The 137,820-nt window shown below is 35.1% G+C and overlaps 20 protein-coding genes and 1 long non-coding RNA gene across 30 annotated transcripts; 9 read left to right on the forward strand and 12 right to left on the reverse strand.

Annotated features, from left to right (window-relative positions):
- Positions 1-7,303: 7,303 nt before the first annotated feature.
- LOC147570331 (uncharacterized) lies at positions 7,304-8,199 on the forward strand. The gene is made up of 3 exons (XR_015231412.1): positions 7,304-7,726; positions 7,804-7,868; positions 7,949-8,199. It is a non-coding gene; the product is annotated as an uncharacterized LOC147570331 (long non-coding RNA).
- A 2,705-nt stretch (positions 8,200-10,904) lies between these two features.
- LOC147570332 (uncharacterized) lies at positions 10,905-14,459 on the forward strand. The gene is made up of 7 exons (XM_086656903.1): positions 10,905-11,457; positions 12,018-12,363; positions 12,810-12,892; positions 13,038-13,178; positions 13,585-13,647; positions 13,808-13,963; positions 14,281-14,459. Exons 2-6 carry the CDS (start codon positions 12,039-12,041, stop codon positions 13,934-13,936), a joined length of 741 nt encoding a protein of 246 aa, XP_086513029.1. The 5' UTR covers positions 10,905-11,457; positions 12,018-12,038; the 3' UTR covers positions 13,937-13,963; positions 14,281-14,459.
- Positions 11,336-21,323, forward strand: LOC147570333 (uncharacterized). Its single transcript, XM_086656901.1, has 9 exons — positions 11,336-11,394; positions 17,305-17,369; positions 17,754-18,102; positions 18,553-18,635; positions 18,781-18,921; positions 19,684-19,752; positions 19,854-19,881; positions 20,639-20,766; positions 21,112-21,323. Exons 3-9 carry the CDS (start codon positions 17,775-17,777, stop codon positions 21,115-21,117), a joined length of 783 nt encoding a protein of 260 aa, XP_086513027.1. The 5' UTR covers positions 11,336-11,394; positions 17,305-17,369; positions 17,754-17,774; the 3' UTR covers positions 21,118-21,323.
- A 4,622-nt stretch (positions 21,324-25,945) lies between these two features.
- EIF4A-III (eukaryotic initiation factor 4A-III) lies at positions 25,946-29,841 on the forward strand. Its single transcript, XM_086656917.1, has 8 exons — positions 25,946-26,655; positions 27,083-27,323; positions 27,428-27,508; positions 27,999-28,106; positions 28,276-28,395; positions 28,633-28,800; positions 29,197-29,283; positions 29,493-29,841. The coding sequence occupies exons 1-8, from the start codon at positions 26,324-26,326 to the stop codon at positions 29,604-29,606; spliced, it is 1,251 nt and encodes a 416-aa protein (XP_086513043.1). The 5' UTR covers positions 25,946-26,323; the 3' UTR covers positions 29,607-29,841.
- Positions 29,842-30,677: 836 nt separating this feature from the next.
- LOC147570335 (Noc2p family) lies at positions 30,678-39,131 on the reverse strand. Its single transcript, XM_086656905.1, has 14 exons — positions 38,866-39,131; positions 38,434-38,559; positions 36,638-36,698; positions 35,885-35,993; positions 35,743-35,791; positions 35,519-35,613; positions 35,312-35,380; positions 33,903-34,430; positions 32,889-33,188; positions 32,420-32,746; positions 32,039-32,245; positions 31,563-31,652; positions 31,389-31,477; positions 30,678-31,058 (listed from the first exon to the last, which is right to left on the reverse strand). The coding sequence occupies exons 2-14, from the start codon at positions 38,537-38,539 to the stop codon at positions 30,881-30,883; spliced, it is 2,208 nt and encodes a 735-aa protein (XP_086513031.1). The 5' UTR covers positions 38,540-38,559; positions 38,866-39,131; the 3' UTR covers positions 30,678-30,880.
- A 920-nt stretch (positions 39,132-40,051) lies between these two features.
- Positions 40,052-40,556, forward strand: LOC147570336 (uncharacterized). Its single transcript, XM_086672715.1, has one exon. The coding sequence runs from the start codon at positions 40,130-40,132 to the stop codon at positions 40,343-40,345; it is 216 nt and encodes a 71-aa protein (XP_086528841.1). The 5' UTR covers positions 40,052-40,129; the 3' UTR covers positions 40,346-40,556.
- Positions 40,557-41,592: 1,036 nt separating this feature from the next.
- Positions 41,593-44,947, reverse strand: PDS1 (4-hydroxyphenylpyruvate dioxygenase). The gene is made up of 2 exons (XM_086656904.1): positions 43,689-44,947; positions 41,593-42,118 (listed from the first exon to the last, which is right to left on the reverse strand). The coding sequence occupies exons 1-2, from the start codon at positions 44,804-44,806 to the stop codon at positions 41,893-41,895; spliced, it is 1,344 nt and encodes a 447-aa protein (XP_086513030.1). The 5' UTR covers positions 44,807-44,947; the 3' UTR covers positions 41,593-41,892.
- Positions 44,948-48,337: 3,390 nt separating this feature from the next.
- LOC147570338 (protein ROOT HAIR DEFECTIVE 3 homolog 2-like) lies at positions 48,338-57,926 on the forward strand. 2 transcript variants are annotated; one of them, XM_086656916.1, is made up of 24 exons: positions 48,338-48,423; positions 49,831-50,112; positions 50,220-50,392; positions 50,870-50,936; positions 51,533-51,635; positions 52,028-52,098; positions 52,224-52,287; positions 52,416-52,481; positions 52,581-52,628; positions 52,722-52,784; positions 52,881-52,937; positions 53,128-53,286; positions 53,366-53,434; positions 53,522-53,613; positions 53,921-53,999; positions 54,392-54,557; positions 54,785-54,909; positions 55,040-55,302; positions 55,370-55,466; positions 55,794-55,964; positions 56,042-56,146; positions 56,586-56,680; positions 56,793-56,886; positions 57,375-57,926. In XM_086656916.1, the coding sequence occupies exons 3-24, from the start codon at positions 50,236-50,238 to the stop codon at positions 57,630-57,632; spliced, it is 2,469 nt and encodes an 822-aa protein (XP_086513042.1). In that variant the 5' UTR covers positions 48,338-48,423; positions 49,831-50,112; positions 50,220-50,235; the 3' UTR covers positions 57,633-57,926. The 2 variants fall into 2 exon arrangements, with proteins under 2 accessions (XP_086513042.1, XP_086513041.1); XM_086656915.1 differs by lacking the exon at positions 48,338-48,423 and having other exon boundaries at positions 49,737-50,112.
- Positions 57,927-60,099: 2,173 nt separating this feature from the next.
- Positions 60,100-63,842, reverse strand: LOC147570339 (eukaryotic translation initiation factor 3 subunit E-like). The gene is made up of 9 exons (XM_086656906.1): positions 63,576-63,842; positions 63,062-63,308; positions 62,779-62,933; positions 62,407-62,634; positions 62,182-62,303; positions 61,746-61,965; positions 60,829-60,971; positions 60,550-60,687; positions 60,100-60,435 (listed from the first exon to the last, which is right to left on the reverse strand). Exons 2-9 carry the CDS (start codon positions 63,267-63,269, stop codon positions 60,336-60,338), a joined length of 1,314 nt encoding a protein of 437 aa, XP_086513032.1. The 5' UTR covers positions 63,270-63,308; positions 63,576-63,842; the 3' UTR covers positions 60,100-60,335.
- A 788-nt stretch (positions 63,843-64,630) lies between these two features.
- Positions 64,631-67,208, reverse strand: LOC147570340 (mitochondrial import inner membrane translocase subunit TIM14-3-like). 4 transcript variants are annotated; one of them, XM_086656907.1, is made up of 4 exons: positions 66,962-67,208; positions 66,163-66,227; positions 65,649-65,827; positions 64,631-64,996 (listed from the first exon to the last, which is right to left on the reverse strand). In XM_086656907.1, the coding sequence occupies exons 2-4, from the start codon at positions 66,163-66,165 to the stop codon at positions 64,834-64,836; spliced, it is 345 nt and encodes a 114-aa protein (XP_086513033.1). In that variant the 5' UTR covers positions 66,166-66,227; positions 66,962-67,208; the 3' UTR covers positions 64,631-64,833. The 4 variants fall into 4 exon arrangements, with proteins under 4 accessions (XP_086513033.1, XP_086513034.1, XP_086513036.1 ...); XM_086656908.1 differs by having other exon boundaries at positions 66,163-66,224; positions 66,962-67,050; XM_086656910.1 differs by having other exon boundaries at positions 66,163-66,224; positions 66,828-66,972.
- A 995-nt stretch (positions 67,209-68,203) lies between these two features.
- On the forward strand, positions 68,204-73,718 carry LOC147570341 (uncharacterized). Of its 6 annotated transcripts, none has more exons than XM_086656924.1 (11): positions 68,255-68,558; positions 69,161-69,263; positions 69,759-69,813; positions 71,217-71,361; positions 71,547-71,635; positions 71,729-71,867; positions 71,985-72,059; positions 72,266-72,387; positions 72,478-72,553; positions 72,717-72,776; positions 73,353-73,718. In XM_086656924.1, exons 4-11 carry the CDS (start codon positions 71,224-71,226, stop codon positions 73,479-73,481), a joined length of 828 nt encoding a protein of 275 aa, XP_086513050.1. In that variant the 5' UTR covers positions 68,255-68,558; positions 69,161-69,263; positions 69,759-69,813; positions 71,217-71,223; the 3' UTR covers positions 73,482-73,718. The 6 variants fall into 6 exon arrangements, with proteins under 6 accessions (XP_086513049.1, XP_086513046.1, XP_086513050.1 ...); XM_086656921.1 differs by having other exon boundaries at positions 68,289-68,796; XM_086656923.1 differs by lacking the exon at positions 69,161-69,263 and having other exon boundaries at positions 68,204-68,558.
- Positions 73,719-74,297: 579 nt separating this feature from the next.
- On the reverse strand, positions 74,298-78,767 carry IMPL1 (myo-inositol monophosphatase like 1). Its single transcript, XM_086656918.1, has 10 exons — positions 78,148-78,767; positions 77,281-77,348; positions 77,055-77,188; positions 76,508-76,596; positions 76,282-76,339; positions 76,117-76,169; positions 75,725-75,823; positions 75,466-75,579; positions 75,243-75,344; positions 74,298-74,591 (listed from the first exon to the last, which is right to left on the reverse strand). The coding sequence occupies exons 1-10, from the start codon at positions 78,628-78,630 to the stop codon at positions 74,493-74,495; spliced, it is 1,299 nt and encodes a 432-aa protein (XP_086513044.1). The 5' UTR covers positions 78,631-78,767; the 3' UTR covers positions 74,298-74,492.
- Positions 78,768-80,423: 1,656 nt separating this feature from the next.
- Positions 80,424-82,234, reverse strand: LOC147570343 (putative cysteine protease RD19B). Its single transcript, XM_086656911.1, has 3 exons — positions 82,132-82,234; positions 80,983-81,229; positions 80,424-80,843 (listed from the first exon to the last, which is right to left on the reverse strand). Exons 1-3 carry the CDS (start codon positions 82,183-82,185, stop codon positions 80,599-80,601), a joined length of 546 nt encoding a protein of 181 aa, XP_086513037.1. The 5' UTR covers positions 82,186-82,234; the 3' UTR covers positions 80,424-80,598.
- Positions 82,235-87,272: 5,038 nt separating this feature from the next.
- Positions 87,273-92,703, forward strand: LOC147570344 (potassium transporter 11-like). Its single transcript, XM_086656912.1, has 8 exons — positions 87,273-88,790; positions 89,224-89,449; positions 89,618-89,863; positions 90,056-90,106; positions 90,236-90,487; positions 90,613-90,780; positions 90,872-91,126; positions 91,606-92,703. The coding sequence occupies exons 1-8, from the start codon at positions 88,659-88,661 to the stop codon at positions 92,640-92,642; spliced, it is 2,367 nt and encodes a 788-aa protein (XP_086513038.1). The 5' UTR covers positions 87,273-88,658; the 3' UTR covers positions 92,643-92,703.
- Positions 92,704-94,096: 1,393 nt separating this feature from the next.
- On the forward strand, positions 94,097-96,664 carry LOC147570345 (Transducin/WD40 repeat-like superfamily protein). Its single transcript, XM_086656927.1, has 3 exons — positions 94,097-94,870; positions 95,716-96,016; positions 96,321-96,664. Exons 1-3 carry the CDS (start codon positions 94,232-94,234, stop codon positions 96,395-96,397), a joined length of 1,017 nt encoding a protein of 338 aa, XP_086513053.1. The 5' UTR covers positions 94,097-94,231; the 3' UTR covers positions 96,398-96,664.
- A 781-nt stretch (positions 96,665-97,445) lies between these two features.
- Positions 97,446-100,088, reverse strand: LOC147570346 (phosphoglycerate kinase 3, cytosolic). The gene is made up of 7 exons (XM_086656926.1): positions 100,029-100,088; positions 99,733-99,942; positions 99,099-99,176; positions 98,757-99,017; positions 98,114-98,431; positions 97,868-98,026; positions 97,446-97,771 (listed from the first exon to the last, which is right to left on the reverse strand). The coding sequence occupies exons 2-7, from the start codon at positions 99,925-99,927 to the stop codon at positions 97,577-97,579; spliced, it is 1,206 nt and encodes a 401-aa protein (XP_086513052.1). The 5' UTR covers positions 99,928-99,942; positions 100,029-100,088; the 3' UTR covers positions 97,446-97,576.
- Positions 100,089-107,322: 7,234 nt separating this feature from the next.
- LOC147570347 (glycine cleavage system H protein 2, mitochondrial-like) lies at positions 107,323-109,817 on the reverse strand. The gene is made up of 3 exons (XM_086656913.1): positions 109,545-109,817; positions 108,200-108,459; positions 107,323-107,645 (listed from the first exon to the last, which is right to left on the reverse strand). The coding sequence occupies exons 1-3, from the start codon at positions 109,621-109,623 to the stop codon at positions 107,511-107,513; spliced, it is 474 nt and encodes a 157-aa protein (XP_086513039.1). The 5' UTR covers positions 109,624-109,817; the 3' UTR covers positions 107,323-107,510.
- An 829-nt stretch (positions 109,818-110,646) lies between these two features.
- On the reverse strand, positions 110,647-111,690 carry LOC147570348 (F-box protein CPR1-like). The gene has a single exon (XM_086664357.1). It carries the CDS (start codon positions 111,688-111,690, stop codon positions 110,647-110,649), a length of 1,044 nt encoding a protein of 347 aa, XP_086520483.1.
- A 6,501-nt stretch (positions 111,691-118,191) lies between these two features.
- On the reverse strand, positions 118,192-119,394 carry LOC147570349 (F-box/kelch-repeat protein At3g23880-like). Its single transcript, XM_086664371.1, has 2 exons — positions 118,941-119,394; positions 118,192-118,808 (listed from the first exon to the last, which is right to left on the reverse strand). The coding sequence occupies exons 1-2, from the start codon at positions 119,392-119,394 to the stop codon at positions 118,192-118,194; spliced, it is 1,071 nt and encodes a 356-aa protein (XP_086520497.1).
- A 437-nt stretch (positions 119,395-119,831) lies between these two features.
- Positions 119,832-120,980, reverse strand: LOC147570350 (F-box/kelch-repeat protein At3g06240-like). Its single transcript, XM_086664379.1, has one exon. The coding sequence runs from the start codon at positions 120,978-120,980 to the stop codon at positions 119,832-119,834; it is 1,149 nt and encodes a 382-aa protein (XP_086520505.1).
- Positions 120,981-127,395: 6,415 nt separating this feature from the next.
- On the reverse strand, positions 127,396-128,024 carry LOC147570351 (large ribosomal subunit protein eL27x-like). Its single transcript, XM_086656914.1, has one exon. It carries the CDS (start codon positions 127,975-127,977, stop codon positions 127,573-127,575), a length of 405 nt encoding a protein of 134 aa, XP_086513040.1. The 5' UTR covers positions 127,978-128,024; the 3' UTR covers positions 127,396-127,572.
- Between the last annotated feature and the right edge of the window lie 9,796 nt (positions 128,025-137,820).

Genomic DNA, 137,820 nt, shown 5'->3' on the forward strand with positions numbered 1-137,820 from the left:
AGTTTGGACCCCCTAATTTATTTATTGGGACTCATCTTCTTCTTCTATTTAACTCAACTTCTTCCTCCATTTAACAACACACACCACCCAAACAATAACCCAAATTCTTCCTAATAACCATTAATATACTTTCAACAAAAGAAACCATTCTCTAAAAAAACAAAAGAAACCATTAAAATCATTAATGAATTTGAGCAGTATCGGGAAATACTTCTTTGGGAGATTAGTTTATCGATTCGACTATGGTCTATGGAAAGTAGGAAGATGAGGAACTGAGAAATGGAGGGAATTAGAGATTAGTTGGGACTGAAGTTTTAGTAGGGATTGTGATGGTAACGGTGGATGAAGATAAAGCAAAGGAAGGAAGATTGAGAGATCATCTATAATGACGTCCACCCAAATCATTTGCTTTAGAGGTTCTCTCTCCTCTGTATATTGGTGTACTTTTCTAAATGTACCAAATAATTTTGTTAATGCAACCATGATCATACCTGCAATTACAAAATATGCAATTAAATTCACCCAATTTAGGGAGAGAAAGAAGAGAGAGATGTTACTTTCCAAATTACATTTAGAAATAACAGCAACATATTTGGTATTAAACCCAACAATCAAATTCAACATCGGAACAAAAATCCCACCGCCACCAACAGTTCCAAAATCAATTCAAACCCCTCAATCAGAATGTCACTTTATAATTCATAATCTTTTTATTTTACAAACTAAATCTGAACTAAAAGTACACAATCCAAAACTCCAAAGTCATCATCATCATCATCTTCTACAATCAAACTTTATATAAACTCCCTGGTTTCTAAAATCAAACCCTATATTAATCTTCTTTTTCTTCTTCTCCACCATCCTAATTTCATTATCATCGTCGTCTTCTTGATCAGTGATTACGATCACGGTTGATCCATCAAGATTTTATTATTCTCTATGATATGTTCGTTCTTTCACTTTCTCTCTCTCTCTCTCAACTCTATTGCAACAAAATGAAATGACGGGTAGATGGTGGGTTTTGGGTTGTTAGCTTGTGGGTTTTAGGTTGTTAGCTCGTGGGTTTTAGGCTTGAGATTGGATTAGGTGAAGTAGAGGGTAACATAGTATTTTCCCCTTTCATCTGTTTTGAGAATGTTATATTTAACACTTTTTTTGAAAAAGGGAGTCCAAAGTGCAACTCTGGAAAAAGGGAGTCCAAACAGCAAGTCAATTATAGAAAAGGGGGTCCAAACAGCAAATCTCCCTTATAACTAGATAAGTCCAAAACATAAGGTTGATTCAGCCTGAGGAAACAAATGAGACTACCCACATCAAACTACGCGTCAAACAAGATGAAGGTTGGAGCCTGGCGGCCTTCAGAGTTAGTTGGCTGAGGAGCAAGGTAGCCCATCTCTGAGTGAAATCTATAATATATATATTATATATATTATAATATATATATTATAATAGATACATATATATTATATGTATCTATTATATATAACACAATGGTGTTTTTCTGGGTGGACCGTCGATTTATCTCTGAGATATTCGCGTCCGTCTGATTTATGTCTCTAATCTCACAATCTAATGGTTGATTTTAATCTTTAAAAAAATAACTACCCACAATCAATAATCCCTTAACTTTCTCCCTAAAATCTCTCCCTATTAAATTCGGTTGAGACTACCTCATCCAAAACTACCCAAACGCACATACCCCACGAACAAATCCATCTCCCAAAACTACCTAATACCTATCCTGTATATATATATATATACAGGGGCGTGGAAGAGGGGGTGCCATAGGTGCGACGGCACCGACCCCCCCTCAAACGACAAAAAAAACTGAAGAAATTGGGGCCCCTCGAATAACTTATCTTGGTATAAATATTTGAAGGACTAAACTATTAACATAATTTAGTTGTAGCTCATTTAGTAACATTCTTGTTTTACAAGCAAGACGTCAAGAGTTCAAATCTTACTACTTTCATTTTTTTTTCTTTTCTAAATATCAATTACAAATATATGCTACTAAGCTAATGATTGAAGTTTAATAAGTATTCTTTTCGTCATTTTTTTTTCAAAAATGATTCTTGAAAATTTGTGTAGAATTAAAATTAATGTTTTTTCTATTGAAAAAATAATAATTGGTTGACAAGTTATTTAGTTCTAAATATTTTTTTAAATTGTCCTAAATACTTTGAAGCATCAAACATAGTCAATTGTTATATTCATTCACATTCATCTAAAATATATCAAAAATGAATTTGGTAACCAAAGTTAATCTTTTTTTGTTAACTATCATATGTATAAGAAATTATTTTCGTCTTATATTATCGAAGGGCCCCGAATAGAACTTCGCACCGGGCCCCGTTTTTCTCAGCCACGCCACTGTATATATATATATTTAAACCTATGTTCTCCTTTATTCTCTCCACTCTATACACAAGTCTCTCTCTCTCTCTCAAAACTAGTTCTCAGACTATTATTCCCCACTTATCTTAAGATAACTACCCACATTTTTCATCTTAAATTTGTGTTAGTCATGTTTATATTTGGGTAAAAAATAATTTTATTTTGATTCTCAAGAGACAAATTTAGGAGTATTTTATCGGTTTTTTTTGTTATATGATTGTAATTTGTCTTCGTCTACTAACATAATCGACAAATTATCCCGTGGCGAAGGCACGGGCTATACCCTAATATATATATATATATATATATATATATATATATATTATATAAAATAGAATGAAGAGTGATGACGAGGACAAACTCAAAGACAAAACAAAGACAAACCAAAGATAAATCTAGCCGTCCATCTCAGATGAGCACAAATCACCATGATAAAATATAGGGATAAAATCCTTGATAAATCTTGACCACTTGATTTATTGTTAAGTTTTACAAGGAATGGTACAAATTTAAAGCTCATTAACACTATTTACACAATAATGGCGAGAGGAGTTACATCTTCATTTTTTCTCTTTATTAGCTACTTATTTCATGATTCAATGGCCAAGATCAAATCTATTATATAAAATGTAATAGATTTTATATAACAGTTAGACAATCCAACCGTTTATTTAATTTTCTCTAGCATCCTCACCCTTTAATCTATTACATACCTTAGTAAAGAAAATTATTTGGTGACCCTCCTAAATTTAGACCCTCCAAGTCCATCTTAAAACAAAAAACTTAAATAATGGATTGAAACAAAACTCATCTTAATTGTCAAAGTTTTTTTTTGATGAAATCTTAATTGTTAAAGTTAGGACCAAATAAAAACGCCTCATGTTCAACAAAAAAAATAAAAACGCCTCATTCTCACAACAGTTAGTAAACCATTGCTTGTAAAAATAGTGTAAAGAGTAGAGGGAGAAAGAGTGGTTCCTACCATCAGTCAACATTCTTTACTAATTAGTGGCTTAAGTTACAACCTTCCTACATCGTCAATGGAAATGCTTCAACTTCTCAAATTAATCTTTGAGAAACAGAAGTCACTCTGACTCCTCTTATAGCTGTCCCTTTAAATTTCCCTCTTTTTTAAGTTTCCAAAATCTCCCATACCTAATTTCAATTGGGAAACATGGGTATCTTCTTCCTCATCCATCTCTTATAATGGGTGAAAGTCACACAGAAACACAAATTGAGGGTTCTGCCTTTAAATGGGGGAAACATGGGTATCTTCTTCCTCATCCAGCTCTTTACTTTTTTTTTAAGGGTTATTGCGCTTCATTTTTTTTCTCTTTACCTCTCTACCCATGACGAATATTGTCTTCATCATCTCCTAACTATGTCTATTTAAATACAATAGTTTCCATTGTGGGTGTTTCTTGGTTTTTCTTTTTGTCTAATACATTACTTTTAATTTAGGTTCATTTGATGTTTACTGTTAACTTAACTCATTATTCTTGGAATGAACTACTTTTAATGTAGCTGTTTGCCCAAGTAAACAAATTTTTTTTAGGGAAACTTCTGAATCTTTTTTACTTTCTTGACAGTGTTCTCTTTATTTACTTCTCAATATTGTCTATCATGTGTTCAATACAATGTTTAAGAGAGATGTCATGTTTTCGCAGGAAGAGTCAAATGCCTAAATGATGTCAAGGTAATAATGAATAGTAATTAAATTTTATGAAACAATTTAACCGTTCTTTGATTGTGTTGAATTGTTTGTTTACTAAGAAGTATATGTTGTGCGATGAAGATGTAATTCTATGAATTCTATAGATAACCTAACATATTTTCAACTTTTGTTGATCATCAAATAAAAGCAAGAATTTCTTATCCCTGTCTCACACACTCTATATAATATACATATATATATATATATATATATATATATATATACACACACACACACACACACACACGATTACGGAAAGATTTGATTGCATGTTTTTGCTGGAAGAGTCAAATGCAAAGTTCTCTTATTTAGTTAAGCATTTAAACTGCATATAACTTTGCCCAGTTCAAATGTAGCTACAAATAACTGAAAACTTTTATAACCATCTTTGCAGAATACTTTTTTTGGTCTAGAAAATTAACGTAACTCGGCCAAATTAAGTGGTCATATTCTTTGTGTAGGCTTAAATTACAATGATAGCGGGTGACGAGAATATAGTTAATAAAGTTCATTTTCTAAATTACAATTATGATTGTCAACGGGAGTTGTCCATTGTTCATGAAGATGGTTAATTCTTTATATCCAATTACGACATTTGTGTCTGAAATAAGCTAAGAAAGGAGAATCAATTTTTTTTTTAAATAAACAAAAAAATCCATGAAGAGCTTACAATTCTAAAGGTAATATTGTATGCTTTCAATTCGAGTAACTTGTGATACTAATTTATTTTCAATTATCAATATTTTCTCGTGTAGACCATTTCGACTAGAACATGAGATGTGGCTAATGGTCTCAATTGCACAGTGGTATGGTACTGAATAGTTGAAATCAACAGGAGTTAAAACTTGACTTGACCAGTTTATTGAAATAGAGTTATTTGCTGCCATGTTTTTTTGTTCTTTCCCTTTAGTAACTTATATTCTTCTTTGCTCTCATTTTCCATAGATCCATGATTTATCTCAAGAGTTATTATTTGTTATACTGGACAACCTCATAGCCAGATCCAAAGCCAGTCCTAAGGAGTTGGAGGAATTTATTGGTCTATTTGTATCTTTTAACATTTTCATTCTCTCTATTGTTAATTATTAAGGTGTTTGTATTAGATTTTTTTAATGGAAGTATTCAAACTGTTTTTTTTTATTCTTTACATTATATGATTAATTATTTTATTCATAAGATGTGGAGTAGAATAGAGATCAACAAATGCAACATATGAGTGTGTTAGACTTTTATTTGTACTTGCAAACTACATAATGTATATAATCATGAACAACTGAACAAGTTCAGCCGTGCCGGAGGCACGGGTTATACCTAGTATATATATATATATGTATCGGTATATATATAATATCGGGTTCTCCTAATGGGTATATATTGAATCATTACTCAACGGCTCAACCTATTTTATTGATTTTTCCTTCTACTACACTTATTTAGCTAATACGTTAAAACATCCCAAATAGTATTTAGTTTTCAAATTCTATCTTTTTACGGGGATGTCTTATCTTTGTAAATTGGGATCACTAAAGAGTTGAATGACTTCCTTATTTACCCTTCATATTATTATGGGTCCATAATTCTAAGGCTCAAAATTTGGGAATAATAGGAAATCAACCCAATTTGAAAAAAACTTATTTTGCAAATGTACAGTTTCACTCCAAAATCAACGTGAAAAACATTTATGAAAATTTCTAAACAAATCTTAGTTTGCTCTCAACAATTTTGTACATTTCTGAACAATTTTTTTTTTGTTCAAAATTAAATTGGTTTGCAAAAATATTTTGCATATTGTCTTTTGCATTTGACAAACACAGACTGCCATTAACATTTTGGCTAAATTTTTTATTTATTATCTTGTGAAGAAAGAAATAGTTTTCGCATTTTTTGTTTTGCTTCCGAAAATAAATATTTAGACTAATGCATTTTTTAGTTTGTCATTTGAAAAAATTAAAATGTTATGCATATTATCTTTTTATTTGACCAACTTATTAACGGACAAATAATATTTTTGTTAATGCAGTATATATGTTGTTAACAACATATATAATATGTGTTATCAACATTTTGTAACAAGTCAAGGGAATTACATAAGTCATCAACATTTTATAATAAGTCAGAACGTTATTACATCTGTTGTCAACAGTTTGTAACAACAAAATTATATATGTCGCCGACCGTTTATAACAACATATTTATATATGTTGCCAACATGGAAGTGTAAAAAAGGGGATTATGAGAAAATAAGACTGTCTTATTATCAACAGAGTTATATATGTTGTCAATAATTTGAAAAATGTTACAAAATAGGTTTTTTTACAATATTATTTTTAGTGGGCCTAATTTTCTATTTGGACTCATCTTGTGGGGTTTTCTCTAAGGCCAAGGCTTTGGGGAAAGCTAAATAGTTTCCAGGGTGTGTGAAGACTTGGTGAAAATTTGGTCAATTTGGTTTGACAAATTTATTTTGTAAGATGTTATAGGGAAATAAAAAGCTCTCCACCTCACCTCCCTCCACCTCCACCTCACCTCTCTCACTCTCTCCCCCCACCACTCTCTCTGTCTTCTCCGACAAGGTCGCCGGTCGGAAAATTTTTCGGTCGGCGACAACAGGCCGGAACTCCGGCGAAGAGGTTTTTCTAGAGAAAGAGAGAGAGAGTGAATCTTTTTTATTTTTCCAGGTCGCCGACCGGAAAATTTTCCAGCTGACGACCTGGTCGGAGAAGGCAAAGAGAGTGGTGGGGGGAGAGAGAGAGGTGAGGTGGAAGTTTTTTTATTTTGAACCATATTTCCATAAAATATGTTTCCCGAATTTTTTTTAAAATTTTGCATATTCCCTTAAAATTTCACTTCCCGAAAACTATTTAGCTTTCCCCAAAGCGCTTGCCCTTCACTAAAAATTTCTTCAACAGAAAGACCTAACATGCATGAATAGTTGAGATATTACATGGTCATGTGTGAATTTTAACAAGAAAAATAAATGACTCTTTTGTGAATTTGAACACAACAAAAAGAAAAAAGAAAAATGAGTTTTGTGTGAACTCTATCAGTTGACGAGTTTACCCTCACATATTTCTCCTATAAATAACCTACATTACCCTTTCATTTCTTCTACCAAACTTTACAATGAGTTCTAGATGTGATTATACTCACATATTTCTCCTATAAATAACCTACATTACCCTTTCATTTCTTCTACCAAACTTTACAATGAGTTCTAGATATGATTATACTCGTACATACAATAGAAGTGAAATAGAAGATGGATCCCAAAAGGAAGATGATATTGTGGATGTTCCTGATAACGGAAGTAGTGAAAGTAAGACTAATAGTGAAAGCGATAATGAAAATAGTGAAAGTGATAATGAAGATAGTGAAAGCGATAATGAAGATAGTGAACCCATAATTCATTACAGTTGCCACAACTGTCATACTACACAAAATGTGGAGAATCAAAAAGATAAAATTTGCTTACAAGAAGATTATGATGACAAGGTTTAAAATTTATCTTATTAATTTACATTCAAAGTCAAAGAAGGGGAGGTTAAGAAATGGATCAAGCACGAAGGAAAGATTGTACAATGCAACCATTGTGAAACCTCTTTGGGTTGGTTATGTGTAAGTCGAACTCTTTTTTTTTTTTGTTTTAATATATTTTTCCTCTTTTGTTAATTAATTAACGGATTTTTTTCCAGACAGAGATAGATAAAAGACCAGATCACAATAATGGTGTCATGGAGAACCACTACTTAATTAGGGGGTAAGAATTTTAAAGAAAATTGGGTTAATTTATTTTTAAATTGCTACCCTTTAATATTAGGGTTACTCATATAAATGCAGCTCAAGAATAAGACGTCATGAGAGCACTGATTGTGGTAAAAGTTACAAAGACATGGGGCAAATTACTCCAGACCATTAATCTCATAATTTAATTGCACTTCTAATTAAGGTTTTTATTACTCCTTATGTTTGAACTTTTGTTAAGGTTTTTACTAGACTTTATACTCTATGAACTTTATTATGGTTTTCATTAGACTTGATATTCTATAAACTCTTATTAAAGTGTTTTATTAGAATTTAAACTTTTATTACTTAGAATGATTTAACATTAATTGCATGATAAGTTAATATATAATTTCGTGTTAGAATGCGTGTTGGATTAGATAACACTATTATATTTATGTATCCATGTCTGACCACTTGAATTTCTTAAAAAAAAAAAAACTCTTTTAACTTCGCCAACGTTTTGTCGTTGCCGGTCCCGAGCCCGGAATAAGAAGGAGGGAAAGAGAATTACTGATTAAAAGTTTTTTTTTTTTTTGTTTCTTTGGTAAAAAAAACTCTTTTATCTTGTTTTGCAGCCGATTCTTGGTGTTTATCTTCATTCTTTGATTTGCAACTGATTCATCTTGATCTCCCTCTCTACAATTTTTGAGCAGCTGATCAATTTCAAGTCTATTTTTCTTTGGTAAAATTTCTTTGAATTATTTTAATTGCATGATAAGTTAATCTACAATTTCAAGTCTATTTTTCTACAAAATTTCAACTGTAATGGAGTATTTCTCGTTTTGAAAACCTAAATTTTGTGTTTATCAAAGACAGACAGAAAAAATATCCATGGGATTCCTTCTTGTGCATAAGTAAAATGCACAAGAAAACCCACTTTCTATGTTTTCTTTTTCTTATCTGTGGTCATTTTAGTTTACATCAATAGTTGTATATAATCAATCATCCGGCAAAAGCAAAATAAGAACTAAGAAGGACTAGTTACAACACATACATATGTTAAAAGACCAAATTCTATGTCATCCTTTAAGTACCAAATTCTATGTCACTCTATCATTTCCCTACATATTATGCCCCATTCTCCAAGAGCGCAGTTCTTATAACTTGTAAGTTTGAGAGAGTAAGATGGTTTTGCACAACTCAATATCTATCACCCAGAAGGCATCTCCCATCAAAACTATAAAAGATTGCGTTTCCTCCTCCAACTACTTTACCATCTAAACAAAAATAATCCTAAAAAGATAATTTAAGACTAAGGGAATACTCAAAACTGACAATCCAATAACCTTTAAATCGCAAGAAGATCTTAGTTTGTTTTTATAGATGTCTGGATCTGAATTGACTTAACTGAATTGGTTGCATCTAAATAATTTAGAAAAAAAATTATATATGAACCCGAAGATACAATTATTAACTTGGAAACTCTTACATAATGGCCTTGCAACCTTTAGTATCATCGTTAAATTTGTCAATAACCCTTGATTAGAGTGGTAAGAGATATAATCTTTCACCCTAGAGGTCAAGAGTTCGAGATAAGCTGAACAATTCAAAAACAAAATCGCTAAGTTTAACACAAATATACCACAAAGTTGCATGATGTGTAATATAGTTGAGACTGTGAAGACCATCTACCTAAATCCTAATGGGTCAATTGACCATACACAACCAAGCCCAGGTGAGGTTATTTGAAAAGTTTTTATAGAATTTAAGTTCTAAGAATTTTTTTTTTATTTTTTATTTTAGAAGTCTATTTAGGTTAATAGTTATCAAAAAGAGTTTAGAAAAGTTATCTAAATCAAGTATATCTACAAATATCTAAACCCTATAAAGGGGAGTTAAGTATATCTTTATTTTATATCTTGGGATATTATCTATTGAGTTTATTATTAATCAAGTTTATCGTTTTATTCGTTGTTTTATCAGTTTAGGCCAGCGTTTTGGGGAAAGCAAAATAGTTTCCGGGGTGTGAAGACTTGGACAAAAATTAGTCAATTTTATTTGACAATTTTATTTTGTAAGTTGTTAGAAGGAAATAAAAATGAAAATAAAAATAAAAAACCCTCCACCTCACATCACTCTCTCTTCACCTTACCTCTCTCTCTCCACCTCATCTTTTCTCTCTCCACCTCACCTCTCTCTTCTCCGATTAGGTCCCCGGTCGAAAAATTCATGAGAAGACCAAAGTTAGAGTGTTATGCCGGTCGTAGTGATATGAAAAGGAAGAAAATAGTACAACATGTCGGTTGTTGTGATTTATCAGTTTTAAATTTTCGATAAATGTTGTTGGTAAATTAAAAAAAAAAAAAAAAAAGAATTTTTTTTTATGAGAAACGAAAATAAGTTATAAGCATAATATCGAAGAGGTATAAGATACCGAAGAGACAATAAGAATAAAGGTAGTTTTGTACTTTTAAGTACAAAAAATGGGTATCCCTAATATCCAATTAAAAAGGAGTATCCCTAATAACTTACAAAATAAGATTGTCAAACAAAATTGACTAATTTTTGACCTAGTCTTCGCACCCCGGACACAATTTTGCTTTCCCCAAAGCGCTGGCTGTTGTTTTATTTTTGTTAAGGATATATGGAGGGATTAAATTCCTATGGGCCAAAAATAGGTTTTTAACCAAGAAAAGATCCCAATGTTCAACAAGAAAGAAACTCCTGATCTTTCAAGATGTTGGTGGAATACGAGAGAGAACTTAAGGTATGTTCCAGATCTGACTTTTACTAGCATATCTAATAACTTATTGCAGGAACAAAGATGGTGTCCTCCACCACAAGGTAGATCGTCAAAATAAATTTTGACGGTTCTTACAAAGACAATCAAGCTTCTTGTGTTGTATTAGCAAGAGATTCAGAAGGAGTAATATTGAGTTCCATTGCGAGAAAGGTGACGCCTAAATCTCCATTATTCAGCGAGATGAAAGGGTTAGAGGCGGCTCTTGATTTAGCTGAAGAATTAGGGTTAGTTGCTTTTATAATAAAAAGAGATGCACAAGTGCTTCTCAATCTAATCACAACCCTTGACGCAGATGTGCCTTGGCGTTTGAATGTTGATATCGAGGGACTTAAAAGAAGAGTTAATTTAAGCCAAGTAGACCTGATGTACTGTAAGAGCCAGTAATAAAGAAGCACACGATCTAGCGGCTTCTGTTCACGCCCTCTGTTAGTTGCAACAATTCAGTTTGATCCTTAGAAGTTAACCTAGTTATTTTTAGTCCCTTTTTGTTAGGGTTTTATGGACTAATTGTAACTTATTCTGTTTTAATAGAATATTGGTTTCAAAAAAAAAAAAAAAAACAAGAAAGAAAAAAGAAATTCCCAAACCTTTCAAAAAAAAAAAAAAAAAAAAAGATTCCCAAAAAGAATGTTAATATAACCTAGTAACAGAGTGAGAGTAGTGGTTCACTCACACGACCATCGTGCTTTCTTTATAAAAGGTAATCCCCGATCGTATAGTTAAAACCTAAACCCTAATTTTCGTTCAAGTAGAAGAGATTAAGGGAAGAGGAAACTACTGAGAATAGGTCCAATCTTCCCATCAGTCTGATCGAGTGAAGGTATCTTCTTCGTTTCCTTTTAATCGAACCCTAATTTACTTTGTATTGTATAAACACTTTTTAATTGGATAATTTATTGTATAAGCACTTTTTAATTGAATAATGTATATAGTAAATCCTCCTATATATGTATACTTTTTTAACCGAATATTTAATAGTACATGTTTTTTTTTTTTTGCATAATCTCTTTCCATTATTGGATCAAATGTTGTTCTATTTTATTTATGAGAATCATAGGAAGAGAGTTGAGAAGAGTTATCATAAGGGAATGCACAAATTTCTGTATTTACAATTGATGTAATACATAAACCCTAATTTTCATGGGTTTTTTAGTTTAGGTTGGCCTTATACTTATTATGTTGAATCTGCACTTAATTAATAATGGTTTAGGAAAGTCATTATTTACTTGGCAAAAATATAGAGTATTAAACATTCTAATTTTTATGGGTTTTTTTCTCTCTCTAAATCTACGCCCGACACATCAGCCCGCCGGGAGAAGTGCCGGGCATAGCATCATTAATGATTACAAAATTCTAATTTTTATGGGTTTTTTTTCACAGAATTTTTGCTGATTTTTTTCAATGGATGAAACAAGTATCAAGTTAGAACATGAGATGGGATTTGAAGAAGCTTTCATGAATTCTGTTAAAATAGAAGATGATGATATCGGTGTGGTTCTACCATTGAAGATACAAGAAGAAGAAAAAACAGAAGAAGAGTTGTTTGCAGAAGGAGTCTCTTTTGTTATCTCCAAATGGACTTCACTTCAGGAGATTGCATCACTTAATGCTGGAATGGATTATGGATATGTACTAAAGTATGTTAGAACTCATCTTTGGAGGATTGAATCTGAAAAATTGAACAAGTATTATACTGATGTCTTCTATTGGTTCATCGATTCAAAAGGTAATGTTTCTCAATTCATTAATTGATGCCCGTACTTTTGATTTACACCATTGAGATTTTCAAAAAACAATTGATCGTACTGTGTTTGGTAGGAGATGCTAAGTTGTCGGACCCGACACGAGACTTGCTAATCAAACCAAGTAATTTGACCGAATCAAGGGTATATGCAAATAAAACTTCAAATTTTGATCATATATCTAGTTCTTACATAATTTTCATCCATATGCTTCAAATTAAGGACCCCTACCAAATTTCTTTTTTTGAAATGATGAATGAATTTTATTTATTAATGAATGTTTTGTTTCAAAGAAAAGTGAAGGTGACACCAGAATTTCTATGTTAATGAATTTTTTGAAGGCTCTAAAAGAAAGAAATGTTTATCGCCTTTTATTTCCTATCATAGCTAGTTTAGGAATTGACTCTTGTTGAGGTTCCTTTGGATGTAGATATCAGTGTTGGCAAGATAGCTTCTTATCTCAATGATAGAACTAAACATATCTTTAGGGCAAGCATGCCGGGTGGGAATAAGGTATGACTCAAGTGCATGTATATGTTAACTCTATACGTGTTATATGCATAACTTCATTGACAAGAACCATTTTCAAGTCCATTTGGTATTTGTGTACATTTCATTGCTTTCACTTTTATAATGCTCGAGGTTTTCTCTTTCTCAGATTGCAAAACAATTGATGATTCTATACGAAGTGTGCTTGGATGCGAAGCGCGAATCAAATATTGAAAAAGTAAGGGAGTGGGTTAAAAAACTTAGGGAATCAGCCTACCATGGAGCAAGACTTGTGCCTCCAAGCGTTTGGGTAACTCAGTTTGATTATTATAATATCCTAAAAATTGGAATGATATATGTCTTTTCTCATAAAGTTTGTTAATGGTCTCATGTAAAGTCATAGGCGGAAGGTTTAGCGGATGTTTACTATGCGTTGAAAAGTGTCCAACTTCAACTAGAACTTAAAAGAATTCTGAAACATGTGAATAAAACTGAAATTACTTATTTATAATGTTGGAAAATAAAGATAAACAGCAGTTTCACTCTTTAGGACTGAAGATAACTCGTCCTTCAAACTTCTCTAATTTCAATTTAGTAAGGAAACTACCTAAAATTTATACCAAGTCATAAAGCAATTATATGAAATTTAATTGACGTACTCGATTCACATCATGGTCCCTTGGGTGTTTATTGATATATGTGATTGAGTTTTGCAGAAATCTGACTTGATCACGAAGAGAAGGGAGAGGAAGAGGACTAAGAAGAAGAATTCCAACAAGGTTTTTTTTTGTCCCCTCTTGATAGCATGACAGATATAGTTTTATGGATTTAGTTCACTCTTCTAATTGTAGAACTTTTCACCATCGAATTTAAATTTACATATACACACATATATATGGTGCTTATTGAAGAGTTATGGTCCTTTCCCGAAATCCACAGGAGGGTAGTCTCCATGGGGTTATGAAGTCTAAGTCCATGAAAGTGACAAGGGGGGAAAACACGAGAAAGTGGTCTCACTCTAGGCAAGTGAGTGAAAGAGGTGAAGATACCGAACAACTATCAAAATAGAGTTTGCTGTCCCCATCCATGGAACAGGTATTTCTTCCTTTTCTTCTCTTTGTTGAAATAGGCATTTCTTTTCTTACATAACGTAAATGTTAGGACAAACAACAATAGTAGCGAAAAAGGACCAGCCCTTCTGATAAAATGTGAACTGCGTGACTTATTTTTTGTATGACATATTTATATTTGTAGGGGAGTTCACCGTTAGAAGTTTCTTGTGGATCTCATTTCACTGATTTGATAAAATAAAAATTAATGCCCTCACAAAGGGGTGCTTCCGGTTGTCCTTTTTTTAACGATAATGTGTCCCTTTACTACTTCCTTACAGAGAGTTGTATTTTGTTTTGCAGGTTTAAGTTCTTCCTCTGTCATGCAATGAAGAAGATGAGAATTTTTTATTAAAACACAAAAACATGATTGTAGTTTATGATTTAAGTTGCAATTTCTAGTCTGTTTCCATGCATATTCTTCTAATTAATATTCGGATGGTATTGATCATTTTAATGAAATTTAAATCTCTGAAGGTAAACCATAGTCGTACTGAAGTTCTTCGGTGCTTAATGTTGTCATAACATACTATGATTCACCGTAATGTATTTGCATTACGGTATTAAGATTTTTTGACTTGACAAATAATAATGTTATAAACATCGTATTTGCAAGAATAGAAAATGGTTGTTTAGGTTAAAGAACTACTCATAATAAATGGGAAAAACTAGTAATATTATCTATTGATTGAAAATTGTCAATATATTATGTGAATTAGCAATTTGTAATGGTGGCCAATACGTGGACAACCGATTTTCTTATATGGACAACTATTTTATGTGGACAACTAAAAAAATTTAAAATTTTATATGAACAATAATTTTTAAGGGGACAACACTCTATTAGTTTGCAATCAAGTCCTACAAGAATTAGAGATTTATTTTAATTCCTCCATCTTTTTTTCATAAACCCTAGATTTTAGTCTTCATCTTCTACTACTTCTTCTTCATCACCAACAAATTTCTAGAGAGAGAAAAACTTTGGACGAACATGGTTGGTTATGGTATCAAGAAAAAGGGAGGAAACTGTCCAAGAATCTTCCTAAAGAGAAAAGTAAGATCTAAGTCTTCTTCATGAACCCTAGAAAAGAAAAATCTCATTGTTGATTATGGCATCAAGAAAAAAGAAGAAAATTGTTGAAGATCTTCCCAAAGAAAAAGCTACGATCTAATTCTTCTTCTTCCTAAACTCTAGAAAATAAAAAAATCCCATATGTTATTCAACAACTCATGAGGGTTACTGGCTTGTGTCAAGTAAATAGCCCAGATAAGGACCTTAATGGGTATTCATCCATCAAGAGTTTCAAGACAATCAATCACCACGACTAGTTTAAAATAGAGACAAATATTATTATATATATAATGCAACAACTAGACAATCCCAAAAATGCTACACCCAGAATTACATTCATTCTCTGTGTTTGGAAATGAAGAACATGGAAAAACTACTAGGTCGAGTTGGTTAATTCGGTTCACATTGAGCCGCAGGTCAGAGGTACAATTTGAACTAAACATCCAAGTTAACTACAATGGTCTATACACATTGCAATTCCCAGATAAACTCCTAAATCACAACAATTAATAACAATAAGAGAGAGAGAGAGGAGAGCTTGAGCACTCATTAAAGTTAATCCAGGTTGAATTCTGAAATCTCAAAAAAATTAATCATAAAAACCAATGAGATCAAATTCTCAACCGATTAAAACTAAAAAAAAAAAAAATCCCTTTTTCTCATGATAATGATGATGATGATGACGGTTTTATATTTTTAATTATTGTTTTTGTTAATGGTCCACAATTTAATAACTGTTAATATTTAAGGTCATTTGGAGTTGTCCCTTTATTAAATCAAAGTCAACTAAGTCAAACATAATTGACTCGCGCCGGGCCCGAAAATAGTCGTCCATATAAAAAAATCGGTTGTCCACATATTGGCCACCTTTGTAATTAGGTCGCTTTCTAATATTTTACTTCCCAAAATACTTACACATACTAGAAATTAGGGGGGTTTTCCTTCTCCGTTCGGCTTGTTTTGAACATCAAAACTCCAACCACCCCGTTAACCTCAAACCCTCCATCTCACGAGTTATCTTATCACCACACCTCCCACAACTGAGAATAAGTACGTGAAAGGGAACGAAGAATGGATGTTCTTATGAAGTATATGATGAAAAATAATCAGAGAATCTAGGTTGTTCAGGTTGAATTCTATTAGAGATTCTCTAAAATTAAGTGTCTTTCTTGAGACTCTTTCAGTGTCGTACTAAAACTTAAACCAATAAAAATATTGGTTTTGTTTGCTATTTTTTCTCTACTATTTTTTTTTTGTTGGAGCAAAAAGTTTTGTATCTAGTAGTAGTTTTGTTCATAAAAAAAAACGCAGATGTATTTTAAAAATCTCTTTTGGAGGAAAAAATGTTTAGAGTATATGTTAAAGGGGATGCAAGCAATGTCGTGCAAGCCGTTAATGACCCGCTGTATGAAATTCTTTGGACAATTATTCCACTTATTAGAGACAAACAACACAGAAGCATCATATTACATTCAACAATACTCGGCCACTATTTTCGCGAATGCAACTCTGCATCACACAATTTGGCTTCTTATACAATTAATCGTAATATTTGGGGTTTTTGGGACATACAATGTATTCCTCAACATCTTGTACTAAGTCTTGTTAGTGAGACTCATTAATGAAGTTTATAATCCTTGTAAAAGAAAAGAAAAAAAATAATAATTTGGGTTTGATTTTTTTTTTTGGAAGTTGACTACGATGTACGTTAGTCGTTACATTTGACATTGATACATCAAAGATGTGATAAGCTCGATAACCGTCCATTCAAACTCTAACAAGAACATGTCTATAGCCCAACTAGTTAATGACCTAAAGCCTAAATACATTACTTTATACCCTAATAATCTCAATTCAAATAACCAAAGATTCCACCTTCTTTAGGATTCGAACTTGGGACCTTTAGGATTTTTGGAGTTTATGTCCACACGTTTGAAACCAATTTGGAGTTTGATTTGAGATTCCACCTTCTCTAGGATTCGAACTCGGGACCTCTAAGGATTTTTAGAGTTTATGTCAACACGTTGAAACTAATTTGGGGTTTGATTTGAAGGATTGTTAAAAAGTGAGTGTTTCCAATTTTTTATATACGGAGGGATTAAATTCCTATTGTGGGCCAAAAATAGGTTTTTAACCAAAAAAAAATGTCAATATAGCCTCATAACAGAATGAGAGGAGTGGTTCACTCACACGACCATCGTGCTTTCTTAATAAAAAAGGTAATCCCCGATCGTATAGTTAAAACCTAAACCCTAATTAAGGGAAGAGGAAATTACTCTGAGAATAACTCCAATCTCCCCATCAGTCCGATCGACTGAAGGTATCTTCTTCTTCGTCACCTTTTAATTGAACCCTAATTTACTGGGTATTGTATTAACACTTGTTAATTGAGTAATTTATTATATACTTTTTAACTGAATATTTAATATTATACTTTTTTTTTCTTTTTGCATAATCTCTTTCCATTTTTGGATCAAATGTTGTTCATATTTTATTAATTTTGAGAAGAATTATTGTAAGGGAATGCACAAATTTCTGTATTTACAATTGGTGTAATACATAAACCCTAATTTTCATGGGTTTTTTTAGTTTTGTTTGGCCTTATTATATTTCGATATAGAAACAAACTTGGCAAAAATATAGAGTATTAAATTGATGTTTTTGGGTATTACAAAATTCTAATTTTTATGGGTTTTTTTCACAGAACTTTTGCTGATTTTTTTGAATGGCTGCTGAGACAAGAATCAAGTTAATCCATGAAATGGGATTTGAAGAAGCTTTCATGAATTCTGTTAAAATAAAAGATGATGATATTAGCATGGTTCCACCATTGAAGTCACAAGAAGAAGAAAAAACAGAAGAAGAGTTGTTTGCAGAAGGAGTCTCTCTTGTTATCTCCAAATGGACTTATCTTCAAGAGATTGCATCACTTGGTGCTGAAATGGATATGGGATATGTACTAAAGTATGTTAGAACTCATCTTTGGAGGATTGAATCTGAAAAATTGAACAACTATTATTCGGATGTCTTCAATTGGTTCATGGAGTCAAAAGGTAATGTTTCTCAATTCATTGATTGATGGCTGTACCTTCGATTTACACCATTGAGATTTTCAAAAAACAATTGATCGTATTGTGTTGTTAGGAGATGCTAAGTTGTCGGAATCGACTCGAGACTGACTAATGGTCGATCCTGAGTCAAACCAAGTAACTTGACCAAGTCAAGGGTATATGCAAATAAAATTTTAAATTTTGATCATATATCTAGTTCCTACATAATTTTCATCCATATGCTTCAAACTGAGGACTCCTACGGTCCTACCAACTTTTTTTTTTGACATGATGAATGAATTTTATTTATTAATGAAAGTTTTGTTTCAAAGAAAAGTGAAGGTGACACCACAACTTTTAAGTTAATCTACGAAAACTTTAGAAGAAAAGAATGTTTCTCTCTTTTTATATCCTCTTAGGAATTGACTCTCATTGTGGTTCCTATGGATGTAGATATCCGTGTTGGCAAGTTAGCTTTGTATCTCGAAGATAGAAATACGCATTTCTTTAGGGCAAGCATGCCGGGTGCGATGGAGGTATGACTCAAGTGCATGTATATGTTAACTCTACACATGTTCTATGCATAACTTCATTGACGAGAACCATTTTCAAGGCCATTTGTTATTTGTATACATTTCATTGCTTTCGCTATTATGATGCTCGTGGTTTTCTCTTTTTCAGACTGCAGAACAATTGATGATTCTATACGAAGTGTTCTTGGAGGGGAGACGTGAATCAAATATTGATAAAGTAAGGGAGTCGGTTAAAAAACTTAGGGAATCAGCCTACCATGGAGCAAGACTTGTGCCTCCAAGCGTTTGGGTAACTCAGTTTGATCATTATAATATCCTAAAAATTGGAAAAATACATGTCCTTACTCATAAAGTTTGTTAATGGTCTCATGTAAACTCATTGGCGGAAGCTTTAGCAGTTTACTGTCGTTGAAAAGTACCTAACTTCAACTAGAATTCAAAAGAATTCTGAAACATGTGAATAAAACTGAAATAATCTACTTATAATGTTAGAAAATAAAGATAACCATCAGTTTCACTCTTTAGGACTGAAGATAACTCAACCTTAAAACTTCTCTAGCTCAAAATCGTCCTAGGAGCTCTTTATATAGATAACTCCATGCAAAACTATGTATGAAAAGTCCCCGAGTTCTTGGTATTACCCGTCGAGTACTCCTCAGTCCCCGCTCAGCTGAGTCGACTAGTTCATAAGAATCTCGTGTAAATATGACTAGGAGCGACTAAGCCTAGTCCCAGGTGTGCCAACTAGTCCTGTTGCCAACTAATCCAACATAGTGCAAAACCATACAAAACTAGTAAAACTTGTTAGCCAAGATACCTTGTACTCTTAGGACTCTTTTTAGGTATAGAAGATACTCAAAACAAGTTATACCTGTGCATATAAATCATGAAAAGTAGAAAAATAATTCATATTTCTACTTCCAATGTAGTACGGAAACTACCTAAAATTTATACCAAGTCATTAAGCAATTAAAGATGAATGAAATTGACTTTCTTGATTCACATCATGTTCTCTCGGGAGTTTATTGATATATGTGATTGAATTTTGCAGAAGTCTGACTTGATCAGGTTGAGAAGGGAGGAGATGGAGAGGATTAAAAAGAAGAAGAATTCCAACAAGGTTTTTTCATCAAATTTACATTTACGTCTGTGTATATATATATATATATATATGTATATGGTCCTTATTGAAGAGTAATGGTGCTTACCTGAAATCCACAGGAGGGTAGTCTCCATGGGATTACGAAGCCTAAGAGGGTGTTTGATTTTTGCACTTATTAAGTGATTTTCACTTATTAAGTGCGGGCCGGCAATTTTAGGTCGTTTGTTTTTTCACTTAATAAGTGAAAATCACTTCTAAGTGGTGGCAAAGTAAGTGCAAAATAGTAAGCTCCAAGTTGGAGCTTATTATTCTGCACTTACTTTGTAAGTGCTAAAAAAGACATTTCTATCCTTCTCCTAATATTGTAATTACCAATATAATTTTAACTAAGAAAAAAATCTTAAACAATTGATAAATACAAAAAAAATTTATGACTTTCGCTATGACTCTTCTCTATCTTCACTCATCATTCACCTAAGTTTTCCTCGTAAGTTTTTTTTAACATCTCTTCCTTAACTAATCATGGAACACCCAAACTTCATGATACAACTAAGTTCTTTCACCTTCCTCAACAAAAAAAAAAAAACTAAGTTCTTTCACCTTCATAATTCTTATTTATTTACGATTAATATTTTTGACATAACATTCGTAAACCGTAATTTTCTTTTACCTAAACTAACGAACTTATTACGAATTGCTATAAAATGCTAATGTGTAAATACACTAAGGTTAAAACAGACAATTTTTCATTTTTGTAACATTTAGAATTAATATAAAAATTAAAATCAAGCACTTAGAACCGATGGAAAACAAACGCCATAGCACTTACATTTGATATCACTTACTAAGTGATTATCACTTAGTAAGTGGTAGCACTTGTAAGTGCTAAAAAATCAAACACCCTCTAAGTCCATGAAAGTGAGAAAGGGGAAAAAAAGGAGAACCAGGTCTGACTCTAAGCAAGCGTGTAAAAGAGGGGAAAATACGAAGCAGCCATCAAAATGGAGTTTGGTATCCACATTAAAGAAAAAGGTATTTCTTTTCTTACATAATGTTAATGTTAGGACTAACAACGAAGATAGTAAAAAAGAGTAAAAGACAATATCCAAAAGAAGAATTAAAAATAGAAAAAAATATGGATGCACTCTTAGAAAAGACCCCTCGATGACAGTGTAAGCAAGCAAAAAAAGGTCGGCCCTTCCGATAAATAGTAAATTGCACGACTTATTTTTTGTATGACATAATTTATATTCGTAGGGGATTTATTGTAGATCTCATTTCACCCATTTGATAAAATAAAAGTTAATGCCCTTCTGGTTAACAATAATGTTCCCCTTGACTACTTTCTGACAGAAAGTTGTATTTTCTTTTTTTCAGGTTTAAGTTCTTCCTCTGTCATGCAATGAAAATTTACAGAAGATTAGAATTTTGTATTAAAACACAAAAAACATGATTTTAGTTTATGAATTAAGTTGCAATTTGTAGTTCCTTTTTTGTGGTGAAATTTTCTAGTTTGTTTCCATGCCTCTTTTTCTGCTAGTTATTATTCCAATAGTATCAATTTTATAACTGGAATTTCCTAGTAGAAATTGTTGTTTGCTGCTTAGTTTTCTTCTCTGCTGAAAACATTTTCACAATCTGAGACCCCGAGAAGAAGCAGATTTTAATTTTGACAAATTTAGGGTTAGTAGTTCTTACAGCCTGATTTGTTTTCTTCTTGCATTTTTATTTTCTTTTATCTTTCTTTCTCCTATATTTTATATTTCTCTCTCTCGTATACTTCGTCTTTCTCTCTTCTTCTTTGTCTTCCTTCACTTTCTTGTTTTTCTTAGTTGATACGGTGAAATGGAATCTCATTTCTCGGAATTTGTCCTCTTTGTATACGAGTAGCTTAGTTAGTTTATCATATTTTGTTTCATTTACTTGGAAAGAGGAAATAATTTATGTCCTACTTTTTTGTTTACCTCGAATCTAACTTCAAAAAATTTACCCGCTTCTCAAATCTCAAGTATGTCTATTAGTAGAAAAATAAAAAAAATATTATCATAAAATGAATAAACGTATGAAGCAATTATAGTTGAATAAAAAATGTCGCTATCTTTTTCAAGCACTGATGTCTTTTAATACAGATTCAATTATGCAAATTTTAAGTTTGCCGGCCCTACAACTTTTAGAGTTTTTGTTAAAGTGTTCCAATAGAGATATTCTTAGTATGGTTATTTAGTATTCCAGTGGAGTATAATATTTTGTTGGCTCAAATTTTGTTAGTAAAAAACTTTGAACTAAACATACAAGTATTGGCATATTACATTCGATAATTCTTCAACAAAAAAAACATTCGATAATTAATTACACTACTCAATTTTATTTATGGTTACAATTTCTTTCTACCATTTTGGACTTCAAACTTACTGTTAATCAATTGATCTCTTTTTGTTGCTATCAAGTTAGATTAAGATATATATATATATATATATATATATATATATATATATATATATATATATATATATATATCGTGCTTTCACTTTTTCTATCATATCATACATATATATATCTTTCACTTGTGTGTGAAGGTTGTTCAATCCGCAAGTTGCACCAATGGCTATGTTAGTCCTTGTTTTTTTTTTGATGAGAAATGTCAGTCCTTGTTGGCTAGTCCATTGGGATTTCTGGCCCATTTATCTTTCGTCATAGATACGTAATTTATTATCTATAAATGTAACCTTGAGAATTATAAGTCGCTAGAAAAGTTTTGTATCTTAAAAATCTCTATTTAATTGAGTTAGATATGAAAACAAATCTTTTCTGATTTTGAAAGGTATATTTCCCTTAACTTTGTGTTTATCGAAGACAGAAAAAATATCCATCCGACTCCTGTGCACAAGTAAAATGCACAAGAAAACCCATTTTCTATTTTCTTATTTGTGGGCATTTTAGTTTACATCAATAGTTGTATATAATCATCCCGCAAAAGCAAAACTAAGTTCTCTTTGGTGCACTCTATCTCTTCCCAAATCCCAACTATGGTTGCCTGGTAGGGATTCATCTCTCTCTCTTTCTCCCTCTCTATCTCTACAACCAAAGATCATGAACTAACCCTCGCTAGATCCAACGAGAGTTTGGAGCAAAATTACCAGATTCGATTATAGTAATTGTTGCCAAAGATATGGGCAAGATGTGATAACTTGTTCTTTGGGTTTAATTTCAAGTTTTTGAGATTACTAAGGTCTAACAGTTAAAGATCTGGCATTGATATACTTGTAACTCTTGAAGTGGGATTATCTCTAGAAAATACTAACCCTCACCCGGCCCACCGAGGGTTCAAAATGAAACAGAGCTGCTGAGAGAAACCTACATAGAGATTCAGTGGCGGTGGTGTTGGTGGTGGGGTGGCTGTGGTTGGTAGTGCAAGAATATGGAATAAAAAAGATTTTCAATTTTGCAGAGGTATAATTGTCATTTCCTTAATTTTAAATGTTGAATTCTCATTTGAGACTTGTTGAAAAGACTGAAATGAGGGGGCATTTATTCAGCCTATTCACATGTTAAAGTAATTTAGTCACGATTTCATAATTTCATAATTTCATTAAAGAAAAAAGACAAACATCTTAAATATGAATTGTATTCAAATTCAAATTTCAGATCTGAAAAATTAAAAACAAACAAACACAACCTAAGTCTAGTTGACATAGTTGAGTTTTTGTATATTAATGGAAAAAACAAACAGAATCATACTGGAAATGAAAATGATAATTGATAATTTACAATTGAACCCAAAGAAAGAAAGGAAAATAGTTTTGCTAACAAATGATTGATGGCATCCTAAAAACAAATGAAACAATATAATCATGAAGTCATTGTGCCACCATCGTAGTTTAGTAATGAACCAATTGATTTAGGACCTACAATACTACCACATCCATGAAAACAAAGATGAATTGAGCAACTCATTAGTCATCACCACTATTAGCATTTTTCATAAGCTCGAAGTCAGAACACTTTGTTGGTCCATTCTTTGTTCACAATTGAGGCTATCCATTGAGGCAAAATGAAACCATTCAGTCTCGCCAGAAGGTTTCCCTACTAAGAGTTCCAACATAATTTACTGTAAGGCAAATTAGGGCAAGAGTATGGCAAAATCAGTAAAAAAAAAATTTGAATGCTATTTGAACCACTTTTGAGCCAATTTCGAACCAGTTTGAAGCTCTATAGCAATACACCACATTGTTGTTGGTTTGATTTCTTGTGTGGGTATTGTTGAGATTTGATTAAAAACATTGGATTGAACAAGCTTAGCTGATTCAAAAATTTTGGGTTCTTAGAGGTTTTTTTCATTGGATTGAATAAGACCTTTGGTATAGGAAAAACAATTTTTAGCGAAGGCTGCACTACATAGGGAAAGCAGTCTTTTTAGAATAGGGAGAGATACACACTATTTTCTAAAATATCCCAACTTTAAACTTTAGTCCCTTCCCTCAAACTATTTTAAACCATAGGGAGAGATACGCACTATTTTCTAAAATATCCTAACTTTAAACTTTAGTTCCTTCCCTCAAACTATTTTCAACCAAAAGATATAGAAGAGAGAAAAATCATGTTCGACCAAAAACCTATTCCTCGATCAAAGAGAGAGAAGAGAGATAAACCCCTTAAAACCTGTTCAACCAAAAGAGAGAAAAAAACTTAAATATGTTTGTTTCGATAAAAAAGAGAGAGATAGAGATGAAAACTTAAAGATGAATAACACAACACTCATCTCCATGGAGTGGTTTGTAATTCTTGTTATTGTTTGATTTCTCCACAGATTTGTAGGGTTTTAACACTGATTAAAGTAACTTTTTAAGATTTCAAGTATCAATATTGCAATGAAGAATACAAAGAAGGAAAGGCAAGAATTTTTCCTCATCTTCTGGAAATAGTGAAAATTTTCATCCAGAACAACTGAAAATTTAACCAAATTTCGCCCAGAGTGGACGAAAAAACATAACAATTTCAGTCGGCTTGGCCGAAATTTATTGTTTTTTTCAACGGACCCGCCTGAAATTTGTTGGGCTATCAAACACAAATAGAACTAGAGTTTTCAAATATGTAAGATTTGTTGGTTTTAATTTGGATTTTATAAGTTTTTTGATTATATGAAGTTTCAACTCGGGCAACGATGAAAAATTGTTTGAAAGAGACAGTATTTTTCGGTAGATCCGTAACGTAGAAGATAAAAAAAATTGGCATATACCACCGAGAACTAGTCGTTTTTTTGTTGCCGTATATTTTCATCTTTTTTTGTTGTTTGCGGTTGATTATTTATTTATTTATTTGTTCCAAGTTTGAAACAATTTTTTGTGTTTTTTGACATGTAATAAAGTTTAAGAATTTGTAACTTATTTGCATGAGTTGTAAGAGCATCAAATTCTTTTTCTAAAGGGTTTTTTTTAGCTTACTCCTTCGAAATTAATTGATAATTGAGTTTACCCCCCTCAATGATGGATAATTGAGCAACCCCTTGATTTATTATTAGTGACAAAAACACAAAAGTTGTGTTTGGCGTACGTGAAATAATTGTGACTACCAAGAACAACTATTCTTCAATATGATTCCTAGTAGAGATTCTACGTCACTTTATTGTTTGCTTTGGTCGGGAATATGATTAGTAAAGATTGATTTTGTATATATATTATTTAATTTATGATTTTATTATCACATACCAAACATGTCCTTATAAGTTTTGACAAAAATCCTAAATTTAAGGGGGTAAAAAGAACTAACACTAGCTTCCACCAATTTTGTTTTTGTGAAAAATGACATTATTGCGTGAAAATTTTAGATAAAATTATACAAATGTGGTCGAAAAACTTCATCTTTAAAAGAATCAATTGACCAAAATTCTGGGTCGCCGACAAAAATAAAGAAATTAATTTTACCTTATACATCTGAATTTTCTATGGAAGAATTACTATAATTTTTTTATTTTATTTTACATCTTAAAAACATGTTTTCATTCAGATAGTATTACTATGAGTCGAATGATTCTTAAGAACTCATGATTGTTAACCTCCTCCATTAATAATGATATTTGAGTTTCAACTCCCTCTAGTGACGAAGATTCTTGAAATATTAAACTTCTCCATTAATAAAACTTCATCAAGTTAATTTCCTCCATTAACAACATTTGTGGTGGATTATTATGGGATAGTTTAGAGAAATAGAAAAAATGGAACTTTTGTGCTTTGTGAATAGTCTTTTATGCTCATATTTGGCTTGGACAAACATTAAGACTTAGGGAGCATTGTCAACATATGGTAGCCTACGTGGTGAATAAAGTTCACATAAACTCTAAAATTCTAGAAGTCACAATTTCGATTCCAGAAAAGGTGGATTTATATTACAGGATGGATTGAGTATAAATAATTAGTTGGACTAGAGGAGATCGTCACTTTCAAAAATAAAAAACCTAGGGGCATTTGGCCGAAGTGCCCCGTTTAAGTCAAGTCGGCTAGGGCAAATATAAAAGCTAGGGTTCAGACTCATCAAATCGCGGTAAATCCATCTATCTCTCGCTGTCTCTGCAGAAATCTCTTTGGTTGTAGTCATGGCGAATGCTGAAGCTACTACTTCCGTTGTTCCTGCAAATCGAGGTCGGAGAAACGGCCCTCCTGGTGGTGGAATCGAAGATGATAAACTTGTATTTGAAACCAGTCACGGCGTTGAAGTTGTTCCTAGTTTTGATGAGATGGGTATAAAAGATGATCTTCTTCGTGGAATCTATGCTTACGGTTTTGAGAAACCTTCTGCTATTCAACAGAGAGCTGTTATGCCAATCATCAAAGGTCGAGATGTTATTGCTCAAGCTCAATCTGGAACAGGAAAAACCTCCATGATTGCTCTTACTGTTTGTCAGATGGTTGATACCTCATCTAGAGAGTACGCTTTACTAACCCTAATTTTACCCCCAAAAGTTATTTCCTTTGATCTAGTTTTTGTTATTTTCGCTTGCTGTTATTTTGTTAACCTAGATTATAACTAATTGAACATGTTAGGGAAAAAGTTCTAGTACTTCAATGTAGTTTGTCTCTATAATGAATTGTGATTACTACCCATTATGTGTAATGCTCTTGAGGTCTGGGTGGTCGTTCTAGTTCATAGTTAGGTTCACTGTGTTTGATGTGATTCAACAGTTACTTTTGGGTATACACTAATAGGGGGATCGAGTGTGATCATGGGTTGGTTAATGTAATGCTTAGAGTATAGAAACTTGGAAGTTGAACCATGTGGCAACATAGTTAGCATTTTCTTTGGATGTTCTGCTGGAGTGCTCGACTTATAATATGGGGTTATCGTTGTTTCATAGGGTCCAGGCGTTGATCTTGTCACCTACCAGAGAACTTGCTTCACAGACAGAGAAAGTTATTCTGGCTGTTGGTGATTACATAAACATTCAAGCCCATGCATGCATTGGAGGCAAAAGTATTGGTGAGGATATAAGAAAGCTGGAATATGGGGTTCATGTAGTGTCTGGAACACCAGGGAGAGTCTGTGATATGATCAAGAGAAGAACTTTACGAACTAGAGCTATCAAATTACTAGTCCTTGTAAGTCCATTACTAGTTCATTATTACTGTAGGCCTTAACTATGCTTTTGATTTTGTATATGTCCGAAGCAATCTGACTTTATATTTGAATGATTGCGGTACAGGATGAATCTGATGAGATGTTGAGCAGAGGGTTTAAGGATCAAATTTATGATGTTTACAGATACCTTCCACCAGAGCTTCAGGTACGTCATTGCAATTTAGGCACTTGGGCATATCATTACTTCTTAGTTTCTTTACACGCCAATCTTTGATTTGGATTAACAAGTATTTAAACCAATTGCAAACTTGATTGTCCAGTATTTACAGAAAAAAACTGTGCGGAGTTATCTTTACCATACCTGATTTCAGTTGAGTTGGTCGATTTTGATTTAGTGGTCAGAAGATTTCAACATTGAGTCCTGATCTCCTGGGGATTTAATTGTTGGACTTGTATGTGGAGGTCGAGTCTTTAGTGTTGTTTTAAGAGTGATCTGTTTTCCCACTTTTAGGGGGGAAATCTCTTACTCACTCGTCCAAGTTGTATGTTTGAGTATGTTACGTTGCCTAGACTCTTATGATATTTTATTTCAAAACTTGTCAGAGCTAAATAATTTAAAATATCATTCAAATGTAGATGTAGTACTGAGTTTCATGTAAGGGCATATTTCAACCAGCCTTTTTCTCTTTATGCAGGTTTGCTTGATCTCTGCAACCCTTCCTCATGAAATATTGGAAATGACAAGCAAGTTTATGACTGATCCTGTTAGGATCCTTGTGAAACGTGATGAATTGACTTTGGAGGTAGTATTTTGATTCATGCTCTTATCTATTATTGCCAGCCGTATCTGTTTGAATATGAATGTAGTGTGTTATTTTTGGTTATTATGAATATCTTATCGTTTTTCTCTCCTTTTCGAATGTTTCCTCTTTTTCATGAAGTATTTACTAAATTTCTTACTTCTGGTATTAGGGTATCAAACAATTCTTTGTTGCTGTTGAAAGAGAAGAGTGGAAATTTGATACTTTATGCGATCTCTATGATACCCTTACAATTACCCAAGCTGTTATTTTCTGTAACACGAAGAGGAAGGTAACATCATTCTCGTCAAACTTATGTATTTGTATGGAATTTAATTTAATTTTATCTTCAAATTCGTGGATTGCATTTTATAATCAGAATTTGTAGAGACCCGGCCGTAGGAATCAATGAACCATTAATTATTGTGGAATTGACCTGTCAACTTCAGTCAACTGTTTTTCCATGTATTATTAGAATAGTAGATCTTGGGTATGCTTTCTCCAATGCTGATTCAGTTTCCTTGAGCAGGTTGATTGGCTTACTGAAAAAATGCGCAGCAATAACTTTACAGTCTCCTCAATGCACGGAGACATGCCTCAAAAGGAGCGAGATGCAATAATGGGAGAGTTCAGGTCAGGAACGACCCGCGTACTGATAACAACAGACGTTTGGGCTCGGGGTCTTGATGTTCAACAGGCAAGTCTGACTGTCTATTTTTTGTTTCCTTCATACGTTTACGAGTGACCAAAATTCATTAGATAACAACACTCTTACTATCATATTATCCATAATGAAAAATAAGAGGAGGTCCACTGGAGACTGATCGATAGTCTGTTCCCCAATTATTTTTCATCTATTGTTTGATTGGCAAGTCTTAAAGGTATGATATGACTATTTTGGTTAAAGATATCCTAGGAGTTTAAGACGCTTCTATATACGCATCTATAAATGACTGCGGACTGTCACTATCACTTCATTTCATGGATATAACAAGAGAATGCACAACTCATTCAATTTTAAATAAAGAATTGCTTTTGTGGTCTATATACTTTTGTAGTTTTGCTTCTTATTGGTTTTTCCTTGACTCCTCAGGTCTCCTTGGTTATCAATTATGACCTGCCTAACAACCGTGAACTTTACATTCATCGGATTGGTCGTTCTGGTCGATTTGGACGGAAGGTAATTACTTACTTCTTATATGAAAAGCCGCGTTAATCTGTGCTCTGGTGAGAGCTCGAAAAAGACTTGGCATGGTTCCCATGTGCTTCTTTCCTCGCTAGGCATAATACCTTGAATCTCTATGTGTGTGTATATATATTTTCTCTGTGGTAATTGAACTTTCAGAACTGTACTTGAAATATGGGTGTTTTTGTTGCTTGTTTCTGCAGGGTGTGGCAATAAACTTTGTAAGAAGCGACGATATCAGGATTCTGAGAGACATAGAACAGTACTACAGTACACAGATTGATGAGATGCCTATGAATGTGGCTGATCTCATCTAAAAACATCTCTTCTGGTTCTTCTGTTCTGAATTCTTTCTTTTATGCTACAAATGTTTCGATTCCCTGAGTGAAGAGTTTCTGCGTTTATGTCATGGCTTGTATAATTTTTCAAGATTGAGAAGTTTGCAGGGTTTAGTTTTGAGAATGACATAACAAAATACAAGTGGTTTGATTTTGGATGTATTTATAAGATTCTTGTGAGATGACATTCTTATGAAGATCAACCTTTACCTTCTTCTTTCTGTGGGTTCTTCCTTGCTGTATTTAGTTTTCCACCAAGTGTAATATCTATAATTGGTTCATCTTCCTCTGAAAAGACTGATGTTCAGAAAGACTTTTGAACATTATTTGATACTGTTTGGGTGTAGTAAGAAGTGGAGGTACACATTCCGACATGAAGCTACACAAGAAGTGCAGAAATAACATCCCTAAACAAGAAGTGCAGAAACAGCCTGAGAGTATCTCCAATGCGAACTTTATAACTTAAGAGTACCACTCGAGAGTTCTTTTTTATGAACTTAACTTGATCTCTAAAATAAGGAGGTTGTGTTTTAGAGATTTTTAAGAAGAAACTATAAATTTAGAACGTCATCTTGAGATTTTTAAAGGGTCACATAAGTAAATCAATTAGTTTTTTTTAGTTAAAATATAAACTTTAGAGTTTCTTTATATGACCGAGTAGGACCATTTATAGATCCACTTTACACACTTGACATTTGAGATTTTTAGAGTTTTTCTTGAGTGTTTGATTGGAGGTGCTCTAAGCCCCATCAGTGTTTGGCAACGAAAGAAGGGCGAACCCCTTGGCAGCCAATGCAAACCCAGAGACAGCAGCACTCCAGGAGCTGAAGTTAGGGCTGGTCTGCTCTTTTGTCTTTCAAAAAACAGCAGGAGAATCGATAAGCTGAAGTCCGAGAAGTGACCACAATGGAAAGAGTATATGAATAATAGGCAGTTCTCACCTCAGAAACTTCTTTTTTGTTCTTTACTCTGTTTAGCATCAGATGACTACACTACCAAACCAGAAAATGGGGAAAAGAAAAGAATCAAAATACGCGACCAAAAAAATAATGATTATAATTATCTTATATATTTATGACTTCCACGGAAACAAAATTTGGAAGAACTAAACTTGTTTTTGAACTAGCCTCTCATCAAAAGCTACTCTCTAAAGCACAAAAAAAGAAACCTAACATCAAGTTTGTTGAGCAAATGAATGTATTCCATTTGAATACAAGGAATTGGGTTTCTAGATTTACACAAAGTGAGAAGGGCTAAGTTGATAGATTCATGTTTTCAGTTCTTTGCTTCTTCCCCTTTCTTCCATCTTTTTTCTTCTCTATATTTCTCTTGCCTGAATCCTTCTCTATGTTAAGGTCCTTAGATTCATTAGCAGGGCTCTTGTTTTGCTTCTTTGCATTTTGTTTTCTTAGTTTCTTTTCCACCGTTTCACTGCATTTCATGTCGAGTATAGAATTAGAGTCGAGAATTTCTAGATATTACATAATATTGGACTTGTAAGAAACAGCCTACTATTTCACTATGTTATCTTAAACTTACCATTTTAAAGGAGAAGTGGGTAGCAACTAGTAAAGTAGCTCAAACAAACCGATTATAGCAGATATGAACTTGGTGAACTAACACTTCCAAAGCATGAAGAGACTCCAGCTTAACAAATTCGTTTAGCTTTAGTCTCTAAACCTTTGTGTTCATATTATATATGCATCTTATTCACATATACCTTAAATTTTTCTCAGAACAATTCAAGCTAATAGATCGTACCTTTGCTTGAGTACACTTCTTGACAGACTTTTTTTAATGACGTCGGAGTAATATTGATTAAAAGGCGCATTCTTGGTGCCTGGGTCGAGCTGCAACAATATAACCCAATTAGTTTTCCACTTGCAACTGGAACAAAGTCACAAACACAAGCAACAAAAGGAAATGAAAGTAAACCTGGAGAAAAGATTCAACAAATTCTTGATCTTTCGGTGAAAAGGGAACATCACTTCTTTTCTTTTGGACAAACTCCACATTCTGCTCAACCTGTTTCATCAGAATAAAAAGTTAACAAAAACTCAATTACACGAATTATCAGAACTGAGGGATCAATTGCTGGCAAATGCAATGGAATGTGAAGCCAACCAGTTGCATTAACTCGTTTGGTTCTAGTGTATAATCCAACTGAAAGTGATGAGAAACCAGAATCGAACTTACATTACTGTGTTTTTCACTTTGCTTTCTCAATTATGTTTTAGCATTTTTGAGCTATGGAATAAGATACAAAAGAATAAGAAGTGAACCCCAACTATCAACTTCAGGTAACATAATTGGATTATGTACTAGAATAGATCATGCCAGAGCCAGATCAATACACGTAAAATTTCCTTGTCTGAAGATCAATACTCATTTTTTCCTCTTGGGGACATTACCTGGTCTATTAAACGTTTCACTGGACGCCGAAGGCTTTCTGAGGTTAACTTCTCATGGAAATTTCTTAGGCGGATTAGGGACACTGTTGCCAGCTCAGGGAACGATATATGAAAGCTCCACTGGGCAAAGTGGCCCGAAAGCAGCTCAATTGCAGACAGAACACACTCCTCCTGGAAGCTCTGTGATTTCAGCCACTGTTTTGGCACCTGGATCAATGTAAATTTTGACATGAATCAACAGATCTCTTGTTTTTGGAAGTAAACTTCAAGATATTAGCTGATATATGAATGGCACAAATTGCAGATAAAGTGAGACCAATGGAGAAGTAAAACAATAACTGAAGCAGGTAGAAAAGAAAACAAACAGATGTATGAGAAAACCTTTAGTGCAGATGAAACGTCGAAATCATTTCCAGGTTTTGCATCTGGCTTGCCACTTCCAATATATTCCAGAGAGTCGAGCACCAAAGATGAGATGGGGATAAAAACCTTGCTGGAACTTGAGAGCTGATTGAGCATTTTAATGCACTTCACTCTCAGAGGCAAGTATCGAGGCCCAGGAAAAAGGTGAGCAACTCCTCTGACAACTTGAACCATCAAGTACATAAATGGCTGAAGATCATGATCCCTGATGTTTGCTGAGACAAACTTGACCCACAGATCCATGCAACTAACATACTGCCAACTGGGTATCTTCTTGAGTGATTCCTATACCCAAAACATACCGACTTAGCATCGCAGGGTCAGCAGGCAAAAACTGATTTCAATTTCATAATGAGACAAGTGCCTAAAATGAAAAAACAGGGTGATCCCAGATGATAGTAATGTCCATAAAAGGAAGATTAAGTACCTTTTTCTCTGTTTTAAAGCCCTGTTTTAATATCTTGGCTAGTTGCTCAATAGATGCCAATGCCTTCAGAAATGATTTCTGAACATCTAGAGAATAAAGCTCAACGAGGGAGTTCACAAGAAATTGAATGTATCCTAGATTAGTGGGGTCCACGAACTTGCTACGTGCAACAAAGGCCTTGTACGTTTCTCTCAAGCAGATGTCGTAGCATTTTGAACTTATAGAAGCAACATCACGTATAATGAGAAATGAGGATGATGACACCGCTCCTCCCCCTGTAGCCCACAGCTGAACTGTCACCTGCATCCGTTTTGGGTATTAAAAGAGGCACGGAGTGGCAAAATAAGTAGATAGACCATAACTAAAGTATAATTAGTATATTAAGAACAAATTTCTGAAACACGCTAAACTTTTTTGCTTATTGCAAATTAAAGGTAATCTACAGCATGATTTGTATACTCAACTACCACTGGGTTGGAATGGTCAAAATGTGCCGTATAAAACACTTATTGAGTTCACCACCCTTCGATGTAGCGGTAGGACATCCCTCTTAAGTCCATGAGGTCGTGGGATCGAGTCTCGGTGGAAGCAGTTTATCCCCAAGATTTATCCCATGTAATTTAGGCACTAAATAGAGTAGTTGTTGTCGGTCTTCAGGCCTCTTTAATCATGTGTATAACTTAGGCTGTTATCGTGCTTATCACATCTTGATGATGTATTAATGCCTTGTAACGACTAACGTAGATCGTAGTCGATTTCTCAAAAAAAAAAAACACTTATTGCATCTTTGCATTAACTTTCGAAAACTTGAATATTTTTGTTATGTCAAGTAATATCTAGAGGTGTTTACTGTCTACGCCTCTTTGGACATGAATTAGTATGAGAGCATCAGTTTGGATATCTACTAGAAAACCCATGGGAAATGTGTTCTGTTATCACACGTAATAGCTTAAAATATACTAAAAAATAACCATAGTATGTATGTAATACTTGATTTCGAGAAGTTAAACTTACCTTGATCAGTCTCCGCTGTAGAGACGGAAAAGCAGCAAAGAAGATAGTTGAAGCTCTAAGTTGGATAAGTGCATATGTAAGTATCTCTGAGTCAGTCACCTGATTCAGAAGGAAAACTGTACTATTCAAATAACACTTAATCAGAGAATTTGATTTCTTCCATTTTGGAGTATTCTTCAACTCATGAATATTCTCCTTCTTACAACTAGAGCTCGAAATTCCCAGCAGTCCTCGAATTATACCATCAGCCTCGTGAAGAACAAACTTTAATATCTTGCAGAAAGTCTTGCTATCATGAATTTTGCGATATGACAGTGAATCTAGGTCACCAGCAGACCCATAGTGACAGGCAGCCCGATATGCATTCAATAGATTAGGAAGAACAGACATGTCCTGCTTTTCCTTAACTTGTTGACACCATGAATCAATGTTTGAACTTGTTAGGATTTTGCCATTATTTAGATTTGAACCATTAGGATTAGCTTCCACCAAGCCCTGATCAATTGTCTCGTCTTCTTCATCAGAACTCTGCCACACAAGAACAAAAAAATAAATTTGTAAACCAGGTAAAATATAAGATGGAAACTAGACATCGAGTCGCCCTGAAATATCTAAAAGGTAGCCATAAAATTTCTTTTCCATCAGCAAAAGAAACAATTTTACAGTTTTCATGGCATTCTTACTATCTGAAGTCTGACCAAGAACTGTAACATCAACAACTTGCAAATGCAGAACTAAAGCCTGGAATTTTACAATGTGTAATGGAGGCAGGAGGCGATGCGGAAGGTTGTAGATAACTAAAAGTAGACTAATACTAGAAAACAGAAAAAGAAAAAAAAACACTAAATCCAATCATTGGAAAAGAAAACCATTGCAATTGATGGTTTGAAACTCAGTAATAAAACCTTATCAACTCTTGATTAGTGCACAAGGTTCGTCAATTCGAGTAAAAAAATATGCATCACTGAGCAACTTGCCAGTCGAAAACAATAGGGGGGATATTCCTAAGTAAATCATTAGTCAGTTTAAATAGTTATACCCTTATCTCCATTTCGAGGTTGCTTCGATTTTTGCATCCTTCGTAAACAATAGGGTCATATTCCTATATAAATCATTGTTCCGTTCACAATTTGACAATTGATCTGACGAGGTTCAACAACACGATTCCATCTTTCTTAAATCTATTTAAATACCATTCATCTATTGTTTTCGGTTTTTGCCAAATATGGAGTATTTCTAGCTGGGTAGATATAGTAATTTGAAGTACAACATTGATAATAAATTGTGAAAGAAATCAAGTGACTGGCAACTTGGCACAAAAAAGTGATCCAAATAACTTTCTATGCAACATGTCAACTCTCCAGCCTCTCAAGCTTAGCACAAAAAGAACAAATGACGCAACCACTTACCCCCTCTTCACTTCTACGTTGAACAAGAACTTTTTCTTGCTCTTCCAAGAACTTAGAAAATTCTGGATCCTGAAAAAATTCAAAGATAACAAACTCCGTAAAACAAACTGATGACAAGGGAGTCCTGAATTACTGCAAGAAGAAAGCAAAGAATCATATCCTTACAAATGGAACTCCTATCTACCAAAAGGTTTACGGAACATTTACCTTTTTCCTTAGGCGGTTCAAAATTTTCATTTGCTTGGCAAGTTCTGAGTGAAGTTCTTCGTTCTGTCCCAATAGACCACTACTCTCATTTGGATCTGCAACCCATATCATCAACATTCCGTAAGTTGTAAGATATCATTGGTAATATGCAATTTTCCGTTAATATCTAACAGTTCTACCTTTATAGCTTTTAAAATTGACGCAATTAGTCACAACAATCTAACCTGAATCATTCTCGCTTTCACTTGCTTCGTCATCAGCGCAGGTTGAGTTCTGGTAACCATTTTAAGTCAAAGGGGGATACAGGAGGGACTAAATACAGGTAAGCAGACCATGAAAAGATTTTGTAATAATTTACATCCATACCTCTGAAAGGAAACCATCACTGTCAGAAGCATATTCTCTTGAATCGCTTTCATTATCACTGAATATGGGTACTAGAGAAATATCTCCAACATCTACGTCTTCGGAAATTCTAAAACAACAACCATATCAATGATTAGTAAAAAGAAAGAACTGGTCAAATGCTCTTGAAGAAAAAAAAACTTATAAAAAAAAAGCAGGCAATAATTTTGTGGGATTCAGCTTCTCATGGCGTTTTGGTAGTTAAGTCAGTTGCACAAAAGGAACTTTCAGGTATTTTAAAAGTAATACACCAACTTCCAGAGGGTAAAGACTAAAATTAAATAAAGATTCCTTCTCCTACATATATTTCTGAAGAAGTTTATTTTTTTTTATTTTTCATCCGCTCAGACACCGAGCGGAGGGGGAAGGAAAAGCAGGACGAGAGTCAAGGCAGTGTTTAAACGATTAGAATTCTTGATAGTCAGTATCACATCAGCCAACCTACAAGTATATCAGCAACTACTATAAGTTTATAACAAATGCCTACTACTAAAGTACAAAATCGTGGCACCGTTCCATAACATTTATTTTTCTCAGGAAGTACAGTACATTAGAAACTAATATAAAAAAACCTATATAGAATGTTATTCACTTCTTGCTAGAGCAGTGGTTAATCCAACAGAAGTAACATAGTATTTTAGTACTGCAACTAAAATAAAATTCTCAACATCACATTTCTATTTCTTGCGGAACAATGTCTTCACATCACTTTACCTTCCAATAGATGGGTCTGGTTTAGAACTAACTTGATCTTCAGTAGCACTTCCTCTATTTTCTGGTTATTAGAATAAGTCAGGAAACCACATTAACAAAAACAAGTCAAGATGCTATTTCATGCAAAAACAAGACCGAAGAAAAAAGATGATTAATAGAAATGACTCGAGACGAGAAATTTCTTCAATAGTAAGAAGAGAATCTAAATTGCAAAACAAGTAGTGTTTATCTTAGAGACAAAAGGATTGTTGTATATGCAGCTTATGTTAAGTTTGTGGTCATCCAACTCAAAACCAATTGGCAATGGGTGGAGAGGACCTAGACATTATATTCTTAGTTACTAGAGTACCACTCTTCCATGTGGGATTCCGACACGCCCCCTCGCGTGTTGGATTTTTTTAGCTTAATACGGCTTTTTTCCCCTAGCGAGTAAAGTGGAGCACATATGGGTTTTAAACCTATCACGTGTGGGTCTAACTCTGATACCATGTTAAGTTTGTGGTCATCCAACTCAAAACCAATCGGCAATGAGTGGAGAGGACCTACACATTCTATTCTTAGTTACTAGATTACCATTCATGGAATGTGAGGTTTCTCACAGATTATGTACTGAGGCAGTTAGTGATGCACAGAACAAGTAAATTGAAACTGATTAAAATACTTCCCAGCCAAACATTTTTACATGGAATGCATATAAAGTATAAGTTCAGTATCCTAAAGCTGGCGGTTGCTGGCCTAAATAAGGTTGAGAAGATATATATAAGGGTTAGTAACTTAGATTTGAGTCTTTAGTATGTAAATGAACGGTGACCTTTTCAATAGAACTTAAATTTTACAATTGTTATTTGATGATAGCCTGAGGTTCAGAGAAAGGTGAGACAACCTTATGAAGGCATTAAATGATTTGGTGAAGATATCAGCCCACATGAAAAAGTCATATACATTTATCAAGTTATCTCATGAGTTATAAAAAAACAAAAAAAAAATTGTAGTAGTATTTCAATTGAATTTTGCTACATTTTCTAGAATCCACGATTTACTTTTCAACTGCAACTATGTGGGGAGATTCAACACCCCACCCCCGATCGCCCACTTCGCATGGACTACTAGTTGGGGGCTTGGGGCAGATATCACCTACCAATTGTTGAAAAACAAGATAATCATTTTCTTTCAACTTCTATATGCTGCAACCTGCAACTAATGCAGATATCACCTACCAATTGTTGAAAAAAAAACTAATGCTTCATCAACATTCTAAAGGTTAACATTTATGAAGGCATTGACTTTTGGTTTTTTGGAGCCATTACAAGTAAGGAGAATGAAGGTCAAGGAAGAATCTAGTCCATCTTACCATCATAGAGCAAGATCATGTCACGTACATCAGTTTCTGTTATCCAAAGTTTTAAGGGGCTTCTCTAAAAAGATTTTCTTAACTGACGGGATTGGTACTTCCCAAGAAATCTAAGACTAGCAAATGATCATTTTTTTCTGCATCATCTTTCCCACTTATTGTTTATCAATCACTTAGTCACATTCCCTATCCTGCTAAATATCAATGATCAAAAACGTTGGTGGGGAGTCAATGTTTCAAGTCTGCGCCTACAAGTCTATCTAGCGGGTAAAATTTACATTCATCCAAACTCAGATTGGAGCGAGACCAGAATTCATACAAATGCAAATTCAATGATAACAAAGTGAAGACACAAAAAAAGTCATCATTAATATCATATAAGTTCTTAATCAAATACTTAAAAAAGAATATGCATGACAAATTGTGAACTGGCTTTAATCCTTACTTGGAGTTCTCTTTTTGAACATAGATTTTTCTTTTCGCCTCCTCTTAAGTGTAGACTGCAGATGCTTCTTCGCAAATTTCCTCGCCTTCTTACCAAGTTTCGTCATTTTCGGCTAACAATAAGTACCTGATACATTAACATCAACAGACAAAAGTAACCTAAAAAAATTGTATTGGGAAAAGAATAGTTCAAACACTGAATGACATTAAAAGATAGGGCATATATCAGGAATTGAGTTAAAAGCATTGGTATAACAGTAAATAATTCAGAGAGTTGTTCAGATGAATTCGAAATCTAGCTAGATACGTTCAAGATGAGTACAAACCATAGTAATTTCAATCTGGCAAATCCATTAATTAATTTAGCTCAAAATAGAGGAAAAGTTCCATTTTTGAAGTTAGACTACTCGAAATAAGTATTTAGGGTTCATACCTGTGATACTATTTGGTGAAGAAGAATGAGACTGGGGTTTAAGCACAGGCTTAAAGTGAAGAGAGAGAGAAGTCGATGTTTAAAGTTTAAAACCTCTCCAAGTTACCCTTTTGTATCTGTTTTGTTTTTATTTTTTGTATCTGTTTTAGGGTTTACGGGAACAGACGAAGGCCTACAGAGTGAGGAAGTTTTTTTTTGGGCGGCCAAGATTTTAATGGGCCATTTTGAGTGAAATGTTAAATGCACTCACCATTTGTTATATGCACTAAAGCAAACCTTTGATGCGAGATGCTAATATGGAGGCCCATTACTTGGCCCAGTCTGTATTAGGTTAAACTTTCTACTTACTGTTTTTGGTCCACTTTATTGGCCAATTAGTATGTTTGTACTCTTGTTAACTTCTTATTGTACTCCTTTGCCTTTTATGGCTTTAATGAAGTTAAGAGTTTCCAAACAAAAAAAACGTTGCTGTGAGTGTATATAACAAAAATACTTCATCATCATCAACCCCTAATTGGGCCGACGAGTAAGTAGAAGTAGGAGACAACATTTTCATAAAACTTTTGTCGTTGAATTCGTTAGTATCTAGTGGATCCCATAGGAAGATCAAATGGAAAATATAGAAAAAATTTTGAAAGAGCTTAAGGAGAGAAAGAAATTGAAAGAGTAGAGAGAGAGAGAGAGAGAGAGAAATTGAGAGAGATAGAAAGATGAGAGTGATGAGATGGGAATGGGTTCTAACTCCTATTTATAAAGGTTGAACCCATTTCCAGCCGTTGGAGTTGCTCCAACGGCTGGAAAGATCCCCAACATGATTGTTGGACATTTCAATCGCCCCTAATATTAAGAGTGACTGAAGCAGTCGGTTGGGATTCCGCCCCAACCCATTGAGCCTGGACGGCCCGGCTAAAGCTAAAATTTTGAAATTTTAGTCTCATCCGGGCTTGGACGGAAGATGCTCTAATAAAGGCAGTGGGCCTGACTGAGCTGTGTTAGAAGCCAAAGGTTCTCAAAACCCTAGCTGTCAAAAGTATCCGTTAGGAGGAATCTAAAACGTTAACCCGACCGTTGGAAGCATTTTCTTTTAAGTGTCGGCGAAAATCTTGAAGTAGAAGCATCCATCTTCCATATATACTCCATTGAGAAGCTTCTTTTCCCATATATAAATTCACGACTCCTCCCCTTCTCTTATTCTGCTTCATTCTCTCGCTCTCCATATATAACAGAGAAACAGAGTGGTCTGATCAGAGTAAAAAACTGAGAAATGGGTTTTGTTCTAGTGATATCTCTGCCATTTATACTCTTCACAATTGCACTAGGGTTTGGTTGTTACTTCTTGGGAAGATCGAGAGGAAGAAAAGAAAATTTTGCTCAGATTTATGGGGTACCCACACCACCACCAGGTGTTAATCCTATCTCTTACCCTTCTCCTTCCTCTACTGATCACCACCACCACCACCACAAGGAAGGTATTGTTTGATGAAATGAAAGATGGAAGAAATTGAAGATGCCCCTTATCATTTGATGTATAATTTATGTGTTATATATGCAAATGCCAAATGGGTTTAGTATGTTATTTGAATGTGATTTGTTTGTATTTGTTGTATTAATTTGGTGAGGATTGAGAAAGTATGTGATCGATCATCTTGATTAACTTGTATTTTTCATAATAAAATCACTTAATTTGATTATACGCCTTCCCAAATCCGTAATCTCGGATGGAATTTTGTTTCGAAAATTGACTCAAGTTCTACCAAATTCAACTCTAATGTTTTGAGTTGATTTGGGAAGCCTCATTTTAGTATTATTTGGTTGGTTATAGAGGCTCCCAGATCTATAATCTCAGACCTAATTTTGTTTCAAAAATTGACTCAAAGTTCCACCAAATTCAACTCTAATGTTATGAGTTGAAATCGATATTATTTTTTTTCAAATAGGCATAATATTAATAATACAAAAGACATTACAAACCACAGTAAGAGTGGTAAGGACCAAATTGAAATGCAGCTAACACCATGTAGTCCATACGAAATTTATCCTTCTGCCGTTAAGTAGAAGCCGTTAAAAGGTGCGCCATTCCATAGCTTTGAATAAACTTTTGTTACAAAATTCGGCTCGGTAGATAATAATGCATAGACATTACAACTTGATCCACAGTAAGAGTTCTAGAAGGATTTGAAATACAGCTAACACCATGTAATCCGTACGAAATTTATCTGTCCCTAAGTAGAAGCCGCTAAAAAGTGCGCCATTCAATTACTCTGAATCAAATTTTGTTACACAATTCAGCTCAAGTTCCACCGAATTAACACCGAGATTCTAGAATGGAACAGGGAATTGAATTCCATAGAGCTCTCGAAATTTGTAGTAAAATTCGGACCCATCAATGAACTTGAGTTGGTTTTGTAACTAAATTGGTTTGAAATCATCGATTTTAGGTAAAACAGGAACATTTGTTTATTTTGATAAATGGCTTGCATCGATTTTAAGTTCATAAAGGGTACATCAACATCTGTTTGTTTTGATAAATAACGTTTTTAACCATTTTCTGAGATATATTGGGCCAAAAAGACCCGATGACACTAACGGAAAATACCTTTAAAACTTCGTAAGGTCCCTCCGTCACTAATGTAAACATTTTTATTCAATACTTTTAGAGAGAACTATTCCTTTAGATCTATGATCTGTTTGGAACATACACAGATCAGCGAATAACTTATTTCTCAATTGAAGGGTCTAAAAGCAATATAATTATATGATAATACCAATTATCCACACTGTTCTCCCAATTCGATTAACTGGAGTTCTAATAAATAAATAATACTATCAATGTAGCATTGCCCCTCAATTCAATAAATAAGAAATGTTCATACCGTACCATATATACACAATCAACCATAAGACGTACTATCATTATTTCTAATATCATAAATATCTAACCCTAATAACCACTTGAGCCTATGGCAAATGTTCAAAGACCGACAAGACTGGAGTCACTTGACATCTTCATTTTCTAACTAACGAGGTTCATGGGGCAGGGGCGGCAGAGGCTCCGGCTGAGGCAGTGATGACGGGCGATTGAGAGAGGGGTTTAGCAGTTTCGAGAGTCTTTTCGTATTCCTCGATAGATTTGAAGAGTTCGGAGAAATTTCCTTTACCAAATCCTCCACATCCTCCTTTCTGATAGGTTTTACCTTCTTCATCCTTCAACATACACCCTAGCCTTTGTATTATCTCCACGAAGATGGTTGGCCTACAAAAATAAACCAAAATAAGTCAAATCTAACCTGGAAGAAAAAAAAGAGTAATTACGCAACTTTTCTTAGAAAATCTAAACAAAACTTGTTGTGATTCAAATCCTGAAAAGAAATTTTGTTTACCTAATTCCATTTATACTGCAAGGAAAAGTTGTTCAACAAGATGCATGTATAACCGTATAAGAAACTTCACTTTGTTGTGTATCAACTTCTCATGAATTAGAATAATAAAAAATAGAACAAGAGTTCATCAAGTGCATTATTAAATTAATTTTAGTGTTCTTAGCAATTTAAATAGACGAATTTCGGGAGTAGAAGTTGCTATTTGTGACTAGACTACCTATACTATAGATTTATTTGTTTAAGAAAATGAGAGCAACATATACTAATCCCTAAAATCATATAAATCTATAATAGTTAAGTGCCTACAATCTTGCTACCTAAGTTCGAAATAGTTTGTATATGTGAATTTTGTTAGGGTGATGCAGTTGTAAATCGACATAGTATTATATATGAGATCAGAGCTAAAAAAATTCAGGGACACATTTAAAGAATTAGCATTAGAATTGTCAGATTTGGGTCACACAAAGAAAGATGCCAGTTTTGGGTTACACAAATAAAGAATACCTTCTTTACGTGACCCGATATTTTAAAATTATATTTCAGATACACGGTTGTCCTTCATTATAATAAAAAATGAAATTGGTCTTCTCGAAGACTACAGTAGAACTCATTTGGGGCAGTGTGGCACACTAGCACCCATAATGTTTATTCGGGGGAGTACTCACTTTAGCCGATACTTCTTGTTTTTTAGGTGTCAATCTAGCATTATCATTAATTCAACGGCAAACACAGAAATTTCTATAGAAGAGATCAAATTATATAGACTAATCTAAATGACTCGTACCAGCTAGTATAAACTTGAATCTATAGAATCCCTTGAAAGCAAATTGTTAATAACCTAACCGGAGATGAACCATGTTTATTATTAGTATGAAACTGGAAATAGTTGAACTTCCTCTAAAAGGAACAAATAACAAGCTACCATGGTTAAAACCTAGGTTAACCTACTAGAGGATTCAACTGTGAGTCTGTGACAACAACTCGTCTTCATTAAACTATGTCGGGAGCCACAAGAACTACATTAGTTCTCATCTTCACATGAATCGAAGATCCCAGATATTACGAGAATCGAAACTCAGACCACAAAAAGGGACTAGCAATGGTACACATTTTTAATTTAGTCTCCTCGGTCAATGAGATTCGGCCATGGTCAAGAGATGCATCTAACTATGGAAGTAAGGTGTTTCTCATCGTCAAGAATTGACTCATCTGACTCGAATGGACCCAAAATCAATCCATATTAGCCATTAGGACGAGTCAAATTCATAAGTCAGACAAAAACAAATGTTTTGAAATGTGACTCGATCTATTTAAACCTCTACACATCCTGAACTTCAAGGTAAGAAAACACAAGTACTATTCTTGATACGGGTGCTATATTCGAAGATAAAATTAAAATGTATAAACGAAAGAGACATAAAAAGAAGAGAACTAAAAAATTACCTATCTCCAACAGGCTTGGTGAAAATCTGAAGCAAAACTCCTTGATCATCTCTATCAACCAAAATCCCCAATTCCTCACATTCTTTAATCTCATCATCACTCAAAACATCACCAACCCTAGTTTTCAAATTCTTATAATAAGTAGGTGGTGGGGAAGGCATAAATTCAAACCCACCAACACTACTCCTCTTTCTCATCTCTCTCAATGTTAAAAATATATCCCCACTGACCAACGCCAAGTGTTGTAATCCTTCACCTTCATTATGTTCTAAATAAGTTTGTATTTGACTCTTTCTCTTTGTTCCATAAACAGGTTCATTCATTGGTAATAAAATCATTTCATCATTACTTGATAAAACGACCGAGTTCAACCCACTCTCACTCGTTCCTACATCTTCTGATGTGAACTCAGCAAACTCGTGAAACCCAGTAAACGATTTAACATACTCAACCGATTTAGCTAAATCATAAACATTACCAACCGCATGATCTAACCGTTTAATTCCAAAATCAAGATTTTTAAACGATGATGATTCATCCATTGTTTCAAAACCTGGTAAAAATATTAAATTAGGGTTAGGGTTTTTGAAACTTACGTAACGTAATACGACATCACCGTAGAGTTGAACTTCAGATATGAAAACTCCTGTTTCGGTTTCGATCGGAGATGATGAAGGTTTTGCGCCGTTTGAAACACTCACATTGAATGCTTCTTCAGCATCATCAACTTCGATTCCAATAGATCTAACAGCGAGTCCATGAGAACACGAAAAAGACCTAGCGGCTGAATGACTAAACGTCGGAATTGAAGCAGTGTTCGTCTGATTTCCGGCGATTGAAGGTGAATAAGGAGCGGTAAATAAAAAGTTAAGTTCACCGGAACGGAGAACATAAGAAGCATGTGTCATATTTCCGGTAGATAAATTAGATTTAGCTACAATAGGCATACCTAAACCCCATGAAAATCGACGAGCTGAGTTTGTAGCATCAGTACACCAAAACTCAACGTGATGGAATCGTTTAACTTTGAATCGGTCTGATTTTGGATTTGAACGAACAAAATTACTGTATCCAACTAGTTTGAATCCCGATTCACCATTCTCAATTTTCTCCACCATTTTTCCTCTTGTTCTTCTTCTTCTTCTTCGTTAGAATCGGAATTTCAGATTCTAAACTTTCTCACAGTGATTATAAAGGCTCCCTTTACTCTTCCCTACTTAAAACAGAATTGGTTAAAAAAGCGGACGCCACGTGGCGATAGGGGAACACTGAGATGGTAGATGGAAAGATAAGTACGATTCTTGTAGAGGGTAAGTTTGGTTTGGTAGTAGAGATATTAATCTAGACCGTTAAAAAGAGTTGTTGATTGGAAGTGTGCGTATCTCGGTGTATGAATGTGTGGTCAAGAGTGATTTTTGGATGATAGCGTCAAAACTTTTTAACGTACCGAAATTTTTGCTCTTGTGATAAGAGTTGGAATCGAACCTCTGATTTGAATGATACGTGTCATCTTATGGGACGTGTAGTAGTTATCCACTTCCTCACAAGTTCTCTCTCGAGGGATTTTGTTTCTTGATGACCGGTTAACAAAACGTGAGACTTGAAAACTCCATATAGTGAAGAGGTTGAGTATTGGTGTCAAACAGGTGAGATTGGGTTGTATCCACCCATCCACACTAGGCCCACGACGCACTAACACTATCTAATCGAGTCGAGCCTACTAGCATAACGCCATATATAGGGCTGAAACAGTATTGGCTATTTAGGGCTGAAACAGTATTGGCTATTAATTTAGTAGTCATGTATCAAATTTCAACTTTTATACTATAAAAGTATGCAAATTACAAAAAAAACATTTTACAGGCACGTTAATAAATATGCCAAGTAAATAATTGATTAACTTAATTTCAATGAATGTCGTTTTCTTATGATTGGATCTTGAATAAAACTCTCTTAAAGGGAAGTTTTATAAGGCCTCTCCAATTTTTTTAAAGAATTTTTGGGTTTATAGTCCAAAAAACGGGTCCTAATAGTAGATATAATCCTCTCTAATCCTATAAAGGGTTTTAAAACCAAAAAAATAATATAAATGGATATCTAGTCCATTTGGTCTCATCTAGAGAGAAAACACAAATCTCTAGAATAAATATTATTTCATAATCCCTAATCTAACCTTTCCATATTTTATAACTGATTTATCTTCGAAATATATGCATATCTTTTTCCATATTTACCTACCATATTTCTCTCCAATCATGTTTCTATTCAAAGTAAGGATATCTTTATTATTATCTCCCATATTTCTCTCCAATCATGTTTCTATTCAAAGTAAGGATATCTTTATTATTTTCAGTAACGGAAACTCTTTATTTTATCTCTCTAAAACCGATTTAGTTGACAAACCTCCATTAAACTCAGAAAATCTTCTTCTTCTACATTATATTGCTGTCCAAATTCATCATTTATCAGGTTTAATACTTTCGAAATCTTTATAAACACCATTGTTAATATCTAATATTTCTTCTTATAACTAAAACCCTAATTATTTCGCTCTATTATAAAACGTATCAGATTTATGATACATATCTATAAGATCTGTTTACTAATTCATTAACTTCGAATGTATGATGTTTATTTTCTCTCTCTAAAATTTTCATAACTGCTTAAGATCTTTATGTTTATTCCTTATTCAATGATTCCTTCAAAGTTAGTATGTTATGTTTGCATCCAGTGATAATATCATGTTTCTTTAGATCTATGTTTAATCTTCTGTTGTTTCTGATATTTCGTGAGATCAGATTATCAATCATCAATCGAATGTCTGATGTTTATTTTCTTTCTCTCTCTTAAAATTTTATTTATGTTTTTTATCTTAATGTTTAATCCTTCAACTCGAGTTTGACATTATTGCAATCAATCATCATAGCAGATATCTTTAGATTTGTAGTTTAAGCTTAATGATATTCTCATTTTTTTTTCTTCAGATCTGGTTTTCAATCCGTACGGATTTATGAAACATTTGTTCTTTCGTACGGTTACTCATAACAGAATTTATAGTACATGTATTGTATCGTAAATTACCACAATTCATAGTAAATTATGGGTAATTTATAGAACATTACCCGTACTTTAACACCAAAACAGTACTCATTTCATTAGTAGAAATACTTCGCTTTACTATCAAATCTCGTGTACTTTGCAATAATGTATATATAATTTACGTATATCTTCATGTTCTTACCATTATGTATATAATTTATGTATAAGTGCACATAAATTATGTATTATTTATTTACCATTACGTGTACTTTTCACCCACAACAGTAGCCTTGATAAGTTTACCAAACTACTCAAAATCTTCAAATGTTGTCAAAATTTGACAAACATTGTATATAATTTACGAAACTGTACATGTAGTTTATAATACAATATATAATATTATTTTCTTTAATGTATGTGTATTTATGTGTGTAGATTTGATATACCAGATGAAATTTCAAAGCGAATCATCAAATCAAAGTGAGTCAACGAAACTAATGGAGAGTACATGGATGGGCACCATTTTTGAACCAAAGAAGATTTTGTACTTTTTTTTTGTAACAGAATGTAAAGGATGAATGTAAAAGAAATTATGTGTAATTTATTGAACAAGACCCACATACATTTGATAAATTATGTTGTATACTTGACAAATGACGGTTTCTCGTCATAAATAATACATAATTTACGTATTTGTTTCATAATTTGTATTCTATGTTTATTTATGTATGAGTAAAAACGAAAACATATGTTGCTTTAATGTTCCCAGAAAAATATACTATTTCCAAAACTGAAAGTTAAGTGAGAGAAAGTGATATATATGTTTTGTATATTAACCCCCAAATCACACTAAATTGATCCTAGAAAATATATTATTTCCAAATCTGAAAGTTAAGTGAGAGAAAATTGATTTGAATCGAAAAAAATTTACATAGTAAGAGAGAAAAAATTGATTTGGTTTCCAAATCTGTAAAGAGAGAGAAAATTGATTTGGTTACGATTTGTTGTAAATTGATTTGGAAATAGATTTGCTTTCCAAAACGGTTAGAAGATATAGATAAATAAATTTCGGATTTATACGTTAATTGCTTTAAATCCCCTAAATCACGCCCACATTAGAAACATTCCAAATTCACCCTGGAAAATAAAAAATCCCGTGATTTTTGTAGGAGGGACATGGACGGTAGTTCTCTCATAAAGAATGGGTTATTATGTCCATAATGTAAAACGACTAAATATCCATGTTTTGGGAAGATCGGATCATAAACCTTTTTTGAATATTATTTTGGTCTATATACCCACGGACCCTTTTTTAAAAGGTCTCCCCATGAATCATTTTACTTGCTACATTATCAATGAGGGGAGGTCTTTTAACAAAAATGAGGGGCCCTATAAAATCTCCCCTCCTAAATTGTGTAGCTTTCTATTAGAACTTAAGATTTCAACTATCTTCTCACAGGATCTATAATTAAGGTAGAATATTGGTGAGGTTGTGTTGAATTCAACAATACGTATTGGCCATATTAAGTTGGGAAATTTGTTGAAATGCTCATCGAGAGAGTAGGAAAAATAAGAGGCTATAAAGCAAGGCAAAAATGTAACGAAACAAAATACATTGTCAAGATTTTGAAAATGCTTATTGAATCCGGGCAATTCAGAAAATTTCGACATTGGGCCAAGAAATGAACCCGTAAGAGCATCTTCAATGCAACACTCAATTTTAGAAACTCTGAGTGCCACGTAGGATTTTTAGAGTTTTTTCTTAAAACTCATCTCCAGTGCAACACTCTGTTTGGATCTCTAAGATGACGTGTTGAGGGTGGAATAGAGATATCTCAGTCCTCTTTGAGATATCTCTAATTGTCCAACTCATCAATATTTGATTTTAAACCAATAGAAATCGAATCTTCTATATTTTTAAAATAACTAATTATTTATTGACAAAAATAACTATGCCACATAAGCAAATAAGATAAGTTTAGAGTTTTGCATTGGAGACAAAAAAAATTGAGGATCTCTATTAGAGCATCTCCAATGGTTGTTCTCCAAATGCCCCTCCAAATGACCATCTTCTCCAAATTTGGGGCCAATTTTGGAGGGGCTCTCCAATGGTTCCATCTCTATCCACTCCTCCAAAACATTTACTACATTATTTTAATCTAACATTTAAACAAAAATTCATTTACTACATATACAGTAAATTAAAAAAGACAATAATTATATTGAAAATCACTAATATATTAGAAAAAAACAAATAAAAAAAAAGATTGCATGAAAAGAAAATTAAACTAAAAATAGATAAAAAAAAAAATACATTGCACTACTTAAACTTCTTCATTAATATGGAGGTAAGAATTTATATGGAACATCTCCTCACAGTGTGAATATCTCTGAGAATGAGACTCAACGTTTTCAATAATTTTTATCTCGACACAGGAAGATTAGAGATAATCAGGCTCATTATGCGTTACGAGATGCTTTGATTGACCATTTGTGGGCAAGAAAAGGTGAGGCTTCACATAACTGATTAATCTTTGAATTGTTAAAGATGTTTGGTAGAATTATCGTAGTTTTCAGTTTATTTTGTCTTAGTTTCCGAGTTGTACTATGTATTTCTATTATTGAAAATTTAGTTATGTTAATCTTTATAAAACAAAATTACAATATATTTTATTTTTATTAATTAAAATATATGTCGAAATGAAACTTAATTAATACAAAAAAGAATTAAAGCAGGGACTTAAAATGAATAATTAAGAACTTATACAATAAATTAGGACTAAAATAATAATTTAAAGGACTTAAACTAAACACATAAAAGCAAAAGGACCAAATAAAAAGTCCCATCTCATATGGAGAAGTTGAATAGTGCCCCTTCATGTATGAAGAAGTACTATTCATGGTTCTTCAAATCTTTGGAGATTTGGAGAACCATTGGAGAAGGTTTGGAGCTCCATCCCTCCAAAAGTTGTACTTTTTGGAGGGATAGAGCTCCCATTGGAGATGCTCTTAAGGCCACCTAAGAGTGAGAATCTTAATTGGAACTTGATACATATGATGAATAGAGATCTTTATGAGTTTTGCATTGGAGATGCTCTAACAGGAGCAGACATACGCTTGAAGAGGACGCTATGAAGTTTCACCGTTCCCGCGCAAATTGCGATGAGGTTCGGTAATGGTTGAACAAACCATTATTATTCAGTTATTTTCAGAACGAAATCCTCTCTCTCATTGTCCGTCGGATCTGGGAAAATCAAAAAATGGATGTTCCAGCGTCACTTAACCATGGATACCTAGTGCTGCCGAGTCCCACTCTGAAACCCTAGAAAACTTCATTCTATTCCGTTCTTATCTTTTTCCCTCTCTATCTAGGAACTTTTTTCAGGTCTCTTTTTTTTTTTCTAAGTACAATTTGCAGAAATGTATTCGGCTTCTTCATTTAACCCTAATTTGAAGATTTTGATTAATTGCATATTGTTGTAATTGGTTTAGGTTCTTTAATTTTGTGATGATGGAAGAAAACGAAGCGTGTTGTTCAACGCAATTGATCGACGGAGATGGAGAGTTTAATATATCTGGTCTGGATAATTTCATGAAAACCGCAAAGATTGCTGAATGTGGTCTTTCTTATGCAGTTGTTGCCATTATGGGGCCACAAAGCAGCGGTAAAATTATTCGGATTTAGGTTTTGAGATGTTTTTCTTTATGATCTTCATCTTATGTTCCCATTGATTACCACAGTCTGATAGAATTTCTAGGTATTAGCAAATGATACATTTTGTTAGGATAAAGCTTAATTATTTTATCTTAAGAATAATTACATCATGTCATACAATCATGTTTTACATTGTATGATATTGGTACAATAGAAGAATGGAATATGCGCGTAATTGCCACGAAACTGTCCTAAAAGCCACTAGAATGAACCCTAGACAGGCCATTACAAAGAACTTCAGGCAGGCCATGAATCAAACTACCCTATACGTTATTCATTTATTACCTAATATAGCCTCTTCAAAGAATTAATAGATACAAATGAAAACATTAAATAAAGCAAAATCAAGCTACAATTTTTTTGGTTAAGATTTACGAGGAATCCTGTGTATGATTATGTTATGTATAATGTATATTGATTTGAACAGGAAAGAGCACCCTTATGAACCATCTATTTCGAACCAATTTTAAGGAAATGGATGCCTTCAAAGGAAGGTAAGCATCTTATTGTTCTTTGAAGATTGTAAGAAATACTGCACCTGCTCGGAACTCTAGTTTTATACTGTATTTCTTTCTTAAATATTAAGCTTCTATATTTTCGTCAAAATCAAATTCAATGGTGCGTGCATTGACAAATTAGAAATGACATTAAGTGGGTTTCCCTGATGTTCAATTTGTGTCGGTAAAAGAGCCAGGTTATATCATAGGATATAGTCGTTAAATAAACACTAGAAAGTATTTTATGTTTTAACCCATCAAAAGGCAACATAAATATAATTTTGTAACCGTTCGAATTTGTGCTACCTTTTTTATCCGGCGTTTCTAATGATGGGTAGGTGGGCTTTTGAAAGATAAAAAGATTTTGGGAAGAGTTATGCAGCATGTTGTTTTTCATTCTTAACTTTAGTTCATCGTGTCTTGGGAAATTATGTTTAGATGATAGAGTATAAATGAAGATAATGAACTGGTTAGTGACTTAGTGTTGGCTTAGGTCCTCTAAGTTTTTGTTGAACTTATCATGCAGAAGGGATATAGTTTCTGTTTATTTCTTGGCAGTTTTAGAAATATGATGCAGTTTTGTTTTATTGCAGGAGTCAAACCACCAAAGGAATATGGTTAGCCAAGTGTGTAGGAATAGAGCCCTGCACAATTGCCATGGATTTGGAGGGTACTGATGGAAGAGAAAGAGGGGAGGTGATGTGCCTAATCAGTTACTTACTTCTTTTGTTATCTTTCCTATATATAGGCTTGTCTAGTTCATGAGTGACTGTTTAATGGGACCAAAATGTTTGTCTTTAATGGCTTTTGTGTTAAAGATTTTGTGAGACAAAGTGGCATGGGAATTTCTCAATTTCATTGGGTATACTCCTATGGACCTATTAGGTAGATTTGTGACAAGGCCTTCTTACTTGCATCAAGGATTAAGGGGCTCCTCACGCAACCCCTATCTGCGAACTTCTCTGTTTGAGGCACATGCATGAAGTCGGATCTCGACCTTATGCGTCTACCTTGTAAGAGCTAGGATCCCCGTTGTGTGTTTTGCGGATGAAATATCTCACGGGTTTTCTTTTCGTTATCATATTCAGGACGATACAGCATTCGAGAAACAAAGTGCTCTTTTTGCTTTGGCAATTTCAGACATTGTACTTATAAACATGTAAGTCCGCAAGACAATTGTTCTAGTATCTGCTTCAGGAAGATTCCTGCCTAGTCTTCTCACCTGGAATATATTGTGTCTAGATAATGTTAGTAATTACTAAAAAGTAAAAATACTTTTTCTAGGTGGTGCCATGATATTGGTCGAGAGCAGGCTGCTAATAAACCTCTTCTAAAAACAGTTTTTCAGGTACCTTTCGTTAATGTTTTAGTCTAACTCAGCGCTCTAGGGAATGAGCTTGTACACAAAGATTCTGTAATTTATTCATGGTCCCAAACCTAATGATATTGTCTATTAATTTATTTTAATTTTTGTAGGTTATGATGCGTTTGTTTAGTCCGCGCAAAACGACTCTGCTACTTGTGATTCGTGATAAAACAAAGGTTCTCAATCATTAACTTCCAACAAATTTATTATGAACTTCCTCCTATTAGTCGTTGTAATTTTCTTTTCTGAAAATCTGTATCGAAATTCCCTTTTAGACTCCACTGGAGCATTTGGAACCTGTTCTAAGAGAAGATATCCAGAGGGTACCTATTCTATCTTTTATTCCTGTGTGATCTCTAGCTTCAGTTTTATTCAGATATTTATTGTACTGGTAAGCATTTAAAAAAGTTTTGCAGATATGGGATGGTGTTCCCAAGCCCGAGGTTCACAAGGAAACTCCGCTCAGTGAATTTTTTAACGTAAGTCCGTTTGGCTGAAAGGAAAAGAATATTAGTGCTCTTTTAATTTATTGGTTTTTGTGTCGTCCCTTTCTAAAATAATTTCTTGACCTGAAGTTGGAGGTTACAGCCTTATCCAGCTATGAGGAGAAGGAAGAGCAATTTAAAGAACAGGTACTTAGTAGAATACAAATGTTCAAGCATAATCTCTGATACATAGAAACCTTATCTTAGGTGGCCGTTTTTATTGATGTTTGTACCTGTTGAAGAGAATTAAAAGATGATGGATATTGTCTTTTGATAGAAATAGAAATGTTGTTAAGAAAGTTTAGAATTTACATTTTTCTGTCTCTGTTATACTCAGGTCGAGCAATTACGGAATAGGTTTTTCCATTCTATTGCTCCAGGGGGGCTTGCTGGTGATAGAAGGGGCGTTGTCCCTGCTTCAGGATTTTCTTTTAGTGCACAACAGATATGGAAAATTATCCGAGAGAATAAGGACCTTGACCTTCCTGCTCACAAGGTTTACATGCCGTTCTTTTCAGTGAGAAGAATAATTTTCCCGGCCTGGGGTTGTTTCACATATTATCTTTGCTATATAGGTAATGGTTGCGACCGTTAGATGCGAAGAAATTGCCAATGAAAAGTTCAATTCTTTGACCACGGATGAGGTATGCACTAGTCACTACTCCAGCAGCCACTCTAACACAGGTACATGAAAGAAATGATCCTCACGAGAAGTTGTTGACATAATCTAGGGTTGGTTGGAACTGGAGGTAGCTGCTCAAACCGGTCCCGTGTCAGGCTTCGGGAAAAAACTCAGCGCAATTTTAGATACTTATCTTTCTGAGTAAGTAGTATCTAGTTCCAAAATTATTGTTTTAGCAATGAAAAACTAGGCCATTCTGCTTTTCGAGTAAAGCATAGAGCCAATTTTCTTGTCTGCTTTAATGTTTAAATAGACTTGTAGTTAGCATATCTGTTCTTGCAGTATCACTTTCTTGCTTGTAGCACCAAATAGTGTGGATCTTTGAATAGAGCACTCTTAATGGTGGTGATGGCATTGTCAGCTTTCTAGATTATATTAATCGGATCATATCCTGAATGATTGGATTTGGTGATTATTTCTTGGTTAATTTATTTTCTTTCTTCCGCAGATATGATATGGAAGCTATCTACTTCGATGAAGGTGTAAGAAATGCAAAACGACAGCATTTTGAATCGAAGGCGTTGAACGTAAGTCAACATTCTCAAAATTTAAATATCCTAGAACCCTCATCTTTTTGACATAGTGTTCTGTACTTCTGTATTGCTTGTGTTTCTCTAATACGTTCCAAACTATCAATAGCCTAAGATGCAAGAAGCTTGTTATAGATTGTGTCAGACACTGGCAGTGATAGCTTACCAATATACTTTTCAAGTGGCATGAGTGTGTGAATAGAATAGAGAGAGAGAGAGAGAGGGAGAGAGAGAGAGAGAGAGAGAGAGAGAGAGAGAGAGAGAGAGAGAGAGAGAGAGACGGTAACAAAGTTGCACCGTGGTCCGTGTAGAGGATATTTACCCTATTCTCTTATTTCCTGTGAGTGCATTGATGCTTTTCTCACAGCTATCACCTACCTGTTCTGCAGTTTGTATACCCTGCATTCCAAACAGTATTGGGACATTTACGTGCTAACGTTCTTGATAACTATAAGAATGCACTAGAGCAGTTGCTAAACAGAGGAGAAGGATTTGGTGCGTCAGTGAGGACTTGTACTGAAGCTTCTATGCTTGAGATTGATCAAGGATGTGCAGGTAAAGTTTTCATCTGTTAAACCTGTTTTAGCTCACCTCACACATGATATGTGCATCTGCTCATGCTGCATGCTTGTAGTACACATGGTTTGAATGCCTATTATTCAGAATATCGGTAAACTGATGGGAAGAAATGTTTGGGTTGATATGCTACTAGAATATATGGTATTTGTTGAAACTAAGAGTATAATAGTGATCTATTCAATAACTGATTTTTTGCCTTCTAGATGCTGCCGTTAAGCAGACTGACTGGGATACTTCAAAGACCCGTGAGAAGGTTCGTCGGGACATAGAAGAACATACAACAGCCGTCCGTAGTGCAAAACTATCAGAGTTGGTAGCCAACTATGAGGTGATGTACTTAGCTATTGTTTCCTTATTTAGTTTTAATCTAGATATCATGTTTCACAATGAACTAGTTTGATGATTGTAAAACTATGAATTAGTTAAGCTCAGGGAAATTATGGTTCTTTTACTTACAGAAGCAACTTACCAGAGCACTTGCTGAACCAGTGGAATCTCTGTTTGAAGCTTCTGGAGGAGACACATGGGCATTAATAAGAAAACTTCTGAAGCGTGAAACTGAGACTGCTCTACCTGACTTTTCTACTGCCCTGGTTGGTTCCGAGTTGGATCAAGGAACATCTGATAAAATGATTCAGAATCTTCGGGAGTTCGCGAAAAGCTTGGTGGAGAAAAAAGCTAGAGAAGAAGCTGGAAAGATTATGATTCATATGAAGGACAGGTAGCCACTACTAACTGCTTGAATGTTTTTTCTTTCAATCTTATGGAATTTGGATATTATTCTTCAGATTTTCAGCAGTCTTCAGCCATGACAAGGATTCAATGCCAAGGGTTTGGACTGGAAGAGAAGACATCAGGAAAATAACTAAAGACGCCTTCACAGCGGTAAATTGCACCGATTTTGAGTCTGATACCTATCAAATGTTTATATCAACTTCTGGCCAACTCATCCAGCATCAGTTCTGGATGGTTCTACTGTGCTCCACTAGAAATGAGGATGGTCCATGTATATTTGAAAGATATTTTCTGATATAGAAAGGGTGGAAGCTTTAAGGACTAACAATAACAACTGACCTAAAAAATGAACCCAGTGAAAGAGCAAGAACAATTAAGCAGGAATCATGCGTACATATATAAACTCGGTGTGATTTAGTTGCCCTATGCTATCTTTGACAGTTGTGGTCTTACTAAGATCCTGTTATCCTGTTACAGTCTGTGAGGCTTTTATCTGTAATGGCTGCCATTCGCTTGGATGAGAAACCAGATAACATTGAGAATCTATTACGGTGTTCACTTTTGGATGGAAAAGGTGTGGCATCTAGTGGTCTGGGAACAAGCAGTGAAGTCTCTGCAGATTCGCTTGCTTCAAGCGAATGGGAAGAGGTACAGCTGTTGTCTAGTTACTGCTAGAATGTATGTTGTCTCATACTTAATCCGTATTTGGCCTTTATCTGTATCAGATACCTTCGAAGGATACTCTGATTACACCAGTGCAGTGTAAGTCTTTATGGAGGCGGTTCAAAACAGAAACAGAATATATTGTCGCTCAAGCTGTTTCTGCACAGGTACATAAGTTTTTCCATGTACTAGTTTTACATTTTGCTTGTTGTTAGTACTTGCGCTTTTGTCGATATATTATATGAACTTTGCACAGAATCTTGCTGTGGATATATGTATTTCTGCAACCATTCCCCGCTACGTCCCTTTTCCTCTCACCAAATCCGACATCTTATATGTAGTTGGTCGGCTTCCGATAACCGAACCAATATTCATGTTAAGTAGCAAATAAATAAATTTATTTGGTTACTTTTATCTTGGATTAAACGGCAAATAGTTCTTAATTTCATTCCTTTAATTTCCTAATAAAGGCTCCATAAGTTTGTCATGTATAACTGACTTAGTCCTTTGTTGGAAACTAATAAGCTAGGATGTTGTTCCTCATGCAGTATGTGCAGAACTTTTGTATACCTTGCTTACAGGAAATTGGTGTTTTATTCTCTTCAGGTAGCTCATAAGCGCAGTCACAATTGGATACCTCCTCCATGGGCAATTCTTGCTATGGTTATTCTTGGGTTTAATGAAATCATGCTCCTTTTGAAGTAATCGCCCTTCTACTTTCACTGTTATGCTTTCACTATCCATTTTGTAGCTTATTGAATGCTCAACCAATTTACCATAGATATTACCTGCGTTTCTTTGGTGATATAACAGGAATCCGTTGTACATTTTGCTCTCTTTCGTTATATTCTTATTAGCAAAAGCACTATGGGCACAGCATGTAGCAGGAGAATTCCATAACGGCACAGTGAGTATACTTCATATTTTCATTTTTTTTTCTTCTTGGTCTTTGTGGGTTATTATTCGCAAGTAAGGCTGATGAACTGTTTGCTTAGGCTACTTTTGTCATGATCGATTTCATTCAAGTTTTCAGCACTAGATATGATGAAAAGTGTCAAACAAGGCTCAATATAGTCTGCTGAGTCCTTTTAGAACCATTCTTTTCTTAGTTGCTAGAACCAGAGCTCGAGTCTAGTAGTATCATATTTCATATATAAGCTGCCAACTCTAATTCAGAATTTGGAATGTTCACATTCTCTTTGATAACCAAGTACTATTATATCAATAATTGGTATATTAGATTGACTATTGAAGGCCTCCGAAATATATTAGTAAAATTAACGGTGTCTTTTAAGTAGTAAGATAATAAAGATAGTCAAATTGTGGTTACTTCTCGGTCACTTGTGTTGCATGATATGAAGAAAATCTAAGTGGCATTTCGTGCTATGAGTGCAGCTCTCGGCAATATTTTCTATTTTATCAACTTTTTTCCCCAACTTAATGGACAACCTGATGCAAGTTTTCGGAGGGGTTCAAGCCCATCAACATCCCGGACCACCCGCAGCACCCAATTTTCTCGATTCTCAAAGTTTCAGGAGCCAACCAGAGGTACCAACTCCTACCGTTTCATCATCTATAAGCAGTACAGAATACTCAAACTCTACTCTTACACAAAGGCAAACAGCCAATGTTGAAGAGGAAAACCATATTTGATTGAATCCAGTTTTGTCGTGGCAAAACCAATGTTGTGGAGATATTGAGAGTTTTGCCCCATGACTAAGTTTTGGTTTTTACAAAATCGTTTCTCGTACTCTTTGGTTCTCTTTTTGTCTCTCCTTAAGAAAGTTGTCATGTTCTCGTGTTTTTTGTAGTGTTTATATTTACGTCTGATATGTTGAGGTTCACTTTGTACTTTTGTAAGTGTCGTCGGCTCTATATAATTGATCCTTTTGTATTTTATCAGATGATCATATGAACTAAGATCTTTGAAGGGAATTCTCCGCCTCACATTTGTTCTTTTACTGTCTTACTTTTTCTCATAAGTTTATGTTGTTAGGTTAGGTTTCCTTCCTATAACATAACTTGTTATTTTGGTACTTTTTTTTTTTTTTTGCTGAAAGAGGTAACAAGGAAACCTAACCTAACATGTCAAGAAGGATTCTATAGATATATCAATTATGCAATAAATTCTATAGTTAATATTTGGACAATTTAGCGACACCCCTCACCACTAATGTCTACTTACCGATACCCTTTTTTTTTAATTGGATGCTAATGAAACCCTTTTTTTTTTATACTTACAAAGTACGAAACTGTTTTTAAACTACACAACCAAAAAAATTCTATGGGAGGGGAATCAACAGTGTCCTATTTATACCTTAATAATTCAAGTTCAATAAACTATGAAGACCATCTTACTGATCTGGAGATCGAACTTGGAACTTCCAGGATTTTGGAACTTATGCCAATATTTTCAACCACTTGGGCGAGATCGAACTTGGAACTTCCAGGATTTTGGAACTTAAGCCAATATTTTCAACCACTTGGGCAACAGGACGATGACATATACTACTATGATGTAAGGGGAGTGTAACCATAATATGACATTTTAGGGTGGATCTAGGTAAAGGGACAAACAAGGAGTGGGGTGGAATAAAAAGAAGAGGGAGGATTTGGGTATAAATACATCCATTACCATTGGAACTCAGAAACAGAGAAGAGAAGAATGAATTTGGGAAGGAGAAGAGGGGGGTCAAGGATGGGAGGAGTGAGGGTTTCTAGAAGCGGCAGCAATGGAACATGTGGAGAGAAAATTTAAGAAATCAGAATCGATTCTCTTTCTATGAGAAGAATCTTGATGTTCAAAATAATAGTAGTTTTCAATCTGAATCCTTTTAATTGTTTGCTGCTCGTTATCTTCCTCCAAATCCATTTCTTCCTTCGTCCTCTCTCTCACTCTCTCTAGTTCAATCTCTCTTCTTTGACCTTGTGATGATGCTCGTATTCTGAAGGTCTCTCTCTCATTTTCACTTTTTTTTAGTACTCCTGCTTTGGTTTTTGAGTACGAAGTAAACAAATTTAGGGTTCATGCATTCAGGGTCTTCATTTGTTAGTCTGTAACTTCAAAAATGGGGTGTGAATTTCAGTCTTTCTTGTAGGTTTTTTTTTGTGTTTTAGGGTTTCGGTTTTTTCAGTCTGTAACTTCATTTGCTGTCTCCAGTGAGGTATTACTTGTTTAATCTAGCTTGTAGGTTTTTTTTAGTTTTTTGAATTTAATTTAAGATCATCTCCAATGCAACACTCAATCTTAAAAACTCCTAGTGCTATGAAAGGTTTTTAGAGTTTTTTCTTAAAAATCATCTCCAATGCAACACTCTATTTGGGTGACGTGTCAAGAGTGGAATAGAGATATCTCAAGAGGATACTCTATTTCTAGAAAATATAGTTTTGGATTGGTTGAAAATCAAATAATTAGTTATTTTAGAAAATATAGAAGACTTGATTTCTATTGGTTGAAAATCAAATATTGATGAATTAGACAATTAGAGATATCTCAAGAGGACACTCTAGAAATAGAGTTTTGGAATGGAGACAACAAAAAAGTGAAGATCTCTATTAACACCACGTAGGAGTGGGAATCTCAATTGGTACCTGACACATATAATGAATAGAGATTTTTTTTGAGCTTTGCATTGGAGATGCTCTAATGGTTGACAAAATAAGGGGGCTAGGGCCTGGGGAGGGTACTGGATAGTGATTTAGAAGGTCAATACAAAATATCGGGTAGACATTTTAAAATATTTTAAGATATTTCGAGACATTTTAAGACATTTATATATAGATTATAGATATTGAATTTGTAGACAAAATGTCTTGCACACATTTCAAAACATTTAGTTTGTAGATAAAATGTCTTGTAGATAGATATTTCAAGACATTTGATCTATAGACAATGTCTTGGAAACTCAAAATATTGTGTCCGTATACAACATGGGTAGTGAATATTATTATTATTATTATTATTAAAATGTTTGATAAGAAAAAAAAAAAGTGACCAATCAAAGTTTATGTATTTTCAATAGTTTTTTGAAAGTAAATTTCCTATTAGAGAAAAAAAAAAGTGAATTTCATATTCATAGGACTGTTTGAAAAGCATAGTCATATTTGACTGGTTAGACTCTTTTAAAATAAAATTTCCATAGAAGAACACAAAGGTGCCTACTAGGTCTGTAGTTAAGAACAAAAACAAATACTAATATGGGTTGAGTTTTATGTTCATAAAGATGCCTTTTTCTAGCAAGATGATTGAACTCCTTTAATCTCACATTCTTACCTCCAATACCTCTAGTATTAAAAAAAACTTCTAGCAGTTAACATTAGCTTAATGACCCAATCTTCTGTCTGTCTAGAAGTTCCTCAACGAGTAGCTAGCGCCTGTCCAGATTCTAGCACGAGATTTACATATTTGTAAGTACGCAACGAGAGCGCCTTGGTGTTCTCTATTATCTGTCCGTACCTGTAAATACAAAACACAACCAATGTGAAATGGATATTGAACATAGCAATGTCACTGAAGAAGACTCAAATCGAATAGCAGTGCTTGTTTTTCTTGCAGGTACTTAGTACTTACACATTAAGATGGGTGGGTTCGATAACAATAGTTCCCAACTTGGAATCGATCTTAGCTTCAAGTTTTGCAGTCTGAACGAGATTCACTATCCATCTCTCAGCCTCATCGTTATTCATATTCAACTTCTCTGCAAGTGTTCTGATAAGAAAAATAGCTAGTCAAGATCCTAGAGAGAGAAGTCGAGAGAGAGTGGAGTTTGCATTTTTGGAAGCGATAAAATTCTGAACAAATAATTCATGAATATGACTGACTCTTCATACTGAAGAATAAATTACGTACGCTATCTCGATGCACTGATGTATCCTGCAGTAAGCTTCAAAGATGAAAAGACGAGCATTGTCAAGAAATTCGGTCCTTAAAGATACGGAACTTGGGTTTCCTTCTTCATCTTGTTTACCAAGAAAGGGATCACTCATTATCACCTAAAAATGAAAGGATAACCAAAGAGATTATAAGCCAAACAAAATGAAAACCACGTAGCTTCCAAAATTGTTCTATACTCCAATAAAACGATAGATTAATTTGGTTTTTAGACTATCGAGCACCAACCATTGGAGTCTCCAGTAAGACCTGTTTAGACTAATTTTACAAAATATACTCACTAAGAAATGGTCCCATAGACCAACCTTAGCAGCTGGGCTCAGGGCAGTTACGATTCAGGTGAGGTTGGGTCCTCGCCAAAGCAAAGTGCCAAACTTAAATAAGACTGAATAGACTTGTACATCATTCACGCAACAAGGACACCGACATTTAGCATTTCTGTCACGGCGTACCAGAGTCTACACCGAAGAGATAGTACTTCAAACTATCTTGCTCTTCTTAAAACGTTACCTAGTCTGGGTGATACCTTTAGAGTTTTTGTTGGACTCTAACTCCCTTATTTTGTACCCCATACTTTAACTAAAATGGACACCCCTAAACCAATTATTTTTCCTGTAAAGAGGTAGAGACCTAATGAACTATTCAATTTCTTCGAGGCAAACTGGTTGTTAATATTGGATATGGTTTCCCAACCTTTAAACAATTTTACAATCGCAAGCAAAATGATATTCAAGAACAAGAAACAATAAAAAAGTACTAGTCACTTGTGTTAACCCTTCTCAGATGTTTAAGTGCAAATATATGGATATAGCATCTTGGATATAAAGAAAATCAGAAAAGATGTCAATTCAAAATCTTGAGATGAGAAAACTTACTTCCTCACACTCACGTAGCTTCTGTTGTGCACCATCAAAGTCATAATTCACATACAAACAATATAAGAAATCTGTGATAGGATCTTTGTAAGAGGACTGCTCTTGCTGAATGACCTTAATCAACTCCTTAAGCTGAGGTCTTCTCCTTTTGTTAATGATCAATGCAGTTGCTAAGTAGCGTAAGAGATGGGGTGCATTTGTTTGAATGGCATTCAAATACCTGCCAAAGTTCTTATCATATATAGCAGGTGCAACAACGAAAAATCAAGGTATATAAACATATCATGAAATGTTCAAAGTTCAAACCAATTTCGATATGTAGGAGAACGGGCCTAGGCAATTAAATGACATCCACAAGAAGAGAATGGATGGTAGATGACAAAAAGAAAGGACCAAAAAGTCTAACAGAGCATAAGGTATAGGTCATACGGTGTACCTATCATTGAGAAACAGATCAATGATTCCGTTTCTTCCACTTTCGTGATTGAAAAATATAAAGAGGCTCCAATGCATTAGCCAGATACGATTCTGTAGAAGGTTTAATGGTGACTTGAAGTTCTGCAAACCATAAAATACCAGTACGTAAACAAACAATGCAACAGGAAACAACAGCCTGAATACATGTAAATAGGTAAAAGAAAATGGCTATAGAAACACAAACCTTTGATTCAATTATTTCTCTCAGCCGATTAAGTTCTTCAAGAGCAACCTTCCAGTTTTGCATTAGTATCTCAGCAGCAAGCTTTCCCCACAATGCACTCAAACTCCTCTCACTGTTTGTGCATAACGATCTATACTGATACAGAAAGTCAGCTGCACCGGAATAATTTCCACATTCGAATTGAAACTTGGCATATTGGTATAAAGCCTCTATCTGCTCAGGACCAATCTGTTCATACCAAAAAGTGAGTTTCGTGATTAGGTGTTAGCGAAAGTAAATTTTGGATAGGAGAAAATACTGCAACAAGCGACCCCATTATTGTCGATCGAAAAGTTGAAGAACCTATGAATGTCTCAAGTATGAAATAACTACCTGGTATCTGTCTTGCAGCATCTGAAGATTGTACTGCTTGTCAGAACGGAGTTCCTGAACCATATTAGGGTTCTGAAGAAAGGAAATCAATGGGGCGGCAGATTCTTCCAGAGCTTTCAGTCTCCCGACTACCTCAATTCTCCTATCAACCATGTCTATCAAAAAACACGAAATCAAAACCTTCAATTATTCAAACCCCAACTAAGAACAAAAACGCATAACCTAGATTGTATCAAAAAAGATTTGCATATATGTCTATTAACAAGGTTGAGCAGAAAAAAACCTTGTGGGACTTCTTCGGTGTGGTAGAGGCTTTTGTGTATGTCCATGGCGTAATCAACCATGTTGGTATGGCTGAGTAGTTCGATCTTGGCTTTGAGGATTTCATCACTAGGATGAAGCTCATGTTCTTGGAGGAATTCCAAAAGAGGGAAGACAAGATGTCGATCGAGGTTAGGAGCAATTCGTGTAGTCAAGTCGTATTTCGCCATGATTAAGCAGGAACACAGTTACACAACAATGCAGAAACCCTAAAAAGAGAAAGTTTCACAACAGAAAATGGCGTTAATTTTCAGCAACCAATGCTAATAAAAAGCAAAATGTAACCAGTTGGCATTAAGTATCAACTTAATACTAAGATAATTCAAAGAAATGAGAGAACTGTTCAAGTTAGATTTCCTTGATGCTTTTATATTGTTACCTAAAACCCTAACGAGGAAACCCTAACCATACGTATTACTACAACAGGAAATGAAAAGAAAGAACCCTAAAATCAGTTTGTAGAGAGAGGGAGAAACCTGGACTCTGGAGAGTAGTCAGTAGAGTTGCTACTATTGACTGGTAATGGCGGAAGCGGCAGAGGGAAGAGTGAAATCCGAATCTGGTAGATATACTTTTGGGATTTTCCGACCAAGATTAATTTTTGGGAATTTAATCTCAGCCGTTTATAATTATAACTCTTGGATTAATTTCTTTGCGGTCCCTAAGTGGTGACAACTCCCCAAATAGGAACCTAAAAATGTCAGTTTTCAAAATGACACCTTTTTTTTCTTTCTTGTTTCGATTGCCAAGTTTAACACTGATGCTTCTTTTACAAATCTTTCAGAACCAGCAGGAATGGGCTGTGTGATTCATGACTCCCAAGCAAATTGCATTTCGGCTTATGCAGATACGACTAGAGGTCAAACGGCAGAAGCATGCGAATGTATTGCTATTAAGAAGGTCCTACTATGGGCAATCCAGCTCAACACAACACATGTACATATTGAAAGCGACAACCTCAACGTAATTACATTCCTGGATGGCCAACACTACACAATGCAATGGCAGTCAAGAAAGCATTTATCAGAGATTACACAATTGAAATAGAAATCACCGAATTCAAATCTTCTTATATCCCTAGAGCAGCTAACTCCACAGTGGATGCATTAGCAAAATGGGGCAGACAGCAGCGACAAAAGAAAATTTGGAGAAATTTGCTGAGTTTTGTATGTGTTAGTGGTTTATTTGCGCTTTTTCAACAAAAAAAAAAGTTTAACTATCGATCTTACGAAAAAAAATGTTTTAACAATTTTTCGCTTTCGCAGCAGGCAGCTTTTAACGTTTGAATATCTTTTCGTCGACTCAGATCTGTTAGAGTTTTTTAGAGAGAGATGGTGGGAGAAAAATGGTTGCCTGACGCTGGTAAGAAGCTGTGAGTAATGAGGTAGAAATGATAAATTAAAGGCAAATATTATTTTGAATGCTCCAAAACAGCTGCCTTTTTTCTCATTTTGCTCAGACCCATAAGGCCATAAAATATCAATTATCTGATCCAAGTACAAAAATTGAACCAGGTATAAATTATAACAGATTAATGCAACTTTTTTTCCTTTAAATGAATAATTCAAATATAGAAGAGATCAAATATCTCTACTCGTTCACCCACATCTAAGGGGAATTATGACAGTAACTATTTAGCTTATAACAGTTGAGCCATTTTTCATGAAAATGTTTCATTTACTACTTCCAAATAAGATCAATCTCCAAATTTTGAAAAACAATATCAAAAAATTTTCAGAATGCAGAACCAGAATTGTTCCCCTTTGTTTTCCCCAACAACATGTCCTTGGCCTCATTGATCTTCGAAGCAAGATAATGGCTTCCACCACTGTCTGGATGGTTAGCAACCATCACTCTCCTATGAGCTTCCTTGATCTTCTCCATCACTGCATGTTCCCTGTCAAATTTATCAAACCACAGTTCTAAGTCTCTGCAGCAATTTCTTAGTACCACAACAAGAACAGTGATCGACGTGAAAAAAAATCAGTTGTTAAACCAACAGTCTAATATACACCTTTTCGGGGTAGAAGGGACACGTTCTTATCATGGCTAAATTCGACATGTCCAAAAATATGGTATACGCACAAAGAACAAGGATTTATTCAATTGATCAACATGAAATTTATGTTCAAACATAAGAGAAACTTTCAGACTAATGGACCATCATCGATTGTTAGGGAAAAACATTACTAGGGTCTAAGTTATATGGGCATGATTCAATACAACATTGTCAGTCGAAGTTCAAATTTTCATAATTCTTATTGAACTTGAGACTTGTTCTTCGTAGGTTTGAGTATGAATAATGCAAACATAAAGCGTATGAGCATAACGAAACTGAATTTTATTTCAAATTAATGTTGGGTCATACTTCTAGTTAGTTAACCTTGCTGAGATAGTCCAAGAAGGTAAATTTTGTGTGAAAAATAATTGGATATAAGGTGGGAGTACTAGATGAAGATGTGGAGTGCAAAGATGGTTTTAAAGTCAGTGGAGGAACAAACCAGCTGACCGAAATGCAAGAAAGAACCATGAGAGAGAGAGAGATGTACCTTACTCCCAGTATCAATGCAGCTTCTCTTCTTGTCATGGCGGCCTGAAAACCGCCTTCATAAAATTTACGCATCCGTGGAGTAGCTGCTCGAGTTTTAAATGCTTGCCATGCATGAATCATGTATCTACTGCCAAGGGCAGCTGCTGCCACTGATACACCGGCTACCAGAGGAGCTTCCTGTGAGAAAAGGTATAAGTTAGCCTATCTATAATTGTTATATAATTGGGTTCCCATATAGAGAATCCTTCTTCCCAAAAGAAGCAAGTACAATTATAATATTGAACTTCCAGATATAGATTATGGTAACAACCGATAATGAGAAGGAGATGCAGAAAAGCTTCAAACGAACTAATCAGTAATCAAGGTATCCAATCAAAATGGATGGATTGCCTTTTACAATCATGGCTGTGCTGCCTGAAGTGTACCAAGAAGAGGTTCATCTTTTCCAAATTCTAAAGCCAAATGACAACTACAATAAGATAAAAACAATAAATTATGGAGGTCTTACTTACCATTTGATGAACTCAACCACTACAAAGATTATCTGTCTGGAGAAAGGTACTGAGTATTTGCCCTGCTAAAAGAAATTCAAATTTGTATAAGATAAACTAAACAAAAACCCAAAATTGAAGACATCATTTTTACCAAATGGAGCAACGTATACATACTATACATATATATATAATGAATTTCAAGTTAATGCTTGAAACCATCAACACATACTAAAACACGTAATGGAGCCTAAAACGCTCGATATTCACTCAAATCGTGCACATATATAACCTAAATGTTCAAATGATTAGTTTCAGTTACCATCATAAAAGAAAACCCCAGATTTCACCACTAATGAAGCTTCATAATTGACATTGTTTCGAGTATATCGGTAAGTAGGTACGTGCACTAAGTCGGTTATACTTAAATCTGAGTATCTTGTGTCTCCATTATCGAGCAAACTTGTCAAGTTTAAGACTAAATTTTAAAATCAATCAGTTAATTTTCATAAGGAATTCCTATATACCGAATAATGAGCTTGAATTGTATCAATTTAGAAACCCTAATTCAAAACAACTTCGCAATAAATTCTATGAATTCAAATAAAACAAAACTCATATTAGAAATGGGTATCTGAAAATAAAGGCAGAAAATATCAAATTCAACACATATGAGAAGAACCCACAGTTTGTGACCTCAGATAATTCTTTCAACTCCCAATAAAAAACCCAAATGGCAGAACGAGATAGAAACTGTATGAGAAACTAAAACCCTAAATTATTAGAAAAAGAAGGAGAGAGAGGCATCAAGAAGGGTTACCAGTTGCAGTTGTAGGAGAAGAAAGGAAGGAACTTTCTTGAAGAGAAATATAGATTACCAGAAAAATCGGGAACGATGTTTGAGCTCCTTCTTGAATTTTATAGTAACAAAATCTATGGATTTATTCTTATTTGGACCTTATAATGTGACCAAGTCACCATTTTGCTCCCAAATTTAACCAAACAAGTCTAACAAAATGTGTTGACCACTTGAGCATGCTTGAGTTGAGTTTCTTCATTGTGTACATAATTTGGAACTCTTTACCAATCAATTTTCTCATTTGTCCGTTGGATGAAATTTCTTTAAGCCAGATCTCCTTCGAAAGGTACGTCTGATTCTGAATTCTTGTTGTATAATTTTTGTAAGTTTTATTTGTTATAACGTAGTTGGTGTAGAACACTCGTTTAGTCCTGGTGCTTAAAACACAACTTAAACAATATGTTTGAATTTAATTAGCACAAAACGGACCACCCACATATACAAACAAATTTGCCTTGAATCTAGAATCTCACTGTTGTGGCCGCTGCGAATTATTTGTGAAATTTAATCATGACTTTAACCAAGCCACTATCAATGAGTCGTCGGCTCATTCTTCAACAGACACACGATCAGATCCCTTATCTCCTCCCTCTGCTTAGGAGCTTACGTTTGAATTTTTCTTTATGTTTTACATCTCGAGAAAGCATGTATCATTTCCTTTTGTCATTGTAGTTTATGAGATTTTGATTTCCGCATAACCGGTGCCCTGACTCCAACCTCCTCCATACATCGGTACAAGGGAGATTTGTCACAAAAGGACTCGCTTGAGCTCTTAACAATAGTTCAAATCTGTTATATTCATTGAGATGTTTTCAATGTACTTGCGCGAAATATTTAAATGAAATTTATCACTTGAGGGAGGGGGCTAGAGCCTATGCAGGTGATGAAGGAGTATTTTGAGATGTCTTTGTTGATGACTTTGTGAGAACCCGTGCCAATATTGAAACCCTTAAAGTGTTAAAGATTGAGCCTAGACATCAAAAACAGAAAAAAGTTTCGGCAAAACGCAAAAACCTACACCGTCACAAAAGTTTTTGTTTTTAGCTGAGAAACTTCAAGTGAAGAAAGCTAAAATTTATTATAATATTTACTTTGTATGTTGCCTAAATGACATGAGATAAATCTTGATAGTAAACCACGAGGATTAGATACACCGACTTCATGGGCTTAAAGGGAGTGTCTAACTTGCCTAAATTACATGAGACAAATCTTTTTGCAAGATATTGATATCTAACATGACACAAACACCACTTTGGTTTTAAAATGGTTTGATGGAAGGCGTTATTATGGAAACAAATATCAACGAATTTCTGCCCCAAAAAACCCATCTTGAATCCTTGATGAAATTCCAAGCAAAATAAGGCTTCTCTCTCTCTCTCTCTCTCTCCTCTGTCACAATTCACAAGTACCAACCAGTCTGCCAGAAGAATCTCTCCTAAAGGACAAATAAGAAAGAAAATCATGGATGGAAGATGGGAAGAGAACGAAACTTAAACCAAAACAAAGAAGACAACCCACTCAGACTCAGACCTTCCTTAATCAATATAACAAAACAAAGGTACCACATTTATCCTACCCATCACGTTTTTAACATTATCTCAACCGATTATGGTTCCTGGGTTCTTATCAGATCGATCAACCAATCACCACTCATACCCCCTTTCTTCCCAATGTTATCCTTAATCTGGGTTCTGGTTTTCTTCTTGATCTGACCACCCATTTTATCATTTTCTTCAATCTGACTCTCATCTCTCTCTGGGGTTTCTTGTTTCTATTCAGATCTCCTTTATAGAGAGGTGAGGAGGATCTTACTTTTTTTTTTCCCATTGACTGCTTATTCTCCAATATTTGCTGAATGGGTAGTACTAAATTTCGTAAACAAATTGATTCATGTTGTTAAATGTTTTTGATCTGGAACAGCTTTTTGCATAGATTTTGTTTATGGGTAGTCTCCAATTTTTTGTTTTGATCTGATCCATTTTTGCAAAGATTGATTGATGATATGGGTTGGGTGTCTCTAGTTTATCAGCCCTAATTTACTTTATGAAAATGTTCTTATAAGGAAATAACTTTACTATCTTTCTGATAGACTCAGGTTCACTCAAAATTATTGTGTTTGAATGTGGCCTATAATATTACGCTGTTGTTTGTTGTTGGTAGAGGTATGGTGTCTCAGATGTTATAATTGGCGAAGAACTTTGCGAAGAAAAAGGAAACTTCAAAGTAATTAGGACGGTGCTACCATAAAAAAGACTTACTAATGGTACTCGTTCTTGTACAATTGTCATAAGTTGTCAAGCAATTTCAGTTTGTTTGTACCAGTGAAATGTGTTCCATTTGACCACTCATATCATCTTAAGATGGTGCTTTGTTTAAATTGTTAATAGAGGTTTTTGAAAAATACAACGAATGGCTTTGTTATATCGTAGTTCTTAGTTAATTCACTTGAAAAACTTCGTGCAGTGGGGGATTTGGATGAACATTGCATAAATTCATATTGATCATAGCTTCACTTTAATTTCAGACTAATGTGGTAGGCTTACCAAATAAATGCGCGAGTTATTACTTATTTGACCGAGTTACTTCATGAAATGATTAAAAATTGTACATATGAGTTTGGCCTAAATTCCCTTCTTATGATGATGAACTGTCGTTTTCAAAGTTTTGTTGCCTTGAAATTATGGAATGAAGTATACGGTCTTAATATCTGAACAGTTTGTACCTAAACTTTTACTAACTAATTTTCTCTTGGTAATAGGAATTGTTTGCATGATTGCTACTAAAAGGGTCACTTACCATTGAAAGCATTAGCAGTAAGTTAAATGTGATGCACTTTTGCTTATTTATGTTTTCACAAGACGACTATGCAGTTATTATTTGGTATTACCGCGCAAGGTTTGAAAATACGATTTTACGCCTCGAGGCGGTTTGCTCTCACAAGGCGAGGCGGTGCCTCGAGGCACGCCTCGATGCATGAAATACGAAAAAGAAAATTGCTAAAGATAATGACATCAACTATGTAAAAATATATTATAACAAGTTTTCGTACTTAAATACCATAAAATATATTAAAACTTGAAAAATAGTAAAACTAGAAAGTATTCCTTGTAAAAGTAGAAGAAGAGATAGAAGGTGGTACATGTAGCAGGCTAGCAGCAGTAGTAGTAAAAGTTGAAGTCAGGGACTCAAAATTGTATAGAGAGAAGCACTTGCCAAAAAGTAAAAGAGATAAAAGATGACTAAACAAGTAGAGGGAGTCTGACTTGTTGCAGCAAGCCATCAACCAACAAAAAAAGTAGAAGAAGATGACTAAAAATAATGCATTTTTTTTTCTGACCTACAAAAACGTACGCCTTGAGGCGCCTCGGGACTGCCTCGCCTCGATGCGCTCCTCGAGGCGTATGATACGATAGTTTTTTAAAACCTTGTAATACCGCGTTTTGTAAGCACGTGTCTCTGCCTGACTATCTCTTTTAGATGCAGAAGTTATACTTTTTATTTATAGTAAGAGTACCGGACACAAACTGAGTCAACTGACGGCCGTGAGGAGTTAATATTTTTGGGATCCCTAGTATATTCGTCTTTCTTATTTTTGCTCATTTTATTCCTTTAGTGAGCCTCTTAACTGTGGGCTAAAGTCGTTAAATAGGAAGAAGGAAGATAATGCTGTAGTATTCCGAAAGAGAAATACTTGAAAGCCAAGACATCTAACTAACATATACCGTATACCTCCTATGAAAGATTAAAAGCTAAATATCCTAATTAAAGAAGGAATATTATCAGGAACACTAATATACCCAACGTGAAGTTCGTAGTCTCGGCAATAAACATGTATTTTGGAGTATGAATGAGTTGGAGTCATCTTTTAGTTTTTTGGTGCCAAACCTCATGTCTGGTGCATTAATTTGAATGGGGGTACATTGTCCTTAACAAAGTAATGTTATACTTAAGGGGCAGATCATCTGATTGGAACGGTAATGGGGAGGAATAAGGAGGAGATTTCACTTATTTTGTCGAGTTATTGCATATGGTTACCACATGGACAAAATTTTCACTTATTAAAAAACGTCTACTCTAATTCTATCTTGTTTGCTCTTTAAGCTTGTTCTGACCAATAGAAAACTAACACTACCGTGTTGAGTTTATCCTTTTTTGCTTGTACTGTGTTAAGAAATAGTTCGAAATGTAATTAATTTGCATTCAAATATGTGATCAGGGTTACAATGCCTGTTTCTAGGAAGACGGTTATGGCGATCAAGTCTTACCAAAGCAAGGCTGAAGGGCTGGTTAGGAATTACTTACTTGCAGATCCTGTTATTCCTTACACTTCTGTCCTTAGCGGTATTTTTGCTTGCAAAATGGTAAGTTACAATTTTACCTTTTTTTCTTCACAACAAGGAACTTATATCGACCTAATACTTATTAGGGCTTCCTGATTAAAGAAAGGGGAAAATGATAAGGTCTATTGTCTTCTTTTCCTCATCCATGGTATCATATATGGCGGTACTGGTTTTATTTTTGTTTCTGATCTCTTTTTCTCTCTTAGGCTTATGACCTTACCCAGATGTTAAGCTCGTTTTACTTCAAAACTTATGCCACTCTTACAAAAATTCAAAGAATCGAGTGGAACAACCGGTGAGTACTTTCGTGCCATTATCCCGATAAATTTATCTTTTTCTCTTTCGACTCCTTTTCTCTTTCTTATGTCCCATTTTACGTTCTTTGCAGGGGCATTTCTACTCTTCATGCTATTTTTATCACTTCAATGTCATTGTACTTGGTATTCTTCTCAGATCTATACTCTGACCGTCGACATGCTGGCTTTGTTACATTCCGAAGTTCACCACTTTCAACTTTTGCATTGGGGGTAGGGATATTCTTTTAAAGCTCTAAAGATATTGCCACTGTTGGTGGCGGTTACTAAATTCGTATTGTATAGCATAGGAGTCTTTCCATATTGTAAACTTCATTCAATTTCTGACAGGTTTCCGTTGGATATTTCATATCGGACCTTGCAATGATACTTTGGTTGTACCCTTCTCTAGGTGGAATGGAGTATGTAAGTATATTACAATACAAGAGTAGCGTATTAGTCACCTTTCATTCATGGACATTTTAGGATTAGCAATTTTGACTGAAACTGTGTTTGATACTTGAAAATCGAAAAAGATTTCGACACGATAAACATTAAATACATGTTTTCTCAATGTTCTTGTGTGGAACTTTGAAGGTAGTAGATGGCTCAACTTGAATGTGATATTGCAGGTTCTCCATCACTTCCTTTCTTTGATTGCTGTAGCATACTCTATGGTGTCCGGGGAAGGGCAGCTTTACACATATATGGTTCTGATCTCAGAGACCACAACTCCTGGAATTAATTTGAGATGGTAAATGAATTAGTTACTTTACGTGGGTTTCTTTTATGCTTGTTTTCTGATCATTTTGTTTTTCCTTTGATTTCCGGTAATTTGGTGAAGGTACCTTGATACCGCCGGTATGAAAAGATCAACGGCTTATCTCATTAATGGAGTTGTTATATTTTTGTCCTGGCTGGTTAGTCGTATTCTTTCATCTGCTATATCCCCATCTTCTAATTAATGCTATCAAAATGGGATTCACTTTTTCCATAAATAAGCAAATTTTCTTTCTTTTCTCTCTTTGGTTTATAATGCATAAGAGGTTTGTTCAAACTGACGTGAATGGCGTGCTCGTGTAGGTTGCCAGGGTTCTCCTCTTTGTTTACCTGTTTTACCATGTCTACTTGCATTATCATCAGGTAAGGAGCTTAACCTCCACTTTTCAATTCATCAAGTCCATAAATATTTTCATGAAATAGATTTCATATTAGTATCGTATCTGAGGTCTTGAAGAGGTAAATATTATATTGAAGCACAAAATGGTCACACGAAAAACTATAATACAATCATGTGTCTGCCAAGAAAAAGGACTTCCATGGTTGGTAGTTGGACCTGAGTAACTAATGGCTCTGCTCAGGCTCATGCCTAGCCCGAGCATGACTCGAGTTTGAGAAATGAACTCAATTTAGTTCTCCTCCCTCCCCTCACACCAGATACCACTTTTTTTCTTTGTTTATTTCTTCATTTTCTTTTTGATTTATATGGGGGGAAACGTAAAACATTTAGTCAGGCCAACTACTTGGCTTCCACTAACTCCGGAAAAAAAACATCCGTATAAGATAAATCTCCAAGATTCGTTTTCCTCTACGAGATACTGTTGCCATGACCATTTTGAACTTCACCGTGTTCATTCCGGAATTGAGGTATTATATTTTGCCTACGAAAATGTCTGATTATCATGTTTTTTTTTTTTTTGTTTTTTCGGTGAATTACAGGTCGAGCAGATGCATGCAGTAGGACTATTCTTGGTTTTTGTGGTGCCGTCAGTGCTGGCTACTATGAACTTGATGTGGTTCGGGAAGATTGTGAAGGGATTAAGGAAGACATTGGCCAAGAAGCAGTGAAAATTATATTTATGCAGAAATAGTCTTTCTAAAATACCCATTTTGGTTGTAAGATTTTGTGGCATTCTTATCTGTCTTTACTGTATAAATTCTAGATGGAAAAGAAGAAGAAGAAGAAGAAAGGGTGGAAAAGAGAATGAAAATCATGGTTTTTTCTGATTCAGTAGGAATCAGAATGTTGTATATGAGTTCAAAGCAAGAAAGAAAATGAAAGAAAGAAGAAAATCTCATTTTTAAGTCTTGGCAACACTTTTTTTTTTAATCTATAAATCTTGAATTTCATTATAACATGATTGTCATTCCAAAATGTTTTTTTAATCTATAAATCTTGAATTTCATTATAACATGATTGTCATTCCAAAATGTGTTGGTGACGGGCTGACGACCCATTTTAGTCGAATGGAAACACAAGTATCTGTCGCTCGGGATATCAGGGCTTGAATCTTACTGTTGAGATCAGGATTTGAATTTTATCGTTTAAAGAAAACTTTTTGGAACCTTGTTAAATCTGACTCGTTCGAGTCTTCAGAATCAAATGGATCCCAAATCAACCTGATTTAGCCATCCAGTGAAACAGACAGAGATAAAGAATCTGATAATACTCGAGTTAATCCATGTCTCAATTCAGATTTCATATCTGACTTGGAGAAAAAAGAGCACGACCTTAGACTATTTTTAGATTGGTTGTTAATCATTAGCCCAGCAGAGCTCTAGTCATAATCTTGATTCTGAGAGTAAACCAGTATACATCATAATAGTTGGATAATGTTGATCAATGATCATAATAATCATTGGAGATGAAAAACTTTTCCGAAATGAATATAAAAAGGTGATGAGTTTTATTGCCAATCTCTATATGTGTGTATCTTTAAGAATTTCATGAAAGAAATTGAGAAATATTAGCTGGTCATAGACAATTATAACCAGTATACAGCATTTTACAGCAGAAAGAAAGAGAACTCTCCACCACTAGTTCTTACCAGGCCTGCGTTTTCATAACTCAATACGAGTTCAGAGATCTGTACGATAGTCTTCTGGCTTAAACCACAACGAAAAATCAATTCCTTGGTTCTTTAGCTTCTCTGTTGCTGGAGCTATTCTTTCGAGCAGCTGTTTCACAAAATTTCAAGCTTTAATTTCCTCTCACTTTCTACTTAGCATTCTAATGATAGGCTAAAGTCAAAGAGATAGAGATAAAAAAAAACGCTTAGTGGGCGATAAATCGGTCATATTCATTCAACCTGTGATATAGACCCACGTCTCAAGCTATTGACATGTATTATCCAATCTGTGAAGCTCATTGAAGTCTTGGTTTCATTTCACGAACCCACACCAGGGGCATATGTAGAAACACACACCTAGTTTGCAACATACATTATTGATGGTACTCCACTAGTCTATCCCTATCAATATAAACTCTTCATTTGTGGGTTTTGCAAGTAGGCTTCAGGATAGGTTGGATAAAAATCCAGTTTTTAACATGTCAGAAGTCCGATCGAAATTCATTAGACTTTAAAGACAAGTTGAGTTTTCCCGACGATAGGATTGATCAATACTAGGATATTCGCATTCTGTGGTCTGATAACTATATGTGGATCATATGATCCAAAATCACAAATTGCTTTAATAACACCACGAGATCCTCTAACATATTTTCGACAGAATCCTCGCTAGTTTCAGTTTTGAAAGCTGATACTGCATGTGTTTAAGGTATAAAGGCATTTCTTGCACTTGCAAATAGAAAAGCAGATAGTGGCTGACCTTTGAGTGAAGAACACCATTGGATACAATAACAGATCTATCAAACACACAAAACCCTCCACCATCCATTCGGCTAACAGTACCACCCGCTTCTTCAACTATCTGTGCTTGCGAAAAGAACACAACTTTTACTAATACAAAAAAAAAAACTTTTCAAAAGATGGAAATCCGATACAAGTTTGAGATTTCTATTTGTGTCAGTAAATAAGCAACCCAATATTACCAGAACTCCAGCTGCCATATCCCATGGTTTTAGACGATATTCCCAGTAAGCTTCTACTATCCCCAAAGCAACATGACACATATCAACAGCAGCTGCGCCAAGACGCCTCACACCCTGTACAAATCAGAGAATGACCCAAACAATAAAATAATTAAAAAAAAAACTGAATTATTGGAAGGGGAAAAACCCTCAGTGGTGATGACAGAAAGAGCAATTCGCGATTTTGCACCAACGTGTTTCATCAAGGAATACACCCTACCCTGCTGATGTCAGTGAACTCTTTAAATAAGTTTATATTTGTTGTCCATGCATCATCATGTTCATATCCAAAACCAGTCACCAGAAGTGATCGCTCCACCTAATTGACGAGAAACCAAACTATGGTTAGAAAATGTGAATAAAGATTTAGTTGTAACGGGTTTGCCGAGTACTCCTAATTCCTAAAGAAGATGGCAGTCATCTCAGTAAAAAGAAGAAACAAAAAAGATAAGATATTTGTCATATTGGTTCAAGTTAAATTTAATCTTTTGTGACACCAATAAGGCAATAACCACATATCTTCGTCAGAATATCAAATGGACAACCAAACTTTAATCTGAAACTTCGTATTTTCCTTGGAATATCAAATGGACATGTCAATCAAATTCATACCTGATCCGTTTGACTAACATGAATCTTTTGACCATTACAAAAGGCTCCGCCACCTGAGAAATTTGTATCCTTAGCCATCAATAGCCACGTTTTTCAATTAACTTTGCAAGGCTCCAATAGCCAATAATTCTTTTGAAAGACTGCTCTCATTTAACTGAAACTCACCTGCTGATGCGGAAAATGTGCGGGTATTCCAGCACATAGGGCCTCCAACAAATTCTACCTACATATACGAATTATGATATAATTACAGGACCAATACACATGACTTGTTAAATTCACTTCTTATTAACTTAGGCTCTAGATTAAGTACATGAATGATTAAAAAGAACTTCCTCGGAAAGCAACTACGAAATATTTTTCAAAAATTTTTGGATGATAAGAATATTACCACGGCAGCGGCAGCAGGTTTTCCTCGGAATAGAACTCCTACTGATACTGCAAAGCTGGGATAGCCATGTGCGAAATTTGTCGTTCCGTCTATAGATACAAAAAGTTATAACTTAAGCATAGAATGATTCCACTACTATTTTTTTTTATGAAAAATCATTACATAAATACGAAGATGAAAGTTTTGGGTTAACATAGAAATCATTGATGGCTGATGAATAATTTTTGTTTGCTCTAGAAAGTTGATTCTCAAATGCCGATTTGCCAAAAGATTGAAGTTAAGCTTCTGATAACCAAGTTAGATCGCATGATTGAAACAGAAGTAGCCAATATGCATAATCCAAAAACGAATATGTAGCAAATATGCTAGGTTAGATAAACAAGATTATTTGAACATGTTCCATTCTTCTTCAACTTGCAGTTGGGCCGAAAGTTACGAATCTATTCATTCAACACTAATCGCCCAAAGAGTTAGAAATTTAGAATATAAATGTGGCCAACCTAAAGAGTCGACACAGCAACTACATAAGAATACAGTTGTTACCAACCTAGAGGATCAATGCACCAAAGATAATCAGAAGAGGTATCCCCAATAAGGCCACCCTCTTCTCCGAGAATAAGGTGATCTTTGAAATTCTCTTTTACAACAGCCAAAATTGCAACCTCGCTCATTTTATCTGTGCTGAAAATGATACAGAAATATTTTTTTTATCCGGTTTCATTATCATAGGCAACTCCATCAGAAACGAAATTACTATATTTCGACACCCTTACTCAGTCACCAAATCTGTGAGCCCTTTGTAACTGATATTCCGAGGTTTATTAACCGCTTCCATCACAACCTAAACACAACAAAAACAAGAAACAAACAATTCGTCACAAACATTAGGAAAAAAGGAAAGGTTAATAAAACCCACCATCATGGATTATATAAGTCAAGTATGTAAAGAAAGAAAAATACAATGATATGAACTTATGTAACATGTCTATTCTTCTTTTGGGTTTTTTTTTTTATGTAAGGGAATACTAAGGTACCTGGATACTCGCACGAACTCTCAGGTACTCTTGTCGGATGCTCCAACCACTTCAGTCGGTATAATGTGAGATTTTTTATATACATCTTCAGCGTATTTGGAATGTCTTTTCTAATAATGGTTGCTCTAAGAGTTGAACTAAAGAACCTACAAACTATGAGTCTACGACAAGATTATATATATGTGTAGTGTGTGTGGTTGTGTTTGTGTTCAACCGTATTTCAGCATTTCATACTGGTGTCAGATACAGATATTGGTGTAAATTCTAATGAACCAAACCAGCACAAGGAGAGGTCAAAGGACGCTGTGATTTTGACGAACCCCACTAATGAGAGTCGGTTGAAATTTGAACTCAAGCAAATCTAACCCATGTTTAATTAGTACATTACAATCAACCAAAATGTTCAATTTTTTCAACAGACATTCCCATCTAGGTAAAATTCTGAAACAAGACACAATAGTCTATTGTTCTAGTCAAATCGTATAATTCAGAATCACAATGAATTCAAACATTCTTAATTCTGAATTGCAAAATTTCCAACTTGATAAATAAACAAGAAACAGAATTACACATGAAATGTTGATTGAAAATATAAAAGGACTGAACCTCAGCGCCAGTCTTAGCAGCTAGCTCAACAACTTCAAGTAGCTGTTTCGAAGGAATGGGTCCAGTTGATTCTGCACCAATTTTGGGGTACCCTCGTTTTTCACTGGCAATGTTTGATGATGATGATATAGCTTTTACAGATAGGGTTTTTGTGGGTATTCTGGTGGTGAAGGATAATATCTTCTTACTACTCACCCCAAGTTGAAGACCTCCCCAACCATGAAAAGTTCTTGTTGAGTTGACATTTTGATCTGAAATTGGTAAAGCTAACTTGGGTGTTCGAGATAATCTTAGGGAAATGGATGCCGAATTGATCAGACATCTACCCATTTCGAGAAAAGTGAGGATTGACTGGTATTTCCTCAGTTTATTAATGGAAATCGGTTTGAAGATAGTATCTTTGTTTGCTTGAAAAAATAAAAGTGATATTCTTCCGGGTGGGGTTGGGTTGGGTTGGGGTGGAAAAACTGCCCCTAAGACCATACCCCAAAATTGTTTTGGGGGCCTCCATCTGTAGGCGCCCCCATTCGGACCCAAAATTTCTCTTCGCAGCCCGAATGCACTTCCGAGTCTTCTTGTCTTTCTCTCTCTTCAAAGATTTTCCAAAAAAAAAAAAAAAACTAAAACTTCGGAGTTTAAAGATCCAAACTTACTTATGTATCTTAGATCTAGATTTGATGTCCTTGTTTTGTTTCCCCTTCTTTTCTACAACAAAAAGGTTTGATGCTCTTGATTTGCTTCATGTCCTAGATTTCTACAGCAAAGGTGGTCTTCTTCTTCTTTGTTGACTTGAATTGATTTCGAGCTTGAAGGGTTCAAGATTCTCGGACTAGCCGAGGCCTAAAGAATTCCCTCACACTGAACAATCTGACCCTTCTCAGACTGGCCCAGTCCGAGGCAATGCTTTGGGCCTCAGACTGGTCATTCTGAGAAGGGCACTTCTATGTGTCGTGAGTCTATGGAGATTGGCCATGGTCAATCTCTCAACAAAGACACCACGAGCAATTTTGGAGTGTGCCTATAGACTCATGAGGTAATTTCTGAAAATGTCAAAATAATATTGAAAATGAGTAGAAAAACACAAAACATTTGAAAATTATTATTCAGGTCAAAAAGTGTGTAAATACTAAAATACCCCTTTTTGTCATTTTGCGTAACTAAACTTTTTAATTTTTCTTTAAACTTTAAATCGATATAACTTTTGTTTGAGATGTCAGATTTCTATAAAAATTATATATTTAGAAATGATTTTTCATTAGCTTTCTAACAAGATCCACTTTCAATACTTTTTTAAAAAAAAAACCTAGAAAAAAAAACGGCGTTTTTTACGGTTTTCTGCAAACGCGTTTGCAACAATCTGTTATGCAAACGCGTTTGCAACAATCTGCTATGCAAACGCGTTTGCAACAATCTGCTATGCAAACGCGTTTGCAACAATCTGCTATGCAAACGTTTCCTTTACGGTTTTCTGCAAACGTGTTTGCAACAATCTGTTCTGCAAACGTGTTTGGAACAATCTGCTATGCAAACGTGTTTGCAACAATCTGCTATGCAAACGTGTTTGCAACAATCTGCTATGCAAACGTGTTTGCATAATGTAAACTGCAAACATGTGTTTGCATAATGAATCATATACAGAAACACAACAAGAAGCAAGAAACAAATGAATAGGCAAAACAAGTATATAGATGATCTTTCCGCCTTTATGAAAGACTATGTTGGTGCACATACTAAGGCCGACTTTAGCATTAATGGCATCACTAGACAAACGGTAAACGACAAGATCGGTGCCATTTCTAGCACCAACATGAACCTAAATGGAAAAACCAAAGCCATTTCTAGCCCAGATGTGAAACAAAATGGCAAGGTAGAATACGACTCTAGCACCAATGCCAACATACCAAAATCACCAATAATAACGGGTAAAGAAGATATTGATTCTACGTACCAATTCACTATAATCAGCAACGTCGTTTAACACCCTCTAGGAGCAATTTAAATTATTAATAGTTGGTAGTACTTGAAATAATAAGTCTGTTGGTTTCTTTAGAAGCCAGTCCATAGTCTCTTGATTGTAAACTGTCTTGAGTCAAGTTCGAATAAATTGATGACGTTTAAGAGTCACAAAATTTATTCATGTATTTTCCGGTCATTACTCGCTTACAGTATCTTTGAACGCCTACACAAATCTAGACAAAATAACAATTTCTGAGCGAAAAAAAGGCTTAACTAAAACCTGGCCGAAACCCACAATGGATACAAGAATTCACGATCCATTAAAGAAACAAGTTGATCATATTAAGTTTTGAACATTTGAAGTACAAGATGCTTCTAGTTCAATGAGTAATAGACGATCGTTCTTATTTTACAGGACTAGAGTTGCATCATAAACGTCGAGAAGATAAATTGATACTCTCTTTGCTAGTGGTTCATATGAACAACTGCGACAGTTCAGACCATAGAATCCACACAACAGACGTCACGATCTCTGCAGATTTTGTAGTATCCTTTCTCTCCCCAAGTTTCTCCCCATGAGTTCTTTATGACCCAGTAAGGTTTGTTCTTCAACCGGACAGGAGAGTACGCTCCAGATCCATACCCAACTAAAAGCACACCATGATTCAGCATCTTAGAGCATATGTAAGGACATGAAACTCCTCCGACATAGGTTTGCATGAAAACGGCATTGATCCCCACTACATTCACACACAACATAGAGTAACCAAGGTTTGTATTCATTCGAGTTTATTATATATTCATCAATTCACAAAACAGATCCATGATTTGTTGAAAGTATGTTTTAATAATGAACACCAGTGACGTTGTCTAGGTTACCTGCAAGAGGACCATTGTTAACGAGATTTGCAACAATTTTTTCTTCAATGAGAGAAACACCACTGGAATTTGCAACTGATGCAACAACCTTGCTTTTGTCGAATTCGCATGGACCTTTATCAGTTCCAGTATAAGAGCAGTCCTCTTCACGTTGAAGTCCACCAGCTTTAAATGTATATTCGAAGGCACTGTTCATCAACCCACCATTGCATCCTGGATCACATTCGCCAGCTTGTGCAGGATCACACTGCACCAAAAAGCAAACGGAATAGAGCTCAATGATAACATTGAACGTGAGCAAGCCTCTCTATAACATGATCTTATTAAGGTAACCAAGGCACAAACTCATCTAATCAACACCATTGAGTAACATATAACGTTGAACTGTGTACCATATCTCGAGATATCGATAAAAAAATTCTTATATAGTGATATGTGATTTGGGTATGCAACTAAATCATCTATGCGAAGCTATATAGGTGCATGTATGAATAAATTTCAGGTGACATCAATCATTGAGTTGCTGGACCTTTATGTTTTCTTTTTCCGATTTTGTTTTGTCGTTTCTTTAACCCTTACATTATTCAACAAATAATCAGACATCAGAAACTTTATAACAGGTCCCAATTATTCCTCAAGACAAACAGATTCAACAACATAATCATTTCCTTTTCCTTTTGATTCCGAGAAAAAAAACTTTCTTCGACGAACAATTAATCCTCAAACTTATTTTAGTTGATAAGCTACTTCGTCTTCTAATTAAATAGTTCAGAGTATTAGGTATAACTAATAAAGTCGACGAATTTCCATTAAATTGAATCAATTCAATTCCATCGTACCCCAAATCAAATTCGATTCCGCAAAACGCCATTAATTCAACTCTAAAAACAACAAATTCAACCAGAAAACAACAGTTAAGTTCAAATACTTCCAAATCTAATCGACTAGTAGAAGATATACAAAATAAGCTCAATAATTTAGATTAACAAGTGAGAAATAACCTGAAAAGAGATTGAGATCATTTTTGTTGTGGCAGCCATTACTTTCTCTCTACTTTATCTTTATCCGAGTACTTGAAAATTTCATTTTCAAATCCATAAGAAGAGCAAAAAATCTCAAGTTCCTTTAGTTTCAGGAAGAATCACTTACATATAGGATCGCAAGGAGAACGAAGATGCCTGAATTTGGTGGATCAGATTTCATTCTTGGAAGATTGATGAAGAAGTGCGGAAGTAGAATAAGAAAAAACCCTAAAGTTGTTCTCGTTTTTTTATGGAGAAATAGAGTTTTAGGATTAAGGGTATTTGTGGAACTAAAAGCATAGAAAATGACCTGATTGATAATTCCTCAAATTATTTCAAACTTTATGTATCATTACTAATATTATTATGACAATTTTTGGTTAATAGAAAAAAATGATGGTTTTTTTAGTTATTATGATAATATTTTGAACCCAAATAGCCATTTTCTCTAGACTCATTCCTAACGAGGGCATACTGCCCCATGTAATTAGTGGACGGGTGATGGTCAATGGGCATTGAACAGATGATGATACCGTTTAACCCGATTGGGTACTTGGATAGCAGCCCACACAATTATGGACTTTTAATTACGGGTGAAGAACCTAATGTGTTTCGAGTTCAGACCTTCTTGTCTCTTCTCTAGCTTTTTGTTGTTTTCTCCAATTTCCTCTTTTATTCTCCCCCATATCTCATAGGTGTTCATATTTTTCGACATAGTCTACTTGTTATGTTTATATTTGGTGGCTATGAATCTCAAATGTTCAACTTTGTTTTTGGATTACGACGTCATTTATTAACGAAGTTAAATTTTAGTAGTTATTTTTTTAATTGTATGATCCAAGCGATATCATGCCTGACCGATGAAGATGTGATTAGATGCTCTTTGATTGTGAAATCTTCCCAAATATATAATTTTTTTAATTAACCTTAATAAATCTATAATAAAAAGAAATGGCATTCCATTAGTTTATTTTGTTCAGAGATACCTTGTAAATAGATTAGATTAAAGTCATTAGACAAATAATATTAGTGCAGAAAACACGTGGAATTCAACTTAATTAAGCACTAATTAGAGAATCAAACTAAGATCCGGGCTAATGATATTTAATTAGTATATGAAACATTGAAACCCCTAATAATTCCTAATCAAACCTCTCATCAAATTGTCACAATCTGAAACCACTACCTCATTGATGCCTTGGTGGGGTATTGCATACATACGCAACTAAGTCTTAAATTATTGAGAGATTTATAGGCAATATACAAAATTTTATAGGCAACATTGCTAAAGGCAATCTTTATTTTGGTTAGAGGCAATGTGTGTTGAAGAGGCAATACCTCAACCAATGTTTGACCTAATTGCGCCAATCGTCCGTCGGACGGAACGACCGGCAACTTTATCTGATTTTTTTTCTTTCTCTATCTTCTTCTTCTCCTTTTAAACCCGCCCAAAAGGCCAAAACCCACCTCAAGCTTTGCAACTAAGTAACTTTTAGTTTCCAGTGAGAGAAAGAGTTTTAGAGAGAGAGGAAACGATGAAGATAGACCTAAAATGGAGTCTTTTGTTTCTTTCAGTAGCTATAATTCTGTCAATAATCACATATTCATCTTCATCATTGTGGTTTCATCCTACTATCAACAACATATTTGACGAAACATTGTCGACACATAAGAACATTTCCAAAATTTTAGCTCTTCAATTATTAATACTAGTTGGTCTTTAATCATTCATATATGCTATAAATACATAGATTAAGTAAAAAAATTATTTACTTTATAGCATTTTTCTTAATCATTTTCCTTTTACTTGTAAAACTATTATTTTTTTTTTTTGAGAATTTTCACCTCCTATGTACTGTATAACCTCATTTTATTTTTAGCTTTTTCATTTTTCCCATTGTTATTACCAAATATTAAAGCTCAAGAACAATAAAAATTCACGCTCATGCAGACTCTTGACATCCTTCTATGTTAATCGGGTAAACATAATTAGCAAATAAACTATTTCGTTGGAACACTCGGATACAAATATAAGAAGGATGATATTTTTTTTTTCTTAAACTCGTTGGAACTGTACAATTGTTAAGGATATATGACACAAAAAGTTCACATAAATAATTCGTTACCTATAAATGATAGGTCAAAAGTTTGTTGCAAAATTCATCCTAAATGAAATCAGCTAAATAAACACTTAGTAGGGAGGTAATTTCTGAAAAGGTCAAAATAATATTGAAAATGAGTAGAAAAACACAAAACGTTTGAAAATTATTATTCAGGTCAAAACGTGTGTAAATACTAAAATACCCCTTTTTGTCATTTTGTGTAACTAAACTTTTTAATTTTTCTTTAAACTTGAAATCGATATAACTTTTGTTTGAGATGTCAGATTTCTATAACAATTATATATTTAGAAATGATTTTTCATTAGCTTTCTAACAAGATCAACTTTCAATACTTTTTTTTTAATTTTTTTTTTTTAAAAAAACAGAGAAAAAAAACGGCGTTTTTTACGGTTTTCTGCAAACGCGTTTGCAACAATCTGCTATGCAAACGCGTTTGCAACAATCTGCTATGCAAACGCGTTTCCTTTACGGTTTTCTGCAAACGTGTTTGCAACAATCTGCTCTGCAAACGTGTTTGCAACAATCTGCTATGCAAACGTGTTTGCAACAATCTGTTCTGCAAACGTGTTTGCATAATGTAAACTGCAAACATGTGTTTGCATAATGAATCATATACAGAAACACAACAAGAAGCAAGAAACAAATGAATAGGCAAAACAAGTATATAGATGATCTTTCCGCCTTTATGAAAGACTATGTTGGTGCACATACTAAGGCCGACTTTAGCATTAATGGCATCACTAGACAAATGGTAAACGACAAGATCGGTGCCATTTCTAGCACCAACATGAACCTAAATGGAAAAACCAAAGCCATTTCTAGCCCAGATGTGAAACAAAATGGCAAGGTAGAATACGACTCTAGCACCAATGCCAACATACCAAAATCACCAATAATAACGGGTAAAGAAGATATTGATTCTACGTACCAATTCACTATAATCAGCAACGTCGTTTAACACCCTCTAGGAGCAATTTAAATTATTAATAGTTGTTAGTACTTGAAATAATAAGTCTGTTGGTTTCTTTAGAAGCCAGTCCATAGTCTCTTGATTGTAAACTGTCTTGAGTCAAGTTCGAATAAATCGATGACGTTTAAGAGTCACAAAATTTATTCATGTATTTTTCGGTCATTACTCGCTTACGGTATCTTTGAACGCCTACACAAATCTAGACAAAATAACAATTTCTAAGCGAAAAAAAGGCTTAATTAAAACCTGGCCGAAACCCAAAATGGATACAAGAATTCACGATCCATTAAAGAAACAAGTTGATCATATTAAGTTTTGAACATTTGAAGTACAAGATGCTTCTAGTTCAATGAGTAATAGACGATCGTTCTTATTTTACAGGACTAGAGTTGCATCATAAACGTCGAGAAGATAAATTGATACTCTCTTTGCTAGTGGTTCATATGAACAGCTGCGAAAGTTCAGACCATAGAATCCACACAACAGACGTCACGATCTCTGCAGATTTTGTAGTATCCTTTCTCTCCCCAAGTTTCTCCCCATGAGTTCTTTATGACCCAGTAAGGTTTGTTCTTCAACCGGACAGGAGAGTACGCTCCAGATCCATACCCAACTAAAAGCACACCATGATTAGATGCTCTTTGATTGTGAAATCTTCCCAAATATATACTTTTTTTAATTAACCTTAATAAATCTATAATAAAAAGAAATGGCATTCCATTAGTTTATTTTGTTCAGAGATACCTTGTAAATAGATTAGATTAAAGTCATTAGACAAATAATATTAGTGCAGAATACACGTGGAATTCAACTTAACTAAGCACTAATTAGAGAATCAAACTAAAATCCGAGCTAATGATATTTAATTAGTATATGAAACATTGAAACCCCTAATAATTCCTAATCAAACCTCTCATCAAATTGTCACAATCTGAAACCACTACCTCATTGATGCCTTGGTGGGGTATTGCATACATACGCAACTAACTATTAAATTATTGAGAGATTTTATAGGCAATATACAAAATTTTATAGGCAGCATTGCTAAAGGCAATCTTTATTTTGGTTAGAGGCAATGTGTGTTGAAGAGGCAATACCTCAACCAATGTTTGACCTAATTGCGCCAATCGTCCGTCGGACGGAACCGACCGGCAACTTTATCTGATTTTTTTCTTTCTCTATCTTCTTCTTCTCCTTTTAAACCCGCCCAAAAGGCCAAAACCCACCTCAAACTTTGCAGCTAAGTAACTTTTAGTTTCCAGTGAGAGAAAGAGTTTTAGAGAGAGAGGAAACGATGAAGATAGACCTAAAATGGAGTCTTTTGTTTCTTTCAGTAGCTATAATTCTGTCAATAATCACATATTCATCTTCATCATTGTGGTTTCATCCTACTATCAACAACATATTTGACGAAACATTGTCGACACATAAGAACATTTCCAAAATTTTAGCTCTTCAATTATTAATACTAGTTGGTCTTTAATCATTCATATATGCTATAAATACATAGATTAAGTAAAAAAATTATTTACTTTATAGCATTTTTCTTAATCATTTTCCTTTTACTTGTAAAACTATTATTTTTTTTTTTTTTCAGAATTTTCACCTCCTATGTACTGTATAACCTCATTTTATTTTTAGCTTTTTCATTTTCCCCATTGTTATTACCAAATATTAAAGCTCAAGAACAATAAAAATTCACGCTCATGCAGACTCTTGACATCCTTCTATGTTAATCGGGTAAACATAATTAGCAAATAAACTATTTCGTTGGAACACTCGGATACAAATATAAGAAGGATGATATTTTTTTTCATAAACTCGTTGGAACTGTACAATTGTTAAGGATATATATGACACAAAAAGTTCACATAAATAATTCGTTACCTATAGATGATAGGTCAAAAGTTTGTTGCAAAATTCATCCTGAATGAAATCAGCTAAATAAACACTTAGTAGGGACAGGGAGATAAGGGCTCCCACCACTTAGAATAATGCTTGATTTGTTAGGTTCATTCATTTATGCCACCAGCAGTCCAGCACAATCTCATCAGACTTAGCTCTCAGCCAAACACTGATTTCAAACCATGGTATATCCATTCCTTTACTTTCTTCTCTCTTCACCAATTTATTCCAATTTAAATGATAACTAACATAATAATTCCATTTAAGGTCCAAAAGTAGTCATGTTGATCATGAATTTTGAGTTTGACAAACTAAGCTTTTGTACTTCTAATATAATAATACTACGTGGTAGATGGAGATGGAACCATCAACAAAAATGAAAGATGTTTGAAAATCAAGAAGATTAAATTTTATATGTTTAGACTATCTCTTTTAACTATCTTTCTTATATTAGTTAGGAAACATAAGAACGTACTGTAGTTCTATTTTACTCTGGACAATAATTTTGAACAAACTTAATTTTTAGAACAAAACAGCCTAAAATAACATTTTAATGTGAATTCCTTTTCAAGAACCACACAATCTAAAATAACATTTCATTCTAAATTATCTTTCAGATTAAACTCGATAGATCAATTATAACAAAATGAAATTTACTAATCTTTTCGTAAGTCAAATGTTTTTGGTTAGAACATCATCAATCTAGAAATCTGAGTGTTAAATTTTTTCTTTAAACACTCTTTATGAGTAAAATATTCTTTACCAAAATCACCATGCCATATAAATAAACATATTAACTTTAGAATATTCACATTAAAGACATAAAAATTTGAGGAATACTATTAACCACATATAAATGAGAATCTCGACTGAGACGGGACAATATAAATAATTGAGTTTTTTTCTTTTAAAAGAGTTTTGCATCTGATATGCTCTTATTCAAATTTAACTGTTAATAATCATCTTTACATAATTTTATACTCTGAGGTGAAAGCGGCAAAAAGAGAAACTGAGTACAAGGCAAACTGGCAAAGGCATAAACCAAATGGATTTGTATTTCTTTTACTTTGGCTGATTTTTGTTTCTTTCTGCTACAAATACACGTTTGAGATGTGTCTCTTTCTCATCTGTACCAGAGAGAGAGAAACATAGATAATTGAAAGCAATTAGAATTTTAAGAAAAGACTCCTAATTTTGCTTCTCATCTCTCTCTCTCTCTCTCTGTCTCTAAATTCTGAAGTGGTGGTGGTGAATAAAAGAGGGTGTTTCTCACTTTCTCAGCTCTGAAAATGGCGGCTCATGCCTAAAAACAACTTAACAAACTCTGGGTATTAGAGTTTTCAACATTTTGGTGCATATTGGATGAAATAGATAGAACCAGGTTCAAAAGGCTTAATCCTCAATCCCCAGGTTGTTTCAAGACATTATTTGGTTCAAATTTGCAGGATTGGTTTTGGATTTCAGTTTATAAGTAATGGGTCTCAAATTTTTAGTTCATACTCTCATGGAGAAGAATCAATTGGAAAAAATGGGTATATGCCAGTTTTAGATTGATTTTGAGTAATTGAGGTAGAGTCTTGATTAGAGCTTGTATTGATTGATTTTTGTTGAGGAAGGAGAGGGATATTAGGAGTTTAGAGTTTCAGGGTAAGATTCATGGATCCAACAACTTCAATTCCAATTGATGAGCAAGAAACTGGTAGAGGGAATATGTGGGTATTGGACCAAAAGCTTGATCAACCCATGGATGAAGAAGCTGGTACACTTAGAAATATGTACAGAGAAAAAGTACTCCCTCTCTCTCTCTCTCTCTCTCTCTCTCTCTCTCTCTCTCTCTCTCTCTCTCTTTCTCTCTCTATTCCACCTTTCATCACTAGACTTACCCATAGTTAATCAAGTATTTTGGGATTTATTGAGGTTATGGGTACCTTGAATATCCATTATGGGCTATTAATTTAGTAGAAAATTTATCAATCTAAAGTTCATACTTGAAGTTATCATAGTCTTGGAAGCCTTGAATTATTCATTTAAACATTTATTTAGTAGTCAATGAATGATTGTAACGGATTAGATGTCATCAAGTTTCTTAAATTATCAATTTTAATCATGTATCTAGCCCCCTTAGAGGTTGTTGGAAGTGGTTTGTGGTTTTGAATGGGATATATAGAAATTTGTTTACCGGCTGATTTACTTTGGACCTTAATTTGGTTTTTATGTGCAGAAATTCTCATCTTTATTAGTTTTGAGACTAGCATTTCAGAGTCTTGGAGTGGTTTATGGAGATTTGGGTACATCACCTTTATATGTTTTCTATAATACATTCCCTGATGGTGTCAAAGATTCCGAGGATGTGATTGGAGCACTCTCGCTGATTATATACTCTCTTACTCTTATTCCGCTCATCAAATATGTCTTTGTGGTATTAAGGGCGAATGATAATGGTGAAGGTAAGCATTCATACCAGTCTACAACTTGAAGAATTTGATATTAGGGTGCAAGATTTAAGTTCAAAGAAGCATTAAGTTCTCTATGAGTATTAGTTAGTGCCTTACTATGGTGTTCTTGGATATTAGGATGAAAGAGTTTTCTTCTTTTTCTTATTCATTATTTTGCAGGTGGAACATTTGCTCTATATTCAATACTTTGTCGGCATGCAAAAATAAATACTATCCCAAACCAACATCGAACAGACGAGGAGCTAACAACGTATAGTCGCCATATATTTCATGAGAAATCATTTGCAGCAAAGACCAAGAGATGGTTGGAGGAAAAAACATACAGGAGGAAAGCACTTTTGCTTCTTGTCCTGTTTGGTACTTGCATGGTCATCGGCGATGGGATTCTAACTCCAGCCATATCAGGTCTAATTTCCATGTTTGCTTCAACAATTTGACCCATTCCTTTCTTCTGTTTTGTTCTAATCTTTCCTCAAAACATAGATTTTTCTCAAGCGAATGAAATTATAAGAACAAAGTTTTGAACAGATATTTTGGTGAAGTTTACTTTACTTTTGTTTCTCTCTTACATTTTGATCTAACGCTACATTTCCGCAGTTCTTTCGGCTACGGGAGGGATCAAAGTAGACCACCCCAAGATGAGTGGCGGTATTTTTCTATCTAGAAACTATATGCGCTAGCTCTGGTGTTACGAGCAATCTATGTTTCTTCCTTCTTTGTTGAGATAATGTAGTTTGTGTTTAACTTCCTTCACCAACTCTTTTACTTTCTATGCAGATGTAGTAGTGATTGTCTCGACGGTTATATTAGTTGGATTATTTAGCATGCAGCATTATGGCACAGATAGAGTTGGATGGTTGTTTGCTCCTATTGTCCTTCTATGGTTCCTTTTAATTGGAGGAATTGGAGCTTTCAACATATGGAAATACGATAGTTCGGTTCTGAAAGCTTTCTCTCCAGTTTATATCTATAGATATCTCAGGAGCGGAGGCTGGAATTCCCTTGGGGGAATCATGCTTAGTATCACAGGTAAGCTTATTTCAGAACATCCCGTTATAACGAAAACGTGGAAAACAACCTAATTTGTTAAATGATGCTTACCCATTATGATAGCTATTTTGGTGACAAGTGCTGTTTTTTTAATCATGTTTCAGGAACAGAAGCTCTCTATGCTGATCTAGGGCACTTCCCAGTATCAGCTGTTCAGCTAGCTTTCACAGTGGTGGTCTTCCCTTGCCTTTTGTTGGCTTATACAGGACAAGCAGCTTATATCATGCAGAACCAGGATCACGTAGTTGACGCTTTCTACCGCTCTATTCCAAGTATAACTTGAATGCCCTATTTTTAATTGTTCACTTCCTTCATTGAGCCAATAAAAACTTCTCTTAAAAACAACTCATGGGTTATTTGCAGATTCAATATACTGGCCAGTATTTGTTATTGCAACAGGAGCTGCCATTGTTGCGAGTCAAGCCACCATATCGGCGACTTTTTCCATAATCAAGCAAGCTTTGGCACTTGGATGTTTTCCAAGGGTCAAGGTTGTTCATACATCAAAGAAATTCCTTGGGCAGATATATATACCAGATATCAATTGGATTCTTATGATTATGTGCATCGCTGTTACAATTGGGTTTAAAAATCAAAGCCAAATCGGAAATGCTTATGGTGAGTTCCTTTTGTATTTACTTATCTATCGTCAGATTTTACTTTTCATATATGTATCAATATATCCATCAAGACCAGTTGAACCATTGGATTCTATGGTCGGGGCCTTCGTGTATTATTAACATGTGACAACCAGATACACAGAAAAAGCAAAGTCAAAAGAGGGGTTGTCGGGTTGAACCTTACTTGGTTTCACTCAATCCTAGTATACAAGCTGGTTTTTGTTTTGTTTTTGCGCTAGTTAGATTTCAGAATGTTTGGTTTTGTCCGACTCGTGTGTCTGGTTTTGGGTTCATTTTCAGTCGACTCAATTCAAACAAGTCAGACTTAGACGACTCAAATTCAAACAAGTCTGACTCAGATTCAGACAATAAAAAGAAAAGCACTATTTAATCTCCTATCTTGCTAAAGGCTTCTTCAAGAAACAATTAGACATTTCTAACTTCGAAATATGTTCATTATCTTGTCACCCTAAACAGGAACAGCAGTTGTGACAGTTATGCTTGTAACGACATTTCTAATGGTTCTGGTAATGTTACTAGTCTGGAGAAGCCACTGGATTCTGGTTCTGATCTTCACCATCTTATCCTTAGTTGTCGAACTCACCTATTTTTCAGCTGTACTTCCAAAGATAGATCAAGGTGGTTGGGTTCCATTAGTAATTGCTTCAACATTTCTGATCATAATGTCTGCTTGGCATTACGGGACAGTAAAGCGATACGAAGTTGAGATGCATAGTAAAGTATCAATGGCTTGGATTCTTGGGTTGGGGCCGAGTCTGGGGTTAGTCAGAGTCCCTGGCATTGGACTTGTTTATACTGAATTAGCAAGTGGAGTTCCTCACATTTTCTCTCATTTCATCACAAATCTCCCTGCCATACACTCTGTTGTAGTTTTTGTCTGCGTCAAGTATCTCCCAGTCTATACTGTACCTCAAGAAGAACGTTTTCTCGTAAAACGTATAGGTCCGAAGAATTTCCATATGTTCCGTTGCGTGGCAAGGTATGGTTATAAAGATCTTCATAAAAAAGACGACGATTTTGAGAATAAACTCTTTGATAATTTGTTTTTGTTTGTTCGACTTGAATCGATGATGGAAGGTTGTTCAGATTCAGATGAATATAGTTTATATGGTCAAGAAACAGAAAGATCAGGAAATACCCAGATGACAGCTGAAACAAGAAACATGAATTCTCTTACCATGGAAAGTACTGATGATGCTATTATGCCTGTGAGATCTCCATTAATGGCTATCAACTTCTTGACTTCATCTGGGCAAATGAGTAATCAAACAGAAGTAGATGAACTGGAGTTCTTGAATAACTGCAGAGATTCTGGGGTGGTTCATATACTTGGGAATACAGTAGTCAGGGCAAGAAGAGATTCGAACTTCATTAAGAAGATAGTCGTCGATTATATTTACGCGTTTCTAAAGAGAATGTGCAGAGAAAACAGTGTAATATTTCATGTTCCTCATGAGAGTCTTTTGAATGTAGGTCAGATATTCTATGTATAGTTTATCATATATACTTGGAAGACTTCATCATTAATACTAGTAATTCTGTTTGTTTCGAATATATACCTTTTTCATAATGTCGATAGAATGGGGGCACATGTTGCTAGCATGTTTCTCTCTCTCTCGTCTTCATCACGACAGTTGACTACTACCGAAAGTTTGTCCATGGAGGGTGAGCCAGGACATAAGATTAGGCAGAAAGGCGTAATCAATGGACAACAAGTGAACATTCCCTTGCTGCACCTTGTTGGTTCTGAGGGACAGAGGAGGCTAGGTTAGCATTAGGACTCTGAAATAACTCATGCCATATTGCCATACTTCAAAGAAAAACTCGAACGACCTTTTCATTCTGAAATAACTCGTGTCATACTCCAAAGAAAAACTCGAACGGTCTTTTCATCTGAAATAACTCATGTCATACTTCAATGAAAAACTCGAACGACCTTCAACAAAAGGTACCAGTAGCCGAAACCTACACTGGTAGGTAGGTGCTAGGTAGCTCCAGCATATCTCTCTCCTCTCTTAAGTGTTAGTGACGCCTCTATACCTACTCGGCTTGGTAAATCTAGTTTGGCTGAATTTGGTTGTAGGCGCCTCCAAGTCGGTGGTTCTAGGGCGAACTTTGTTAGAAAATTTGGCTCAAGATCTATTGAATTTAAGACCGATGTTTTGAGTTGAAATTGGTGGATTCGGACCGGATTTTGATACAAAACAGCTCGAAGTCTACCGATTTTGAAGTTTGTTCATATTTCTTCAGCCCTTTGGAATCGGTGGACTTGAGCCGATTTTGTACCAAACCGGCAGGACTCCACCAATACAAAATGGAACTTTTTTTTGGGAGTGCCTATTTTGAGAAAGGACGCTTTTAACCATTTTCACGATATGAGACGGTTCTAATCATTTTTGGGAAATGGGGGCGCCAATAACAAGGAGGGCTCAATAATACACGAGGGCACCTTTAAAATTTCCTTCACAAAATACTTCCGAGTCTACCGATTTGAGGTTTACTCAAAGTTTTTGAACCCTTTGGGATCGGTGGACTTGAACCGATTTTGTACCAAACCGGCAAGACTCCACCGATACAAAATGGAACTTTTTTTTGGGAGTGCCTATTTTGGGAAAGGACGCTTTTAACCATTTTCATGATATGAGATGTTTCTAATCATTCTTGGGAAATGGGGGCGCCAATAACAAGGAGGGCTCAATAACACACGAGGGCACCTTTAAAAATTTCCTTCACAAAATACATCCGAGTCTATCGATTTGAGGTTTACTCAAAGTTTTTGAACCCCTTGGGATCGGTGGACTTGAGCCGATTTTGTGCCAAATCGGCACCCCACCCATACAAATTTGAAAAAAATGTGGGGGTGTCTATTTTGAGAGAGGGCGCTTTTAACCATTTTTTTGGATACGGTGGCGCCAATAACAGGGGGGCTCGGTAACAGTTATGGGGTGTGCCTTCAAAACTTCCCCCTTTCCTGTTTCCTGGTTGGGGGCAATCTTCCTCATATATAAGCAATACCACCGCACATAAACCCTTAAAACCTCTCGCCGGTAGAGAGAGAAAGAAAGAAAGAAAGAGAGACGCCATGACTCTAGTTGCAGGTTCTTACGAGAAATTTATATGGGGATTCAAACTCAAATCCCTTAAATCACAAACCCTAGTTCCCCTTTTCTCTTACCCATCTCATATCTCCACTATCAAATGTGTTGCCGTCTCAGGTCCAATCGCCGTCTCTGGTGGTGCCGACGACTCCATCAAAGTCTATGATCTAGCATCATCATCAGAAATTGGTTCATTATTGGACCATAAAGGTGCTGTAACTTCTCTTTCTTTCTTCCGTCCACCTTCTCTTTCATACCCTAGAAATCTTCTCTCTGGTTCTGAAGATGGTACTGTTTGTATCTATGATGCTGATCCTGTAGTTCATCTTAAAACCATTTCTGCTCATAGAAAAGGGGTTAATGATCTTAGTATTCATCCTTCTGGGAAATTAGCTTTAACTGTTGGAAAAGATTCTTGCTTGGCTATGTTGAATTTAGTTAGAGGAAGGAGAAGTTTTTGTTGTAGATTAGGTAAAGAAGCTTCAATTGTCAAATATGATTCAGAAGGTAATAAGTTCTTTATGGTTATTGAAGATAAAATATCAGTTCATGATTCTGAAGATGCTAGGTTGATTTTTGATATGGATAATCAAAAGAGAGTTCTTTGTGCTGCTTCTTCTAAGGTAAAATCAATTTTACTTACTTTCATTTGATTTGATTGATGGGAATACTGGAAGTGAACTTTTAAAAATTGAAACTTGATTTTGATGCATAAATAGAATTTAGACTAACCCTAGATTTTGGAATCGTCAGAAATGTTGATTTAATGCAAAGAAAACAGAAACTTTAGAATTTAAAGCAACCCTAGAGTTGGAGGTGACTGAAAGATTTCTAGGTGGAAAGGCTAGGTCGTAGAATTGTGTAGGATAACATGATGTGCTTAAGCATGGAGAGAGCCCTCAATTATCTATCACAATGATGATGGTTTCAATTGAATACATTATGTTTACACTGTTATCAGGTTGACATGTACATCTAGAACTAAGATCGGATCCTTGAGTCTGTTTCGATGTCGATGTTGGATCGTTATTGGTACCTGGGCAGATTTTTTGAGCTTTTCTTTGTTTTGCACAGATGGGTGTTTCCGTGTTTGTGGTTGTCTTATCTTATAACAGTTCGGTTTGTGCTCTCATGTGGCAACTGTACTTGAAAACGTCCGTTAGATGCTATATTTACCATGTCTTTTCTTTCTAAAATCTAATATAGTTCATATTGGAGGTCCTTTTTCTCATCCTTGCTTCATGCATTTACGAATTCTGCCCATTAAATTTCATATTGAATTTTCGTCTTATTTTCTTCTCCGACGTTATGGATGTGTTTCCTCTGCAATCCGTTGTAACTTGGCCGTTTGGTTTGCTAATTTAAGTTTTCTTAATCATCTCAATAAATGCAATTAATTTAAAATATGATTGTGATATATGGACTTGTTTGTTCTTATATCTTGTGATATTGATTTTGATTGTGACAGAATGGATTATTGTTTACTGGTGGAGAAGACAAAAATGTCACGGCATGGGATCCGACCAGTGGGAAGGTGGCATATCGTATTGAGAATGCACACTCGACCCGTATTAAAGGAATCGTTGTTCTGTCGAGTATGGCTGCAGATGTTGAAGATTCTGATTACCTGAATCTAGTTGCATCTGCATCATCAGATGGAGTTATACGACTATGGGATGTCCGTATGGCTAGAAAGGAAACACCAACTCCATTTGCAGAGGTTAACACAAGATCTAGACTGACTTGTCTTGCCGGTTCCTCTGTTAAATGTAAGTGGTTCTAATCTCCATCATCATTTAGCATCAACTGTCTTCTACTCTAGCCCTATGATATTGTAATTTAAGGTTATCTTACTAGCTTGGAAAGTGTTTATGCGTAAAAGATTCTTGAAATTATGAATCGAGCTGCAATTCCTGTCAGAATTGCGCTAACTTAAGAGAGTTAAGCTATTCCTTTCTTGTGAAATTTCATGCAATATTTTGGTCGCTTTCTCTTGTTTTCTTGGTAAAACATTTAGAATTCATTGGTTAGAGTAATCGATGGATATTGATTGTTGTGTTATTTGTCTTACAGCGATTAAAAAACCACAAGTTGGAAATGACTCGACGAGGAAAGAAGATGATGACATAAAGCAGGAAGAAGATTCATAGTTGTTACTGGAAGAAACTGATTCAGCTAAACCGTCTCTTTATTTCCTATTCAAATGCAGGGTCATTTGATCGAGATCTTCGGGAGAATATAAATTTCAATTTTCTTTCAAGAACACAATGTAAGATGTTAAGAGAGCTTTAGGACATCAAATAGATCGTTTTATTACCATCACCTCAGTTTTGGCATCTCAGATAATTAAAGCATTAAGTTTATATATTTCCATGGGAGAAAGAACTATTTAAAGATGAAAACACTTAACTTTTCCACCCTTTGTGTAATCTTCTTTCAGTTTAATCTTGTTATTGTGCAATATCTCTATTGTGTTGTGATGTGGTGCATAGAAGATTATTCAGTGAAAATATTTTATAAGATTTAGCAAGAACTCATTAGGTCAAATACAAATTTTGTTTGACATTAGTCATATATAGGAATGGATGGGATGAGGTTTTTCACTCGCATCAGTTCAAAATTTATAATACTGAATCTAAGAATTGAGAGTCCTCACTAGTCGTCTGCCATACGTAATGTTCATCTTCCTTCTTCATGAGTTTCTAGACAGAAGAAAATACTCTAGATCCAAGGTTTCAAACCCACATGACCAGTATTTTCTGGCCGGGGAGAAATGAAAAAAAAGAAAGTCGTTGGTCGGCAACCATTTGCCTAAATAAGGATGTCAGAAGTTGTTGGTCGCCTAAATAAGGAAGAAACAACTTATGAGATTCTAACTTGTCTCGACCCGCATCCTGGGATTCCGACTTGAACATGTGAGAAATAAAGATTTCTGTCTCCACGTTACTAGAGTTGTGGTTCAAGTTGGAGTCGTGGGTTGAGTATATTTGGCTTGGTCTTTTAGAGATTTATTATGTGTACATTACTTGCATAGTACAAGATTTCTACACTTTTTATTCGGTCAAAATCATAATATTTCTTCTTCCCACCTTCTGAGTTTGTTGTTACGATGGGCGAGCACATAGCATTAGGGAGGGAGACTTGTTTTATAATCTAACTCCACCAGACGAAAAACTGATAAATACACCTGAAATGATATCTAAAAAAACATCACTTCAAAAGTGAGTGGTGAATTACTACTAAGGGGCAAATACATAATCCTTGTATGTCCGTTAAATTATTGAAAAAGCCTGATTTGTTCAGCACACAACACTCATTAAAGATCTCACTTAAGCATCGTTGAGGGCAAGAACTCCAGGGAGTGGTTTCCCTTCTAGCAGCTCCAAACTAGCACCTCCTCCTGTTGAGATATGGCTCATCTTGTCTGCAAGTCCTACTTTCTCCACTGCTGCAACCGAATCACCTCCTCCAATGATTGTCGTTACTCCTTTTCCGCTTAGTTCTGCTAACTTCTTAGCAATTGCCTGAAAATTCGACAATCCATCAGAAAACCATAGAGACAAAGAAACATAGAAACATAGACGAGATAAAAAAAAAAAAAAACATGAGACATGATATACCTCAGTTCCAAGTGCAAACTTCTCAAACTCGAACACTCCCATGGGTCCGTTCCAAATGACAGTCTTGGTGGTATCAAGAGATTCACTAAATGTCTTGATGGAATCAGGTCCGATGTCCAAACCCATCCAACCATCTGGGATATCAGATGCTGACACAGTCTGCAAACAACATTGAAACGTTCATATTATCCAAGTAAACTGGCACTAATACCCGTGCAGATCGTGTATTAGAGTGAAGAAGTAAACCTTGCTGTTAGCATCAGGAGCAAATTTGTCTGCAATAACGACATCGGTGGGTAACAAAAGAGAGACTCCCTTGGTCTTAGCCTTCTCAAGAAGTGATGTTGCAAGATCGAGCTTGTCTTCCTCAACAAGGGATGATCCTACTGAGAGACCTTGTGCCTTGTAGAATGTAAAGATCATTCCCCCACCAAGTAAGAGGATATCAACCTTCTCCAACAAAGATTCTATAACTCCAATCTTGGAAGAAACTTTTGATCCACCAACAATGGCAGCAAATGGCTTCTTAGGGTTCGATACAGCTCCAACAAGATAATCAAGTTCCTAACCAAACATAACCCAAGATATCTCATATGTTCAATACAAAACCAAACATATCCACAAAAACCACGACACCCGTTATTTAATTATTCGTATCTAGAGGTCATATTGATAAAAAAAAGAACTCTATTTATGTAACAGTGATTCAAATTCTAAGCTTCATAAACTTTGGGAGCACCCTATGCCTATGGTCTATGTAGCAACAATCGATGTTAGCCCGATGAATTGAACTGGCTTATTTTGATAATCAGTAACTAGTTAAGAAAGCAAACAGATCAACAAATAGGAGACGGAAAAACGAAGAGAAAATTGAAGTACTGAACTATACCTTCTGCATAAGGAAACCTGCAACAGAAGGCTTTAAGAACTTAGTAACTCCCTCAGTGGAAGCATGAGCTCTATGGGCAGTTCCAAACGCATCATTCACATATAGGTCTGCAAGAGAAGCAAGCTTCTTTGCGAACTCAGGGTCGTTCTTTTCTTCCTCCTTGTAGAACCTCACATTCTCCAAAAGCAAAACACCTCCTTCTGGGATTGCAGCAACCAATTTCTCAACTTCCTCACCAATACAGTCGTTGGCCATTTCAACCTATTCAAGGTCATTTGAACATAAGTAACAAACCCTAATAACAATTAACATGTTCAATTTGTTATTGTTAAAACAGCATACCTTGACCCCAAGGAGTTCGGATAGTCTAGGCACAAGAGGCTTCAAGCTGTATTTTGGAGTAACACCTTTTGGGCGTCCCTGAAACCAAGAATTCAGATACAGTTTTACCGTCATAAATCATAAACAATTTTAAGCTACAACCGTACAACCAACGATTATGCATCAAAAACAGGGGAATCGAGTATGCACAAATCTATAATGAAATCTCAATCTTACCCACGAAAACCTTACAACTTAAGTGATTTTCGCTTTTCCTTGTTAACTTATCTGACTAGTATGAATGTAAATCGTCCTACTCAAATGGACCCAAAAACATCAACCCTAGTTAACATTTCAGACGAGTCAGACAAAAACAACATTCTGAAACTGTCTCTGGTCAATTCAGACATCCTCAGATTTCAGATGTTACTTACAGAAACCTCATTTGAGTGAGATATACTTATACAATGTGGATTTCTAAGATGAAATTAGCGAGGAAGTAATCAGGCCTATGGATCTTCAGTTTAGAGCTAAATTAATCAAAACCCTAAACACATATGGTGATCTAACAAAACAAACACACAAAAATCTATAATAACAGATCAACTGAAAAACAGATCAAAAGAGGAATGAAGAAATACGAAGAAGTGCTTACGAGATGGCTAGAGAGAATGACTTTAGCTCCATTACCAATCAAGTACTTAATAGTTGGAACAGCAGCTCTAACCCTAGTATCATCAGTTATATTCAAATTATCATCCAAAGGAACATTAAGATCAACCCTAACAAAAACCTTCTTTCCCTTCAAATCAGCTTCCTTCAAATCACCAACACTTCTCTTTGTTGCCATTTTAGAATCAAATAACTACAAAACAAGAACAAACAATCAAGATCAAATACCAAATCAGTAGATGAAAAACCCTAATAATAATAATAATCGATTGAACTTACTTGCAAATCAAGAATGAGATCAAGATCGGATTGGTCGGGAGACGGAAATACTAATACGGGTTTGGGTTAAAGCGATATGAACGAGGATGTCTTATATAGAAGGGTAATTAGGATTATGACAGAGTGTATTTGTGCTGTATAATGTCTGATTCCGACATCGAAGTTTTAGCGGTGGAGATTGTGTACGACAAAATGTTCGCCAATAAGACATCATTTTCATATTGAAAGGCGTGTGTGCTGATGAACTCTAAATTGTAAAATGTTTAGTATGGCGTGGTATCATCACTAGTTGGACGTTTATTTATTATTATGGCGTGGGTTGTGAGAGCTTTAGAAAACCAAGTTTAACCCTCCCTTTTGCATAAAAAAAAAAAAATAGAATTTCGCAACTTCTTGATCTAGATTATCAAACTACGCGTGTGCAATATTCGTGTTTCCGTCAAAAAGAGAAATAAAAGGATTGAGCTTTAGCGGAAATTTTGGGAAAACAAATAGAGGATGTTTTTTTGTGTAAATTTCAAGACAAATTTAGTAAATATCTCAATTTTTTCAAAAAATTTTGGGACGTATAATCTTTATCGTTGAAGAAGGCATATTCTCAAAATTTGGCATCTTCTATTATTAAATTGATGTTGGTGGGCAATAATTAAATTATACTAGTGTTTGATGTAGGATAATAAACTAGAAATCACACTCTGACGATTATGGGTCAATTTCTCTTATGATCCTTGATTGAATGAGCTAATTATTTTTTTGTTGAGAAATTGCATTTTATTTATTGAACAAGAACTTTATATAAATAACTATGTACAAATGCCAATTTACGTAAAAACAAAAACAGAAAAGAAATACTTGCATCAACAATTTGTGTCCAATTTTAATCTGCTTGTAATCTACATATAAAATCTATCTCTAAAAGGTATTCCGATTATCAAGAATCGCATAATCGAATTGTCATTTTACGCTCTTTTGTATCGCTCCACCGAAACTTCACTGTTTCCAAAGTTTTCACTTTGATATTCCTTGCAACCATACTTAACACACCAAAGTTAGTCTACATATCCTAAAAGTGATGCAGGGAGATTTTCAGAAGATTTTCTGAAAATCTTATATATCATCAAATAGGTTATTTTAGTAGTTTCCTATTTTTTTTTAGTAGAGAATTGTTAATTTTAGTAATTTTATATTTTTAGGAAACCTTCTAGGTTTTAGATTCTAGTATTTTATTTATTTAGAATTTGTTATTAGAATTTGATTAGGTTTAGGAAAGTAGTATTTTATTTATTAGAAATTGTTATTTGAGTTTGATTAGGTTAAGGAAACCCTAAGTCTATATAAAGGGGGATCTAAGAGTTGTTTGAGGCATTGAAGTTGATCAATAATATTCAGTATTTAGTTTATTCTTATTAATTTCGGTTCAATAGTCTTTAGACGAAGATCTAAGACTCTTTTCTAGGTTTTAAAGTTTTAGACGGAGTTCTAATTCTTTTCCGGAGATTTCCGCTGCGTCAGTTGGCATCAAGAGCGAGGATTTGCCTGGTTCGATATCATCTACGCGAAGATCACTTTAGAAAACATCGATGGATTTGCCAAAGATGCATCTAAAGTTGGTTTAAAAAAAAAAAATCAGATTATTATTAGTATTCTCTATTTTGTTATCAATCACTCAATATGGAGAATTACTATCATGGTAATAGTTTTTCAGTTCAAGTGTACCCACGTAGAGAGTATAATGAGTATAAGATCAACGAAGAAATACCAATTTTCGATGGGTATTCAACTATTGAAGAGTTTTTCGATTGGCTAGATAAGGTCGAACGACATGTCACTAATAAGTGTGCTACTATTCTCAATGAGCAGGTAGTTAAAATCATTGTTTATAGACTTAGAGGTAGTGCTGCAGATTGGTGGGATCAATTACAACTTCTAAGGAAGAGACAAGGAAGGGCTCCAATTCAGAGTTGGTCGTCTATGAAAGAGAACTTGAAGGAGTGGTTTTTACCTCCTGATTATCAACAACACTTGTTAAGGATATACCAAAACTGTAGACAAGGGTTGCGTTCAGTGAGTGATTACTATGAGGAGTTTTCAAAATTGGCTCAAAGAAACAATATGGAGAGCATTATAGAATATGAAGATGTTGTAGCAAATCGATTTTTAAGCGGATTAAAATTTAGTTTGCGAGAAAAAGTGGGGATAGCTACAGTATGGACTATTCAGGAGGCGTACAACTTAGCCCTAAAAATTGAAGCTCAGGAACGGGAATATAGGAAGTTTGGATTTCGGAGGGAAGAACAACCTCACTTAAACATTAAAAAGGTAAAAATAGCTCCCGTAGAGAATGTTGAACCACCACAAATTGTGAGCATAGAAAATTCAAGTAATATTACTCACGAATCAAAATCTAACATTATTGTGTTCACGGATAAGTCTCCTAATATCAATTTACACGATGAAGGATTTGTTTCTGAAGAAGTTGGTCAGAAAATTGAGTCAATTGAAGTCGTTCAAGACGTTGTTCAAGAAATTGAGTCAGTTGTTAACAAAATTGAGTTAAAGGAAGTTGTTCAGGAAATTGAGACAAAGAACGTTGTTCAGGAAATTAGAGTGGTTCAAAAAATTGAATCAAAGGAAGTTGATTCAAAAGAAGAACTTCGCAAGTTAGACTTTGATCCAATTAAAATTCCTTCATACGAAGATCCATTCTCCGAATTATGCGAATCTCAAATTGTTTCAAATGGATTGACAAGTAATTTTATTCGAAAGTCTTCATCGAAGTTCATAATTTTCAATCACTATACTCATGATCTGTACAAGTTTATTTTTGGGCTGAAAAGTGAGTTTGGGTCAAATTACAAATATGGACAGAAAATATTCTATGTCATAATAAAATCGTCAGTCAAATCTGAAAGTTTGGTAATTCCTATGCATAGTTCACGAGAAGGATATATCAAGGGAGTATCAATCAAGATAACATTCAAGTCAATCAGTAAACTCGAGGCGAGTTTCTTTGAAGTGGAGGAGACTGATGCAGGGAGATTTTCAGAAGATTTTCTGAAAATCTTATATATCATCAAATAGGTTATTTTAGTAGTTTCCTATTTTTTTTTAGTAGAGAATTGTTAATTTTAGTAATTTTATATTTTTAGGAAACCTTCTAGGTTTTAGATTCTAGTATTTTATTTATTTAGAATTTGTTATTAGAATTTGATTAGGTTTAGGAAAGTAGTATTTTATTTATTAGAAATTGTTATTTGAGTTTGATTAGGTTAAGGAAACCCTAAGTCTATATAAAGGGGGATCTAAGAGTTGTTTGAGGCATTGAAGTTGATCAATAATATTCAGTATTTAGTTTATTCTTATTAATTTCGGTTCAATAGTCTTTAGACGAAGATCTAAGACTCTTTTCTAGGTTTTAAAGTTTTAGACGGAGTTCTAATTCTTTTCCGGAATTTTCCGCTGCGTCAAAAAGTGAACATTTAGGTTGGCGAGGAGTATAGTATATTGAAACAAACAAAAGGTGGGTGGAGAATATAAGATGCTACTTATCCTCAGAGTGGTTTCAGCCACAAAATAAACCTCACAAATCCATGAACAGATTCAAGAGCCTTGGGTTTCCTTTAGCATCCGGAGAGAGGTAGAAACTACAAAATGTATTATCTTGAAGCAACCAGAGAAAATGGGGGAGTTAAGAGTAGGGGTGGGAATCGGTCCGGACGGGTGGGAATCGGTCCGGACGGGTGGGAATCGGTCCGGACGGGCGGGAAACGGACACTAACTCAATCGGTCCGGGCGAAACGGGCTCAAGTCCTAAGTGTCCACTCGCACATCCGGACAAAACGGGCGGACATTTCGAATTTTTCTCCAGCAAAATTCCCGTCCGTGACCGTTTTGATAGTCGGGCAAACCGGGTATCGGTCGGACATCGGTCACTAATGAACAAATGAAGAATTTTTTATTTGAAATTAAAACTGTTTAGTAGCTAAATACAAGTTTCTAATTAAACTCCCACTTCACAATTCCAAAAAGTAAATGAATACAAAATTAAAAGATACTCATTGAGATTTCTCATGGATTACGATTGGTTATATTCTTCTTCTCATGGATTACGATTGGTGTATTGTGGACTTTTGGGTTATTAATGAGATATTGAGATTTTATAGGAGAGATGCTAAAGAAGTAGCGGAAATGCTGCTCAACCCAGTTCTTTGTCCCAGCTGGTAGCCAATTACACGTGGAAAGTTGGATGTAGGTCTAATCTTGACCGTTTGTTTTAAACGGTCTAGATTAGACCCAAATTTTTATACTTGTCAATTCATAATCTTCCACTTTGACTCTCTCTCTAAACTCTCCCTCATTCACTGACCGTTTCTTTCTATTCTTTTGGAACAGAGATGAAGTCAAGCTTGATCATTTTCTCCCACCCATTCTTCAATTTTATTCATCTCTTTCATCCTTACCCCCTTCTTCTACCTTTATTAAAGAGCTAGAATGTCTCAACACAGATTACCTTGATCAATAGATATGAAGTATATTTTCAAAAATTCATTAACATTCTAACTTCTAAAACACCATAATATATTAAAACTATGAAAATCATATTTTTTTTGTTTTTGCAAATCAATTACACATCAAAATGTTAGGCAAATGAAACCCCAAAATTGTTTGGCAATTAAACTAAGGATTTCCATGGATACTAATCTCATCTTCACAGTCTACAAACGTTTCTTTTAGAGAAGAAGAAGGGCCCTCGTCCTTTGGAGTTTCCATGTTCTGAAACTTGCAATCCATGGAAACCCTAAAATACTTTTGTGTAGGCAATGAAGAAGGAACAAAGACTGTTCTTGGGGAGTTCTTGCATTTATTTGGTAACTAATTAAACATAATCTGGACCATTGCTTTTGAACGGTACAGATTAGTGTTAATCCCATAGTTGCTTTCCCCGTTCCCAACCCTCACACTCTCTCTCTTTCACTCTTTCCACGTGTAGTGGTCTACCAACTGGGTTAAAAGACTGGGTTGTGTAGCATTCCCGAAGAAGTAGAGGGGCAAAGATAAGATTAAGAAAAGTGATATCTAGGGTTATATATTTTTACTCTTGAATCTAACGGTTGTAGCTAACCCTACAAATCTAAAGGCTCAAAATCAATCATATAGGCTAGGGGTGGCAATTTGGCCCGAACCGACGGGTTTTTTCCCAAACCCGCCCCTAATGGGACGGGTTTTACCGCCCCGTTAATTAAACGGTTCAGGTTTGGTATGAAGTTAAAAAAACTAATCGGGTTCGGGGCGGGTTTGGTATTAGATAGTAAACTCCGCCCCGAACCGATTAGTATGTTATATATTAAATATTTGTTTTATTTAAGGTTATGTTTCTAAAACTTTAATCTTATATTATCAATTTAATTATTATATGTTTTATATTATTAAGTAGTTGTAGTGTTTATGATTGATAAACTCAAAGTGTTACAAAATTTTGTTAACAATTGTTATGTTACTTCAAACTAAAATAACTTTTGTGAAACAAAATACTTTGAACCCGACCCGACCCGACTCGTTTTATATTAAACGGGGCGGGGCGGGTCGGTAATGGTTTAGCAATTTTTAATTGGGGCGGTTATGGTAATTGAATATCCACCCCGATTAATTATTGGGACGGTTATGGTAAAACCCGTTTACTAACGGGACGGAATTGGGAAGGGGATGAACTAGGGCTGGGAAAACGGTCCGGGAACCCGGGGTCCGGCCCGTTCGGCCCGGACCGTTTTGACCCGCAGCCCGAGTCTTACCCGAGCCGGGCATACCCGGCCCGATGGCTCGGGCTTATTGGGCCGGGACTCGGACAGACCCTCAATTCCGAGTCCCGGCCCGTTAGGTCTGTCCGACACCAGCCCACGTACACCCGCCCGCGTCAACCCGCCCGCGTCAACCCGTCCGCGTCAACCCGCCCGACAAACCCTCATCTATTATAAAAACCCTCCTCTCTTCAACAAAGAAACCCTAATATTAACCTAATCACATTCTCTCTCTGCCTCTCTCTCTTAGCCGCCTCCTCTCTCTCCCCTTCTCATCAAACATCATTACACCATAACCATTATTCCTTCTCATCTATTCAACACCATTTAGTGATGTTGGTTGATGAAGTTGATAAAATCCATGAAACACTTGTTCTTGTTGATGAAGGTGAAGATGTGGGTGTTGATGAGTTAGATCTTGTTGTTGTTGTTGTTCTTCTTCTTCTTCTTCGTTTTCTTCTTGATGGGGATGGGTGAAGATGTGGGTGTTGATGAGTTGCTCAATCGTACATCTTTGTCTCTGTGTCTTCAATGGGGAACTACATCTCATGTTCTTTATCAATGAAAAAAAGTGAAGCAAATACATTTAGGTTTGGAATAAGGCCAGTTGTGAGATTAAGCTTCATGAGTATGAAACAATAAATAACACCAATTATAAAACTAACAACTAATGATGTGACTGTGATTTGCTTCTTCATGAAATTTACTTAAGGTTTTCTAGACAGAAAGAGAAAGAGATGAAGAAGGTAATCTAGGGTTAATTAATAAAATAAATCTTCTCAAAAAAAAAAAAGGAAAAAAAAAAAAAAAGAAATCTCAAAAACCCGAGCCCGTCCGACCCGAGCCCGTTGGAACCCGCTCGGGCAGCCGGGCTCGGACGGGCTACGGGCACTTCAATTCCATGATTCGCCCGGCCCGATCCGCCCGGCTCACTACCTCGGGCTCGGCTTATCCGAGCCCGATCCGCCCGAGCCCGGCACTTTGTAGCCCGAGCCCGCCCGATTCCCACCCCTAGGATGAACCGTCCCAAACCCGCCCCATTGACATCCCTAATATAGGCGGGCGGATGTAACGGGTAGGATAAACAGACGGGTATGGACGGGATCGGTCGGGCGAATTATATAAGCGGGCGGACTCGGTCAGATCACTGGGTAAGGACCTGTGCCCACGTCCGTCCACTTAAGCTCTTTCGGTCGGGCGGGTACGGACATCTTCGGGCATCGGACGGTCACGGACCCTTCGGACTCGGACGGTCGTGGGCGGGTTCTGAATTTCCGGGCCAAAATCCCACCCCTGGTTAAGAGTACCAATGGAGGTTACTTGTGGACTTGTCTAGAGAGAAGAAAATGGACAAGAAACGGAGCCCTATAGAGATAGATAAACAAGAAAGTAACTGACGGAGAGAGGATTGAAGTTTTTATCTTCCGCTGTTTCCGCAGAGGCAGAATATAAGACCGAACCAGAAGAATGGGTAGCAATATATAACAGGAAATAACTTCTGAGTCAAATCAAAGAAGTTCGAATTTTAAAGCGATATCTTCAAAATCATCATTCAAGAAAGAAAAAAAAACGGAAAAGAACTCATAACAAGACCTGAGTTTAGATTAAGATGAGAAAAATGTCACTTTTGTAGTAGATGGATATTGTGCCCAAGAGTGATGATCTTTCTGCTGGCTTATTGTTCGACTCAATGCTTTGAATCTTCTTCTTCACAGAACTTGGAGTAGTTATCTGAGTCCATCAAAGATTTTAGCTCGCTCTCACTTGAATCACCCATCTCCACCTTCATGATCCATCCCTTCTCGTATGGACTGTCATTAACCTGAATCAATAATATTACATACCAAAATTGTTTAGGTTCCTGAAAACAAACCAACGAAACTAGAAAAATAGCACAATGTGATTTGAATTCCAAGAGCTCAAGAACCCTAGCCAGCCATTGTCCCAACCCTAGATAAACATACGCCGAAACAAATACTGGACTTTGAGTTCAGAAGAAAAGGTTAGCTTCTTCATGTTCTAAGAACCTGCGGTTACTTCCCCGAAATTAGAACCGTCGCACAGTTACTACCCGAAATTAGAACTGGCGCACAGTTCATGTAGAAACAGTAACTAAAGAGAGTAAGAATCTCTCACCAGAAATTTGAGAATCTCAGACCTATAGAAGATCTCTATAGGGACAAGCGATAAAATCCGTTGGGTTATAAACGATCTCTAAAAGAAAGAGGTTTTTCAGTATTTTACTTCACGAAGTTGAGTGGAGTTATAATATCAGCGAAAAATAAGCATTTTTTTTTTCTAAATCAGACTTTTAATCACCTTAAATATCTACCAGAAATACTAAAATGCGTAATAATCTGGTATCAGAATACTTACCAATCCCGGGGAGCCGTTAAGTTCTTCATTGACTTCCACCACTTTACCTGAAACAGGAGAGTTTATGTCACTGGTTGCCTTGACACTCTCTACTGCCCCAAAACTATTTCCTTGGGTAACGGAAGCTCCAACTTCTGGCAATTCAACATAGACAACATCTCCTAGATGGTCTTGAGCATGGTCTGTTATGCCGACTATAGCAGAGTTACCATCAACCTTGACCCATTCATGAGAATCACAATATTTCAAATCCTTCACAACTGCAAAATGATGGGAGGTAAAAATTTAGCCAGCATTAAATTTGAAGTGTATCACCCTCGAGTTTCTTTTCAAAGTATTTTTAGCCTTATATATCCACTTCAAAGTTTTAGAATCCCGGTGAAGTTTTGTTTTGTGGTTGAAACTTATCGAAAACGACAAGGTAGGTTTGGTTGCATCTATTCCTATTAAAACTAGTGAGTATATCCTTGCAAAATACATTACTTGAAGCTTTTCCTACTTCATATGATATATTGGTCACATTGAGCATATTATCATACTTTGTCACATCGTCTCGCAATTTTTTTTTTCGGAAAACTCAATGACTACAATATTTCCTTCGTTTTTAGATTCTTGTCGTTACCCCTAAGAATGAAACATTTTTCATAATATGCATATCTATCCTAAACATCAAAATTAACATCCCAAAGAGTCGTCGTCATCCAAGATCGTCAACACATTACTCACTATGATATAATATCCAATTTGCCATCACTTTCACACCTAAAAAATGTCATTTCTGAATCGAAAAAAGTGGCAATGAACTCATTCTTAGGTTTCCAAATTTCGTCTAATCCTCAAATGACCTTACACCTTTCTTGTAAGATCACTCACACACATCTCTTTTAGACCTTGATCCTTATAAAAGAATACATCAACAAACAAGATCTATATAATTGGATAATATCTAATACAAAGCTTAAATGACATGTTGCTTGAAACTGGAGAAAAATCTCAAAGTACTCGCAAAAATCATACATTTAAGCGATCTAAAACAAACAGTAAACCCTAGTAAGTTACCTACAAAAACATAAAACCATCTCGACCCATTATAGATGTAGTGAAAGACTACTAAGATCAATGAAACCCATATCGAAATGAATCAAAATAAACAAAACCCATATCGAAATGAATCAAAATAAACAAAACCCATATCGAGATTTCGTATAAAATTCCAAGGAAAAGAACAGATTAATCATTATATATTTCTAAAACAGTATGATCCTAATACTCTTATTCTGATCTGTGTCAATGAAAATCAGATAGTAAAAGATGATTGAAAGAATGATATAAGATTTGAAATTACCAGAAGCAAATCCTCTGTGAGGAACAATAGAGCATCGGAGGTAAGAAGCAGCTCTTGAAGCCCACAATCTAGATGCCATTAGAGAATCAGAACTAGTTTTCTCTCTCTTCCTCTACCGCTTCAAAAATTTGTTTATTGACAAAAATGATTCGGCTCCCCAGGGACCCTAGTTGCACTATTTATATAGTATAATATAATATAATGGAAAGTTTGGGTGTCAACATGCTACCAAATCCATCTAAACAAACAAAACCCCACACCAACCCACCAACCACGTAGTTGGTGACTCTTTTATTATTTAAAATGGAGACAAACAACCATATTCTTATGGTTCATCACTTTAGTGGTGTCGAACGGGTTGGGCTGGACCGGACTACACGGGGCGGATGTGGATCCGTCAATAGAACAATATCTAACCTTAACTTTCAATATGAAGCACCGAAAGAATACTCAGTTTGCGTCATCACAGGAAAGCTGTAGGAGCTTGCTACTGTCCTAGGGCGAGACACATTTCCTTCATACCATAACATAAGTGTCAAAACTAATGAGAAGTTAACTACTCCAGTTATGCGGCGTGGACCAGCCGGACCATGGTCTATGGGTAGTGCTTGTGGTCCGTGGACATATATATATATATATATATGTATATATATATATTTCTTATAAAGATTACATGATACAAGTTATAGTTAGCTAGCACATTTCATAGTTCAACAAAAAAAAAAAAGCAAGCACATTTCATACATAAAGCAGAAAAAAAAAATTCATAAAACCTTCCATAACATCATGTCGATACCAATATGGATCGAAATAAATTAATCAAAAAGAAGTGAGCTTAACTTATTATTATTGATAGTTCTATAACACATAACTGGACCCCTATGTAATTCGGGCATAATACCCGATCCATAAGGGTATTGCCAAAAATAAAAATGAAATACGGACTAAATATAATTCTAGTCTTAAATAAATATGCCAAATAAATATTTGTCTGCAGAGCTTCTTTTTCTCTCCCGTTGATCCTCTATGTCGTATTTTTGCTTCAAACAAAAAGTCTAGACGACCAGTATTTAGGGACGGTCCAACAAACCCTAAATACGGGTCATCTAGACTTTTTGTGCTCTAAATACAGTTTAGATTTGAGTGAAACTAAACTCCTTACATAAGTAACTCCTTCAAAATAACTAAAGTTCTTATTTAGCTTAGAAATTGTAGGTTTTTCCCGCTTTTGATCATATAAAACAAAACCCATAAAATTCTCTAACAGTATGTAACCATTAGCGAAGGATTTCAAAGGCTTCGTCAAACAAACTTCTCGAATAACATTGTCATTGGTAATGTTGAACAATTTAATCCAACACCCAGTGATTCCATACTCTTTCATTACCCATACTTGAGTTTGAACTTCAGAAATATTATCAAATACACAAAGATAATCTCCCAAAACACCCAAAGCTACCGAATTTGATAAGAACGCAGAAGACCTGGCATTCAAATCCATAGGTATTGGTAGTTCCTTAAATCTCTCATCAACCATATCAAATGCAACTATAACATTACAGGAGCCTCCGCCGGCATATGAAATGGCTTTCCAGTGAAGAGCTCTATTGAAAAACACACCATACCTCATAGGACGGATGGTTTTGTAAGGAATTTTGCCAATGAATTTCCACGAATTGGAGCGTAAAGAGTAGATTATGACCTCATAAAAAATATGAGGGCAGTCAATGATAGCTTTAACTAATATAAACTTGTAATCGTCAAGCTTGAAATCATAACCGAACCCATATGTCCAATTGACAACATGTAATTTTTCATCTTCGGGTACACGTGGAGGGTAAGGCGGTAGAACTCTATATTCATTAGTAGATGGGTTCCAGAGGCAAACTTTAATAATATTATAAGTGTAGCAAATCAAGCCATTACAAGAACCCACAATCATATCATGTCGAGATATAGTGAATGGGTAATTGTCGATCATATCAAGAGGTTTATTAGATGATACTGATTCATCATCTACGAAGATGAATTTTTGACCCTTACTGAGGATGAGACAAAATTTGTCTAGTCGAATAGACTGATTGTTATAGAGTTTAATGAAATTAGGGTTAGATAATTGAGAATACCATGTTTTGGATACTGACATGAATCGAAAGATAGATTTGACTGGTAATAATGCAAAGATGTTGGTGATGATATCGTCAGGGAGGCTCGGTGATGAACATGGGTGTCTTTCGATCATCATCATCATCTTCGTACACTATTCGGAAACTACTACAGACTATCAGAGAGAGAGATAAATAGAGTTATATATATGGAGAGAGTTTTAGCCAAATTTCCCCAATGCAAATTGTAAGTCCCTCCTCTTTATATAGTTTGGGGATAGAAAGATCCTTTGGCTGAAACAGGTAAAATTTAGTACTCCTACTCCTTACTAGATTAGGAAATTAAGAAACTTTGCCACCCTTATTTCGCCCACTTTTGATACGGCACTGAATTATTGGTAGATTGGTCTTCATCCAACACCATCTAACTACCCCTTCTTAGGGCAAATTCACGATGGGTTCTAGGGATTGTATTGGGCAAAAAATTGTACCAAGATTTCAGACGCAATAAGGCTAAAACCCTTTAAAAGATTTCATCTACTTCACCCTCCATGTGTACGAGTCTCTATGTGGCAATGTCTCGACACATATGGATATCCAAGTACCTCCACGATATTTCAACAAAAAAAAAAGTACCTCCATGATCACACACTTACATGTGAAGGTGGATATTTCACTCACTAATGAACTAAGTAGCATGCCAACATTATACTCGTTGTATGCTTATACTCATACCACTTACAAGATAACCCGCACAAATTGTTGTGCACGTCAAATATCTCAAGAGTTAAACCATGTATTTATTTTGAAAATGTCAGACATTATTAAACGCCTAAACTTTTCAAAGATCACCACAATTGGATGTCAGACTTGTCACTATCTTCACCAAACAAATGAAATCTTTTTATGACTCAGGACATGTAAGTACCCATCAAATACCACATGGAATAAAAGAAAGCAAGGAATTAAAGAATAAAAGTAAAAGTGCGGAGAGTTCTTCGCGGTTTATTATGAAAACTGAGTTGTGGCTTTGGGAGAAGAAAGTAGTGGAAGATAGCGAGAGAAAGAAACTTCTTCAAGAAAAAAATATCGTTGCAACGGGAAACTCTAGATCTTCGTCGGTGTTAGTGTATATTGTTCTTTAGGTCTGTGTTTGTATTTTTTTGGTTTATTTGAGGGTCATTCTTGTAATCTTGTACACACTCTCTTTTTATATAAATATACATCTACCCTACACTTTAAGGGTATCTTGACTTCAAATCATTTACATGGTATCAAGAGCAGAATCCCTAGAATTATTCTCTACTTTGTTTTTCAGTGCACATCCAGCTTCTTCCTTCTTCTTCAATGGCCGACTTCACTGTGAGCCCTTCTTCTCCTTCTTCTTTTCCCACCCAAACCCAAACCCGTTCTCCCTTTCCAACTCTTTCCAACATTGCCAATCTTGTATCCATAAGACTTGACCATACTAACTATCTCTTATGGAAAAGTCAGCTTCTTCCAATCCTTCATTCTCAGGACTTATTCAAGTTCATTGATGGTTCTTACCCATCTCCTCCTGAGTTTCTTCCAAGTTTATCTGAGTCCTCTTCTCAACCTCAACGAAATCCAGAGTATGTTTTTTGGTATCGCATCGATCAGATGCTCCTCTCATGGCTAAATGCCACTCTAACAGAACCCATTCTCAGTCAAGTTCTTGGATTAACCACTTCTAAAGAAGTGTGGGATTCTCTTGAGAGAACTTTCTCATCTTTTAACTCTGCTCGCCTAATGAATCTAAAACTCCAACTTCAAACTCTCAAAAAGGGATCTCTCTCAATTTCTGACTATCTCCTTCGTATCAAATCCATCTCGGACTTTCTTGCTGCTATAGGTCATACTGTAGCAGACTCTGAGTTGGTTCTTATTGTGCTTTCAGGCCTTGGTCCTGATTATGAGAACTTTGTCACCTCCATTACTACAAGACTTTCTCCTCCCAGCTACTCAGAACTTCACTCTCTCCTTTTGACTCATGAGTTTCGTCTGGAGCTTACAAAGCCTCTCACTGTTCAACCCCCTATTTTCTTCACTCAATCCTCGTCTCCAACTCCTCGAGCTCCACAATACTCTGTCCAAAGAGGTAACAGAGGAAGACAAAGTCGAGATGGTTATCGAGGAAATCGAAACTATCATTCAAACAGAGGTAATTACAGAAATACTTCTTACTCTGTTCTTGGACCACCACCTTCATCCTCCTCTCCTATTACTTGTCAATATTGTGGAAAACTTGGCCATTCTGCTCGTCAATGCTTCAAACTTCCAAATCATTATGATTTGGCTCACTCATTTGCTGCCATGGGGATTGAATCAGCTCCCCTGGATCCAAATTGGTATATTGATTCAGGAGCATCAATGCACATTGCCTCTGACATTGCATCAACCTCTGCTCGGTCTGAAATTTCGGCCCCTGATCAAGTAATGGTGGGAACAGGTCAGCTAGCCTTTGTTTCTGGTATTTCTAACATCTCTCTTCCTTTCACTTCTATTTCTCTTAAAAATGTGTTACTTGTACCTTCCTTCAAAAAGAATCTCATCTCTATTTCTCGCCTTCTCCATGATTTTGATTGTTTTGTGGTGTTTCATCGAAATGGTTTCTTCGTTCAGGACATTCCAACAGGGATGAGACTCCTGGTAGGAACGATTGATCATGGCCTATTTCGTCTCTCTCTTCCAAAAGCTTCATCACCACCAATCTCCTTGCTTGCATCATCTCACTCTTCAGCCTCAACCACCACCTCTGAAGTTTGGCATCGTCGCCTTGCTCATCCTCATCTGAAAGTTTTAAATTTCGTAATAAAAAACAATGATTTAAGAATTAAAAAGTCTGTAATGAATTTAACTAAATGTTTGAGTTGTGTTTCAAGTAAACATCATCGTCTTCCTTTTGATTCTGTTATTTATCATTCTTCTGCTCCAAATGAGATCATTCATACTGATCTTTGGGGACCATCCCCTGAGATGTCGATTTCAGGTCATCGTTATGTTCTATTGTTAATTGATGAGTTTACCAGATTTACTTGGCTTTATTTTCTCAAAACAAAATCAGAAGTAAAGTTTCATTTTCAAAATTTCAAACTCTTTGTCGAAAAGCAATTTGGCAAACCCATTAAAGTTTTACAATCAGATGGAGGAGGGGAGTTTGTTAATTCAGACCTATCTAACTATCTTATTCAAAATGGAATTCATCATCGTCGTTCATGCCCACACACTCCCCAACAGAACGGAAAATCAGACATTTGGTTGAAACTTCCCTATGTCTCCTTCATCAAGCTTCGGTTCTAACTAAATATTGGCCGGATGCCTTCCAAACAGCTATATATACTATCAATCGGTTACCAACTCCAGTTCTTAATAATCTCTCTCCCTTTCAAAAATTATTTAATTTCAAACCTTCCTATCATCATCTTCGAACTTTTGGGTGTAGATGCTTCCCTCTTTTGTCTCCCTATCGAAATTCAAAACTCGATGTAAAAACGAAACCCTGTATTCTTCTGGGTTATAGCCCCAATCATAAGGGCTATAAATGTCTTGATGAAAGTTCCTCTCGCCTCTATATTTCTCGACATGTCCTGTTCGACGAAGAGGTTTTCCCTTTTCTTCATCTTCGTCTTCACAAACTGAAAATTTGAAAAACCCTAACTCTTCTCCGTCTACTTTGACTTGGACGGTCAGAGATGTCATCTTTCCCACCCAATCCAATGGTCCTGTACCCACTACCTTTCCACATACACAAAACGCGTCGTCTTTGTCCTCTCCAAGTGGTCCCACTTCTGCCACGCGCTATCCACCAGCGACATCCTCTGAATTACCACCTGTCTTACCCTCTCCAGCTGGTCCTTCTATTCTCGACCAAACTGTCGCTACTGCCACTATTCCCTCCACTACTCTGCCATCTGTCCCTTCAACCACACAACTGACCTTGTCTCCCTCTGAAACCCTAATTTCAAACCAAATCAACGAATCTCTTACTACTTTACCAATTTCTGTTCCTGCAAATGTCGACTCCTCCATTCCTATTCTCCCATCAAACCCTTCTTCTTCTTCTATCCACCCAATGGTTACTCGATCTAGGGATGGAACTCGCAAACCTAAAGTCCTTCTATCCCAATCTGTCTCTGCTTCCCCTTTTGATGAACCAACAACCTTTTCCTCTGCTTCGAAGCATGCTCACTGGAGAAAGGCTATGGAGGATGAAATGGCTGCTCTATTGAAAAATAAAACTTGGTCTCTGGTACCACCACCATCAAATGGAAATATAATTGATTCCAAATGGATTTACAAGGTAAAACAGAAAGCTGATGGCTCGATCGAACGTTACAAGGCAAGATTAGTTGCTCGTGGATACTCACAACAATATGGAGTGGACTATGGTGAAACCTACAGTCCTGTTGTTCGACCTGCGACCATTAGGACGGTTCTCTCTTGCTGTTGCAGGTAATTGGGGTATTCGACAACTCGATGTGAAAAATGCGTTCCTTAATGGGAATCTTCAAGAAACTGTTTATCTAACTCAACCTAGGGGTTTTGAGGATCCTTCAAACCCTAATTTTGTTTGTAAGTTACATAAGGCTCTCTATGGCTTGAAGCATGCCCCTCGAGCATGGCACCATCGTTTTAGTGCATCAATTTTAAAATTGGGTTTCAAACAATCGATATCCGATCCCTCAATGTTCTATCATAGGGCTTCTCATGATCTCACTGTGCTATTATTATATGTGGACGACATTATTGTAACCAGTTCGTCTCCTGGTTTATTACAGTCCCTTATTAATAATCTCAAGCTTCAATTTGATATGTCTGATCTTGGTGATCTTAGTTATTTCCTTGGAATGGAGGCCACCCGATCATCAGAAGGGTTAACTATAACACAACGTAAGTATTCTTTGGACTTACTTCGTCGTTTTGGCTTAATTGATTCAAAACCAGTGGCTACTCCTGTAATCACTGGAACAAAATTATCAAAGAATGATGGTGAGACTCTTCCTGATCCCCAACTTTATCGAAGTATTGTGGGAGCCTTACAATACCTAACCCTAACTCGACCAGACATAGCTTATGCTGTGAATCAAATATCAAAGTTTATGGGTAAACCGACAACTCATCACCTGATCGCTGCTAAAAGAATACTCCGATATGTCAAAGGATCTCTTGATCATGGTCTATCTTTCCGGCGAGCCACGAGTCAGCCTCTCATTGGTTATTCAGATGCTGACTGGGTTGGCTCGCCTGATGATCGTCGATCTACTTCTGGATATGGTATCTTCCTTGGCCCGAATTTAATAGCTTGGGCTTCAAAAACCCAACCCACAGTGGCCCGATCGTCAACCGAGGCCGAATATAGGGCTGTAGCCCATGCAACTGCTGAAATTATTTGGGTCCGAAATTTACTACATGAGTTGGGGCTGCCCCTATCTGATTCTCCGATTATTTATTGTGATAATTTGAGTACAACTTATCTTGCGGTTAACCCTATTCTCCACTCACGTACCAAACACGCAGCAATTGATTTCCATTTTGTTCGTGAGCAAGTCAAAGGAGGATCAATTGGCGGATATTTTTACGAAAGGATTGCCATCATCAAGATTTCATGATCTTAATTTCAAGCTCTCACTAGTTGGTAGCCGTTCGGCTTGAGGGGGGGAGGGGGGGGGGGGGTGTTAGTGTATATTGTTCTTTAGGTCTGTGTTTGTATTTTTTTGGTTTATTTGAGGGTCATTCTTGTAATCTTGTACACACTCTCTTTTTATATAAATATACATCTACCCTACACTTTAGGGTATCTTGACTTCAAATCATTTACAGTCGGAACAATATAAGCTAGACTTGATAGGCCCAAAACACTTAGGACATGTCTGCCAAACAACTTGCTATTTGTAAGAAGATGATAGAGGAATATTATGAGCCCTCAAAAAAGAATTTTGGTAGTCGATTGATGAAGAATTGAGCTGGTGTTGTAAAAGGTTTATCCTAATTTTGTTTAATCCTTGTGTATTTGCTTGTTAAGGACTGATTTTGGGTATTGCTTGTGTACTCAATGTAATTTAACTTTAGGTTTAGGTGTTATTCTTTTGTAACTCAATATAAGATGTAATCTATCATTAACAGAAATTACCTTTGTTATAATGACTTTTAGCTAGAACATTCAATAAATAAAGCGGGAAAAAGATCGCGAAGCCTCCCGTAGCACAATGTCAATACCCCGTTCGGTTAGTATTTAGGATATTTACTATCAAGTATTTAGATAAACTCTAAATACGTATTTTTGGTTGTAAAGATTGAATAGACTTAGGATAAACCCCGTTGGGTATTGCTTGTATAACTACATGTAAATCATTGATTAATACACAAGAAATAATTTATCAAGAACAATCTCTCTCTCTATATATGGCTCACGCATAATACCCCTCGGGGAGGTATTGCCAAAAATAAAATAAAGAAACCCGAACCAAATATAATTCCAGTTTTATGTAAATATGCCAGACTGTCCATTAAATACGGGTCATCTAGACTTTTTTGTGCTTCAAATACAAATTAGAATTCAGTGAAACTAAACTCCTTACGCAAATAACTCCTTGGAAATGACGGAAGTTTGTATCTAGCCTCGAAATTGTAGTTTTTTCCCGCTTTAGATCATATAAAACCAAACCCCAAATATTCTTTAACAGAATGTAACCATTCTTGAAGGACATTATCGGCTTCTCCACAGAATATAGAATAACAGTGTCTTTGGTAGTGCTGAACAATTTAGTCCAAGACCCAGTGACCCCATACTCCTTCATTACCCATACATCGGTTCCATCTATATATTTATTATCACATATACAAAGATACTCTCCCAAAACAGCCAAAGTTATCAAACTTGATGTGAATGGTGTATATCTCACACCCACAGGCATTGCTAGTTCCTTAAATCTCTCGTTCACCATATCAAGGGAAAGTATAACAGCCGAGTAGGTTTCGCTCGATGGAGTGGCTTTCCAGTGAAGAGCTCCATTAAAAATCACACCACACATCATATTACGGATGATTTTGTAAGGAATTTCATCAATGAATTTCCATGAATCTGACCGAAAAGAGTAGATTATGATCTCACTAATAAAATCATGGCTGTCACTGATAACTAATATAAACTTGTAATTATCAAGCTTATATTAGGTAGAGGGGGTGGCGGTAGAACTCTATATTCATCAGTAGATGGGTTCCAAAGGTAAACGTGTATTAAAATTATTAATGTAGCAAATCAAGCCATTACAAGAACCCACTATGCGGTCGTGTTTAGAAATAGTAAATGGGTAATTGTCGATCATATCAAGAGGTTTATTAGATAATAATGATTCTTTATCGACGGAGATGAATCCTTCACAATCAAGACTGAGGATGAGACTAAATTTGTCAAGTCGAATAGAATGAGAGTTATAGAGTTTGATGAAGTTAGGGGTAGAGAATTGGGAAGACCATGTTTTGGATAGTGACTTGAATCGATAGATAGATTTGACGGGTAACATAGCAAATATGTTGGTGATTATAGCAATGAACTTGGGTGTCTTTTCATCATCATCATCGTCAGGCAATGAACTATTCAGAAAACCACTAGAGACGATTCTAATGCAAATTGGTAGTTCGTCCTCTTTATATAGTTTGGGGGAGGCCCATAGTGAAGCCACGAGTTTGGTATCCTCGGTCCTCAGTTGAGTTTGCTTCTTCATCGATGCATTAGATTTGGCATAGCTGCATGATTGTGGGGAAGGAGCAGTGAGACATCTTCCGAGCTGACGACATCGAAATGGTTGTAATAGCATAATGAAATATAGTAGTATGTAGTTATCAAGATTACATGTTCAAAGTTATACCTAGCTAGCAAGCACATTCAATACATAAAGCATACAAAAAAGAATCATAAATTGCAAATACCAATATAGATCGATTGAGATAATTAAATTTATCAAAAGAATTGAACTTATTGACTCATTGTAACTTATGGTTCTTTAACACATAACTGGATTCCTACATAGTTAGGGCATAATAAATACCCCTCCATATAGCTTCTTTATCTCTTCCGTTAATCCTCCGAAGGGGGCCATTTTTGTTTCAAACAAAAAGTCTAGACGGCCGTATTTAGAGATGCATGGTCCAACAGACGGTCCTAAAACACGGGTTGTTTAGACTTTTTGTGCTTCAAATACAAATTAGAATTCAGTGAAACTAAACTTCTTACACAATTAACTACTTGGAAATGAGAGAAGTCCGTATTTAGCTTAGAAATTGTATCTTTTTCCCGCTTTTGATCATATAAAACCAAACCCGTCAAATTCTTTAACAGTATGTAACCATTCTTGAAGGACATTATCGGCTTCATCATAGAAACTACTTGAATAACATTGTCTTTGGTAATGCTGAACAATTTTGTCCAAGACCCAGTGACCCCATACTCCTTCATTACCCATACATCAGTTTGAGCTTTAGAAATATCTTCAAATATACAAAGATACTCACCCAAAACACCCAATGTTATCGAAGTTGATAAGAATGCAGAAGATCTGGCCTTCAAATCCATAGGTATCGGTAGTTCCTTAAATCTCTCGTCAACCATATCAAGTGAAAGTATAACATTACATGAGGTTTCGCCCGTAGATGAAGTGGCTTTCCAGTGAAGAGCACTATTTAGGAACACACCACACTTCATATAATTGATAAGTTTGTAAGGAATTTCACCAATGAATTTCCATGAATCGGACAGTAAAGAGTAGATTATGATCTTATTAATAAAATCTAGGCAGTTACTGATAGCTATAACTAATATAAACTTATAATCATCAAGCTTGAAATCATAACCGAACCCATATGTCCAATTGCAAACATGTAAATTTTTATCTATAGGTGGTACAAGTGGAGGGTAGGACGGTAGAACTCTATATTCATCAGTAGATGGGTTCCAAAGGTAAATTTTATTAATATTATAAGTGTAGCAAATCAAGCCATTACAAGAACCCACTACGCGGTTGTGTAGAGAATTAATGAATGGGTAATTGTCGATCATATCTAGAGGTTTATTAGATAATACTGATTCATTATCGATAGAGATGAATCCATCACCCACACTTAGGATGAGACTAAATTTGTCTAGTCGAATAGAATGGGAGTAATAAAGTTTGATGAAGTTAGGGGTAGATAGTCGAGAAGACCATGTTTTGGATAGTGACTTGAATCGATAAATATATTTGGCAGGTAACATAGCAAAGATGTTGGTGATGATATCGACGTGCAATGAACTTGGGTGTCTTTTGATCACCATAGTCGCGAACTATTCAGAAACCTCTAGCAACGATCAAGGGATGATTCTAATGCAAATTGCTAGTTCGTCCTCTTTATATTATATAGTTTGGGGGAAAAAAAACTAAGAATAGGAAAAATTTAATACTCCTTAGTCCGTACTAGAAAAGGAAACATGATATTTTGGAGCATTTTTTTTGGAAACACAAAGATTTTACAAGGGAGAGGCTAAACGCCCCAGACAAATTGCTATTTGCACTCAGAAGAGGATTGACTTTAATCAAGTTCCTTTGACCACGAACACTTATTGACAACTGGGTATAAAGGACACGGATTGACCTGTTTGAGACCTAAAGCAAGGTCTCCGACTCAAACCGGTCTGATAGGTCTCAGATTACTCAAATCCAAAAGTATTTTCAAGAGAGAACTTCGAGTATGTTTCCATAGTAAATCTAAATATGATTTGTTTTTTAGGGTTCGAAGAATCAAATTACTTTGGGCTTTCTCTTTCAAAATTTCATCAATAACCCATGGTAGTTCCTTGCTAAAACGAAGTTCTTTCCCTCTCGAACTCCTTGTTGTGGATCGATGGTGACATGTTTCGAATGAATGTTGTTTCTATGATAACGTGATGAAGAGAAAAAAATTGCGGTGCATTCGAATCTCCATGCATCACGTGGAATAATCATTAGAGGCAGAGATTCTCCAACGTAAAATACCTCAATGATGGTGAAGATCACGGACTTAGTCATCTAAAGGTGAATATCTCACTCACGTACTTATTTTGTATTGGTTAATTAGGCATTATTATTTTTTGTATTGGTTAGGCATTATTAGACGCCTACAATATTGAAAGACCACCACAAATGGGTGTCAAGACTTATCACAATCTCCATCAAACAAAAGATTACGTGATCCAGCACATTAAAAATATATAACACAAAAAAAACTCCTCAAACCTCCATAGCAATACCTCAATACATAAATGAAAGTAGGCTTAACTGATATATAATTCATGGTTCTTTTAACACATTAAATCAAAATAAAGTTCAGGCTTGAAACCCCCATGAAAAATAAAAATGTTGGCATAAACATATTGCTAGTCTTAATTTAATACAAAGTCGCCATAATAATATAAGCCTTCACGGGGACTTCTTATCCTTCATTGTTTATCTTTGTTAGATTCCTGCTTCAAATACGTTTTCGCATCCAGTGACACTAAACTCCTACACAATCCACTGCTTTAGAATGAATGGTGTTTGGATGTATCTTCAAAGTTGTGTGTGATGAAATAGTATTGTTAAAACTGTCACTACATTTTATTATTTTCGGTAATGTTTGTGGGATGAAATAGTATTGTTAAACTGTTACTACATTTTATTAGAAATTGTCGTATTTTTTAATTGGCGGACTGAAATACTCTTTTAAGAGTTTTTTTTTTTGGAAACCGATTACATTGTCGTACAATTGGCGGACTGAAATACTCTTTTAAGAGTTAAACTTACCATTTTCTTATTTTTTCTTGGCCGCGGCTTTGGGGAATAAAGAAAATTCTCCGGGGAATAAAGACTTTTCTTAAAACTAGTCAAATGAGATTGACTTTTTATGTTTCTTTTTATTGCTAAGGGGCTTCTAATTTTAGAAGATGCTATAAAAAAGTTCCTCCATCTCATCACCTCTCTCTGCCACTTCATCTTTTCGACACCTCATCATCTTCTCCGGCGAAAGTCGCCGGCCGGCCAATTTTTCGGCCGACACCTTCAAACATTAAAAAAAAAACTTTTTTTTTTCAAATTTTCTCTCTCCTCTCTCTCTCTCTCTAATTTTTTTTCTCTCTCTAGAACAGATCTAGAGAGAGAAGGTATGTTCATTTCCTCCTTTTAGCACTAATTAAAAGTCTTATTAATAAAATCAAAATCCACCCAATTTCTAAAACCCACTTGCAATTGCTGGTATTTTAAGATTCAGATTTTCCTTTAATAAATACTATATATAGAGAGATACCCACTTGTGTTTCTTCATTAGAAAATCACTGTCAATTTCATTTTTCTGAGAAGAAGATTCAAAAGAGTCAAAATCAGAAAAGTGAAAAGAAAATGAGTACTGGTTCAGTTAGTAAAGCTTGGTTTATAGCAACAAGTATGGGGGTAGTTGAAGCATTGAAAGATCAATTAGGGATTTGCAGATGGAAGTATGCTTTTAGATCAATTCATCAACACACAAAGAATAATCTCAGATCTTATTCTCAGGCTCAAAAACTCTCTTCAACTTCTGCTCCCAAGAATATTAGTATGAAAAACGATGAAGAAGTCAAGAAGAAGATTAAGGAAGAAGCAAGAAGAATGTCATGTTCATGGTTGATGTTGTCTAGATTGAATTGTTATTCATTTATGTGTTTGGGTTTCAGTGACTAATTATATCTGTAATCCCTTTGGATTTGATCTTATAAATTTTACTATAATATACTGAGTTATTAATGATCTTTCACTCTTAAAACCTAAAACAAAACATTGCAAAACCAATTGAAGGTCACGAACAGACCTTCTCTCTCTCTAGACCTGTTCTAGAGAGAGAGAAAAGAAAAAAAAATTAGAGAGAGAGTGGAGCGAGAAACTAACTTTTTTTTAGTGTTTGAAGGTCGTCGCAGAAGATGATGAGGTGTCGAGAAGATGAAGTGGCAGAGAGAATAGATGAGATGGAGGAGAACTTCCAAAAAAATATATTATGTATTCCCTATAAAAATTTATTCCCCGGAGAATTTTCAAAAAAATTTGGATTCCCTCGAGAATTTATTCCTCGGAGAATTTTCTTTATTCCCCAAAACCGCGGCCTTTTTCTTTCACATTCTTCCCTATATTCAAATTCTTAATGTCTTAAATATGAGTATAGGTCTAACTCGAACGCACTTATGTTTGCATAGTCTTATAAAGAGTTGCTATCGTTGTAAAGAAGTATTGTATTTTCGATTTTGGGAGTTAGAGGTAAATAAGTGTTAGGATATTAATGAGCTACAAAGACTAAAATCACAAATTGCAGCATGTCAATACCAACATCGATCGAGATAATTAAACTTATAACAAAAGAATTTAACTCATTGTAACTTATGGTTCTTTAACACATAACTGGACTCATACATACTTCGGGCATAATATGCCAAATAAATATTTGCTCGTAGAGCTTATTTTTTCTCTTCCGTTAATTCTCGGGGTGGTATTTTTTTGCTTCAAACAAAAAGTCTAGACGACCGTACTTAGAGATGGTCCAACATACGATCTTCTAATACGGATCGTCTAGACCTTTTGTGCTTCAAATACAAAATTAGAACTAACTGAAACTAAACTCCTTACACAAGTAACTCCTCGGAAATAACAAAAACAAATTTCTCGCTTAGAAATTGTTACCTTTTCCCGTTTTTGACCATATAAAATCAAACCCCTCAAACTCTCCAACAATACGTAACCATTCTTGAAGGATATTATCGGTTTCGTCATAGAAACTACTTGAATAACATTGTCTGCGGTGATGTTGAACAATTTAGTCCAAGACCCAGTGACCCCATACTCCTTCATTACCCATACATCAGTTTGAGCTTTAGAAATATTATCAAATATACAAAGATACTCACCCAAAACACACAATGTTGTCGAAGTTGATAAGAATGCAGAAGATCTGGCATTCAAATCCATAGGTATCGGTCGTTCCTTACATCTATAATCAACCATATCAAGTGAAAGTATAACATTACAGGAGGTTTCGCCCGTAGATGAAGTGGCTTTCCAGTGAAGAGCTCTATTAAAAAACACAACACACTTCATATAACTGATATTTTTGTAAGGAATTTCACCAATGATTTCCATGAATCGGACCTATGATCTCATAAATAACATCACGGCCGTCAATGATACCTATAATTAATATAAACTTGTAATCATAACCGAACCCATATGTCCAATAGCAAACATGTAACTTTTTGTTATCTTTAAGTGGTACACGGGAAGGTATGACCATAGAACTCTATATTCATTAGTGGATGGGTTCCAAAGGTAAACATTATTATTATAAGTGTAGCAAATCAAGCCATTACAAGAACCCACTACGAGGTCGTGTCGAGAAATAGTGAATGGGTAATTGCCGATCATATCAAGAACTTTATTAGATAATACTGATTCATTATCGACTGATATGAATCTTTCATAACCCATACTCAGGATGAGACTAAATTTGTCTAGTCTAATAGAATGAGAGTTATAGAGTTTAATGAAGTTAGGGCTAGAGAATTGAGAAGACCATGTTTTGGATAGTGACTTGAATCGATTGATAGATTTGACTGGTAACATAGCAAAGATGTTGGTGATGATATCGTCAGGGAATGAACTTCGGTTTCTTTTCATCACCATGGTCGTGAACTATTCAGAACCGCTAGAGACGGACAGACGGTCAGAGAGAGATAAAGAAAGGTGACAAGGGATGATTCTATTGCAAATTGCTAGTTCGTCCTCTTTATATAGTTTGGGGAAAAAACAAAGAACAGGAAAAATTTAAATACCCCTTACTCCGTACTAGAAAATTCCTTTGACCACGAACGCCTATTGACACCTCGGTATAAAAGACACAGATTGACCTGACTGAGACCTAAAACAAAGTCTCAGACTGAAACCGGTCTGATAGGTCTCAGACTACTCCAATCCAAAGGTATTTTCAAAAGATAACTTCGCGTTGATTTGTGTTTCAGGATTCGAAGAATCGAAATTACTTTGGGCTTTCTATTTCAAAATTTCATCAACGATCTATGGTGGTACCTTGCTAGAACGAAGTTCTTTCCTTCTCCAACTCCTCGTTGTGGATCGATGGTGACGAGTTTGGAATGAAGGTTGTTTCCATGATAACGTGATGAAGAAAAAAAATTGTGATGCATTTGGATCTCCACGCATCACATAGAATAATCATTAGAGTAGAGATTCTCCAAGCGTAAAATACCTCCATCATGGTGAAGATCACAGACTTAGTCAACTCACATATGAAGGTGAATATCTCACTCATGTATTTATTATGTATCTTTTAGGCATTATTAGACGCCTGCAATTTTGAAATACCTCCATCATGGTGAAGATCACAGACTTAGTCAACTCACATATGAAGGTGAATATCTCACTCATGTATTTATTATGTATCTTTTAGGCATTATTAGACGCCTGCAATTTTGAAAGACCACCACAAATGGATGTCAGATTTATCACAATCTTCATCAAACAAAAGAAATCCTTCTAATGACCTAGACAAAAGATCACAATTTTTAAGTATCCAATAAATACCACTACGGAGAAAAACCAGCACGGAATTAAAGAATAAAAGCAAAAGAGGGGAGAAATCTTCATGCGTTAAAATGACATCGTGGATTTTGGGAGATCAAAGTAGTGGAGGATAGCAAGAGAAATAGCAAGAGAAATAGACTTCTTCAAGAATCGATATCATTACAACTTGAAGTTTTAGGTCTTCGTTGAGACACCTAGACATCCTGCCAAACAACTTGCTATTTATAAAAGACGGTGGAGGAATATTATGAGCGCGAATTCGACATTGAATGAGCATTATTTGTCCTATAACGTAGTATGATCTTTTTTTAAATGTTATTAGTAATAATTTAACATTAACTAGCCATTACTTTTAAATTGAAAATTGCCTTAGAAATTCTGGTATTGGAATTGAAAATTTTAGAAGCTCCCAAAGTGGGTATGGAAACTCCTCGTTTGGGAGCTGGTACATTGCTCTCAGCTCTTGGAAGATCCCGGAGAAAATGCACAAGTCTGATCTTCCAATCTTGAATGAGCAATCCATTGCTCTTGATGAAGTAATCGAAAAACATAGTTACTAATACAGCATAAATCATCTAAAGATAGCTCTAGATCTATTCTGATGTCTCCAAATGAAAAAAAGAAACTAACCTAGAAAGTTTCCAAACGATTTGACAAAGCTATCCCACCAAATTAGCTTAGCTCCGGATTTAAGATCCATTTACCATCTTCAACAATCAGAATTTCAGGTTGTATAATCGATTTGTCTACATAGCCCATTAGCTCCGACTTATAAGTATTGTTTCAAAGAAGATGAAGGAGAAGCGCTACTACTCCATAAAACCCTAGTTTATTTACTCAAGAAATGACATGGTCTGCCATGACCTAAAAGAATTCAAGAATCAAATGAAAATTCTAAGACCATAATCATAATGCAATTCTATTACACCCCTAAAACATAATACTGATCTCATTTAGGAGATGTTTTAGATTAGCATTAGCTAGTTCTTAATATCCAGATTAATGATTAATCAAAATGCAATATAAGATCTCGAGCTATTTGTCAACATTAGTACTAAAGCATATCTATAACAAACCCTAATTCTTAAACAACAATGGGCGCCATAGAGAAAATTTCATCAAGAATTTAATCCAAACATTCATCAATTTCAAAACCAAAATTTCATAACAAGATTAAATCAAAATAGTCAGCTGCGAAAGCAACAACAAAACTAAACCCTAAAAACAAGATCTGTTGATATAAAAAATACCATCAAATCAAAGAGTTCTAATAATCTCCTTATAATTAATAAAACAGAATAATTAAAACCTAAGTTTAGTGAAAAACCACCTGTTCTTTCCAGTCTTGAACCTTTCTTCGAAACGAGCTTTAGTCTCCTTAGCGGCAGTAACCTTCTTGTCTTTAGATTGAAGAGATTCAAGATTAATGATATCTTTCAAATCAACATCAAGAGTGTAACGAGTAGGCATAATGTGATTGTAGTTAACGAGTTTGATGAAAGCTTTAACCCTAGATTTCTTTGCAGTTTTCTTTGCTGAATCTTTACGAATCACTTTCTTTGGGTATTTTGAGATTCCGGCAACCAAACAGTGACCGTATGGACGATCACGAGTTCCATCGTCGAAGTTTCTGATGATAACTGCTTTCCTTCCGGCGTATCGTCCTTGGAGGATGATCACTGCCTTGTTAGGTTTCAAGAACTTCATTTTCCTACTCGATTGGCCGCAACTAGGTTTCTGCTCCTCTGTTATCTGCCTCAACAATTGAAAACCCTAGCTCCTCTTATCTATAGATTGTAATTTGACTTACGTAATTACCCTCAGAATTTCATTACAATTACTTGAGATGCCCATTATTGTCCCCAACATTTTGATATTTACGTGCCTTTAGTTAAACTTTGGGGCGAGGACGGTCGATTCTTTTTTCGGTTTCAGCTTCAGCCGAAGTCGAACCACTAAGTGGCGGTTTGACTAAATCGTCGGTCGAAGTAGAGCGATTATTCCGTTGACTTTGGCCGATCGGTATGTTTCGGCCCGGTTTGATTTGGCTCGGTTGAGTTCGATTAATCGGTTTAATCGAGCACAATTTCACTTCGTTGCATATAATATAAATTTGTTGAGTAAGAATCTATTAATTTTTTTTTTCAGTTTAACACTTTTAAACAAGAGGGAGAGGAAACTAGACGGTATTTTCAATACCCAAGTTACCTTCTCCTCTTGATCGCGATCTGGGTTTTCGTATCTACTTCGATCTCTCTCTCTTGCTTTGATACATGTTTTATACAGAGAGAAAGAGGGTAGAGATTGAAACATAAGAGGGACCGATGAGCAGAAATAGGAATATACAAACTTATCAAGGTTGAATAAGAAGAAAATAACAAAATTGGAGATGACAAGCAGTTTCTACCAATGAAAGAATGAAGATTACCACATAAACAACAAGAAGATGAAGTTATGGATTTAACCCAGCCTTCATCTTTGAAATCAAATGTCAATGTCTCCGGTGACATTCATAAGTCTTCTCCGCCACTCATTGCTTCCGTCGGTCACGATGTTCCTCCTCTTAAATGACGTCTCTTTCCCTTGACGTTTTCCACGATCTCAACGTTGCACGATGACGAATTCAATGATTCGACTGAAGAACACTATATTAGTATCATGTGATTGCTCCAATTTGGTTTGATTGGACAAAAAACATTATAGATGTTTTGACTTGTACGCAATGTTGGTTCAATCTAAGGTTTTGACGTAACAACAAATATCGAGAAGACAAAAGGAAAATAAAAGGATAATTTAATTAGCTTCGCTAAACAACTTCTTTCTGACAGACTCGCACGCTCTCAATTTCTCTAATTGGTTTATCTTTCCTACATATTTTTTAGTATAATAAAGTTTATGACCTATAGGTTTTCCCCTCTCATTTTGTGATCTTTAGGGTCTTTTCATTAAGTTATTGTAACGTCGTACTCTTTTCATGTTGTAATTTACTTTTGTAAGTTCCGTGTTGTAATTTACTTATGTAAATCTCATGTTGTACTCAAATGAGTAAAAAGTCTCAAATTTAGATTGAATTCCTACATATGAATGTAAATTCTGATTTAACTCAAAAAAAAAATGAAAAACAATACTTTAGGGTTCGTTCGGTTCGACTAGGGCGGTTTCAAGAAATCCAAGCCGAAGCCAAATTAAACCGATTTAAGTTGCTCGGTTTTCTAGCCGAACCGATTCGAATAGTGAGCGGTTCGATCCAAAAACTGATCGGTTCGGTTTAGGGGTGAGAATCGGTCCGGACAGGCGGGAAACAGACATTAACTCAACTGGTCCGGGCGGAACGGTCACAATTCTTAAGTGTCCACATGGACATTCAGACAAAATGGGCGGACATTTCAGATTTTTCTCCAACAAAGTGCTCGTCCATGACTGTTTTAATAGTCGGGCAAACCAGATATCGGTCAGTCGGGCACCGGTCACTAATGAACCAATAAAGAAATTTATATTCGAAATTAAAACTGTTTAGTAGCTAAATACAACTTTCTAAACTCCCACTTTAGAATTCCAAAAAAGTAAATGAATACAAAATTAAAAGATAATCATTGAGCTTTCTCATGAATTACGATCGGTTGTATTCTTCTTCTCGTAGACTCCTACCGGTATATTGTGGATTCTACGGTTATTAATGAGATATTGAGATTTTGGAGCATAGAGTGACTAGAGAAGTAGAGAGGTGAAGACAAGATAAAGAAAAGTGATTTATAGAGTTATATATTTTTACTCTTGAAATGCAATGGTTGTAGCTAATCCTACAAATCTAAGGCTTAAAATCAATCATATAAGCGGGCGGGTATAACGGGTAGGATAAACGGACGGGTTCAATCAAGCGGACTATATAAGCGGGAGGACTCGGTCGGATCAATGGGTAAGGACCTAGTCCGCGTCCGTCCGCTTAAGCTCTTTCGGTCAGGCGGGTACAAATCGACTCGGACATCGGACAGTCACGGACCCTACGGATCAACAGGCAAGGACCTAGTCCGCGTCCGTCCGCTTACACCAAAATATAGGTTCTTAGAGTTTCTCTTGAGTGTTGCATTGGAAAAGGCTTTCTAATAGAGTATCTTTAAATAGTCAAACAGGAAAGAGACCATTTTAGAAACCCATTTTTCACACTTGACACATAAGATTTTTAATGTTTTTCTTGAGTCTTGCACTGGAGATGCTCTAAGAGCAAGAGGGCAACATAAACTTCAAAGACATGACCAAAAGGTCTCTCGGACAAACCATTCACTCCGAAACTTCAAACATGTTCAACATCTTCAAAGATCCGTTAATGTATATCCCAAGCCAAACCTCATTTAATTTAGTTTTTTTTTGTTGCAAAAATTTAGTCACCGTTCGACACACGAATTCGACTCTTGACGATAGATAAATTTGATAGATATTCCTTCTTGTAAACTAAAATATTAGTGTATAATATTTGGATAAAAATACCTTAAGCTGATTAATTTTTACCAAATGCCTAACTATAGTTTATGAGGATAGAAAAACATTTTTATTGTATCATTTTAAAGAGTGCAATAATTTGAGTTATTTCTCAAATGACCCCCAACTTTGTGACCAGCTTCTTGCCTAGCCTTCTAGATTAGCAAAAATACCCATATGACTCCTTTTTTCAGTTACCGTTAACTAGTCATCATCTTCTCTCCTCCATCTCATCATCTCTCTCTGCCACCTCACCTACTCGCCACTTCATCGTCTTCTCAGGCGAGAGTCGTCGGCCAACCAATTTTTCGGCCGGCGACTTCAAACATAATTTTTTTTTCCCTCTTCCTCTCTCTCCCTCCTAACACTCTGGTGAAGGGAAACCTTCGCCGGAAGTCTGGTCTGTCCACGAATAGACCAGATCCAGTCTGTTCATGGACAAACCGGATCTGGTCTCTCCACGAACAGATCTGGTCTGTTCGTGGACAGACCAGACCTCTGGCGAAGGTTTCCCTTCGCCGGAGTGTTAGAGAGAGGGAGAAGAAGAGAGATTTTTTTTTTAATGTTTGAAGTCGCCGACCGGAAAATTGGCCGCCCGACAACTCTCGCCTGAGAAGACGATGAAGTGGCGAGTATGTGAGGTGGCAGAGAGAGATGATGAGATGGAGGAGAGAAGATGATGACTAGTTAACGAAAAGTTAACGGTAACTGAAAAAGGAGGCCATATGAGTATTTTTGCTAATATAGGGGGCTAGGCAGGAAGCTAGTCACAAAGTTGGGGGCCATTTGAGAAATAACCCAAATAATTTTTATTATAAAGTACTTTTATTTTACCACTAAGAAAGAATTCTTATAACATGCTACATGCTTATCCAATCCTAAGTCAAATCAAGAGTCCACTTAAAGTGTGTCCCTTTCACAGAACCAGGAACATATCTGTGACCGAAGTATAAAATAACCTTTGTTAATGGCAAAATCTTTCATAATATATTTGGTCCACATCAATAAGTAATATTCTTGAATTACTAACATTTAGAGGTATGCATTTATTGCCAAATGTAATCAAATTACAATAATATACCGGATTTGAACGATCCACGTTATTCAAAGTTCAAACAGAGAGAAAGAACGATAGGAGAAATGAAACACACATTTTTTGTAGAAAGGAAACACACAGGGCTTAAACATAAACGATTGAAAACTATTGAATTATTCCAGTAGTCCAATTTTGATCTTCAGCTGCAAGAAGAACATATACATTCCCACAAGTAATGACAAAATATACATTTCAATCTGCAACAAACCAAGCAAATAATCATTGATCGATTAAAATATATAATTATTTGTTCTTTGTTGTAAGAGTCAAGTCTCAATTGAAATTCTCCCTTTTAGGTGGTATTTTTGTATTTCTCAAGTGCAATTCTTAAAAGTAGTTTTGCTTATTCATGTAATTAACATGATTAATTTCCTAAAATTAATTAGTTATTTTGGATATATACGAAGACTTAATTTTTATTGATTTAAAATTTAAAAATAGTGAGTTAGATAATTAGAGATATCTTTATTTAACTATTACTACATGATCATACATACAATATACTAAAACAATATAAAAAGAAAAGGTGTAACTTACATCGTGCCACAGATGCCATCGTCATCACCTCTATTTGTGGTCTGTTCAGGAGGTGATGGTTGATCATCAGGATTCGCTTCTCTTCCGGGGTACCCAACAGGTGGTGGTGCAACAAATGCTCCGGGTCGTGGGTATTCTATTGTGGGTGCGGCCACAGCATATGACTGAGGAGCATTTGCACCTAGTTATTAACATTCAAACAAAATAATAACCCAAAGCATTATCAGTTCATGAATAAAATAGAATGCATAACAAAATCAAGTTAGCAACCTCAAATTATTTAAAAGAGTAAGGGGGATATATAACTAAAGACCTAGAGAATGCTGGTTTTGGTCAGAGTGAGCCATCCCAACTTGGACGAATCACGGAAGAAAAGAGACAAAGAAGTTTTATTTTTGTGAATAGATCAAGTTCTAAGGAAAGAAAGTAGTTTATGATGAAAGTCAATGGTCGACACACGTATATATATATACACCCACATGAGTTTGGTGGACCCTTCTCTTAGTGATTATAATTAGAGTTAATTCCTGTTTGACCCCCTACTTTGTGACATTTACATGAAAATAGGAGGCCAAATTTGAATTTATAAAAGATAGGGGGCCATAAAGGAAGCTGGTCACAAAGTAGGGGGCCAAATAGGAATTAACTCTTATAATTAATAAAAGTTTGTTGCGGAAATGGAGATCAATTACTACATCTGATGGAGACCATTCTTGGCCGCATGGACTTCTCGGCCATGGGAAATTCGGGTCTCACAGTGAAGTCACCTAGATTTAGGAATTAGGTATTTCCAAGTTTAGATATTTTATTTGTTTAGGAGTTTTCAAGTTTAGGAGTTTTCAAGTTTAGGATTAGTAGCAATCAAGGAAACTAGAGTTTAGTGATTGTTGGATTTCCTATTCCGTGTTTATCTAGGTTTGTCTAAAACTTTATTTAAAAGAGTCTATGTCATCTTTTATTATTATCAATCGAATATTCATCAATCAAGTTTATTATTAATCAAGTTTATCGTTTTTTATCGTTATTTTATGAGTTTATTTAGTTAGTTTATCATAGTTTTAATGGTGGATTCCATTACTTCAACGCTTCCGCAACAATCTACATCAACTGGTATTCAGAGCTTGAAGAATCTGGAATAGATGAATTTTTTTTAATGTCTCTTCTTGAATGTTAGAAAAATTTTCCACGTTTATGTTGGGATCCTATTCGAAATGCACATAAATTTTATGTTGATCGAGAAGATGGAGCAAAAATTAATAGAGTTTCTAAAGTTCCACTCTAAGACAATCAATGTCACGTAGATTTCTGGATTCAACACATAGAGGATTTTTTTCAGAAATCAAGATGTTCATACCGAAGATAAGGTTTTTCTCATTGAACAACACTTGTCTACGGGAGTATGAAATATTTTAACGAAATGCAGTAGAGACTCGTTGACCAAAGAAAAGAATTCATAGATGATTGGGCTCAATTGAAAAATATTTTCAGATATGTTTTTCTTCCTTTGGATGAATTTTTGTCTAGTGTAGAATAAAAAATTGGACCAAGAAAATTGTTATCTAAAATTCCTTCCAACCCCATGAGTAATATTGAAGAAATAATCTTGCTACAAAGAAAGATTTTCTTTCAATAACGGAGGAAGAAGAAGGGAGCAATTTTCCTTCATCAATTCTAAAACCTAGTCGTGATATGAAACAACATGTCTGGATCAATTATTTGATTCATATGCAATTCCGGGAGAAGAAATTCTCGTTTCAAATCATTAAATTCTTCCACATCAATTTGTGTCGTTTTTTTCACACAGTTTACAAGATTTTCTTCTAGATACAAATTCAATCAACGATGAAGATGCAAATGATAATAATTCTAAAAAAAATCCAATTAACTAAAGAAGAATCGAAGTTACAGAAAGACATTATTAGTCTAGTATTCACTGGTAATACTGAATCCCTAAAACCTAATTCAGGTCAAGCTGTTACTATGGTGAACATTACATTTGTGTTGGATTTCATCAAGAAAGTGGTCTGATTATCGTGTTTGGGAGTGGCACGACCATATTATGTTATTTCATAAAGGAAGTTGTGGTATGCCTGAGTATATTTATGGGAATTGTTTTGAAAGATCATCTCACATGAAGGTTGAGTCGCAGGCTGGTTTTTCTAATCACTCAAAGGATAAGATGATTGAACAACTTTATTATTCTTCTTCACTCGACAAAGATAAAAGGTTTTCGCTGGACTTTGTTTGGAAACCAAGAATTTTGATTTTTAATCTTCGCGATAATTTCCAATTGTTCGCAACCTTTAGTGACTCTTCTTGCGAAAATCTGACTAATAATACACTCGATGAAATAATAGACATTTTACTTGTATCCCTTCAAAAATTAAAAGGGATTACTCAGACCAATGCTCCGATTGATGAAATAGCCAAAAAAATTTAATGTTTTTATTTGGGATACAGGTGAATCATTTTCTTTTGCTCATTCTCTTCAATTTAATTCTTCACTTGGTGGTTGTAACCTCGATATGATAATTAAAGTTGGTATTAACGGAAAGGAGGTTTGAAACGTGATAGATTGGATTACCAAATTCATAGTAGATTTTTCAGTAGAAAAGAATTTGGTGTCTATAATCTTGTTCATCGACTTACTAGATGACCGGAAATGTAGATATTTGTTGGACGTTTATTTCCTACCATTGATTTTGCAAGTATCTTGTCATTATGGGGTTCGGGTTCAAGTTGGTGATTTAGTCCATATTTGTCTTCGGATTTTCGGCAAATTTCGTGCAAAGTAAAAATTAAAGATCGCATTGTTGAGTCTCACTTGAGGGAAAGTTCGTTCTCGGACGGAGAGTATGATGGAGACCATACTTAGCCGCACGGGCTTCTAGGCCACGGCAAAGTCGGGTCTCACAGTCAAGTCACCTAGATTTAGGAATTAGGTATTTCCAAATTTAGGTATTTTATTTGTTTAGGAATTTTCAAGATTAGGATTAGTAGCAATCAAGGAAACTAGAGTTTAGTGATTGTCGTATATCCTATTTTGTGTTTATTTAGGTTTAACTAAAACTCTATATAAGAGAGTCTATGTCGTCTTTTATTATTATCAATCGAATATTCATCAATCAAGTTTATCGTTTTTATCGTTATTTTATCAGTTTATTTAGTCAGTTTATCATAGTTTTAATAGTGGGTTCAATTACATGAACGCTTCTAAAATAATCTACATCAACGTAACTTAAAAAAGATATTAGTACATCATTTTCAATTTGATATTCAAACACTCGGGGACGATTCTGGGGTGCAGGCGATCAAAGTTTCGTTGCGGAGTCCTAGGGCCAAAGGGCCTCACAACAAGGCTAAAAGGAAATAATTGAAGGGCTTTATTTATAAAAGATTTTACCAAAACTAACAAATTGGCTAGTTAGCTCAATTGGTAGAAGTGTGTCGGAAAGGCTGAAATTTCTTTGGGTTCTCTTCTGAGAGAATCATTTTCTAATGCTTGCCGGAAAAGTGAGTGCAATCGAACCCTTTTGTGAAGCCTACGTAGCAATCTGGGAGGCGCCTTTAGACCCTCACTTGCTGTTGTTTTAGTTGAATAGTCTGCCAAACATCAAAAGACTTTGAATAGTCCTGCTAAGTTCAAACGACTTTTTTTTGTTGTTGAAAGTTCAAAATACTTGAACAGTCCACTTGAATAGACATCTCTAAAATAATGCTTTCGGTAGGTATTTTACTTGAATAGTGAGCGGTCCACAGTTTCAAAAGACTTGGTCCTAAAGAAAAGATGGTTACTACTTGCTTGGACTCCACAAAACTTCTAGTTAGCAATTAAGACCTTGACTGATTTTTGCATTTATTAAGTGATTTTCACTTAATAAGTGTGGGCCGACAATTTTAGATCGTTTGTTTTCTCACTTAATAAGTGAAAATCACTTCTTGTTATCACTTACTTTGCCATCACTTAATAAGTGATGGCAAGTAAGTCCAAAAAAGTAAGCTCTAACTTGAAAATTTCATAAAAAAAAAAATTTGGAGCTTATTTTTTTTGCACTTAGAGGGTGTTTGATTTTTGCACTTATTAAGTGATTTTCACTTAATAAGTGCGGGCCGGCAATTTAGGCCGTTTGTTTTTTCACTTAATAAGTGAATATCACTTGTAAGTGAGGTCAAAGTAAGTGCAAAAAAGTAAGCTCTAACTTGGAGCTTATTTTTTTGCACTTACTTTGTAAGTGCTAAAAAAGACATTTCTATCCCTACCGAATATAATAATTACCAATATAACTATAACTAATAGAAAATCTTAAACAATTGATAAGTAAAAAATCCTTTTATGACTTTATCAATGATCCTTTTTTCTTCTTCACTCATCCTTCACCTAAGCTTTTCTCTTAAATTTTTTTCACATCTCTTCCTTTATTAATCACGAAACCACCCAAACTCTATGATGCAACGTAAGTTCTTTCTCCTTCATAATTTTTAGTTACTTGAGGTTAATATTTTCAACATAAAGTATTCATAAATCGTAATTCTCTTGTATCCAAACTCGCCAGTATAATGAATTAGTATGAAATGTTAATATGTAAATACTTTAAGGTCAAAATAGACAATTTCTCATTTTTATGACATTTAAAATTAATATAAAAACAAAAAATAAACACTTAGAAGTGATAGAAAACAAACGCCATATCGCTTACAAGTGATTTCACTTACTAAGTGATTATCACTTAGTAAGTGGTAGCACTTATAGGTGCTAAAAAATCAAACACCCTCTTAGTATGTAAGTGCTAAAAAGGACATTTTTATCCTCCTTTTAATATAATAATGGCCAATATAATTATAACAAAAAAAAGGAAATCTTAAATAGTAATTGATAAATAAAAAACTTGTTTGTGAGTTTAGCGATGACTCTTTTTGTAATTGATAAATAACAAACTTTTTTATGACTTTAGCAATGACTCTTTCTCTTCTTCACTCATCTTTCACCTAAGTTTTCCTCCCAATTTTTTTTTTACATCTTCTCCCTCAATAAATACGGAACCACCCAAATTCTATGATGAAATGTGGTTCATAATTCTTAATTGTTTGAGGTTAGTGTTTTCAACACAAAGTGTTCATAAATCTTAATTTTTTTTACCTAAGTTCATGAGTTTAATGAATTAATATGAGTGATAATATCTAAACACTCTAAGGTCAAAATAAACAATTTCTCATTTTTCTAGCATTTAGAATTAATATAAAAATACAAATCAAACACTTAGAAGTGATGGAAAACAAACGACATAGTACTTACAATTGATATCACTTACTAAGTCTTAGTAAGTGGTAGCACTTATAAGTGTTAAGAAATCAACCACCACTAGTCCAACTACATTATTTTCAATATTTAAATAAATTGTAAACTTTATTGATATAAACAAGGTTTATAAAGTGGATAGAGA

The sequence above is a fragment of the Eschscholzia californica genome, unplaced genomic scaffold, assembly GCF_041429995.1.
Source record: "Eschscholzia californica isolate CP2 unplaced genomic scaffold, dmEscCali1.0.p SCAF_1, whole genome shotgun sequence".
Taxonomy (NCBI): Eukaryota; Viridiplantae; Streptophyta; class Magnoliopsida; order Ranunculales; family Papaveraceae; genus Eschscholzia; species Eschscholzia californica.

What these genes read in the sequence shown, in the direction of transcription:
- LOC147570332 (XM_086656903.1), top strand. Translation starts at nt 12,039, where the DNA reads ATGGATGAAACAAGTATCAAGTTAGAACATGAGATGGGATTTGAAGAA. An exon ending in TTGGTTCATCGATTCAAAAG is followed by an intron (nt 12,364 to 12,809) that starts GTAATGTTTCTC and finishes CTTTGGATGTAG; the next exon opens with ATATCAGTGTTGGCAAGATA. An exon ending in TTGTGCCTCCAAGCGTTTGG is followed by an intron (nt 13,179 to 13,584) that starts GTAACTCAGTTT and finishes TGAGTTTTGCAG; the next exon opens with AAATCTGACTTGATCACGAA.
- LOC147570333 (XM_086656901.1), top strand. Translation starts at nt 17,775, where the DNA reads ATGGCTGCTGAGACAAGAATCAAGTTAATCCATGAAATGGGATTTGAA. An exon ending in TTGGTTCATGGAGTCAAAAG is followed by an intron (nt 18,103 to 18,552) that starts GTAATGTTTCTC and finishes CTATGGATGTAG; the next exon opens with ATATCCGTGTTGGCAAGTTA. An exon ending in AGAAGAAGAATTCCAACAAG is followed by an intron (nt 19,753 to 19,853) that starts GTTTTTTCATCA and finishes TGAAATCCACAG; the next exon opens with GAGGGTAGTCTCCATGGGAT.
- EIF4A-III (XM_086656917.1), top strand. Translation starts at nt 26,324, where the DNA reads ATGGCGAATGCTGAAGCTACTACTTCCGTTGTTCCTGCAAATCGAGGT. An exon ending in ACCTTCCACCAGAGCTTCAG is followed by an intron (nt 27,509 to 27,998) that starts GTACGTCATTGC and finishes CTCTTTATGCAG; the next exon opens with GTTTGCTTGATCTCTGCAAC. An exon ending in CTGGTCGATTTGGACGGAAG is followed by an intron (nt 29,284 to 29,492) that starts GTAATTACTTAC and finishes TTGTTTCTGCAG; the next exon opens with GGTGTGGCAATAAACTTTGT.
- LOC147570335 (XM_086656905.1), bottom strand. Translation starts at nt 38,539, where the DNA reads ATGACGAAACTTGGTAAGAAGGCGAGGAAATTTGCGAAGAAGCATCTG. An exon ending in GCTTTAAAACAGAGAAAAAG is followed by an intron (nt 32,747 to 32,888) that starts GTACTTAATCTT and finishes TTTTGGGTATAG; the next exon opens with GAATCACTCAAGAAGATACC. An exon ending in AGAAGTGTACTCAAGCAAAG is followed by an intron (nt 31,059 to 31,388) that starts GTACGATCTATT and finishes CATGAAATGCAG; the next exon opens with TGAAACGGTGGAAAAGAAAC.
- LOC147570336 (XM_086672715.1), top strand. Translation starts at nt 40,130, where the DNA reads ATGGGTTTTGTTCTAGTGATATCTCTGCCATTTATACTCTTCACAATT.
- PDS1 (XM_086656904.1), bottom strand. Translation starts at nt 44,806, where the DNA reads ATGGTGGAGAAAATTGAGAATGGTGAATCGGGATTCAAACTAGTTGGA. An exon ending in ACCAAGCCTGTTGGAGATAG is followed by an intron (nt 42,119 to 43,688) that starts GTAATTTTTTAG and finishes TTATTTTTGTAG; the next exon opens with GCCAACCATCTTCGTGGAGA.
- LOC147570338 (XM_086656916.1), top strand. Translation starts at nt 50,236, where the DNA reads ATGATGGAAGAAAACGAAGCGTGTTGTTCAACGCAATTGATCGACGGA. An exon ending in CGCTCAGTGAATTTTTTAAC is followed by an intron (nt 52,785 to 52,880) that starts GTAAGTCCGTTT and finishes CTTGACCTGAAG; the next exon opens with TTGGAGGTTACAGCCTTATC. An exon ending in CTAAAGACGCCTTCACAGCG is followed by an intron (nt 55,467 to 55,793) that starts GTAAATTGCACC and finishes ATCCTGTTACAG; the next exon opens with TCTGTGAGGCTTTTATCTGT.
- LOC147570339 (XM_086656906.1), bottom strand. Translation starts at nt 63,269, where the DNA reads ATGGCGAAATACGACTTGACTACACGAATTGCTCCTAACCTCGATCGA. An exon ending in GAGAAATAATTGAATCAAAG is followed by an intron (nt 62,304 to 62,406) that starts GTTTGTGTTTCT and finishes TATGGTTTGCAG; the next exon opens with AACTTCAAGTCACCATTAAA. An exon ending in GATCTGTTTCTCAATGATAG is followed by an intron (nt 61,966 to 62,181) that starts GTACACCGTATG and finishes GAACTTTGGCAG; the next exon opens with GTATTTGAATGCCATTCAAA.
- LOC147570340 (XM_086656907.1), bottom strand. An exon ending in GCATTGATACTGGGAGTAAG is followed by an intron (nt 64,997 to 65,648) that starts GTACATCTCTCT and finishes TAAATTTGACAG; the next exon opens with GGAACATGCAGTGATGGAGA.
- LOC147570341 (XM_086656919.1), top strand. Translation starts at nt 68,473, where the DNA reads ATGGGAAGAGAACGAAACTTAAACCAAAACAAAGAAGACAACCCACTC. An exon ending in TTATATTTTTGTCCTGGCTG is followed by an intron (nt 72,554 to 72,716) that starts GTTAGTCGTATT and finishes GTGCTCGTGTAG; the next exon opens with GTTGCCAGGGTTCTCCTCTT. An exon ending in TCTACTTGCATTATCATCAG is followed by an intron (nt 72,777 to 73,352) that starts GTAAGGAGCTTA and finishes GGTGAATTACAG; the next exon opens with GTCGAGCAGATGCATGCAGT.
- IMPL1 (XM_086656918.1), bottom strand. Translation starts at nt 78,630, where the DNA reads ATGGTCTTAGGGGCAGTTTTTCCACCCCAACCCAACCCAACCCCACCC. An exon ending in AACCTGCTGCCGCTGCCGTG is followed by an intron (nt 76,340 to 76,507) that starts GTAATATTCTTA and finishes TCGTATATGTAG; the next exon opens with GTAGAATTTGTTGGAGGCCC. An exon ending in AGTTCACTGACATCAGCAGG is followed by an intron (nt 75,580 to 75,724) that starts GTAGGGTGTATT and finishes TGATTTGTACAG; the next exon opens with GGTGTGAGGCGTCTTGGCGC.
- LOC147570343 (XM_086656911.1), bottom strand. Translation starts at nt 82,185, where the DNA reads ATGAAATCTGATCCACCAAATTCAGGCATCTTCGTTCTCCTTGCGATC. An exon ending in TTCTCCTTGCGATCCTATAT is followed by an intron (nt 81,230 to 82,131) that starts GTAAGTGATTCT and finishes TTTTTGGTGCAG; the next exon opens with TGTGATCCTGCACAAGCTGG. An exon ending in TAACAATGGTCCTCTTGCAG is followed by an intron (nt 80,844 to 80,982) that starts GTAACCTAGACA and finishes GTGTGAATGTAG; the next exon opens with TGGGGATCAATGCCGTTTTC.
- LOC147570344 (XM_086656912.1), top strand. Translation starts at nt 88,659, where the DNA reads ATGGATCCAACAACTTCAATTCCAATTGATGAGCAAGAAACTGGTAGA. An exon ending in GAAATATGTACAGAGAAAAA is followed by an intron (nt 88,791 to 89,223) that starts GTACTCCCTCTC and finishes TTTTATGTGCAG; the next exon opens with AAATTCTCATCTTTATTAGT. An exon ending in GGCGAATGATAATGGTGAAG is followed by an intron (nt 89,450 to 89,617) that starts GTAAGCATTCAT and finishes ATTATTTTGCAG; the next exon opens with GTGGAACATTTGCTCTATAT.
- LOC147570345 (XM_086656927.1), top strand. Translation starts at nt 94,232, where the DNA reads ATGACTCTAGTTGCAGGTTCTTACGAGAAATTTATATGGGGATTCAAA. An exon ending in TTTGTGCTGCTTCTTCTAAG is followed by an intron (nt 94,871 to 95,715) that starts GTAAAATCAATT and finishes TGATTGTGACAG; the next exon opens with AATGGATTATTGTTTACTGG. An exon ending in TGCCGGTTCCTCTGTTAAAT is followed by an intron (nt 96,017 to 96,320) that starts GTAAGTGGTTCT and finishes TTTGTCTTACAG; the next exon opens with CGATTAAAAAACCACAAGTT.
- LOC147570346 (XM_086656926.1), bottom strand. Translation starts at nt 99,927, where the DNA reads ATGGCAACAAAGAGAAGTGTTGGTGATTTGAAGGAAGCTGATTTGAAG. An exon ending in TCATTCTCTCTAGCCATCTC is followed by an intron (nt 99,177 to 99,732) that starts GTAAGCACTTCT and finishes TCTTGGTTTCAG; the next exon opens with GGACGCCCAAAAGGTGTTAC. An exon ending in AGTTTGCACTTGGAACTGAG is followed by an intron (nt 97,772 to 97,867) that starts GTATATCATGTC and finishes TCGAATTTTCAG; the next exon opens with GCAATTGCTAAGAAGTTAGC.
- LOC147570347 (XM_086656913.1), bottom strand. Translation starts at nt 109,623, where the DNA reads ATGGCATCTAGATTGTGGGCTTCAAGAGCTGCTTCTTACCTCCGATGC. An exon ending in TCACAGAGGATTTGCTTCTG is followed by an intron (nt 108,460 to 109,544) that starts GTAATTTCAAAT and finishes ATCATTTTGCAG; the next exon opens with TTGTGAAGGATTTGAAATAT. An exon ending in TTAACGGCTCCCCGGGATTG is followed by an intron (nt 107,646 to 108,199) that starts GTAAGTATTCTG and finishes TTATTGATTCAG; the next exon opens with GTTAATGACAGTCCATACGA.
- LOC147570348 (XM_086664357.1), bottom strand. Translation starts at nt 111,690, where the DNA reads ATGTCAGTATCCAAAACATGGTATTCTCAATTATCTAACCCTAATTTC.
- LOC147570349 (XM_086664371.1), bottom strand. Translation starts at nt 119,394, where the DNA reads ATGAAGAAGCAAACTCAACTGAGGACCGAGGATACCAAACTCGTGGCT. An exon ending in CGACCGCATAGTGGGTTCTT is followed by an intron (nt 118,809 to 118,940) that starts GTAATGGCTTGA and finishes AGTTTATATTAG; the next exon opens with TTATCAGTGACAGCCATGAT.
- LOC147570350 (XM_086664379.1), bottom strand. Translation starts at nt 120,980, where the DNA reads ATGGTGATCAAAAGACACCCAAGTTCATTGCACGTCGATATCATCACC.
- LOC147570351 (XM_086656914.1), bottom strand. Translation starts at nt 127,977, where the DNA reads ATGAAGTTCTTGAAACCTAACAAGGCAGTGATCATCCTCCAAGGACGA.